This window comes from Mastigoproctus giganteus, chromosome 10 (assembly GCF_048544385.1).
Source record: "Mastigoproctus giganteus isolate SK-2022 chromosome 10, ASM4854438v1, whole genome shotgun sequence".
NCBI classification, from domain to species: domain Eukaryota; kingdom Metazoa; phylum Arthropoda; class Arachnida; order Uropygi; family Thelyphonidae; genus Mastigoproctus; species Mastigoproctus giganteus.
This window is the reverse complement of record NC_143584.1, coordinates 2357499-2501677: the sequence shown is the minus strand read 5'-3', so window position 1 is coordinate 2501677 and position 144179 is coordinate 2357499. Positions and strand designations below refer to the sequence as shown.

The 144179-nt window shown below is 39.5% G+C and overlaps 2 protein-coding genes across 3 annotated transcripts; both read left to right on the top strand.

Moving 5' to 3' along the window:
• Window positions 1–4162: 4162 nt before the first annotated feature.
• LOC150078632 (uncharacterized) lies at window positions 4163–33413 on the top strand. The gene is made up of 2 exons (XM_090383813.1): window positions 4163–4732; window positions 33340–33413. Exon 1 carries the CDS (start codon window positions 4226–4228, stop codon window positions 4718–4720), a length of 495 nt encoding a protein of 164 aa, XP_090239939.1. The 5' UTR covers window positions 4163–4225; the 3' UTR covers window positions 4721–4732; window positions 33340–33413.
• A 32363-nt stretch (window positions 33414–65776) lies between these two features.
• LOC150078631 (type I phosphatidylinositol 4,5-bisphosphate 4-phosphatase-A-like) lies at window positions 65777–127843 on the top strand. Of its 2 annotated transcripts, none has more exons than XM_090382820.1 (8): window positions 65777–65909; window positions 81950–82134; window positions 97496–97602; window positions 100517–100628; window positions 109838–109887; window positions 111553–111643; window positions 121061–121115; window positions 127588–127843. In XM_090382820.1, exons 1-8 carry the CDS (start codon window positions 65861–65863, stop codon window positions 127671–127673), a joined length of 735 nt encoding a protein of 244 aa, XP_090238946.1. In that variant the 5' UTR covers window positions 65777–65860; the 3' UTR covers window positions 127674–127843. The 2 variants fall into 2 exon arrangements, with proteins under 2 accessions (XP_090238946.1, XP_090238947.1); XM_090382821.1 differs by lacking the exon at window positions 65777–65909 and adding an exon at window positions 77018–77179.
• The last annotated feature ends 16336 nt before the right edge of the window (window positions 127844–144179 follow it).

Here is a 144179-nt window from a genome sequence, read left to right as displayed (position 1 = left end):
ATACCTTACTTTTCGGAAACCCCTCTTATTTGGATATTACTGTGGATGATTACTTAACTTCTCGTCGCACATCAATCACCTCACTGAGAAAATTAAAAGTTACTGCTTACCTAATCAGAATTTCCAGACAAGGTTGGGTCTTAACCACGAGAACTTGATAGTTTATTATAATGCTGTTTTTCCCCATAGCGCCGTATGGAGCCTGCGTGTAGTTCCATAGGACAAAGAATACTAAATTCCAAATATAACCAGACCGCTTGTCATTACCGGAGCATGCTACACAGTTTCCACCGCTGTACTCCAACTTCTGAAAGGCCCTGTGCGCCTAGATTTGCACGTAATGTATAAAGGGTTCTGCCGCAGACTGAGGCGCAATATTCCCACAGAATTCTTATGGTAATACGCTCGACTTAAGCAACAATGGGAAAAAAGAAAGCTAAAGATGATGGAACAGAGATTTTGCGTCCGTGTGCGCCCAGCACATTACAGAAAAAGCCTGTTCTTTCTTTGGTTGGTTATTGTAGAGTTTTAGGCGCTATAGCTTGAGACCGACCAACTCAGCCACGGAATGAAAAGGTCCATAAAAATTCCTCATGTCATTTAACAAGTCTTTTTCCACCTTTTTTGTCTTTTTGTGAGGAGCAAGGCGATTATACCAACTGTGCTACCCACAAGGACAAAAATGCAATACACAGACGCGCACTTTTACATTGTTTTACACCAAACTAGAAACATTACCATGAATTGATTTTTTTTTTTTTCCAGAAATTAAATATTTTGTTTATAAGCAACAGACTACCTAAAAATTTAGCATCTTACTTTCATCGTTCTAACTTATTGGAGAGAATCTTCCTTGAGTTATTTTCAATGGAAAACTCCTACAACAACTTTACTAATCAAATTACAATTAACTGGTCAGAATGAAAAATTCCAAAAGCTAAAGAGCGACTTGAGAAACAGATGAAGTAAGCCGAACAGAGAGACTACAAAGTACGAAAAAACAAAGGCTGCATTACAAGAGAGCAAGAGTGCTCTTCAATGTGACATCTATCTTTTTTATTTCAGAGCTTAAGTAAGTGTTCCGGTACTCTGTCTGTAAGGACGCTTAAAAAGATAAGGCCACCTCTTAAGGTGTTGATACTTTCATCATCCAATCTCCATGAAGTGGCTTGCACTTAGATTTGCAATCCAATCTTTGAGATCAGACCAAGGTCTCTTTTACGATCATATTCCAAGCTGGGAAAATAGTAACATCACTGCATGGGAAGACTTTGTCTTTGATGAAGTAAGAGACAGTCCTTACCCACGCGTGATGTCCATAATTTCAGAATTGGTGGGAGGGCTATTAAGGTAACCTCTTTCGGTTACCTCCTGATGAAAGCGATATTCTGAATTTGTGCTATCGCCTGATATTTTAAAGACAATAAAGAAATATAGGAATATAATCAAAAGGGGAAAAAAACTTCAAATAAATTCATTTGCAGTATAAATTTATGAGCCCATATTAAAGATCGTCGATTGATGCTGCTCCCATTGCACATATCTAACGCTGGTTCTGAGTAATCTCACCAGTTGCTTGTCGACATATCTCGTGTTGCGAAATCATCTGAATGAGGTGGATAAGACCTTGAATGGGTTGAGCAAGCTCAATGCTGATGGGATTCTTCCTCTTGCTCAAATTAAGAACCTGAGGGGGCACAGATTCATATTGAGGAAAGACAATTATAGAATTGATGTGCAAAAGTTTGCCTTTAGCCAGCGGGCAGTTGATTGCTGGAACAGATTGCCATCTATTGTTGTGGAAGTTGAAAGCTTAAATAAATTTAAGGCTGAGCTGGACAAGCATTTGGAGTGAATAGATGAGTGAAATGAGAGGTTTTTTTTTTTTTTTTTTTGGCTGATGCTGCATAAGCTTGCTTTCTTGCATCGTATGCCTCTGCTAATGTCAAGCTGCCTGTTTATCTATTCATATTTGTCATCAAAAGTGATTACAGGTTGATCGTGTAAAACCCTCGCTGGAAGCACAATAGATATAATCACCATTTATCCCCTCCCCCAACTGAGTGGAAAAGGCCCGAGTTCGAATCCTGTCAATGACTTGAGGAATTTTTATGGGCTTTTTTTTTTTTTTTTTCATAGCTTGGATAAGTTAGTTCGTCTCAGGCCAGGGTAGCATGGTATTTTTCCCCGGAAACTTGGGTTTTTCATCAAAAAAAACAAAAAATCAACCACAAAACACATGCAATATATTTATATACGGAGAAATATGGCTTTAGTCGCTGACGCTCCCTACCTGAAACCCTACAACAACTTCAGCGGTGTAAATCGCTGATGCGCCTAGAAAAATCCAAGTATTCCGAGAGGGGAAAACCACGAAACCCTTGCAGTGACGCAACTAAGTTGTTCCTCTTCGCCTTAGTATATATATTTATTTATTTTTATTTTTATTTTTATTTTTTTTTGTTATCTTAGTTAATTATTATTATTCTTTTCTTTCTCTTCATTTCGGGTTTTCTCCCCCTCCTCCTCTGGAGTGGGCCCAGAGAAGGAATTTTTTTTTTTTTTTTTTTTTGTTGTCTCATACTCTGAGACCATAAGTGTCCCATCTACTGGAACTGGCCCACCTTCCCGTGGTGTGGACGAGTACCCAGAATCATCCGTCCAGGTGACCGATGCTTCTGGGTAGCCAAGTGGCCAGAACATAACAACAGAACACACATAGAATATACACAAACCCCCCGTCACACACACATCTGGCCCATTTGTAGTGATACTGTTCTTCACAGAGATACGAGGCGGATTTGAACTGACGTTCTAGGAGCCGCCCCCTTAAATAAACACATGTCCACATGTGCCTCTTCGCCCAAGTTTGTGGAGCAGCCCACACGTAATCTTTGGCAACCATGCCAAGTCCCAAATCAGTCGTCGGGCCCCATACACACTCCCCCACGCGGTGGTGGACATGATGCCGTGGAAATTCCACTACTGAACTTCGCCTGAAAACAACTAGCTCACCACGTGGAAAAGCCAATAAAATTCCTATCGTCACAGAACGGTGATTATATCCACTGTACTACCGCGAGGGCACCACAGAAGGTATATCACCTTTCCTTAAAAAAACAGATACTAGCGTTTCTGAGCATCGCAATAAAAGATTTATTTATTTATATTTATAAATAAATATTTTGAAGTTGTAGGACCTAAGTAACAGGCAGATTTATTCCCAGTCCAGCAACGTATGTATTATCTAAAATAATCATTTTTAAAACACAAAATGGAACAGAAAGAAGATCAAATGAAATAGAATACGAATAATACGAGTTTTAAACAATAAATTAAATGAATATAACCCTAACACAACCTATAAAGAATTATACTTTAGAATATATTTTGTATTCATTTTAAATTAGAAATATTTGCATATTTTCCAATGAAATGAATTTATTAATTTTTATTTCAAATGAATTTAGTATTATTAAATATTTTGGTTTCTGAATTTAAATAAGCATTTTTTACGACTGCAGTACCCAGGGTCTTGCAAATGGAGATATATTGGATACGCCGCACCAGGACCCCCGATCTAGGGATCCCCAATCGAGGGGCCGTCAAAGTGTCAACATAAATAAACGAGGCCCCTTAACCCCTTTTGCATCCGGGTTAAAAACAGTCCAAAAATGTCTACTTAAAAGCGAAACAGCCACGCCACTGGAAATTAATCTAAAGTGGAGTATAGACTGTTTGCTCGAAAAACAACTGCACTTTACTGGAATTTCTGTTTATTTTTTCCTAAACCTCTTTACAAAACTACACGTGTTTTAGTGTCCAACGATAGCACCATTTGCAATGCGAGTGGGCAGGGGTACTAAATATTTTTGCAATGCAGGGTATCTATTATTTAAATCTCTTTACATAAAATATTATTATTGCGAATAAAATGTAAATAATATTTCATAAAAGGAGAACAGCATTAATCGATATTGAAGTATTGACGCCTTTCTGTTGACAAACACGTTTCTAAATTAGTAACCTCGCAGCAACCCGATCAATGACCTCGCGTATGGATCGCGTTCACGGTCAAAACATCTTTTGCGCCTTCTGCGTGAATCACGTGTGCAGCACGGGTTAGTACTCTGCGCGTGCGCAAACTTCGGCAAGTAAAATAAAAACGCATCGACGCCTTGTGAACCAAAGCGAAATTGTGTTTTGTTTTGAGAAGTTCGGAAAAATGTCTTTAACGAAAATGTCACGGTATATTTGTAACGCGTTCCACGAGTCCCTCCTTGTGAGTCGCTACATCGCTGCAAACAAGCTTCATACGGGGTTGGGCGAAATGCAGAAATATAAGAATGCTGCCGACATCGAAGATAATCAGCTGGAACGTTTTCAGGCGGGTGAGGTGGAGTTTTGTCCAACGAGGGCACGTGAGGTCCTGCAGAATGCCGTGGCCGAAGCTGCTATAGTAACAGGAATCGAGGATCCTTTCTTTACGGACAACACCCCTTGGGAGATGGCAGATGCGACGGATGAGGGGAAACAACTGGAAGCCTACCGCTGTACTGGATCGGTGAGTCTGAACGCGGTAATGCAGAGCATGGTCCCCGAACCGTTTTCCACCACGGGAAAAGCACCCACTCACCTTAACATGCCCGGAGGATCTTGGGGACAAGGATATAAATACATCGCGGGTCAAATGAAACAGGCGCATCAGTCAAGGCAATAATTGCCATAAAAGGTACTGTCATAATCGCTGTAATTCTATCTTATAATATAGCTTGATCATGAACTCTCTCCCAACCCCACTTTATAGCCTTTCTTTTAAAATAACAATAATGATATGATTCTTAATAATCCCAAATTTAAGTAACTGCAGTTCTTATATGGTCATTCCTTAGGATCTCCCCGTTTGTGGAATACGGCGTAGCAAGCCCTGGATGCCTGCGTGAACGAAATCTTTCTTCTATTTTTAGACTTTTTTTTTTTTTCTGTTCCTGTATCATTCGTTTTCGCTTTTTAACGTAGGAGTGTTCCTTCTCTCCCAAGGCAAAGCAACTGGCAGCTAACGTGACCTATTTATATTCCCCTTGTGTATGGGAACTCAAAAGTAATACCGTAGTGAGTTTCCCGATGATGGCAGAGGTGTCATGCCTAGCAGGGAAAGAGAGGAGGCCCTCCAGGTAGTCAATAAATGAAGTCGTCGTGGGGAAAAAAGGTATAGGAAAGAAATTCAACTTTAGGCAAGAAATCCCCGAAGGAAGGAGGATGGATGGATGAGAAGTAGAATTTGGATTGCAACACGGGATGCGAGGATGATGGTGAGGCAAATCGGAAAACTCAAGAAGGGAGATGGATAGGGATGAACTGGATGTGGGAGGACTTTAGAAAATTGGCGAATATAGACTTCTGGTTAAGCGAATATATATTCGCTTAACCAGAAGTCTATATTCGTCAATTAGGTTGGTGTAGTGGTGTTTTCTTGTGTGTGTGCATTTTAAGAACAGTTGTGCCTTACTTTTCACAGGATACTGTACAGCTGTGCTTCCCTGAGAAAGCAGGGCATTACTTGTCAGTTCTTGAATTTTTTGCTTATTTTTTCATTAGGCAATTTTTTATTCATTTAAGTTGGGAAGAATTGTGATGAAACTAAAGTTATGAAAGAAGGAAAGAATGAAAATTAAATAATTATTAAAATGATTGATAAGAAGATATTACAACTAAATAAATACAGATATCTTGGCAGTCTGCTAACAAGTAATGGGAGAACTCAGGAAATTAGAACTAAAATTACAATAGGTAAGCTAGCATTGGAGGAATGGAAGCAGATATATATGGAGAGAATAGATATTAATTAAGGAAAGGTTAGTTATTATATATCATAGCAGCTTATATTCCAGCATATAAGTTGATCTTTGAAGCACTGAAAAAATTATCTAAAATTTTATAGTCAAATTATGAGCTGGTATAAAATCCTAAACTTGAATAAAAGCCATGCTTTACATTAGAAAAACATAGTCTGATCATTTAATTCACAGAGAAGCAGTACCACAGTACAACCACTTGAGTTTCAATTAACTGCTACTAGATGGCAAGAATATGCTGACAGTTGCAAATTCTTGTCTGATAGTCGCAAGGTGGCCTTCAGTTATGTATGTTAGTGTGAACTATTTTGAAGGTGGAGAAATATTTTGTTACTGTTGTATTGAGCATGGTATCATTGTAGAGATTGAGAGAAATGTCAGAAATTTTATTGTGTTTGAAGAAAACCACAATTCCTAGTGGCACAGAATCATCAAAGAAGGTCAAATCTGGCCACAACAGCCACTCTGAAAGTCCTATCAAGGAATGGCTTCTATGAGTGTATTCATCGATTGTGTGTGTATATATATTTGAAGGAGATTATTTCAAAAATAAAAAAATTGAAGCCTGTGAGCATGGAGCAGCAACAGTGGTTAAAAATGAAGTATTAATGAAGTAGAAGAAAATCAAAGTATGATAAAAGCTATAAAGAAAACTTCAATTAGACATATGTTGATGAGTTAGGAAGGTGGGTTAAGGAATAATTAAAGCAAAAGTGATTGGCAAGAGATAGAGAGGAAGGAGGGAAATTGGAATTTTGGATAATTTGAGAGAGGGTAATGGATATTGTGATCTGCATAGAGGTAGAGATGAAGTAACAGAGTTTTTATTGCCATAAACTTGACATGCAGAGAGCATATGATGATATTCTGTGCGACATGACCTCTTTTGTTTGGGGGGTGGGGGGGTTACATTTCACATACAAAGCCAATGGCCAAAAGGTCTAATTTCAATGAAATTAAGAATTCATCAAACAATATGCTAGTAGTATTCATGTGAATGAAACTGCCAGAAGGTAACCACATGTCTTACTTATTGGCTTGTTTATCTTACTTACTTATTGACCAGTATCTGTATTACCATAATTATACCTGTTCTCATATATACATTGAGCCGACCGGGCTAGCCGAGTTGGTAAAGTGCCTGCCTAGCAACCCAAAGGTCGCGGGTTCGAATCCCGCCTCGGGCTTGGATCACAGTACAAAATGCAAAAAACTTGAAGTGCAAGTTTTTTGCATTTTCTACTGTGATCACAGAAGCCGATGCGCCAACAACTAACAAAAAAATATATATATATATACATTGAACATGGTGCCAATTCTATATGTGTTTATGTGCACAAAATCCCGGCGCCTCTGTGGGCAGGAGCAGCAGTGCGTAGCACACGCTTCTTGATTAGACCGGAGTTCGAGCCCGTAACTACAAAATACGGAGGATGCGGAAAGGTCAGGGAATGACCACCGCATATCCCCGGAGCAATATGGCCTTAGTTGCTAATGCTCCTAAAAACCAAAATAACAACAACAAGCACAAAATCCCACACCCACAGGAGGTAGTGCAATACTGTCTGGGTGCCAGCAATCCTGCTCCCAGGTTTCCCAGACCTGGAAGCGAGCGAAAAAAAAAAAAAAAAACTAGTGGCATAGTTACCCATAGTAGTACCACTACCCATTTTTAGGTAAACGTGGCACTCAATGCTTAAATTATAGCAATTTAAGAATTACCACTACTTAAATACTTATTACATTTACTCTTAATAGTGCCTAGTCCAGACAAAGCCAGGCATAGGACCAAAACCAGTATACTCTTAACAGTGCATTATATACACTATTTATGATATAGTTATTGCAAAGGCCCAATTCAGGCAAACACAACAACAACAACCATCATGGCATCTTATGTTTAATATCTTCTCCAAAACTGACGGATTCTTTGCAACCAGAGGTGGCTCATTCCAAGTGTGCAAGGGGTGGACTGCACCCTGGCACCAACATTAAAGGGGCCCTGAAAACCTGAAACTTACATACACATATTAAGAAAATTTTAAAGGGGATGCCAAATTTCAATTAGCACCCAGGCACCACATCCCCTAGGAACACCCATGTTTACAAGTGCTAACCTCAGAGCCATGTACTTATACAAAATTATACCTGTAGTTTAATGGCAATTAGTACATGCTTGCTTCAGTGTCCAAAGTGATTCAGATGTGTCCAATAAGTAATATACAAAACAAAAAGCAGAAAGTTCGTTTGTCTCCAGTTTTGTCCAAAACAGCAGTGTTGATACTATACAGAGCCATCGAATGCATTTTACCTGAAGTCTATTTCCAAGAAGTGTCTATTAATAGAGTCCTAGTCACATCAGATCTAGAAACCACACCCATTGTTTTATACTGTGGCTAAGTGAAGTATGTTTATTTTATATAAACCAGAAATCTTAACTTTCAAGAAATGATCCAAAGAATTTTTGAGATTTTAATTAAACATCCTATGTTGGAAAATATACTGAGTTTTGTGTCACTATCAACATCTTCAGTTCCAATTACTCATTTTGTTATCTTTTTGTCAGCAACAATTATATATAAGGTTAATTCAATTGTGTAGTAGTGGTTCCAAGCTTCTAACTCCACAGTATGGCAACTATGCCCAAAGCCGATTTCCTTCTATTACTCTTATATTTTCAACATCTATTAAGTAAGTTGCTTAGCAGTTTGCATTCTCAGCTCAGTTCTCTTCTTGAAAACCAAGGTGGAGAAAATCTATAATGCCTTGAAATTAGTTTTATTTTAGCATTAGTAGAGGCATATGATGCAAGAAAGCACGCTTATCCAGCATCAGCTGGGGGAAAAAAAAAAACCACTCCAATCGTTCCAAATACCTGTCCAGCTCAGCCTTAAATTTATTTAGGCTATCAACTTCCGCAACAAAGGATGGAAGTCTACCACCAACCAACCACCCGCTGGCTAAAGGCAAACTTCCGCACATCTATCCTTCTGTCTTTCCTCAATTTGAATTTATGCTCTCTCAGGTGATTATTCTGAGAAAAAGGAAGAATCCCATCAGCATTGAGCATGCTCAAATCATTCAAGGCTTTATACACCTCAGTCAGATCACCTCATAGGTGTCTAGTCTCCAGACACTGTAATTTTGCAAAAATTAAGCCTTTCTTCATAAGAGCAACCCTTTGTTTCATTCACTAATCTTGTTGCCCTTCTCTGTACTCATTCCTACAGCTCTACATCCTTCTTAAAATAAGGCCTCCAGACCTGTATACAGTACTCAAGGTGTGGCCTGACCATTGCCTTATACAAGGGGATAATCACTTCCTTATCCCTGCTAGAAATATTCCTGTATATCATTAACAAGACACTATGAACTACCCTTGAAGACTGTCTGCACTGTTCAGAAAACTTCATATCTGCCTGCAAAATTACCCCCAGGTTCTTTTCGTTCTCTACCACTGTCAGTGTAGTACCACAGAGTTGATACGTTACTCTGGGGTTACTGCTTCCCATATATAGTACTTTACATTTGTCAGTGTTAAACTTCATTTGCCAGCCCGTCTGCTCAACTTTTCTAGATCCTGTTGCAGCAACGTACTGTCATTAGTGTTCTTAACAACCCTGCCAACCTTCGTATCGTCTGCAAACTTGGACATTAAGCTTGATATACCATCATCAATATCATTTATAAATACAGAAAACAACAATGGACCCAACAGTGAACCCTGAGGGACTCCACTAATAACATTAGTCCACAATGAGCAGTGTCCATTGATTACCACTCTCTGTCTTCTCCCACTCAACCATCCCTTTATCCATAGCAGCAGTTTGCCTACAATGCCACACTACTCCAATTTGTTCAGCAGTCTTCCATGTGCAACAGTATCAAAATCCTTTCTAAGATCCAAGTATATGATATCAAAGTTATTCCCTGCATCCAGTTCCTTTGTGACCACATCATAGTATCCAATCAAATTGGTCAGGCAAGACTTTCCCTTAACAAAACTATGCTGTGTCCAAGCTATAACTGATGTCTTGTCTAAATGATCCTGCAGTGCTTCTTTAACCAGTGCCTCCATTAATTTTCCTGGAACAGAAGTTAATCTTAACAGGTCTATAATTACTTGTGTTGCCCTTTGATCCTCCTTTGTGAATTGGGGTCACATTTGCACATCTCCAGTCTATGGGTACCTCCCCTGAGTCCAAAGAAGCTCTCATAATTATGGCTAAGGGTTTGTTTACTTCCTTTGCTGCCTCCTTTAATATAACTGGATAAATCCCATCCACCCCAGGTGCCTTTTTTATGTTTATCTTCAACAATTTCTCCTCCACTTTCCTCTCAGTTATTACAAAATAATCTAGCCCACTGCTGGAGTTTAACCCCCCCCCCCCACCACCAAATAACTCCTCGTGTGAATGTAGATGCAAAATACTTATTTAGTTTGTTAGCCACCTGAGCAGTATCATCAACAGTTGAACCATCAATATCCAGTAGACCAATCTGATTCATCCCTTTCCTTCTAGAGTTTACATAGGTAAAGAACTCTGTTTTTCTTTGCATCTTTTGCCAAGGATTTCTCATAATCTGCCTTTGCCTGCCTAATCTCCTTTGTGATTTGGTTACAGACCAGCTTATATCTATCATGAGCTTCCATGTCACCCATTAATTAATATGTATCCCATGTATTTTTCTTCTCTGCCATATGTCTCATTAGTTCAATCTTCCAAGATTAATTCTTTGAATGCTTCCCATTTTGAATTTGCTGTTGGTAACATCATCAATTGGTGCCACTGTATAGAATTTAAATACTGTCTCAGACCACTGTAGTGGCCTTTAAGAAAACAAGTCCTTTCCTTTAGCTTTGATGGTAGTTACCTCTTTGAATAAATCCCACTTCAGCACACCATGATCACTGCCACCTAGTGGTTCCTTTATCTGCAGATTCTTAATGTATGAAGAATCACTACTGATAATCAGATCAAGAGTATTACTCCCAGTAGTTTCCTCCCGAACATGCTGATGTAGAAAACAATCATCCAATAAATTCACAAAAGCCTTGCTAGTGTGTGAGTGACCAACCCACAAATTCCAGTCAATATCTGGGAAATTAAAATCCCCCATTATAAGACTCTCTGATTTACTGGCCCACTCTATTTCCCTGTATAGTTTTATTATACTCATCAGAGCATTAGGCCTATAACACACTCCTACTCTCAATTTTGATCTACCAGTGCTTATGTCACACCAAACTGACTCGACACTGCACTGTCCAGCAATGTCGACTGGCTTCACTTCCTTGTATTTTATGTGTTTCTTAACTAATAGCATAACCGCTCCTCCCTTCTTGTTCTGTCTATCCTTCCTGTATACATTGTACTTCCCAAATTACAGTTCTGCATTCCTTATATCTGTGTTACACCAAGTCTGATATCCCAACAATATCTGCCTTGGGGTATATATCTTAGCCCCTGGGGTATATATCTTAATATGATTATCTTATTATAACCTTCCCCATAATAATATAAAAATATGATATATATATATTTTTTTTTAAAGTTTATTTTCTGTCCATTTCTGAAAAATTATTTCAAAAATGGACGTTATCCTTAACCTCATTGTGAAAGTGACTAAGCTTGAGCACCTTCAGGGATCAAATGTGTTAGTTGCAGTTTAACAGGCTTCACTTCTACTTGGATCACCAGTTGAATCTTGATGTCAGGGTCTGTATGTGGAGTTGGTTTTTTGAATTGTGCTAATATGAAAACAAATTCATCACACATAACAAATATAGATATCTTTTTCACCAATCAGATTGATGAATGATCAATTTTTTGAAATTACTGTTTTATTTCAAAGTAACTAATTATTTTGTTTGTTAATTTAGTGGTAAAAAGGAAATCATATTTCAGAATTAATTGACTTAAGGTATCCCACATATAGTGTTCCTTAAGCAGTTTATCTCGTAGTAGTTGATCTTAGCTATATCTTAGAGGATTTGCATTTAAATCTTCTAAAGCAGCTTCAGAAATCTGGTAACCCCTTGTTGACCTATTTTCACAGAAAGTTTAAACTCTTAAGCCTATCAGTATTGTAACATGGCTAAAGCTGTTTCAGTAAGTTTCTCAAATTGTGAAATTAAAAGAAAGTGTCAGTTTGCCTTTGCAATGCAGAATGAATGCTAAGGTATCCTTTCATTAAATTTGAAGGATTTTCCCCTCCATAAAAGGCCACTGAAAAGTTCATATTATACAGTAAGTTGATCCATTGATTTTGAATATTAAATGTAACTAGAATTCAAACCATAAAAGAGGAAAGTATCTGGGACAGCTTTACATGGTGGTTGGCAAGAAGAATTCTTCTTGGAAACAGATGTGTTTCCTAAAGTAGATTGGAAACTCTGAATGTACATCTGTACTAACACTGAAAAGTGTGTGTGTGTTCTAGTTGTTAGTGTCAGGCCACTTTGCCACCAGGGAGCAGCCGACAGCTGCTGCTGCTGCCTGTCCCTAGGCACGAGGAGCCTACGGTGTGTACTGTGTCAGGGTGGCCCGTAGGCATACGCCCATCTCCACCTGGAACTTCTGTTTTAAACAGTAATAGTGCTAAATGGGCTTGACATGAAAAAGGTGAAGAATGGAAATCAAAGCCAATATATATATATATATATTTTTTTTTTTTTTAAATTTAGTTAAATTAATTTAATTTAATTGAGCTTAATTTAATAACTTAGTTCAATTTAGAACAGGAAAGTAAATAAGTCAGTATTTCAAGGATTGTTTGCGTGTGTTGGGTGTTGTGCATGTCAGGCCTCTTTAACTACCAGGAAGCAACCAACATCTGGGCAGCTGCTACCTAGTGCCCATCCCTGGCACGAGCAGCTGGGCCTGGGTCTGCTATTAAACTGTCATGCAAGAAGCACAAATCGTGCACTCACCGGAGGTAGTACAAATCCAGTGGGTGCAGTATGTGTACAAAGTATTCTTGTATGTAAAGGCAGTAACCAGGGTTTCCACTATATGCCAAAAGTATAATGTGTATAGAAAGGACAGAAATACAGTAGAGTTATGCTCTTAGTTAAGAAGCACATAAAATCAAAATCAGTGGACATGGGTAGCCAATGTAATGCTGAGTCAATATGGTGTGACATAAGACTGGAAAACAGAAATTAGAAACAGAGATTAGGATTTTGCTATAGGCCTAAGGGCCGTGATGAGTATAACAAACGTGTAGAGACTGTATAGAGTGGGCTAGTATATCAGAATGTCTGATAATGGAGGGACTTTAGCCTTCAACATATTGACTGGACCTTGTGGGTTGGTCACTCACACACTAGCACAATTTTGTGGACTTTTTGGAAGACTGTTTCCTACATCAGCATGTTACAGAGGCAGCAAGGGAAAACAGTGTGCTCTTGATCTGATTATCAGTAGTGACCCTTCATGCATTAAGAATCTGCAGATAAAAGACCCATTAGGTAACAGTGATCATATGATTGTTGTTATTTGGTTTTTAGGAGCATTAGCAACTAAGGCCATATTGCTCCGGGATATGCGGTGGTCATTCCCTGACCTTTCTGCATCCTCCGTATTTGGTGGTGACGGGCTCGAAACCCCGGTCTAATCAAGAAGCGTGTGCTACACACTGCTGCACCTTCCCACCTGGCTACGGAGGCACCATCATATGATGTATCAGTGGGATTGGCATAAGGTGGTAACTACTGTCAAAGGCAAGAGAAAGGGCTTTGCTTTTGTAAAAATGACTACAGCAATCTCAGATACAGTAGTCTTTTTAAATCCTGTGCAGTGGGACCAACTGATGGAGTTGCAAACAGCACTTTCTAAATGGGAAGTATCCAGGGATGTTAGAAGAAGCTACTAGCATTATATATGAGACAAGAAATACAGTTAAGGCATAGCCCTAAATGGATGTCAGCTGAACTGGTGAAACTTTGGCATCAAAAAAAATTCATGGGATGCATTTAAATTATCAAGTGATACAGATGCCTACAGTAGATATAAAGTAGTTTGCAATCAAGTCACAAAGGAACATAGGCAGATTAGTAGAAGTCTCTGGCAAAGAATGCAAAGAAAAGCAGCAAAGATTTCTTTACTTATATTAACAGCAGAAGTAAGGGGTTGAATCACATTGGTCCATTTGATGTCTACATCCTTCCTAAAATGAGGCTACCAGACCTGTATGCAGTACTCAAGGTGTGGCCTGACCATTGCCTTATACAAGGGGATAATCACCTCCTTATCCCTGCTAGAAAAATTCCTGGGATCTTGTTGATGATATACAGGAATTTTTCTAGCAGGGATAAGGATGCGATTATGCTCTTGTATAAGGCAATGATCAGGCTACACCTTGAGTACTGCATACAGGTCCAGAAGCTTCATTTTAGGAAGGATGTGCATTACTAGAACGAGTACAGAGAAGGGCAACAAAACTGATGAGGGGAACAAAGGGGTGCTCTTGCCAAGAAAGGCTTAAGTTCTGCAAATTGCTGCGTCTGGAGACTAGGCATCTGTGAGGTGATCTGATTGAGGTGTATACAGTCTTGAGTGGATTGAGCAGGCTCAATGCTGATGGGATTCTTCCTTTGCTCAGATTAAAAACCTGAAGGGTTTGTAATCGGAGAAAGAGCAAGAGAAACTGTCTTTCCTCAATTTCATAAACTGAAATTGAGGAAAGACAGTTCAAATAGATGTGCAGAAATTTGCCTTTAGCCAGAGGGGTAGTTTTTGCTGGAACAAACTTCCATCTGCTATTCTGGAAGTTAATAGCTTAAATAAATTCAAGTAAAAAGTGGACAAACTTTTGGAGTGAATGGATGGGTGAAATGGGAAGGTGTTTTTTTTTTTTTTTGCTGATGCTGTATAAGCTTGCTTTTCTTACATCGTATGCCTCTACTAATGCTAATATTGAGTTTAACTGTTGATGATCCTGCTTAGGTTGCAGACAAACTGATTGGGTATGCATCTACATTCACAATGCGGAATTTCTTAGGTATGGGGATGCCAGAGCTGAATGATTCAGTGATAACTGAGAGGAAAATTTATGCATTATGCATAATACCTTTTTGCTTCCATCTAACTCACTTTACTCAGATTTTATACTGACAGTCATATATCATCTGACTCAACAAATGCTCTTTTTGCACTCTGGCTGCTTTTGATAAGTAGAAATTGTTGAAGTTAAATGTAAAAAAGTGGCAGTTTGGGGCAGATGAGATCTGCCCAGTTATATTAAAGGAGAGGAGGTAAGCAAACCTTTAGCCATGATTATGAGAGAAACTCTGGATTCGGGGAGATCCTGTGAACTGTCAGTGTGCAAATGTATCTCCAATCTGCAAAAGGGGATCAATGGTAGACATGAGTAATTTACAGACTATCTGCTTGACTTCTGTTCCAGGGAAACTAATGGAACATTTAACCAGGGAGTCACTGGTTAAAGAAGTAATGCAAGTCATCTAGACAGGAATGCAGTTATACTGCAGTCACAGCATAGATTTCTTAAAGTGTAGTCCTGTCTGACCAATCTGATTGGATGCTATGAAACAGTAACAAAGAAACTGGATGAAAAACATAATTTTGACATCATATACTTAGATTCCAGAAAAGCTTTTTACTATTGCATGTAAAAGAATGTACAATCGGAGTAATGTGGCATTAAGGGCAAGTTGCTGCTATGGAGAAAGGGATGGTTGAATGGGAGAAGACAAAGTGGTTATCAGTGGGTATGTTGTCTTGGACTAATGTTATTAGCAAAGTCCTCAGTGTGTAGTTCTGAGCCCATTTGTTGTTTTCTATATTTATTAATGATACTGATGAAGGCATATCAATATCAGGCTTAGTGTCTAATTTTGCAGATGATAGATTGGCAGGATGGTTTGAATAAATCTGTGAAAGAACAAGATAAACTGTTAGTGTTGATGGACAGGTGAAATGACATACTTTTTTTTTTTTTTTTTCCAGGGCTTTCTTGTATTCAGCCTTGTCTCCTTAACCTTTTCTGTGGTACTATTATAGATCAGTTTGTAGCTGCTATATGCTTCAGTACTTTTCATCTTGCTGTAACTTTTCCATGCTGTCTTTTACTGCTTTTAGACTAGCTAGCACCATATTCATCCATCTGTGTATTCTCTTCATGCATATTTTCTTAATGGTATATATGCACTTATGATTTCTGTGATTATTGCTTTAAAGGTATTCTATAATTCTAATGTATTCGCCCTCCCTCTGCAATCCTCCCAACTGACGGATTCCATTCAATCCCTAAAACTATCATAGTTCCCTTTTCTAAAAATAAAACCCACACACTTAACTACTGCAACATCTTTCTTCGTCTTTCAACTAACAACTGCATGATCACTACCTGCCATAGTTCCTGTACTGTTAAGCCATATGATATCATATGAATTATGATGAGATCTAGAATATTCTGACTCTTATTTTCCTCTAGCATGCTGGTACAAATAATAATCTAGTTTATTTAAAAATTTTGTTCCCCATGGTTCATTTTCCATAGTTCACTTATTTAAATTAATCATGGGCATATTGAAGTCGCCCATAATAAGATATTCATGCTTGCTTGCCCATTCCATCTGCTTGTAGAGACTCATACTCTTCATAATCTTGTGGTCTATCTGTGCATTAATCCTACTCTCATTATGCCTTTTGCTTCCATCAAACTTGCTGTACTCTGGCATGCTTTTGATAAGAAGCATGACCACGCCACCTATTCTATCCTTCCTAAATACCTTATATATACCAAAGTGGAACCTGTCATCTTCAATTTCTGGGTGGCACCACATTTCCGTTAGCCCTATAATGTGCATTAGTTGGTCCTAACCAGAGTTAAAATTTGCCCATTTTACTGACACCACTCCTGACTACTGTAAACACAGTTAAGACTAAGTATGACCCTTGACATGCCCCTTAAAGTTACTTAGTCTTTTCCCTAACTTTATCTTGCTGCTCTTTCTGGGCTTTGCAGTTCCTCACTCAGGAGCGGATTAAGGTCTGTTGAGGCTCCGGGCGCAGAAGAAAATATTGGGCCCCTTAAAAAAACAGAGAGAGACAGGGAAAATAAAAATACATGTCAACCAATTTTTTAAATAAATAAAAAATATTATATACTATTAATGTTTTATTTCCAATAAAATTTGAATATAATATATGTATAATATAATTAATAATAGCATAATAATTATCACAAAGTTTTGAACTAATATGCTCAACTAATTTGTTGGGGTTTTGCGTGGGCCCTTCAGAAGTCCGGGCCCAGGGCGCCCGGTGCGCCTGCCGTTAAATCCGCCTCTGTCCTCACTTCTGTAGCCAAATAAACACACTGAGTATCTTAAACATGGCACAAAAGTGTGATGCAACAAGCAATTTGTATTGTCATCCAGAGAAAGTGACTGGTTTCTGAGGGCACCATTGATGGTGTTACTTTTGAGAGTATGGCTGTCAGTTACTAGTGTCAGAACACGGTTCATAACTAATATTCCATGGTCAACTGTGTGAAAGGTTTGTATGGCACCACCGTTTGGTGCCATATAAACCAACCCTAATTAATCATGAGAAACAGTCAGAATTTACTCTTTACTTTATGTTAATTTAACTTAATTTAATTTAATTATATTATATGTTTGACTGTTTTGTCTTAAAACAGTAAAATATAAAATTTTAAAAATCCATTCACCAGGAATTCAAGTTATGTGCAGTTGGATGGATATGTGGTACTTTAGGTATTTGTGAACATACCTGAAAAAAAAGTTTATTGACAAAATAAACCTTTTAAATATAAATAATATTAATTTATAATAAATATAATTAAATCCATTTAATTATATATACTAGAATTAAAAGGAATAGATGACTCAAACTGTAAAAATCATTACATAAAAGAATATTATTTATTTTATAAACTGTCTTAATTTTTGCATGTGATTGAACATAAATAAAATAATAAATAAATTTTCTGTTTATACTCCGGGACGACCAAACAGTCAGAGGATGATTTTTGGTCAGTCCTAAACCCTCCCATCCCACCCCTGCTGTAAGCCATTGTCTACTGGTTTTAATATTTAATGGATGGGAGTTTCTTTTTGTGGGATTGCTGAAGGGAAAGTATCCAGAAAGAAGCCCTGTGGCATCATAGCTTCTGGTCTTTCAGGGAATATTGCATTAATACAGTGCAGTCAAGCTGCAGGTTTTCAAGAATTGTGGTCCAGATGTATCTGAATATTGGCAGATATATATTTTCAGCATCTGAGCTGGATCTGTTTCACACTGAGTGAGGTGTTCACTGTGTTCTCTATATATTTCCAAGCAGTTGTTAAGAAGTTGATGATTTTCTAAGGTTCTCAACCTTGTGGCACATTCATTTTATTTGTAATAAATAGCATGTAACGAATAACATACCAGGTGTATCTGAATTTTTCAAATTTAATACAACCCTGATGTTTGTAACTTTTTTTTTTGTTGTTGTTTTTGAAAATATATCCTAGGAAAACATTTTGTCTGTTTTCAGCATTAATTTAGAACTAATGAATTTCTGTGTTTAAATGACTCATTATCATAACATTAAATTATTTTCAGACATTATCTCAAAATATATCAGTTTGGCTTTCCAAAAGAGGACTTAACTAACATCTTTCATAACATATTTATTTATCAGCAGCACTGTCAAAACAACTTTGGAAAATTATATAATGCTTAGAAAGCTTCTTGAACTCTGGACTTTGCCCAGCCAACAACTAGCTCTTCTCTATGTACATATTTATAGAATAACACAGTATGCTATAATTTTAGTCTCAAGGGTGTCAGAGTTTAACTTTTTTTTTTTTTGCTTCTTTTCAGATATTTTAAACAAAAAGTATAATTTAATTGATATAAAACTAACATTTTTAATTACAGAATAAAATTGTTATTTACTATATATATAAATTAATAAGTGTCTATAGCAGTTGAAGTTGTATTATTAAAAGGCATCATCACATTATATTGCATACTTTGAATAAGTGACACTTCCCCAATAGAGAAGAAGACTACTGTTACTTCTCAGTGGGTACCACCACCCAGACAGCTGTTTCAGCATTAGTTGGCTACTCCTCAGTGGGTGGGTATGTACATAAAAAATTTTTGTTTTAACTACATAATCTCTCATCTTGTGAAATAAATTCACATTTGTCAGGTTTTATTCCATTGGGTGCTTGCATTGTACCAGGAAGGAAAAAGTGTATCTGCCAGGCAAGGCATAGTGAATGGAGTTATTCTGTATAGAAGGCCTGAGCTTTTAATTTTGGGATTTGGAATCATCTTGAAAGCTTTCTATAACTGTAAAATAAAATTAAACCTCTTTTAAACAAGTTTCCCTTATATAACTGAAGAATAGTGATGGTGTACTTATAAATAGCAGAAGACTACTATAAAATATTATTATAAGGAGCAAGGGAATGATGATGGGGAAGATGGATCACAAATTAGCAACACTTACAACATACCCAATATCCTTCCTGATGGGGTAGAACATTCATTGAAGAAAATGAAAGATCAGAAAGCACTGGGTGAAGATAAAGTTACTGTAGAGTTGTTAAAATTGGGAGGAAGAGACATGACATAGAAACTGGCAAGACTCTTCACAAAATACATTAGGAAAGGAGTGACACCCAAGGAGTGGAATAATGCAATCATAATTTTGCTGCATAAGAAAGGAGATAAATTGGAAATTATAGACCAATTATCTTGTTGTCCCACATCTACAAGTTGTTCACAAGGGTCATTATTAACAGATTAGAAAGAATAGTTGACGAGAACCAATCAAAGGAGCAAGCTAGCTTTAGGACAGGATTCTCAACTATGGATCACCTTCACATAATATCGCAGCTAATGGAGAGAGCAAATGAATATAAAACACCATTATGCCTGCCATTTGTGGATTATCAAAAGGCATTTGACTTCATACAGCATAAGGCAATGTTTCGGGCATTGGAAAGACAAGGCATAGATACCCATACATTATGATATTAAAGAAAATATATGAGAATGCTATCTCCTTTATTAGACTAGACAAAGATGGTAACAAATTTAAAATTGAAAAAGAAGTTTGACAAGGAGAGACAATATTTCTGGAGTTGTTTACTGCTGCCCTTGAGGAAGCTTTCAGAAGATTAGACTGGTTGCAGAAAGAAGTCACTGTGAATGGAGAGTATCTAAACCATTTACAATTTGCAGCTGACATTGTGATCATAAGCCACGATCCCAAAGAATTAGAGGAAAATCTTAATCAGTTGTGCAGAGTTAGTAAGGATTTTGAACTAATGATGAATATGGCTAAAACAAAAGTAATGATGAACAATCATGCCACTTTTTTTTTCCTTTTTTTTTTTCCTTTTTTTTTTTTCCTTTTTTTTTTTTCCCTTTTTTTTTTTTCCTTTTTTTTTTCCTTTTTTTTTTTTCTCCTTTTTTTTTTTTTTTTTCTTTTTTTTTTTGGTAGTTGTTGGCGCATTGGCTTCTGTGGCCATAATGCACCTCCCAAGGGTTTTTTTTTTTTTTTTTTGCAGTACTTTGATCCAAACCCGTGACCTTTGTTGCCAGGCAGGCACTTTACCCACCCGGCTAACCCGGTCGGATGAAAGAATGCCACAGAAAGGGATATTAGCATTAGTAGAGGCATTTGATGCAAGAAAGCAAGCTTATGCAGCATCAGCCAAAAAAAAAAAAAAAAAAAAACCCACTTCCACTTCACCCCTCTGTTCGTTCCAAAGACCTGTCCAGCTGAGCCTTAAACTTATTTAGGCTATCAACCTCCACCACAAGGGATGGAAGTCTGTTCCACCAACCAACCACCCGCTGGCTAAAGGCAAATTTCCTCACGTCTATCCTACATCTATCTTTCCTCAATTTGAATTTATGCCCTCTCAGGTGATTTTTCTGAGCTAGAGGAAGAATCGCATCAGCATTGAGCATGCTTAAACCATTCAAGGCTTTATACACCTCTATCAGATCACCTCCCTGGTGCCTAGTCTCCAGACACTGTAATTTGCAAAACTTAAGCCTTTCTTCGTAAGAGCACCCCTTTGTTCCATTCACTAATCTTGTTGCCCTTCTCTGTATTCGTTCCAGCAGCTCTACATCCTTCTTGAAATGAGGCCTCCAGACCTGTATACAGTACTCTAGGTGTGGCCTGACCATTGCCTTATACAATGGAATAATCACCTCCTTATCCCTGCTGGAAAAATTCCTGTATATCATTGACAATACTCCATGAGCTACTCTTGCAGCCCGTCTGCACTGCTCAGAGAACTTCATATCTGCCTGCACAACCACCCCCAAGTCCCTTTCATTCTCTACCACTGTCAGTGTAGTACCACAGAGTTGATACGTTGCTCTGGGGTTGCTGTTTCCCATGTGTAGTACTTTACATTTGTCAATGTTAAACTTCATTTGCCACCTCTCAGCCCATCTGCTCAACCTTTCCAGATCCTGTTGCAGCAGCATAGTGTCAGTAGTGTCCTTGACAACCCTGCCAACCTTTGTATCGTCTGCAAACTTGGACATTAAGCCCGATATACCATCATCAATATCATTTATAAATACAGAAAACAATAATGGACCCAACACTGAGCCCTGAGGGACTCCACTAATAACATCAGTCCACGATGAGCAGTGTCCATTGATTACCACTCTCTGTCTTCTCCCCCTCAACCACCCCTTTATCCATAGCAGCAATTTGCCTCCAATGTCACACTGCTCCAATTTGTGTAGCAGTCTTCCATGTGCAACAGTATCAAAAGCCTTTCTAAGATCCAAGTATATACAGTAATATCAAAGTTATTCCCTGCATCCAGTTCTTTTGTGACTGCATCATAGTATCCAATCAAGTTGGTCAGGCAAGACTTCCCCTTAACAAAACCATGCTGTGTCTGAGCTATAACTGAAGTCTTGTCTAAATGATCCTGCAGTGCTTCTTTAACCAGTGCCTCCATTAATTTTCCTGGAAGAGAAGTTAAGCTCACAGGTCTATAATTACTTGTGTCAGCCTTTGATCCTCCTTTGTGAATTGGGGTCACATTTGCACATTTCCAGTCTATGGGTACCTCCCCTGAATCCAAGAAAGCTCTCATAATTATGGCTAAGGGTTTGCTTACTTCCTTTGCTGCCTCCTTTAATATAACTGGATAGATCCCATCCACCCCGGGTGCCTTTCTTGTGTTTATCTTCAACAGTTTCTCCTCCACTTTACTCCCAATTATTTCAAGATTCTGTAGCTTACTGCTAGAGTTGAATACACCTCTGGCATTCCCCTTGCTGAATAACTCCTCATGTGTGAATGTCGATGCAAAATATTCATTTAGTTTGTTAGCTACCTGAGCAGGATCATCAACAGTTGACCCATCAATATCAAGTGGACCAATCTGATTCATCCCCTTCCTTCTAGAGTTTACATAAGTAAAGAACTCTTTGCTGTTTTTCTTTGCATCGCTTGCCAAGGATTTCTCGTAATCTGCCTTTGCCTGCATAACCTCCTTTGTAACTTGGTTGCATATCAACTTGTATCTATCATAGGCTTCTGTGTCATGTGTTAATTTGTATGTATCCCATGCATTTTTCTTCTCTGCCATATGCCTCATTAGTTCATCTGACATCCATTTTGGCCTAAACCTTGAACAATATTTCTTAGTTGGTATGTAAAGCCTAGTAGCTTCCAAGATAAGTTCTTTGAATGCTTCCCATTTTGAATTTGCTGTTGGTAACATCATCAGTTGGTCCCACTGTATAGAATTTAAATACTGTCTCAGTCCATCGTAGTCGCCTTTACGGAAGCAAAAACCCTTCCCTTTACCCCTAATGGTAGTTACGTCTTTGAGTAAATCCCACTTCAGCACACTGTGATCACTGCCACCTAGTGGTTCATTTATCTGCAGATTCTTAATGCATGAAGAATCACTGCTGATAATCAAATCAAGAGTATTACTCCCTCTAGTTGCCTCCCGGACATGCTGATGTAGAAAACAATCATCCAATAAATCCACAAAAGCCCTGCTAGTGTGTGAGTAACCAGCCCCCAAATTCCAGTCAATATCTGGGAAATTAAAATCTCCCATTATAAGACTCTCTGATTTACTGGCCCACTCTATTTCTCCGAACAGTTTCTTATTATACTCATCAGAGTCATTAGGCCTATAGCAGACTCCTACTCTCAATTTTGATCTCCCAATGTTTATGTCACACCAAACTGACTCCACACTGCACTGTCCAGCGATGTCGACTGGCTTCACTTCCTTGGTTTTTATGTGTTTCTTAACTAATAGCATAACCCCTCCCCCCTTCCTATCCTGTCTATCCTTTCTGTAGACGTTGTACTCCGCAAATTGCAGTTCTGCATCCCTTATATCTGTGTGACACCACGTCTCTGATATCCCAACAATATCTGCCTTCGATGTTTTGAGCAATACCTCAAATTCATCAAATTTATTTACTAAACTCCTAGCATTGGTGTACACGCAAGTATACCTGCACCTGTTTCTATTCTTAGCTACCCTTACACAACCCATGTGTTTACTTGTACCGCAATGGCTCCCAGCAGTCTCTGAAATACCATGCATCTTGTTTTTCAGGCTTCTGCTCATTCTAATAGAAGCAGCGCAAGAATCTCTTTCACCTCTGCCAGTGGCTACTGTCAATCTATTGGTCTTTGTCTCCCCCCAAGCTAGCAGTTTTCCGACCCACCTAACACTGCCTCGATAGCATCAGCAAATATTCTTGCACCCTTTCTATTTAAGTGTATCCCATCCCTGTAGAAGCAATCTCTCCTGTTAACAAGTACAGTCCAGGCTGAAAAAAATTCTACCCCTTGAGCCTTGCACAATCTTTCCAGGGCCGAATTGATCGACAAGGCTCTCATCATATACTCCCTCCTATCGTGTCTTGCCAGAATTGCAGACACTTTCTAATTCAACCCTAATTCTCAGCTTTTGTTCAACAGTGACCTGTACTTGTTAAGTAATTCTGCCGGTCTCCTACTCTTAATATTATTAGTGCCAACGTGTACAACTATATCACCTTTTGTGCCCTTAAAAGATGATATTCGCTCTACAACGTCATCAACCTTTGCCCCTGGCAGACATACCCTGGTCCTGTTCCACCTATCATACTGCAGTTGTACCATACTGCTGCAAGAACCACTGGCAGAACATTACTCGCACAGGGTAATCTGCTGGTGACAAGGCCTGTACCCATTGCAGATAGTAAGGATACAGTTGGTGTTCTCGCAACACTCTCCAAATAGTCGAATGTTGAAAAGCCAGTTGCATTGCTATTCTGCGTGTGCTGATTCCAGGAGTGGCACACGCACAACATCCAAAATCTCTTCTACTTCAGGAGTCGTATATCTTGGTCATCCTCTGTCGGCAGCATGAGGTGTAAAGGTCCCATGTTCACAAAGGCGGCGATGGATACCTTCGAACACTTTCCTGTCTGGACATCTTCGTTCTGGGAACATTTCGTGGTACAAACAATGAGTCTCCAGAGCATTTCCATCTGCCAAACCGTACATAAAGTGCATATCCGCTTGCTCCTGATTTGAGTACACAGTCGGAATGGAAAATCACCAGATTCTGTCAGTACCTTGTGATGAAGGAAATCACCTGCTGGAGATAAGCATTTCCGGAACTATTTCTGTTGATATAAAATATTTTTATTGTCTACATATGAGGAACTCATTCCTGAAGTTATGCCGTGTATTTTTGAGACACCCTATATATATGATATAATACCTCTCAATTGGCTTTTATGTAGCTTGTTTTTAACTCTAGGTCTGTGTGAACCTAGAGATTAAAACATGTAGTTTGTAGCCTCACTCCATAGAACTATGATGTAAAATGAAGTCATACCTTTTTAGTTATTTAATTCTCTGGTCTTGACTTCTGTTATTGTTGCACTTAATGTGATGTTCTCATTCTGACAATTCTTTAGTATGCTGAACTAACTTAATATATGATAGTGGGGGTTTTAATAATCACATCTTTGTTTTTGTTCACAGATTACAAAGGTGCCTCCGTAGCCAGGCGGGAAGGAGCAGCAGTGCGTAGCACATGCTTCTTGATTAGACCGGGGTTCGAGCCCGTCGCCACCAAATACGGAGGATGCGGAAAGGTCAGGGAATGATCACCGCATATCCCAGAGCAATATGGCCTTAGTTGCTAATGCTCCTAAAAAAAAAAAAGCCAAACCACAGATTACAAGTTGTCATTGTTTTGATTATTTTATATATTAAAGTATAAAAATATATACAACAAACTCCTTTTTTACATTCCTGCTTTTAGCACTTTTTTTTTTTTTTAACTTGACCCAACAGACAATCATATGATGTGCCATGCCTTCCTGTGTAAAATGCTTTTCCACTTCTTTTTTTAAGATCCAAGGAAGACAAAATCCAGATATAACCCTTTTTTTTTTTTTTTTTTTTTTTATTTATTATTTCAGACAGATTTATCTCAGATTTTAGATTCTATACAGTGGGACCAACTGATGATGTTACCAACAGCAAATTCTAAATGGCAAGCATTCAAAGAAGTAATCTTGGAAGTTACTAGGCTTTTTGTTCCAACTAAGAAATACTGTTCAAGGTTTAGGCCTAAATGAATATCAGATGAACTAATGAGACTTATGGCAGAGAAGAAAAGTGCATGGGATGCATATAAATTATCAGGAGACACAGAAGCATATGGTATATATAAGCTAGTCTATAATGAAGTAACAAAGGAGGTCAGGAAAGCAAAGGCAGATTAAATTTTTGGCAAAGGATGCAAAGAGGAACAGCAAAGATTTTTATTTTTCCTTATGTAAACTCTAGAATGAAAGAGATGAATCAGATTGGCCCATTTCATATCGATGGTTCTACTGTTGGTGATCCTGCTCAGGTAGTTGACAAATTTAACGAGTATTTTGCATCTACATTCACACATGAGGAATTAAGGGAGACTGCCAGACGTTTATCAAGCTGTAACAGGGAACTAAAGGATTTTGTAATAACTGAGAGCAAAGTGGAGGAGAAATTGTTGAAGTTAAATGTAATAAAGACACCAGGGGTGGATGGGATCTATCCAGTTATATTAGATGAGGCAGCAAGGGAAGTAAACCCTTAGCCATGATCATGAGAGCATCCTTGGATTTGGGCTAGGTCTCATGGACTGGAGATATGCTGATGTATCCCCAGTTCACAAAGGATAACACAAGTAATTACAGACCTGTTAATTTAACTTCTGTTCAGAGGAAAATAATGGAATAATTGGTTAAAGAAGCATTGCAGGATCATCTAGACAAGTCTGCAGTTATAGTTCAGACAACATGGATTTGTTAAGGGAAAGTCTGGTCTGACCAATTTGATTGGATACTATGATGTGGTCACAAAGGAACTGGATGCAAAAATTAATTTTGATATCATATACTTGGATTTTAGGAAAGCTTTTGATACTGTTACACATAGGAAAACTACTGTACAAATTGGAACCGTATGGCATTATGGGCAAGTTGCTGCTATAAATAAAGGGATGGTTGAGTAGGAAAAGACAGAGTGGTAATCAATGGACACTGCTCTTCGTGGACTAATGTAATTAGTGAAGTCCCCCAGAGTTTAGTCTTGAGCCCATTGTTGTTTTCTGTATTTGTCAGTGATATTGATGAAGGTGTATTGGGCTTAACATCCAAGTTTGCAGATGATTCAACATTTGGCAGGGTTATTAATGAGAGTGCGCTACTGCAATAGCATTTAGAAAAATTGAGCAAATGGGCTGAGAGGTGTCAACTGAAGTTTAACGTTGACAAATGCAAAGTACTGCATATGGGTAGCAGTAACCCCAGAGTAACATACCAACTGTGCGGTACGACACGCATAGAAGTGGGGAAAGAAAAAGACCCGAGTATAATTGTGCAGTCAGATATGAAGTTTTCTGAGTCGTGCAGGTCTGGAGGCCTCATTTTAGGAAGGATGTTGAGATTGGTGAGTGGGACAAAAGGGTTTCTCTTACCAAGAAAGGCTTAAGTGCTGCAAATTGCAGTGTCCTGAAGACCAGACACCTGCGAGGTAATCTGATTGAAGTGTATAAGGCCTTGAATGGTTTGAGCAAGCTCAGTGCTGATAGGATTCTTCCTGTTGCGAAGATTATGCACCTGAGGTGGCCATAAATTCAAACCAAGGAAAGACAGGTTGTAGAATAGACATGCAGAAATTTGCATTTAGCTAGCGGGTGGTTGATTGCTGGAACAACTTCTACGACAGATGGAAGCTTAACAGCTTAAATAAATTCAAGGTAGAACTAGACAAACTCTTGGAGTGAATGTGTGTGTGTGTGAAATGAGAAGGGTTTTTTTTATTTTTTTGGCTAATGCTGTATAAGCTTGCTTTCTTCTATCGTATGTTTAGTTTTGGGAAGGGATGATGATACCAAATAAATTCTAGGAATTATGTAGTGCAGTTGTTTACTTAATAGAAATTGTTTCTAGTGCAAATATCATATGTTTATACTGTACAGATTTAACATCAAAAAGCAGATCCTGATTATAGCATTCTTCACGGCTAGCATCCCCCCCCCCCCCCCGCTAGAAAGCATTATAACTAGAGTTTACTGTGTTTATTTATATATATTTAAAAATACATTTTGGTCCCAAAGACTGAACTGATCTTTTGTGATGATGATATTGCAAAGACAGCTGTCACTGAAGAAGTGGTGAGAAAATGCCATGAAACATTTGACCCCATTTTGTACATATTGTGTGTGTGTGTGTGTGTGTGTGTATATACATACAGATGAAGGTTTTACAAATTATCAGTCTTGTCAGATGTTGTGCTTCTAGATGTAATAGTTTTGGATATGACCACCTCTTGCTCCTCGATGGTAGGAAGAAGAAGAAATGTCCACGAGTACTTTCCTTTTAATGATTGCACTTTGAAACATGGCATAGTAAAGTGGCATTTTGAAACATATTTCTCAAAATGGCAGATAGTTTCATACTTTAACTACTTTAGTAATTTCATCTTTCCGGCTGGTTATATAGGGTGCTTACATTGTCATGATCACCATCAATATCTGCCTATATCTAAGCATTCTGAAATTTAATAAAGCAGTTAGTAATTTTGTATGTGATTGCAATGTTTGTAAATTCTCGATTCATTGACTTCTTTGGTCATAATGTGCTAGTTCATGTGGCTTATCAAGTATTGTATTTTGTAAAATGTGGTCACATGCCATTTTGTGCAGGCTGAAACCCCCAAAATAACTTGTAAGGGGTAACTATATCAGGTGGAGGGAGTACGCTCCACCTGACATCAACTAACTACAGCCTCAGTTGGAGGCCTTTAAAAATTCCAACAGGACTTGAACCCACTATACTGTTTGTTTGTAGAATGTAATAAAGCAACGATTTCCCATGATGCCAGAAGAAAGGGCATGAAAATAGCTTGCATGCTAAGTGCTTCTGGAACTGCTGCTTTACAATGTTGAACACAACTTGTCTAGCATTTGCAAGGTTAATGCGGCATTTACAGGGAGAAATTCAACTCTGACCAGGGACAGGCTCAGGATTCTTTAAAGGGGGGGAGAGAGGACTATAGCACTGATCCAGAAACATGGCTTTAATAAAATAACGCTGTTGCATGAGCAGAAAACGTGAAAGAAAACTGCTCTAAAAAATATATATATACACAGTTTTTATAACCCTTTTGCAAGCAGATTTTTAGACCGTATGCTCAAAACCTAGAGTGAATTGTTTTGAGGAATTTAGAACAAAAAATTGTGCTGTACGTAAATGCTTTTAAATACTGTATTAATTTTTCCTATTTTTACTTTATGGCCAAAAATAGAGCAGGATTATTGGCAAAAAAAAATTTTTTTTTTTTTTCTTTTTGACAATATCAATTTTGGTAAAACACAAAATTTGGGAGGGATAAACTTGTCATTATTTTATTTTTCAGAAATTTCTTGTACTTTTTTATTTTCTATAAATAAAAGGAGATAACATCATACACAATGGCAAAGCGAAAAATGGCATATGATGCAGAGTTTGTGATAACAGAACATAAAAAAATTAAATAAATATAAATTTGTATTGAATAATGAACAAGTAAATTATAAAAATAGGAAAAAAGAACTGAGTAAAATAGCATAACTTAGAGTAGTGTGTGAGATTACCGTTTTAATGCGCCGACCGGGCTAGCCAGGTGGGTAAAGTGCTGCCTGGCAACCCAAAGGTCGCGGGTTCGATTCCCACCTCGGGCTTGGATCAAAGTACTACAAAAACCTTGGGAGGTGCATTATGGCCACAGAAGCCTATGCGCCAATGACTACCAAAAAAAACAAAAAACCGTTTTAATGCTAGATGATCAGTGGAGTAAAAGCAGCACACGTCCGTGCAACCACAATGGCACATGGTTAACATGCCTCACTCAGCTCATTGCACTTATCCGTTGTATTTGAATTTCGGTTGATGAAGAGACATGCCAGTCTCGAAAGCTACTGCCAGTTAATATATATTTGTATTTTTACATTAAACTGGATTTATAATTTATACGTGTATGTTATAACTTAAAAAGCTCTGAAAATTAAAATACCTCAACTTCTGAGGTCTTGCTCCTGAAACTTGACTAATTTAGTCATATTTGCAATATTGATCAGTCTGTTCATGATGCTGTTCTTTCCCACATTGGTGTGGAAAACACTATTCTTGTTGATGATGTCCCTTTTAAAGACTGCTGCCAGTTTGCAGTTAAGAGTATATTGTCTCCAACAGTTCAGGTGAGGTGTTGCTTCCTATCAATATCTGGTTAAGCAGTTTAATATCAGCCTTGTTTCTGCAAGTGGTCACTGGTTGAAGATTAAAGTAGTCCCGCAGCAAGTTGTAGTGTTTACACCTATAAAATAGTGGATTTCTGTTGGAGAGGTATTGTACAAAATGTTTCTACACACTCTCAATATGCTTGGTTGTCAGACTGCCTAATAGGTTTCAAATGGGCAATGTATATTCTAGAATGAAAAGTACTGATGTGAAGTGAATTTTGAATATGAACACAGTACATATGTGTTTCTCTTTATAAACCCAATTTGTGTAGGGATAATCGACAAATTGGGTTTATAAAGAGAAACACTTAGACAAATTGGGTTACGAATACTTTCTTTGTGATCAATATTGCAATAAATCAACCAAAATAATTTTGGTTGATTTATTGCAATATTGATCACAAAGAAAGATGCATTTTCACTAATGTTTAAAAATATATATATTATGAATCTCAATTAGCAGGCATCTTTGCTGGTGAACGTTCTGCTTCTCACACAGCTGGAAGGAAAGTGAATAATAGTATTACTCTAAATTTACATTATTGTGTATATATCCATTCCTAAATTTCCAAAATGAATTCTTATCTTATGTGCTCTTCAGAATAGATATCTTATTTTTATCATTAAATTTTATTTTTGAGTTTATATTCTCACAAAACTCCTACTGTTTTAGTCAAGTTTTAGATCTGTGTATTCCATTGCCCTTTCAATGCATATATCATAACTCTCAGATAAATGAATGTCTTCAAAAATGTTTGTACAGTAGCATATTCGTGCTGTTTTGGAGTGCCATGATTTATATAAAAGTTTTTCCAATGGTGATAAAACGAAATTTCTCACACATTCATCCATGTTGCCTTAACACAAAAATTGCCAATTTAATGGTACCAGTGCTTTGTCACACATTCACACCTTATATTTGTCTGCAGGTGATACTATACTCTGTTCCCTTTACTTGAGACCAGTTAACAGAATCCTCACTTGAAAGGACTTTAGAAATTTCTCCAGTCATTGATGGGAATTGAACAGTGACCTCTCCGACTGAGGGGCAAATGGTGAGGTACATGCTGACTATGATACCATGGAGGCCTCAAGCAACACAAATTTCTTCCACTTTTTATTTACCTTTGCTGCAGGCTTTTTTTTTTTAATAAATTAAAGATTTTGGTGAGCAGCATATTAAAAAAGGATTCTCAATGAAAGGTTAAAACATAAATGTTAGCCAGTTGGCTTCACTGTGTGATACTCTTAAGCCATTGCAGCAGCATTATTTCCCTCTACTATCATTTTGACTACTACTATCATTTTGACATTCCACTTGAGTATATGAACTTCTCACTGGAATTACATGTAATAAAATTAGCTTTAGAAAATATGAATCTTTACTCATTTTCAAAATGTATAGTTTTATTGCCTCTCTCCGTACAATTACAGCACTGCAAAATTCACCCTGTTTTAAACCAAATCAGGAGCCTGCTATTGCAAATTGAAAAGTGTCATCAATCAGTGACCTTTTGTTGGATCCCAGCACAATCAGGGATAAAGAGGAATGAACTGGCTGCTAAAACTACTAAAATTCCATTGCCTTTAAATTCTGTCCCTGTTCCAGCCTCAGAAGATAATCTCTTTCCACTTGCCTTGCACAGTGGAAAGAGCTATGGCACACCCAAACTAATAATAAACTTTATCAGTTGAAACAGGACCCAAAACATTGGCACTCTAGCAATCAGACTGTGCAATGAGACCTGCAGACACATGACCACGTAGAACCAACAGGAACTTTCAAGGTAATGACTCCACTGCAAGCACCTTTATCCCATACTACTCAAACCTATCACAGCAGGTTTCTAGGATCCTGAAATCACATAGGATAAAGTGCGTACAGCTCCCGGGCAGGAAATTGCAATCCTTCGTCTCTAGAGTGAAAACACCAGTTCCCACCTTACTACAAAGTGGACTAGTCTACTGCATTTCTTGTCGTGACTGCACTAGCTGCTACATCAGAGAAACTGAGAGATGGCTTGGCAAACTTCTTTCAGAACACAAAAGAGCCATCCGCTCAGCAGACATAAAACACTCGGCCATTGCTGAGCACTTCTGGTCGACACGACATTGACCTGCACCGTGATGTCGTGGTTGGCAATCAGTTCCACCATTACCGGTGCAGCACCTGGTTGGAGTCATTGCACATCACGTGCTCTAATACTTCAGTCAACAGAAGCAGTGGATGTCGTGTCCACCCTATTATTGAAGCAACCATTGTCATGAGTGACAAATGTTGGCAATGTTCGTACATCATAACTACAGGCTTCAACATCAAACAGTTAACTATTACATCACGCAGTTCACTATAGATGACTGGCACTACGCGCCCTTATGTTCTACATTCGTAAACTGTTAGTTTGACTGATGAAGGTTACCATAATAACTGAAAGCTATTTGTACTGTATGTATAAGTGTTTTACAATTTAATATTAAACTTGTCATTTTTTTTATTCTGTCTTCCATTTCGCTCTGTGCTACGTAATAAATCACCATAATGAATCCAGAGTGCACAAGCTTCTTTTAACTATACTACAACATATTATTGGCAGCAAGAGAAACATTAACAGATATTTCTGGTTTCTGAAATGAAAATGAACTGGTTACATTTTTAGTTATGTTCTTTCACATTCCCATGAATAGACACACTTAATCACTGCAGGCTTATGCACCACTAAACACCCATTGCACGTGTGTGCATGCACATACACAAAGTTATATTTTTAGCAATGGTAAACACTACCGTGAAATAAAATTGGAACTCCAGGTTGACAATTCAGGTGAAGTTGTCTACCAAAATTTTTATATCTGTTCTGTTATATTTACTTGTAACCAAATTGGCCAAGTTAAAATGCAAAATTAGCAAAGTTGAAACTATGAAAATAACTATCCAAAGATTATCAAGTTTCTAACACATAAGAAGGAAGTATAATACTGTTGATGCAAAAAATGCTAATTAGGTTAAAATCCAATTTGCACTAAGCATACTACTAGTTTTTCATCAGTATATCTTCATTAAAGGAAGGAAGGAAGTGGAGAGTTCCAAGTAGTATCATAAGTATATGCATTTGCAAGGTTACTTTCAGCTAGGGGAAATATTCCCATCTGAATATTAGTTTTAATTAGGCTGTTCTTATGGATATTATGGAGGGACCAAACATCAAAAATAAGTCTTGAGTAGCTCCATGATTTTTTTTATTTATTGATTTATTTGAGGTCAGAATGTTCCAAAGCAATTCTTATCCACTTTTCCCAAGGTGCTTGCTTCACTTCTTTGTAATCATTCAGTGAAGCCCAAAACATAATCTGTATATGTTACCATTCCCAGAGTATTATATTTTATATATATATATATATATAATTACTAATTATAATTAGAAGAGATGATCTAGCTTTAGTTATTAGCAAAAAAATATATGTGCAAGAAAAGTGGCACGTTTTGGAGTTATGAATTTCTCATCAAAGAGATGTATTAATTTGTGAAATTAACACAAAACAGACTTTTTCATTAATTTGGATAAGAATACTTACAGCTAATTCTCATTTAAATATGTTGAAAGAATGATTTAATGGGCAATTTAACTGAAAATCTTTATTTTTCAGGTAAATCTGGCTGTGCTGTGCTCTTTATATCCCACCAGAATTTCCAGATCTTCAAACTGTCAGTAATATAGGACAGTTTTTTTTTTTTTTTTTTTTTTTTTTTTTCTTTTTTTTTCTGTAATTTGTAGTTTCTATTACTTCTTTTTATATATTTAAACATTTTGTATTTATTCTGGATGTGAAAAACCATGTTACCAGTGATTAAATAAGTGCAGAAAGTGATTAAATAAATGCAGACTAGATGAACACTTTATGCTTCCAATTTGATACTAGCTCTTCATCATTTTGTGATACTGTAGTATATAAATAATTGGAGGGTGTTTATTATGTTTGAAATAGTTTTCTGAATTTGTGATATATAATCAAGTTTTTTGTTGCTGTTTTTTTTTTTAAGCTGTACAAAGTTATTTTTAAAAGGATGAGCTGATAGCAGAAAAACATCTGCTTAGTAATTAATAACCTACAAATTTCTCTTACCCCCAGAGGTAAATAGTGCTTACTTAAAAAAAAGCTATACAAATCTTCCATGGTATATAACCTTTTGATGTAAGAATATTATGACATTTCTCGTATATTATTAAAATACCCATAAAATTGCTGTCAGAGGAAAGAAATCATTTTTTAAAGAATTAATGTTAAGGTACTAATATGACTTAATGAAACCACTTGAATTATTATGAAGCAAATTTTGTGTAGAAAATGGTAGTTTAGAACAAACAAGGTAAATGCTTGCATAACAGAACTGCTTACCTAATAATTGGCAGTATTTCTCTGTTATTGAATTATGTTACCAAGGTGTACTCAAAAAAAAAAATGAAAGCTGGAACAGACTTATAGAAATGAAAATTCAACATATTTCTTTTATTTATTGTTTTTATATGGTAATACAAAATGTGTTCTTGAAATATCTAAACAGGCTGTATAAAGATAAAATAAATATGTTTATACTGCAGGAACAACCATGTAAGGTCAGAGGAGTTCACAAAATAGAGAAAACAAAATTTATATTGTATTTAGTAGCCTCGCAGACTTATTATTATTAGTGGGATGTAATGCAAAAAAGCAAGTTAAAAAGCATCAGCCAAAAATAAATAAATAAAACTTCCATATCACTTGTCCACCCCTCCAATAATTTATTCTTCCTTGAAATTATTCAAACTGCTCGCCTCCACAACACCAGCTAGAAGTTTGTTTTAACAGCCAACTACCTACTGGCCAAAGGCAAACCTCCTCACATCAATCCTGCAACCAGCCTTCCTCAGTTTAAGTTTATACTCTCATATGTATATTCTGAGTAAAAGGAAGAATTTCCATCAGCTTGCTCAATCCATTCAAAGCCATAAAAACCTTGATCGGCTCACTTTGCAGGAGCCTGGTCTCAAGATGCTGCAATTTGCAGAACTGAAGCCTATCCCACCCTTTCATTTCCTTCACTGATCTCATTGGCCTTCTCTGCACCTGTTCCAGCAGATTTACATCCTTCCTAAAAGGAGGCCTCAAGACCTGTATGCACTACTCAAGATGTGGCCTAACCATTGCTTATATAACTGGATAATCTTGAACCACAGTCACTCAAAGCATGGTCCAGGAATGGAATTGCTTCTAAAAACAAAAAAAAAAAAAAAAAAAAATCTGATAATATATTATAACTGTTTATGGGATCCCAAACTGTAGACATACTCTATTCCAGTATTTTCTCTCAATTGAATTATGAGCATTATTGTCCTAAGTTAACTCAGTACATCATGAAAAGCTATGGTTACTTATTGCTTTTGCAACTTTTCCCCCCCTTAGTCTGCAAGTGATTCATATAAGAGTATTAAAATCCTAACAGCGCTGATATTTTAATGCATCTGTTTTCAATGTATAATTGCCGAAGAGACTTCATAAAATACAGTGGGAATAACACTTTAGTGTGAATTTTCTGGTTGGGTATGATGAGGAAATTATGACTCACTGTTTGGACTAACTGCAGTTTGCCCCAGTGAAATGGGGCAAACTGCAGGTGAAATATAACATAAATCTTTGTTATATTTCACCCTTCATTCTTTTTTAATAGTGGAAGTCAAAATACCTATTAAAAATCTGTAGAGCTAGACCAGTGATTTTGAGATTTACCTAGATCACTTTCCTTTAATTTACACAGATAGATGATAGATAACCTTACCAGAACTTCATAAGTAGCATGTCTGTAGCAGAGTTGTCATGCAAGTGCAGAATTCCACGCACTGTAGGTTTAAATCCATGTGATACCACTTCTTACAGCAAACTTCTCATAAACCCCTGCAGTTGCAAAATCCTCTGACTGTGGTTTAGCAAGAGTATAAGCAAATTTATTTTATTTATTAAAAGATTGCCAGTTAAAAACCTGTTGAATGATTGGCATAAGCAGTTTACAGTGCTAACTAGACCATCTTTTACACTGAATACCTGTTGATTGGTGGATAATCAATGGCACAGAATTAGGACAAACTTGGTATAGCTATTTATCCTGACCACCTCAAATCCCAATTTATAGAATTGTGATGCAGGGTTCATCCCCCTATCAGGATGTACCTAGGGCTACTGCCATACTCTCCCTATCTTACTTCTGCTATTGACTTGTACCATATGCACAAATTTTTTGCCTTATAAAGGTGACCCACAGTATCTTCCACTATAAGCATAAAAGGCCAAAATTCTATATAAGATTTGTTCTTTAGCTGAAAAATTTTGTCATTAAATATAGATCTTAGTGAATTTTTATACAGATTTTATAAGCAGTTCAGATTTCTGGCTTCTTTTACCACACAAAGTTGTGTGAAAATATTATGCCAATGAAATTTAAGATATTTTATAAATTTGCTATGAAAATCAATCTTTTTGACTCAAAGTGAAAATTAACTTTGCTAATGATGTTGCATTCAGAGACTTTGTATATTAATGTGTATGTGGGTGTATATATATATAATATTATATAATATTCTATGTATGTATAGAATTGGAAAATCATACTAACTAAATATTACCAAGTCTGGAAAGAAGCAAAATGAATCAAAGTGAGTAATACAGAAACTGCATGAGAAGCAAAATTATAAAGCCAGTTAACTGAGAATTATGGTTCTTGGTCAACTTGCTTTATTATGGCGAGTGAATCTGAATTATGGCAAGTTCCTTCAAAAGAAAAGTAATTTGCTTATATAAGCTTGAGAATAAATTATTAGAACTTTAATCTTCCAGAAGCCTCAAAATAGTTTCAGGCCCAAAGCATATTGACTTGTAGTGTTTCTGAAGTTGTTTATCAAGGCGGTATTTAATCAAGATTAAATTATAAGTTAAATGAAAAAATAAGTGTAAATGTCTCTAGATAAGATAATGAAAGTAGTCTTATTCGAGGGTGGCAATGTAAAAGAAGGATTTCAGGTACTGTATTAGAGGTTGGGTACCTGAATAGTTTCATAAAAATCATAGAAATAACATCTGTTAAAAATCTGTAGAGCTAGAGCAGTGATTTTGTTGAGACTTACCTATATGATTTTCCTTTAATTTACAGAGTGTATTCCAGATGGCAGAACTAAGTAGTAGTAGCAAGACCGTAGCAGAGTAGTCAGTACAATCTGACTAAATTATAAAAAATACAAGTATTTGATACAAGCAGCCCAAATTATGAAAAATTAAAAAAAAAAAGTGTTTTTCGTAATTTAGGCTGCGTGAAAACAAGAATGTAATTTTTTTTTAAACATATGAGTCTTTGCTGTCAAGGAGAGTCACCTGATCAGTTTTGCAGAAGAACCACCTGTTTAAGGACAATCTTATTCAGTTGTCAGTGATTTATAATTTACCTAAGCTAGCATTTATGCTGTAAGCTTTTATTAGGATACTTGATCTAGTGTCTCGACTATATTTAACTTCAGAAACACCATGATTTAATTGTAGCTGCAAGTTTTTTTACGATCTCTCTCTTTACCCAGTCTTAATGACATGAAATTCATTTTATTTTCCACTTCATTCTTTTATTTTTCATTTGAACTTGCACTAATTTAGATTTACCTTTGCATTTAATATGTATTACTCTGACTGTGAGGTGACTTCTTTAATATATTAAGTATATATATATATATATATATATATTTAGGACATATTTCAGTACCTTTTCTTTACTCTCTCCTGATGTATTTTAAAATTAATTTTGCTGATTCATATTCTTAATGGATATGTAAGAACTGGCTTTTGTACAGTTTTTTTTTTTTTTTTTTTTTTATTTCAGTGAATAAAACGATTTAGATTATTTTGTTTGTTGTTTTCCTTCTAAAATTTGTTTGTTCATCATACCATTTTATTATCTTATGAACATAAAATATTGTTTAAAAACAGAAATTAATTTGTGAACTAAATTTAATGTCAGGAAATTCATGCCATATGTTCAGTGTATCCTCAGTGTTTGACAGCAATGTGCAGTACAGACAGAGCAAGAAGTTGTAAAGAACATGATCCAACATGTCCTACAATATAGAAAAAATTCAACTTCAGTTGCTTTCTTCACAGAAATCAATTAAGACAGCCCTAAGTCTTAATAGATTATTAAATAAATATGCAAAATTCAGTCTGTCCAAAGCTTCTCATCTGTTATATCCATAGATTATATTTGCCAGAATCACAATCTGTCTATTCAACAGCTTTCAGCACTTCTGTAAGTAACAGGCAACCAGAAAGCCCATGGTGTCCTATCGATGATTTATCGAACAGTATCCAGTAGAGATAGGGAGTTATAATCCACTATATAAGGCAATTGTAAGACTGCATTTAAAATACTGTGTCCAAGTATGGAAACCTCATCTAAAAAAAAAGACAGTGAGCTTCTTGGAAGGGGCCTCCCAAGAAGCTTAATCTGTGTCGATCAGTCTCAACTACCTGCTTCTGCAGGTAGATGAGACTAACAGTTTGAAGAAATCCAAAGGTCAACTGGACACCTGGGTGAGGAGAGTAGCTCACAATTTGTATTTTCTTATCTTTTTTTTTTTTTTTTTTTTTTGCCCATTCAACAAAAGCTTGGCTTTCCTTGCACTGTATGGCTCTACTAATTTTTTTTTTTTTTTTTTTTTTGTCTTGCACAATCATAAACGTAGCTGGTTAGTAAGGTGGAAGTACACCATTAACAACACAAAACTGCAGTCATTTCGGTATTACTATTAGCCATATAGTGCAAGGAAGCCATAGGCTTTTATTATATTTAGCCATATGCTGCAAGGAAGCCTGAGGCTTATGCTGCATCAGCCAAAAAAAAATTCCCGAGTTACCCTGAGAGAGAGAGAGAGAGAGAGAGAGAGAGAGAGAAGAATGATGATATCCAGCTCAGGACCCTGGGTGTGCCAAGCCCATACTCACCAGATGTGAGCCCCTGGCCAAAAATTAAAAAAAATAAATAAAATTATGGTCTCCCTCCCCCCATGCAGTTATGTTCAATGACCTTTGGTGACCTTTGAATTTCTTCAAACTACGTTGATTGCTGGAACAAGTTGTGAATGAACTTGTTCCAGCAATCAACAACTTGCTGGCTAAAAGAAAACTTCCTACAGGAGGTTCGATAAATTATCTACAGGATACCGTGGGTGTCCTATCAACGATTTATCCAACTTGAACCTCTAAAAATTTCCCTTTCCTGGCAGCCTATTTAAATTGCCCAGAAAACTTCATATCGGCCCGTATTGTAATTCTCAGATTACTTTCTTGCGCTACTGCTTTTAAATCGACCCCGCCAAGTATATAAATTTTGGGATTGTCATTCCCTAGTGTAAGAATTTGCATTTAGCTGCATTTTAACGTAGCTGTCACTTTTCTGACCATTCTTGAAGCTTGTTTGAGCCATCCTGAAGGAGAACTGCTTGGCACTGATCATTAGACTCCCAATATTTACATCGGCTGCAAATTTTGACATCACAATCTTTATCCTTTCGTTGACATTTATGAAAATGAGAAACAACAGTGGGTCAAAAACTGATCCTTGTGGGACTCCATTTGTGACTACACCAATCAGAAGAATGTCCATTAATAACAAGCCTATACCTTCTGTTCCTCTATATCCACCCAGCAATCCATCTTAGAATTTTTCGTATAATTTATTTGTATAATTTTTCATCTTAGAATTTATTGTATAATCTGGAACAGATTAAACAATAACCTCTCATGAGGGACTGAGTCAAATGCTTTGCTAAAATCCAAATAAACTATGAAATTGTTCCCTACATCCAGCTCACGAGAGGTTACTGTCACTTCTATCTAAATGTCCCTGGATTGCATTCTTGATCACTGCCTCTAATATTTTCCTTATGATTGAAGTCAGTCTAACCAGTCTGTAGTTACACCAGACTTCATTCTTCAAACCCCCTTTGTGTATTAGTGATACGTTGCCACTTCTCCAATCTAAAGGAAGGTCTCCAACATGGGCGACTCATCCATGGGCACTGTAGCACCCCCCAGCTATTTAAAGAACAGTTTAGTGAGTCCTACAAACTTTCGATCTGCAAACATAACAGAAAAGTTACCAAGAATCGTGAGGTATTATCTAAAATAATAGACTACATTAAATTTTGTGGACAGTTTGAAATTCCTTTATGTGGACATGACGAAAAAAACTTCTAAAAATCCAGGAGTATTCGGAGGATTAATAAATTTCGCCTGTACATTAGATCCCAATTTAAAGAACCATTTAGAAAGTAATGCAGCATTTAAAGGCATTTTAAAGTAATGCAGCATTTAAAGGCATTTTAAAAACTATTCAGAATGATATTCTTGACTGTTTGCTGCAAATATGCCGGGGTGAAATAAAAAGAGAAATTAAAGAAGCTTCATTCGTAACTTTCATGGCTGATGACAACAGATGTTTCAGAACATATACAAATGGTAATTGTTTTGAGTTATGAACTGTTTTTTCACCCTGGAAAACCAAACGGCAGACGGAATATCGAAGTGCATTCTAGATCAGTTAGACAATCCTCGAAGGAAATACACTCAAAAACTGGTTGCTCAGATATTTGATGGTGCAAGTGTGATGAAAGGCAAGAAAGGGGCAGTTCAGGCTAAATTAAAAGAAGTGTACAAAAATGCAAATTTTATTCACTGCTATGCACACCAACTGAATCTGATTATGAGAAATGCAGTAGGTAGTACTCAAGAATATTCTTTTCGAACTTCATGTCGATACCAACATTTTTCTCGAGATCACCACAGCATCTCTCTGTTCTCAGAAAACATATGGACAGCGTGTTGCCCGACCTTCCCCTACAAGATGGAACTTCAATATACGCACCGTGAACAGCGTTTATGAAAATTTTGAATCCTTAAAAAAGTGCATGGAGGCACTACAAGCGACAGCAAACGCAGATAAGACGATTTCAGAAGCAACTGGAATTTTTGCACATCTTGAGTAATGAAAAATTCGAGTTCTAGTTAAAACTTTTCCATCAGATAATGCCTCACATGAAAGTTATTTATAACCAAATGCAATCTCCAGAAATTGAGGCAGTTAAAATACATGAATATATAGGAAACTTTAAGAATGCCATTCTAAAAATCAGGAATTCAATGTACTGTGAAAATCCTTCAAAAATACTCCTGATTGAAGCGAAGGAAGTATGGTTTGTCCCACAACGTTGGAAGTCACATGACCACAGTTGTGGATATAAATGCAGCAGAACAACCTTTCTAGTATCAGTTAAGCGTACAAGCCGTAGCAAGAATGGGGAAAAGAGGTGATCTAACGGACTTCGAACGTGGCATGGTAGTAGGTGCTGGACAAAGCATCTCTGAAACGGCAGTTCTGAACTTTTCACGCACCACAGTTTCAAGGGTGTATCGAGAATGGTGCAACGAACAGAAAACATCCTCTCAACGGCACTCCTGTGGGAAAAAATTACTTGTTGATGAGAGAGTTGTGTGATCAGATGGCGTGGCTAGAATTGGGCAAGATCAGGTGGCTAGAATTGTGCAAGCAAACAGATGGGCTACAATGTCGCACATCACGTCAGAATACAACTTTGATGCGCATAACAAAATATGGCAAAGGACGCAAATGGGCTACAACAGCCGATGGCCACATCGCGTACCTTGGTTATCAATGAAAAACAAGAGAGCACGCCTCCTGTGGGCACAGCAACACCAGCACTGGACTATCGAGGATTGGAAAACAGTTGCTTGGTCTGACGAGTCGAAGTTCCTGGTGCATCATGTGAATGGAAGGCTGAGAATTTGGCGAAAACATGAATCCGTGTCCCCGTCATGTCTGACGACTACTGTACAAAGTGCTGGGGGCAGTGTTGTGGTGTGGGGAATGTTTTCTTGCACACGTTGGGCCCATAGATTCACGTCTGAATGCCACATCCTTGCTGGCAAATGCATCCGTTCACGTTGAGAGTTTATGCACAAAGCCCGAATCACTATGGAATGGTTCCAGGAACATGACAATGACTTTTCTTTGTTGCAGTGGCTCAGTCCCTGGATCTCAATGCTATTGAACATCTTTGGGATGAGCTGGAAAGGGCAGTTCGCTGCAGGCCTACACCTCCGTCGAATCTCAAGGAACTGCGTGCCACACTCTGTCTGCATGGTACTCCATTCCTGCACAATGTTTTCAGCATCTTGTTCAATCCATGCCTAGACGAATTCAGGTTGTTTTGAAGGCTAAAGGAGGCTCAACACGCTACTAGGTAGGTGGCAGCACAGTGTAAGTGTTGACATAGGTGAGAGATATTCTTTTACAAAGCAATTAATGGCTGCTAAATTGTTTAACAAGGAGAACTTTGTTATATTTCGTACGAAAATGCCCTGGAAGAGGTAAGGGAGACTACTGAGGCATATCCCATGATTGAAAGAGAAAAACTTCTTACGGAATTACAAGTTTTCTATAGCAGACATGATCTACACAATTATTGCAAATTAACTGACTCGCTGAAATTTATCTCAGAAAATAATCTATCCGAAGTTCTTGGTGAACTTACAAAACTCATAAAAGTTCTTTTGACCATTCCGATGACTACTTTAGAGCCCGAACGCTGCCATTCGACATTAAAAAGAATAAAAACATTTTTACGGAGCACTATGAATCAGAAAAGGCTAAATGCTCAAGCAATGCTTTCAATAGAGAAAAGCTCGGTCAGCAGTGTACCAATCTTGAATGAAAAAGTTATTAATCTATTTTCAACAAATAAAAACCGAAGAATGGATTTTGTTTTTAAATAAAAGTTCAAGTCTGTTAATGGTAAGTGTCCAGTTAATATTTTGTAGTATTTTTAACTTGCTTATTATTATTATTATTATTATTATTATCTGCATATTTGCGTTCAAGAAGCGGCGAACGTGGTATTAAGATGTTAAAAGCACTGGAACAAACGGGATTAAAGGAAATCTTATTAGAATTATCGATCACCTTTACAGCGAAAATATATTCAAAGTTAAATTTGGTAACGAGCTTCCTATAGACACTTCGAATCATTTTTTAATCAGCGGAACTAATTAAGCAAGGAGGACATTAAATTGAATGAAAAGAATCTTTTAAGAAAATAAATCTTCAAAGATGATTTATGTTTTATCGCATTTCAAAATGAGTGATTTTACTCAGCAGCGAACTTCCATCAAATTTTGTTTTAAATTGGGAAGAGGTTCAACAGAGACCAACGAAATGTTAATAACAGCTTTTGAAGAAGAAAGTGCATGTCGTTTCAAGAGGACAACAGGTCCGTCGAAGATGATCTTCGCTCTGACCGCTCTTCAGATTCAAAAACCAATGATTAAATTGCTCGTGTCTGCGATCTGATCAGGAGTGATCGATGTTTAACTACCCGAGAAAGTTTTGCTAATAAAATAAAACAATATTTCGGATTAGAGTTATTCGAGAAGACAAATCCATTTACTCGTATGTTTTGTATCCATAAATTGAGTCGATCTCAGGCGGGGGTAGTATGGTTTTTCCCCTCCCGAAACTCGGTTTTTTTTTTACCAGCAAACAGAAAAGTTGCTGATGCGCCTAAAATTGCTAGAACAACCAGCCATAATGCGAGGGCCAGTTCCTCAAAGCCCACTTTTGGACCTTTGTTTCCAGTCCTCTCAATGACAGACACCTTCTCCAAAGACGGAAAATGCAAGAGAAACCCGACCAAATGCGAAGATTTCTCCTATTGTATTTTTTGACTCAAAGGACATTGTTAATTTTTCAATTTGTGCCACATCGCACGATTACCAGATGCTGTTTGGAGAAAACCGTTGGAAAAATGGTTCTTGCATTGTGACAACGCACCAAGTGTGCAGGACATTGTTGTAATGCAAGACCCAGTTGCTCAGTGGCTTTTTTTTTTTTTTTTTCTGTTTCCCCAAGCTGATATTTCCCCTGAAATATCACAGATTTCGAAATGAGACAGGGAATTATTCGGAATTCGAGATAGGAACCAATACCAATTCAAAAATAAGTTTAAAAACTAATACCAATTCAAAAAATATCCGAAACAATATCAAGGAAACCACTTTGAAGGAGATCTATCTTTCCACTTCATCATTTCTCAAATATTGCAGTCCGTGAACTTTTTCATCACACCTAACTGAAAGATTTCATATTGCAAAAAACTGTGCGGAAATGTATTATTGGAGATGCTGAATACGGTGCTGTTTCTTGTATTCTGTGTATCTTGTAAAATCCTCTGACCATTTGGTCCTCCCGGAGTATAAACAGAAAATTTATTTATTTTATATGAAGCCTCCGATTCCTCGAGCAGAGCATCGGGGTTGACCGAAGTTCTGGCTTGGGTATTCGCCAGTAACACGAATCCCAAATGGACGGTGTTGAGATCTGACCCGTGATCATTTTAACTGTAGCTATCACTCGTTGTATTTCGATGATATCATGCAGTCGCTGCTTCCTCAGTGAGGTAGCTAAGGCTGTGGTTCTGTCCTGTGGTGGAAGCCAAGCTTTCCGGTTAGCCTATTTAAGGAGACAGAATCTGCAGCGAGGATTGGTTTCTTCGTTGTAGTAGCTGCTGATGCCCACACTTCAGCGGCATAGAGTGGAGAATAAATTAATGTTTTGATGAATTTCTTAATTAAACGAGGCTCCTTAACATAAATTAGTTGTTGTTTAGCCATTGGAGAGAGGCTGCTCTGGAAGTAAGCTTGTCTACATGAGCGCGAAACCGGAGTTTTGGGTCAAATACTATTCTCAAATCCGCATGTGTAGGAATGGCAGATATTACAGTTCCATCGAGTGTTGGGGCTATTATTGTAGGGATTGATTTAAGGGAAAACACCATTAGTTTTTTTTTTTTTTTTTTTTTTGAGGATTTATTGAGAGTCCATACTGTTTGAGGTAAGAGGCGATGTTGATGGGACTATAATTGATGTAGCCTCAAGGTGATTGTTCGAAGCAAAATAGTCGGCAGGATTTTTATATCGTTTGCATACGTGATGATTTTCTCGTTGTTACGGACGATGATGGCTGTAAATAACGAGCCAGAAAGGACTCCTCTTTGCGGAACACCAGCAGAGATTCATAGTTTCACTGCTGCGAAGCGACCAGAAAGGTTTCTGCTAATAAAATAAAACGATATTTCAGATTAGAGTTACATGAAAACGATGCCTTAACTGTGGTTCTTTGTTTTCACGTCGATGTAATGCAGTGTTAAATGGAGAAGTTGACAAACTACTTTTATAAGGCATTCAGTTGAAAACGCGGGGGCAACAACAGCACCGACTGGTTATTTTCCATTCACTCCTTTTGCTTAGTGTTCCTGGCAGCCGTGCAGATACGTTCGTATGTCAGCGCCTTTCAAAATACCCGTCGTCACCACTTTATTTTCAGCTGCCGATAACCCTCGAGGGCAGCAAAACGTAAACACGCTGGAGAAACCCAGTTTCAAAACATTGCTTCACTCCTTGGACTTTGTGCCGGACAAAGTTGCTCTTTGAGACTTTGTGTTGGGGGAAAGTCTAAAGTTGAGCTCAATGAAAGTAGGCGTCATTCAGCGAAGCGTGCAGAATGAAAAGAACTGAATGGACACCGAGCTACGTCTATCGAATTGTTTTTTTCTAGCAGCTTTGCGGATAAGGGAAATATCTGGCTATTTAAAAAAAAATCACTACAAACGTGTGTGTGTGTGTGTGTGTGTGTGTGTGTGTGTGTGTGTGTGTGTGTGTGTGTGTGTGTGTGTGTGTGTGTGTGTGTTAAATCCAAGCAACTAAGTCTTTGACGCTTCAGAATATTGTGTAAACACTGCGTGTGTTCTTCTGTCTGTCTGCTGGATGAAAAATTGGAAATTATGGGAAAAAACCACGCAACCCGCACCTGGGACCGACTAACCACATCAAAAAAAAAAAAAAAGAAAAAGAAAAGAAAACTTAAAATTTCCGGCAGCGCCTGGGAAAAAGGTGATTATAAATGGTCATAAACAACTTTAAAATGAACTTTTATTAAAATTGGTCATAATTGGGTATAACCAACTTTATTAGAGATCCAACTTTAGTGCCTTCGCTAACCGGGAAGGCACTAAAGTTGAACTCCTTCTTATTAGCAAGGCTGCTACCATTTTTGTCGATCCCGGGATTGAGTTGAAGTTTGGGATTTTCCCACTTCGGCATCTGGAAGCTGCCCAAGCCCGAATTTTACAGTCGTATGGAATTAGATATGAATCGTCACGTGGAGTCTTTTGAGGATGAAGGGATCCGAAAATGAAATAGGCGCTTGTTGTCCCATACTTTTATAGCGGTTAAAAGTTATAGTGGCATAATAAATGAGCCTGAATTACTATACTTGAGAAGAAAGTTGCTTTAGGGGGGAGGGATGTTCTATATCTATTCCGCGGTAAGGGAAAGAAATTTTCAGTAAGTGATTACAGATGGACAGATGTGGATCAATGTTAACAGTGCTAAGACACAATTTTCATCATGAATGTTTGTTTCACCATCTCCAGCAGGGTATTAATAATAATAACAGCAGGGCTAGTAGGGCATTAATAATTTGAATGAACTGCTGTTCAACCGTGTCCATCAAAGGGATCATCCTTGATCATCCCTTTGATGGACAAAATCAGTGGTTGATCTAAAAACATAGTAATGAGTTACAGCCATCGCTCAAGGTCCATGAAGAGACAGATATCGGTGTTCTTACTCTTATAGAATGTTCTGCCTCTTTCGAGAATGAATCCCGATGAAGTCAAATTGCGGCTGCTTTGCTTGGTGTTGAACGGTGTCGTCAACCCAGTTGCCCACTATATTCTTTACAACGAGAAACTTGCAGTTTTAGTGACAGTGTACACAGAAGCTGTTTCCATCCAGCAAGTGAGAAGATCAAGTCAAAGTCAAAGTTCACAGTTACTGGCAGACTGGTCTGTTAGAATTTTTATGATCACATTGATTGTGATATCACAGTTGTCAATTTTTGGACACAAAGAGAAAGTTGGGAGGGTAATACCATATGAATTGATTAAAAGAAGTGAGTTTGAGTAAAGGTGATCTGGAGCCTGAGGCTGGCTGACGTTTTGAGGATGAAGGTGATTAATGAGTCAATATGTGAATTATGGATGGCTCAAGCGGTTGGCTTCCGCCTAACTATAACGACAAGGAAAACCACTTTATGTAGGAGAATGGATTGGTACTTTAAAGAGACCATTAAGACTCGTGTATTGCTTGAAACGCAGTGGACAAAGGCGAAGCATCTCGCGTGGAACACGATTGCCACACCAATTTCAATTCAATGATCCTTGCAACCAAAGCATATGAACACCTATAGGGGCGGTACATAACTGGAGATCATGGTCAGTGTCTGACCATGTGTCTAATCAAAATACTCAAACATCAATTGGTGTGAGCAACGTCATCATCAACGTTCCATGGATTTTAATTTATTCCTAATTGACCCGACATTTTTAAATATAGCTCTCACGTTGACATGCGATGACTTATTGGAAAACATATCCGAAGATCTGGCTGCTCACTCCTCACAAATAATCACCTTTCTTTGAAGGATTTCGTCAACCATTATTTACCGAATGATCGGAGCGTATTGTAGATTCTCTCCGGATGAGAACACGTCGCTAATCAGTTTGAAGATTGGATGTAGACTCTGTAAAAAGAACCGCAGTAGTAGTCTTTGCAGTTATACTGGCAAAATGATGTAAGGAAGCAAGCTTATGTAGTACCAACCAAAAATAGATAAAAGTTAAATTAACGGGTAAAAAAAAAAACAACCAAATGTCACCCTCCCATACTATATATATATTTTCAAGTATTTGCCCAGTTCCTGCTTTAATTTAAATCAACTCCAATCTCCATAAGACCAGGTTGGAACTTTTTCCAGTGGTCAATTTTTTCAGCCTGACACTACGACAACCATTAAACGAAGCAGTCTTGCGCAGCTCCACTAGACAGGACTTCGAATGCTCCATTCGAAGCTGAGAAAAATGAAGCAGAAAACACGCGAAGAGAATATAAATAACCAAAGGCAACGCCCTCTAGAGAGGATAAAGCATTTGGTATTTCAAACTGAAAATGGCAGAGGCTGCCACCTAAAATAATAAGGGATTAAAATGAAATTAAATTTTAAGAAAAAGGAGTCGAGGAATAAATATTTTAAAAATAAGGGATAAAATAAAAGTGCGCGAGGCAGCAAAAGTAAATTAAAACGTGCAAAAGTGCAGCAACAAACTCAGAAGTAAAACTTTTTCTTCCACTCATTCTGTTTCCATCATGAGTGAAACCTTAGTCGGCATGTCCTGCCAACGACGTACCGACTCACTGGCTTTTTTGGAGTTTTCCTTCTTTTCCAATCACTCTTTCTATATAGGAGGACTTAGTTCTACCACTACGCTGGAATTATGGTTAGACCTCAGCTGCTATTTCTGGCCCATCCAACTAATTTGATCTGTCTTGCTGCAGTGAGCAGATAAAATTGTATTGCCAGCAAACTTAGAGATTAAACTGGACATACTTACGTAGGTCATGGATGAAAATGTGTCAGAAACAGTACGGGACCAGGAACCGAAATATATCAGAGATAGTTGACCGTGTTAAACACTGCGTATGGTGAACACGTTAGAATGTCTTCAACATCTAATTGTCACAGAATGTGAATCGTTATTAATGGACTCATGAAAATCTATCTGTCAAAAATGTGACGAAAGTTCTGTATTTTTGAAATCCCAAAATGACGGACATCCTGATCACGTGCATTGGCGTGAGTCATTCCACTTTTAAGTTGTTAGCTGACCATATTTTACTTATATAAGATTTACTCCTCGTGGAAACTATCTTATAATAAATGTGCTTCGTGAATGTTGGCCCACCGTGTAGATTTTCAGTTTATTCATTCTTTCCAGAGGCGGACTGGCCCATGAGGAGCGATTGCTGCCGTGGCCAACAGCACATTTGGTCATCGACTAATAATCATCACTCAAATAAATGATTCGGGTGGGGGCTAAACTTTTACAAGGTTTGACAATTAAGTTCAAGGACATTCTGGAGCGGAAATGGGTTCCAGAATGAGCCCACTACACGCATGTCAAAGCACGTAGGACCGTTAATTTCATTTATTTATTTATATATTTCCCCCCTTCTCATTTTTGAGATGGGGTTATGCTGGCAGCATTGAGACGAGCCTTGTTTTTTTCTTTCCCATTCTTCTCAATTATTGCAGTATTGTCTTGATTCCCTATGTTCATTGGGAATCAGTACACGCTCAGTTGTGGCTTACTCCTCGTGGCGTGTCATCACAGTGTACCACGCCGGAGTTAAAGTAACGTTTAAGAGATGCCGCACGTAAGATACAAGACATGTTCGTGCATTTTCAGAGGAACAATTCGTGCACTTCTGACAAAAGAATTGAAAACACGGCAGATCTGTGGTACTTTAGTTCCTTTCCACGAAGTTGTTGCTGTAAGGTTTTTAGGAGCATCAGCGAGTAAGGCCATATTGCTCCATGTATACTGTCTGTAAATTGCGTCTGTTCTGAGGTCCATTTTCTGTTTTATTGGACGAAAAACGCAAGTTTCCGGGAGAAAAAACCATGAACCCTCCACTGAGACCAACTAACTCAGCCACGTTGTGAAAAAGGTCCATAAAAATTCCTCCCGTCGTCGAGGATTCGAACTTAGGTTTTTTCCATTCGGTGTGGGGAAAATAGCGATCCTACCAACTGTGTTACTCACGAGGGCTTTCCGCGCAGCAAATAACGTGTTATACGTTGTTCAGTTTTAAATTTTTGGACTTTATTTGCATATTACAAGTTATTTAAATTTCATTTAATTATTTTTTGCTTATCATTGTAATCGAAATCTTTGCCTGTAAAATGCAAATAAAAAATAGCTCGTGCAAGCTGTTCATGATATTTTTGCATAATGTTTTAATTTTTAGTTGTCTGAGTGATAATAACTGCTGATCAATATTGTAATTCTCCTGGCCCCGTTACCATGATGAGCCAAACTGATCACATATTATAACCCACGATACGTACGTTACCGGTAATAAAGATTATTCATCTAGTTTATTCCTGAAGAATTTGTTCCATGAGGTAAAAACAGTGGATAAGGAGTACTGTGTCCAATTTTGGATTCGTTTGATTAAAGGACTTCTCAAGTGGGGGGCTCACTTCGAGAAAAATGGAGCTAGGTCTTGTCGCATGACAACACCAGAGCACATTCTGCGCTGTTTTGGATGTGCGCTGAAACTGAGAACTGCGCTGAATGTGCGCTGAAAATTATCAAAGACGATTTTAGCAAAGCGTAGAATTGTGGAGCTAAATGACCCCTTTATTCCCCCGGTTTATCTCCATCAACTTCTTCTTCTTCTTCTTCCCCAAAATTACATCCGTGCAAGGTGGAAATGAGACGGTGTGGGCGACATTAAAATAATTGTGACAAAGGAAGTGGTGGCCGTTAGTTCAAATGCCTTTAAAAAGGGTTTCCAAACGAGCATCTCACAGGCTGCTCAAAGCGATTACCCTGAAAAATATTTAAAAGTTTTTTTCATCCTAACGTATGCATTTATTTAAATGGACTGTGGCCTGGATCTCAGTTGTTAAACCTCGAATATTTCGTGCACGTCGTGTATCCATCCGCGTCCCGGCTGAACTCGCCGCGTCAAGTGGTTGAGCAGGCTAGTCCGAGGAAGAGGCAGCTGGCTTTTCCACAAACGAAACCGGGCTCACAACACATCCACTTCACTAACGCTATTTGCTCTCAGTTTCGGCGCTCATCCAAAACAGACGCTCCTTTTCAATTTCGCAATTGACCGCGTTGAGCCGAGGCCGTCATATTGTGTCTCGGGTTCAGATTAAAAGCTCGAGGCGAGCATTTGTGTATGGATGATGGATGTCCGCCTTTGTACGCCTCGCCGTTTTCTTTTTCGCTTTTTCACTGCATCGATCCTCGCTGTCATTTACATTGAACGCCGCTTTCGTGAACACCTTCAAGGACTCCCTTTCTTTTCTTCGCTTCCTTCGTGGATGCTGCTGCCACTCGCCGTGCCCATTTTCACTCGAAAACCCTCCATTCACCGCATAACTATTTCATGCAGTCTCTCCACAGTACCTTCCATAAAACCGGCGCATTCCCTCTCTTCATGTTTAATGTATGCGATTCCGTTGTTTTATCGCAAACATATTCGTAGACGTTTTCGGAGTTAACTTCTCCCTCTATTTTTGCTCCTTTATTCTCTTCTTTCTACATTCATTTTAAACCTCTCTCTCTAACAAGTTGTGGAACGATTCTTCAACTAACTGAATCGCAGAAGGAACTACAGCTAGACGTCGATTTTCCGAACAGGGATCATCGACCCATCGGTTACCCCAACCAATCAATGAATTGGCAGAAAGAGTCGATCCCATGCGCCTAACATCACATGAAATGTTTTAAGAAGTAATCGAAGCACGTGGCCTTGAGAAATTCAATCTTTTAGCACAATACTTTAGTAGCCCCAAGGCATGATGCCAGCTATCAATAATTTCTTTTTGTAGTTGGGGAGTTTCTTGTTAAAATATTTTTGTCTTAAAAATAATCGACCTTAACAAGAATCGAAGAATCTTCCAACTTACTACAATCTAAGTACGTTGGAAGTTAACTTCGACCTTCCCCTGGGTGAAAGAGGAAGTCGTACCATTTTTGGCTACCAACGTTCCTTTCGAACGGATAAGGAGCAGAACACAAGCCAGATCAATTTGATTCGATTTATTAATAAAGCAAATTTAACTTACAGCTCAATGCCTTGGTTTAGCAATGAAGTGATTTCATTCTCTTTTAAAGACCACACATCTAGTTGAAACTAGATCAGCGGTCTTTAAAAGATTCTCGAGATTTTTGACGAACTGTACAGTTCGTCATAATTCTACTTTCTGTTATTATACTGTAATCTTTTTACTGCTTGGAGAACATGTTCGTTGATATTCGAAATTCTAATTGCGAAACTCATTATCGGATCTAAGAATGTTGTGGGAACACGGTTGGCTTTCGTTAACTTATACAATACTAAGAACAAGAACAGTTCCCTTTAAAATCTCGTAAAGCCCTTACCAAAAACGAATGATTTACCAAAGAAACGTGTGCATAGATGCAAATATCCATCCTTGAACAAGTTGCTGAAATTTGGTCTCAAGTACCATGTCACCGTTAAAAGAATTCTTACCTTTGAATACTCAAAAGGTTTGCTGGACGACAAACGTGTTTCCTGGGAGGAAAATCCTTGCAGTCTTCGCCTGAGACCGATGAACTCAGCCACGGAGTGGTAAAACAGTTCCTTTCTTCCTTTACCGTATTCGAACCGGAAGCTTTTCCAATCGGTGTGGGGAAAATGGTGCTTAAAACCACTGTGCTACCTCAAAGACTGTTTTTCAATACTCATTACACTTCATCACAAATAATTTGACCACTAAGATCAAGAACACTGCTCTTCGTGGTCAAATGTTATTAATGGAGTCCCTCAGGGTTCAGTGTTGGGTCCATTGTTGTTTTGTGTATTTATCAATGATATTGATGAAGGTATATCAAGCTTAATGTCGAAGTTTGCAGATGATACAAAGGTTGGCAGGGTTGTTAATGACAGTAATTACAGTAATGACAGTACACTGCTGCAACGCGATCTAGAAAAGTTTGGCAGATGAAATGAGAGGTGGCAACTGAAGTTTAACATTGAGAAACGCAAAGAACTGTATATGGGTTGCAACTCCAGAGTAACGTACCAACTGTGCGGTACTACACTTAGGGTGGTAGAGAATGAAAATGACCTGAAGGTAATTGTGCAGCCAAATATGAAGTTTTCTGAGCAGTGCAGGCGGTCTGCAAGAGTAGCTCATGGTGTCTTGTCAATGATATACAGGAATTTTTCTAACAGGGAAAAGGAGGTGATTGTCCCTCTGCATAAGGCAATGGTCAGGCCACGCCTTGAGTACTGCGTACAGGTCTGGAATCCTCATTTTAAGAAGGATGTAGATTTGCTTGAGCGAGAACAGAGAAGGGCAACAAGATTGGCGAGGGAAACGAAAGGGTCCTCTTACCAAGAAAGGCTTAAGTTCTGTAAATTGCAATGTCTGGAGCCTAGGCACCTGCGAAGTGATCTGATTGAGGTGCGTATAGTGTGCATGGTGTTAGGGGCAGGCGCCATATGTACGCTGTGAAGAAATACAGTACAGTACTACTGTAAATGCCAGAAACGTGTTGTGTGTTGTATGTGGCATGTTGCGTTAGGTTCTGTTGCATGTGCTGGCATTCGGCCGCAGGATCACTCGTGGGACTCCACGTTGTCCGCACACACACCGCTAGGAGGTCGCCAGTCTGTCCATTATTCTCTGACTGATCTCCGCCAGGATCGTCTGAGCGTCCTGCACGAAGACCAAGTTAAAAAAAAAAAAAAACAGGAAGAGAAAGCCTGTGGAACAAGAGGAAGGGTGGTCCGAATGTGGGGGGGGAAGCTAAGGTGGACAGATAGAGAAGGGAGTCCACCTGAGTAAAGCGAAATAGTGGTCGGGGAGAAGAGGGATCAAAAATCACAGGGGCAGATGCCCCTGTATGAGTGCCAAAGGCGAAGCACTCTCTGGGAGTCAGCACTCCAAGGAGTGCCAACCATGATTATGCCGGCATAATATCTTAATCTTTAGTACAATCTTTTGTCTTAATCTTTTACCAGTTGGAAAAATACTATCCGACCCTAGTTCGTGTTTGCATTTGAGGGTCGTTGTTCTGAGCAGCTCTAAGTTCAGCAAGCTTTGCCTGTCTGATGGTAAAGACCGCTTGCGCGTAACTCGTTAGGGCTTTGTATGTTGTTTCATCCTGAAGCAGGTATGTTTCCTGGTTGCGAAGATTTCCCTGGATTTCAGTAAAAAATTTCAGCATACAATCATTGAGGTGTATAAGACCTTGAATGGATTGAGCAGGCTCAATCTGATGGAATTCTTAATCTTCCTCAGATTCCGAACCTGGGTGGTCTGCGCGGGTAGCACAATGGTACCGTCACCGTCCTCCCTACACCGGGTGGAAAAGGCCCGGGGTCGAATCCCGTCGATGAGGCGAGAAACTTTAATGGGCTTTTTTTCACTTTGTGGCTGAGTGAGTTGGTCTCAGGCGTAGATAGCAAGGTTTTTCACCCAGAAACTGGGGTTTTTCGTCCACAAAACAGAGAAATCGACCATAGCACATACGCAATTAACAGACACAAGACACAGCGCGGCAGATGAATTTAATTATTCGGGTGACCTAAATATAATAGTTTGGTTTGGTTTTTTGAACCTGAGGGGGCATAAATTCAAGCTGAGGAAGGACAGTTTTAGGACAGATGTGCGGAAGTTTGCCTTTATCAAGTGGGTAGTTGATTGCTGAAGCAAACTTTCATCTGTCGTTGTGGAAATTGATAGCTTAAATAGATTTATGGCAGAACTTGACAAACTTTTAGACGGAATGGATATATGAAATGGGTTTTGTTTTGTTTTTTTGTTTGGCTGATGCTGCATAAGCTTGCTTTCTTGCATCATGTGCCTCTACTAATGCTAATGCTACTACTACATTAAGTGTTTTTGTTTCTTATAAAAGACACGTATACTCAAACGAATGATTTAAAATGATTTCAGTGATAGCTTCGCTGGATTTACTCTGAACGTAAGTAGTTCCCGTCCGATCTGCAGAGGTCAAATTTAGGCTTCCAAAGACTGGGCTTAACGTTTCCTACTGCTCAAGTGAGCAACCCTAGTGGTTCGCACAATTGATAGAAACGGCGTCCTTCCAACACTGGGTGGAAAAGACCCGAGTTAGAGTCCCGTCGGTGATGTGAGGAATTTCTATGAGCATTTTTCAAAACGTGGCTGAGTTAGTCGGCCTCAGGCGAGTGTAGCACGGTTTTCTCCTGGAAACCCAGGTTTTTCGTTCAGCAAACAGAAAATTGACCACGTTTTGAAAAAGGCCTATAAAAATTCTTCCTGTCATTTAAGTGACTCCGACTAAGGTCTTTTTTCACCCTCTATGGGGAGGAGGGCGATTCTACGAACTGCGCTACCTCCCCACGACAGCTTTGAAGTTCAGTATGAGCTAACTTCTGATGCATTTCAGAGCAAATTCAGTTTGATTTTTCGGCTTTATTTTTAATAAACTGAACACATTCAAGAAGTTACTTTATTGAAAAGATTTATTAACCGTTCCCTGCATGAACTTCTATTACTCGGGGGATCCGCGAAGTAAAACTTTGGTTGCTACCGCTCTTAATTCGCTCGACTTTTGAATTATTTATATCAGTTAAATTTGATTTCGTCGTCCGAGATTTATCGACCGGCTAAATAGTTCGTCTTCTTTTGTGACAGAAACTTGGGGAACAAACTTCCTCGTGTTTGTTTCCGATAACTTAGAAGAATTGTCTTCGATCACGAGCCATCGTGAATTTGAAAATGCTCCTCCTAATTTTAAACATTAATGAAGATTTGCATGCGCACTTGAAGACCGCTTGACACGACGAAGCGGAAGATTACGGCGAGGGTAGCGTGGTTTTTTCGCTGAAACTCGAGTTTTTCACCCAGAAAACAGTTAAATCTTAGAAGATTTAAAAGTTAAAAAAGTTAGAGCTTCAGCGACTAAGGTCAATATGACCTTACTCGCCGAAGTTCCGAAAACCCTGCTACAACAACATCCTACCACATAAAGCAAATTCTGTCCCTCTGGAATTCTGCCTTTTACACAGGAGGGCACTCTGCAGGATGGCACGGTAGTGCGCTGGAGATTAGCACCACTAAGACCGCTCATGTGGATAGAAGAGAAAAAAGGAAATTATGTCCACAGTCATCCTTATTTTCTTAGAATCAGTGTGTGTGTGTGTGTGTGTGTGTGTGTGTGTGTGTGTGTGCGTGTGTGTGTGTATGTGTGTGTTAAGCACTAAAGCAACTAAGGATATGAGGCACCAATGTATTATGTTTGTAATTGGGTGCATTCTTCGGTCGATTTGCCGTTTTCACAGGACGAGTGGAGATTTCGAAATGCCTTTAGGGACTCCCTTCAAAACCAAATTGTGCAAGTTGTCTGTCTCTTCTAGTAACTTGTTCACTTGGTAAAATTAAGTGACACTCGATTGGTAGTACCATGGTAGTACCACTCGATCAATAGTACCATGGGGAGCAGTCTCTGGTGTTGCTTTTGTATGAGTGCCAAAGGCAACACGAGATCGCATCCGTGTGCTAAAATTCGCAGATACTTTATATTCTCCTCCAGAAAAGTTTTTCCAAAGGGTTACTGGAGTAGATTATGTTTACCTTACTGCCCAGCTTACCTTTACCCGTTGCATGCTTTTTTTTTTTTTTCTTATTCCGTTTGCTTCTGAAGGAAATTTAAAATTTATCTTAATATATGATGGTTTCGATTCTCGCGTTTCATGCTTCGTCTACTTTAATATTCGTCACCTCACAGCAGATTCAGGACGAATAACCTGATGCACAACTTATTAATTTTAAAATTTACTCTCCTAATTCGCCTTATTTTAAAATCTCCAGTAATAACTTTGATCGAGTCCAATATTTAAAAAATTATTTCATTTTGTTTTTTTATATCAAAGAATAAACTTGCTTTTCTTGTTTTTAGTACGAACCTTGGTTTCTTCACACAGATCCCCACCTGCTATGCGAACCGGTTGACAAACTACCATAAAGTCACGAGGGCTGCCTGTACTGTTCCAGATGGGCGTTAGATTAACAAGTTTGGCATTATCCTACAATTTCTACCAGCATGCCTCAAAAATTAAATTGGCCATTTCCTTACAAAAAAAGGAAAAAAAATCACGTGTGTATGTATTACGCTGAATTCATTTGATTTAAATAATCTCTGCATTCCCAGAATGCCAAGCGATAACGAAATGAACGCCTAGCGTGGGACTCGAACCCATGACCCCGCAATGAAAAGTCTCGTGTTCTGCTGACTGAGCTAGCCGGGCAACAGCCAAAAGAATTTTAGAATATCCTGACCACCTCTAGAATTACAAGCCCACACGCATTTCGATCCATATTTAATGATTTAAGTTATATATTTTTTTAAATGTCTTAAATCGTAACGAATTGAAACTGGTAAATAAATACGGTTATTCTAATTTCAGTATCTAACTTTTGAAAAAATAATTTATAAACGCAAACTCTTGTGTCTACTTTTAATTCGGCCCTGATTTCTTTCGTTCTCCCGCCTGGGGTGCATCGCCTTTCCATTACAATTTTTCTTAAACTTTCCTTGAAGAGGAAAGTTTTAGAAAACTTTGCAAGGTTCTACAAGAACCTTGCAGAACAGTGTCTTCTGCGACACCGTTCGCGATAAAATATTCATAAAAACCTGTTGTTCCCTTAATTTTGTCGAGCAGTGTATTTACCTGCATTGCAACTTATATTAGGCCCTGATTTCACGATATGCAGGGACAAAACCTTGTGTTTAAATAAACGAATAATAATAATAATAACAACATGAAGCCAAAATCCTAAGTCGAAGTTTTCGTCCATGTACATTAAAAGTTTTGCAGTCAAGTAAAGTTGTAATTATTTATATTTGTTAAGGTGGCATCATTATTTGAATTTCCTCTAAGGACTCATACGGATATTTAGTCTAGTGCCTGCAAAATATGAATTCTCTTCTCAACATACTGCTGAACAAAAGCCAACTATTCGACTTTCTCAATTCTGACAATCAGCGCCCACAACCAGAGGTGTCTTTCTCTTCTCTACTTTTCATAGGACACAAATAAAAATCTAAACAGTTATTTTAAAAGTAAATACAGCGATGCTCACCAAGAATAAAGAATATGTGTGCCATTGACTATAAGTGGATATATGTCATGTTATTAGTCCATGGTACCCAAATTTCTCATGCCCGCCCTGCTCTATCAACGACAATAGAAAAGTAGTAAAATATTAAACCTTCAATCATGCACTATAAACTTAAGAATTACCTACTCGGAGCAGGGATTCATCCTGTTAGAGTCCCAGGTAGTCTTCAAAACACGGGAAAGGCGTAACGTCAGATGTTGTTAGTTTTCAGATGACACGAAAAAAGCGTAGGTCCCTATCCATATTAGCCAATGCGCGTGATGCAAAATGACATTACATAAACGTGCTGTCTACCCAATTTTCTATTAGAAGTATATCCCAGATAAATAAATCAATCGCCATGCCTGTATGACACATGTGTCATCAAAATAAAAACCCCATGAAAAATGGCTGGTGCATTCGAAGGAGAAAGTCGTTTCTCAGTAAAGCAAAACAAATTAGTTCTTGGCACCGTGTTATTAAAACAGGGCAACTGAGATCTGGAGTAATCAAAACTCTGTACTTTGAGTGCTAAGTTGAAATCTCTGGATGGTTTAACAAAATTTTCATTGTCCAAGACTCTCATCATTTAGAAATCAGAGGTCTTTGGAGAATCCTAAAGATTTTTGACTTAAAGATTCCCAAACAGCTCCTCCGTTGCATTTTACAGACAGTTTATTCGATTTATTTGTAACTGATCTGTCACCAAACTAATGAAAGTAGTGACGTGTCATGTGATTGTGACTCGGGATAATCATTCCATCAGTCGCTGAGAAAACATTGTGAACCTTCAATCAGTAAACAAGGTGCTTCTAAATGCCAAGGTGCTTAGGTGCTTCTAAATGCCAATTTTGCAAGGATAACAGCAGTAGACGCCCCACACAAGTACGAGTAATTGCTGTGCGGGAAGAAGGAAGACAGTAAGACTTCGCCGTGTACCATTGCTGCCTACAACCTACAACTGCACTGTTGAAAACTGTCTGGCGGTCAAAGGATGGACCAGTGATAGTACCTTGATTTCAGTGAACGCGTTATGCTCACTGCCTGTGCCTGTGCCTCTGGTGACAGTTACGTCCAGCAAAATAATACGCCCTATATCATATAAGATTGATTCGAGGAATGTAGTTTTATTTATTTATGGAAACCCAAAAACAAAAGGTATTAGAACCTATAGTACTAGTATCGTGCGTGGATTGAAGGTTGAGAAGATGAAAGAAGATACTTGTCGACGTTAGACTTGAATTTCTGTTTCAAAAAAAAGAAATTATTCCTGAAAACGGAAGTTGAAGGGATAAATGAGAAAAAAGAAAAGTTCGCTCTGTGAGTTTGAAGTTGGGCAGCAAAAGGATGTTGACTAGTTGCGGCACGTGTTCGAACTGGTTTCGAAGAGAGAGGAAGAGAGAGAGATTGGGGGGGGGGGGAATGCAGAACCCAATTCAGTAGAACAGTGCCCATGGAAGCATCTATCGAACGGCGTGCAGCAGAAACAGAACGTCTATGAGACAGAAACGGGGAGACTGTAAGAGATGGGTCATTAATTAATCTAACTGCCCTCTTTTTCAATGGAGTCTGGAATGATCCTGTATAAAACAGCAAAAGTGATTTTTATTGAAATCTTTTTGTAAAGTGCCTGTGGTAAATGGCCTCCAGGCCTTCACAGTTTTTGATTTCTCTACTTTCGCGATTGATTTGATAATATAATGAATCCGACTTTCTAAGATTCTACTTCTCAATGTTTTCTGAAAGATATACAGAAGGGGCGGCAAATTTTCATTTTAAATAATAGTCTCCCTAACAACAATTCCAGTTGTTAGGGAGGCAAATAAATGTCTCCCTAACTATACTAAAAACAATCAAATAGGGAGACTATTTGATTGTTTTTAGTATATTTGCTTGTGGTTGAGGGCATTTTATAGGTACATTACTCATCACTCTTCATCTGTAGGTCGCTTATTTCTATGCATCTTTCTTATGTTTTCCCCAATAAAATTCTAAAGGTCCATTCCATTGAAATTTCCCAAGGAGTTTACAAATCTCTGAACATCCATTTCGACATTACAGTTATTTTGCAATACAACTCGTTTTCGAGGCAGAGTTGGCCCGAACCCTGTTTTAATCTCTTACTTAAAGAGATGCATCTAAATCCACTGTCCGAGTTAGAACAAAGCTTCAAATCCCTTATGGGGGGGAGTTAGCAGAGGGTAGTAATACGACAAGGACAATTCAAAAGATCAGATTTGCGATAATTGAGGCTCTTCATTACTTATTTTTACAAAGTTAGTGTTTTTTTCAGTTATTCGTAAATTAATAAATTTACAAATAACTGACAAAATTAAATTAAAACAATTGCTAAATTATAATTGCGCTTTCTTGTTACACCAACTTGAAATTTTCGATCAAGGATGTTACTTTTAAATATCGCGCAAAATCTTCAAAACATTTTTTTACTATTCATGAATTGTAAAAAATTGTTTAGAAGATTTTTCCAAATAAATTGGCAAATATCTGCATTTATTTAATTTAATAAAGTGCCGTGAATATAATTCTTAATTTCTTCCAAATTGGTTGCACACTTTTAAATTGCCACCTTAAGCTGTGAGCGATGTATAAGTAAAAATGCTGTATCATTTCAGAATGCAGATTTTAACTAGACCAGATGTGGTTTCGGAAAATTCGTCCTCGTGGGTAACACACAGTTGATATAATGACCATCCTCTCCACATGGGGTGGAAGACACGTGAGTTAAAATCCCGTCAATGACACGAGGAATCCTTTTGAGCCTTTTTTACAATGTCGCTGAGTTAGTCGGTCGCAGGTAATGGTAGCGTGTTAATTTTTCTTCCGGAAATTCAGATTTTTCTTCGAGCAAACAGCAAAACACATTTCTAGCTTTAATTGATAGAATTCCGAAGTTTTCACTTCCTTGATTTCCCTCGATATTTCTAAGAATTCATCTGACTCTCAATTCTTCAAGAACTTCTGGCCCAGCTCGGATACCGAATTTATAAATCTCCTACAGTGATACCCCTACGAGGTACCTCCGCGTTTTAGCACCATCATTAGCACTAGTAGGGGCACATGATGCAAGAAAGCAAACTTATGCAGCATCAGCCAAAAAATTTAAAACAAATTAAAAAAAATCCCATTTCACTGATCCATTCGTTCCAAATGTTTCTCTAGTTTTGCCTTGAATTTATTTACGATATCAAAACTTCCACAGCAACAGATGGAAGTTTGTTCCAGCAATCAACTACCCACTGGCTAAAGGCAAACTTCCGTACATCTATTCTATAACTGCCTTTCCTCAGTTTGAATATATAGCCCCTCAGGTTCGCAATCTGAGCAAGAGGAAGACGCCCATCAGCATTGAGCCGCTCAATCCATTCAAGGCCTTATACAGCTCAATCAGATCGCCTCGCAGGTGTTAGTCTCCAGAAGCTGCAATTTGCAGAACTTAAGCCTTTTTTCATAAGAGCACCCCTTTGTTCCCTTCACTAATCTTGTTGCCCTTCTCTATATTCCTTCTAGAAACTCTATATCCTTGCTAAAATGAGGCTTCCAGACCTATACGCAGTACTCAGGTGTGGCCTGTCCGTTGCCTTATACAAAGGTGTAATCACCCCCTTATCCGTGCTCGCAAAATTCATGTATATCATTGACAAGACCCCATGATCTATTGTGGTAACCTGTCTGCATTGCTCAGAAAACTTTATATCTGCCTGCACAATTACCCCCAGATCTCTTTCGTTCTCCACTATCCTGAGTGTAACACCACATAGTTGATACGTTTCTCTGGAGTTACTTCTACCCATACGCAGTACTTTGCAGTTTAATCAATGTTAAACTTCATTTGCCACTTCTCAGCACATCTACCCAACTTTTTCAGGTCCTGTTGCCGCAGGATACTCTCATTACTGTTATTAACAACCCTGCCAACCTTTGTATCATCTGCAAACTTTGACATTAAGCTTGGTATACCTTCATAAATACCATTGATAAATACACAAAGCAACAATGGGCCCAGCACCGAACCCTGAGGTATGCCACTAATAACATTAGTCCACGTAGAGCAGTACCCACTGATTACCACTCCCTGTCTTCTCCCACTCAACCATCCTTTTATCCATTGTAGCAACTTGCCCTTAATGCCATGCTCCAATTTGTACAGCAGTCTTTCATTTGCAAACAGTATCAAAAGCTTTCCTGAAATCCAAGTACATAATTTCAAAATGAATTTTTGCATCCAGTTCCTTTGTGACCACATCATAGTATCCAATCAAATTGGTCAAACAAGACCTCCCTTTAACAAACCCATGCTGTGTCTGAATTATTGCTGCAGTGTTATCTAAATGATCCTGCAATGCATCTTTAATCAGTTCCTCCATTAATTTTCCTGGAACAGAAGTTAAACTCACAGGTCTATTATTACTTGTATCACCCTTCGATCCTCCTTTGGTAATTCGGGTCACATTTGCACATCTCCAGTCCGTGGGGACTTCCCACGAGTACAAGGAAGCTCTCATAACTATGGCTAAGGGTTTTCTTACTTCATTTACTGCCTCCTTTAATATAACTGGATAGATTCCATCCACCCCAGGTGCCTTTCGTGTGTTTAACTTCAACAAATTCTCCTCCATTTTTTCTCTCAGTTATTACAAAATCATTTAACTCCCTGTTAGAGTTTGCTAAACATCTGGCCCTCTCCTCCTTGAATAACTCCTCATGTGTGAATGTCGATGCAAAATACTCATTTAGTTCGGCAGCTATCCGAGAATGATCATCTACAGTCAAACCATTGATATTAATTTGGACCAATCTGATTCATCCCCTTCCTTCTAGAGTTTATATAAGTAAAGAACTCTTTGCTGTGTTTCTTAGCATCCTTTGCCAAAGATTTTTCATAATCTGCGTTTGCTTACCTAATTTCCTTTGTGACTTGATTACAGACTAACTTGTATCTACCATAGACTTCTGCGTCGCCTGGCGATTTATGTGCATCCCATGCATTTTTTTCCTCTCTGCCTCTTTACAGTTAGTTTTGAGAGAGCAGCTGTTATAGTATGCTTTCTCCGTTCAAGAACTGTGTATTATCTTTACTGCTGCATGAGTCTCGTCCCTTGGTGTAATTTGTTTTGTTTTTTGCGAAACAGTAATTCTACTTCTGGGTTAAACCATTCTGAATTCGAGATCCTTATCCCTTTTGAAGTGCTTTCAGATCGTGAGAGAACTTGTTCTGTATGGCTTTGCTAGGAAATGAAATGATAAAATCAAGAATTTATCACACTGGATTAACAATTAACATTTAAATTTAATTTTATTATATTTTTTAATTTAAAATTCAGAGATATCACACGTTTGGACCCTTCTTTGTAGATCTTCCTCAAGAGATTTAGAATTAAAAACATCTTTACTTACATGGCCAATACGCTATTGGGCATGTAAGATCTTATTAGAATTATTCATCGGGCATCTTTTCTTCATTAGAATTAGTCATTGGACCAGTTTGCTCTGTATTATTCTGAATTATTCTTTTAATTCAAAATCCACTAAAGAGATCCACAAAGAGCGGTCGAAACTGTGATATCCTTCTGAATTTTATATTTTACAATTAAAAATAAAACTTAAATTTAAATGTTAACTTTTGATCCTGTGCAATAAGCTGTTTTTAAAATTAACGCAGTTAAGTTGTGTTGTTCAAGATTTCCATCAGCCTTCATTAACTCAGTTCTGGTTTCTCCTTAAGTGTTCGAATGGGAGATATACAGTAAGACTCGTATTTAGTTTTGATTAGATTATTGGTAACTGCTGAGCAAATTGCTTGAAAACTTTCTGTAGAATAGAGTTGTTGTTCTTTTGCAATGCAGGGTTCCTTTTTATAGAGTAACGTGAGACCTCATTCCAATGCGTAGCGCGCAGAGTTCGCTAATGCATCCATGTGTTTGTTGTTGTTCACTTCTTTGATCTAAATAAAAACAAACTAGAAGTGAAACATTACGGCTTGTAGAGTGTGGATCTTATCTGACGTGCTCCTAACTTTCTGAAGGGAAAAAAAAAAAAAAAACAGGTGCATAACCCAGGCACAGCATGGTGTGGGACCCATATTTCCAGATGGGCGGAACTGGACCATTTTTCTCTGTATTATTCTTTATAATTTTTTGGATTATTTAACCTGCTGAACTCACGACAACATTCAAAGCTAATAGAGAAGTGCCACACTTCATTGTGGTGAATCGTGACTGTATATTTGACACAATCAGCTGCTGACACTTCTGAATACTTCGCCTATTCTGCCGTGAACACAAAAGTCTGTAAATTATATTTATTTTGAATGTGGTTGCACGAAAATAACAATTTGGCCAGCGGGATGTTGAAACTGGATAATATAAGGCATCGCTAGGTATTAGTGATTGCCCTCATATGCAATTAATAGCAGTAATGAAACCTGTGCAAGTATTACACTGGTTGAGATCGCTGTCTTTCCAAACCACGTGCAAAAGGCCTAGGTTCAAATCCCGTCCAAATCCCGTTTTTTTTTTTTTTTGCCTCCCCACGCCGAGACCGAGTTAATCGGTCTCGGGCAAGGAGTGCGTAATTTCTTCTTTGAAAAATAGGGTTTTTTTTTATTTAATAAAAAACTAGATAATTAGTTTTTTAGCTATAGTCAATTCTCGCTAAAATTCTAGCTTTAATTAGCTATAGTCAACTATAGCTAAACTATAGTCAATTCTATGGCATGTGTCAATAAGGCTCATGCTAGTGGTTTCTGTGGATGGCAATTAATGTCCTGCGTCGGGCAAAAAGCTCCTGTGCATACTTAGTAAAAGCCTTGTACTCTTCTGGTGAGTCGAGGAGATGTGATTCCAGATTCCAGGAAGTACGTGATTGTTGTCATTAACCAGCAGCGAAGGTCCTCATAATGGGTAGAGTCAAACATAATGTGGTGCCAGGTCTCTGCCTCCCCACATGTGCAACGTAGGTTCTTGATGATCCCAAAGTTGGTTAATTTTGCATTGAATGATCCGTGGCCGACCAAGTTGGAGGCTTTGGATACTCCCTTTCAATACTGGGCAAGAACTTTTCTGTGATTTCGCCTGTTGTTGATGCAGCCCATCGATCCTGCTGTAGATGCCTTTGGAGTCTAGTTTTTTCTGCCTTCTGATTCTCTGTTTGTTGGGTCTATGGTGAAATTCAAAAAGGTGCAGAGCAATCCCTTGGCAATGTAATATGCCATACTGCTGCGGATTATCTCAAGGTCCAGAGAGAGGGCCCCAGCAAGGACCTAGAGGGCGTGTTTACTGATTGTACGGCAGGCACGGGTGATGGTGAGTAGCATCGACCGTTGGATTATGTCCAATGTTCTTCGGTTTACTGCGGTTGCAGCTTTAAGAAACCAAACAGGAGAAGCGTAAGTTATTGCAGTAGGAATGTAAAGTCTAATAATAGAGTGACAGGATGGACAGTGTTTTCTCTCTTTTTTTCTGTTTTTTGCATAAGCTTGCTTCCTTGCATAATTTATCACTATTACCCCCTTTTGGGTAGCACAGGTGGTAGGATCACCATCCTTCCCCCACATTTGGTGGAAAAGACCTGAGTTCGAGCGTCGTCAATGACGGGAGGAATTTTTATGGGCCTTTTTCACAACGTGGCTTAATTAGTCGGTCTCAGGCTAGGGTAGCATGGTTTTTTTCCTTCGCTGATTCTCCTAAGACCCTACTACTACACTAATACCGAATGTAACATAATTGTATTATTAAAGTAGCTGTACTGAATTGTTTAATTCTAATGAACTAAGCAAAAATATTTTGCCAGCCTGAATCATTATCATATCATAGTAATTTAATTTTGAGAGAGAGAGAAGCTAAGATTTCTCACTTCCTGAGAAAGAAAGAATTCACCTTAACTGCGATCAATTCTCAAGATCAACTTGATAAATTAGAATTTATAAAATATAATTTATGTTTCATCCGTAGTTCTTTTTTTAATTATTATCGGTAAACTCAAAATAAAAAATTCCATTTCTAAATAGACTTAACGAATAAACAGTGCGCGATTATAAACACAAATTTCAAACACCCATCTCGAAACTTTCCCGAAAAAGTATAATTTCAAAACGAATTAAAAATATCTGCCATATTTAAAATAATTCATTTCCAATTATTGCCAGAGCGCGTCGTGCATGTGTTTTTGTGTTCTTGCAAGCAATGACGTGTGTTTAAAATGTTTACCAGTTAGGCTTAGTTGTGTTTTGCTTTGATTGTTTTTTTATTGGAAATGGCGTATGAATTTGAACTTGGAAAAGGCTTCGAAGGCGATCCAAAATGTAAGTAATAATTATTTCTTGCCATTTAAAACTGGCGTGTCTCCTGTACATGGCCCCAAATGAAACTACGTTAAATACAACGTTAATAATATAACATGGCTTCCAGCAGTTTTAAGAACTGGCAGTATTTAAACAAATCGCTTAAAAGGAAGCTTAACTGCCAGATTGGAATGCTGAAAACGAAAATGATTTCATAAAATTTTTGATGAAATTCTTCACGAATAGGGCATCACAGTTCGCTTATGACACGAATCTTGCTCTAGCAGAGTTGTAGAAAATTTGAATCTCCGTTGATAAGCATATAAATTGGATATCGTGTGAACTGCAGTAAACATTTAATTGAATGAGTATAAGAGGAGTTTTTTTATTATTTCCAGTTTAGAGTGAGTTACTGTGCCCACGCGCTTATATCAAATTGCATTACACGATATCATTAGTGGTATGAAATTGTATCGTGCAACTTTGGTTGGGGGGGGGGACATTATCAAAATGTGTTTTGGTAGTGAGCTATATAGGTTTTAATTTGTTAATACCTTACAAACATCTGCATAATTTCCAAACAATATATCTAATAAACATAATAATGGCCACCACGAATATTTCTTAATCAGTTAAATAGGGTTGGGAGAAACCTTGCAGTTTTAGCTGTCTTTCCCCTCAATCAAATATTATTTTTGTTTATTAACTCTGATTTCATATTCCATACAGCCCAGCCACCTACCTAGAGGGGTATTCATTAAAAAAAAAAGTATAACAGATTAAGCAAATGTTCACAAGGAAATAATTAGGTTCGGTTTAACATGTATTTTCAAGAAAATAATTGAGTTTAACATAAGATGGAATAGTTGTTTTTTTTTTTAAATATAATCTTTGTTGGAAAGTTCAAAAATAAGCTGATCGAAATTTAAAAACCATTTTCTCCTGCTGCTTTCAAATGGCTAAACTTGAAAACAGTATCGCTGGTAATGCACTGATTATCTTAGTGCAGAGGTTCTTAAAGTATGGAATACTCTCCCTTCGGGATTACGTAATTCGGTTTTTGAAGACCCGTGTTGTGCTATTTAAATTATATTTCATTATTTTTTAATCAGTTTTATTTTATCATTTGTTTTTCATCCATTTCATCAATTTTGTTTTAGTCTTTGAGATTATGTATTTGAGATTACGTATTGAAGTATACACTGAGTTGACTTTGCATTAGCAACACCTACCTAATACCTCGTGAGCCACCTTTAGCCTGTAATATAACCTGTACACCTCTTGGCATGGATTCCAAGGTGTTGCAGAGTGTCCTGTTCTAGTGCAACCTTGTATTGCGTAATATGCCCCTTAGTAATTCCCTTACATAGGTGAAGGGCAGTAGCATCGAATGTCCTTTTCCATAGGTCCCAAACATGCGCAATTGGGTTGAGATGGGATGATTTGGGCAATCATATGTGGACGGAGAATTTATTATGTTCCTGGAACCTGGCGGGCCTTGTAGCATGGCGCGTTGTCGTGGTGATGAGATGAATTGTCTGTCAATAAGACGATGGGGTTGCCTTGATCCACTGCCATCAGGAAGGCGCTTTGTCGGCGATAATAGAAAGGTAGGCTTTCGCATAATAGCATTCGATCGTAGCGAGCACCAACAGTGCATCCAGTTGTCGTGGCCTCGTGTTTTTTTCTCCAAATTCGGATGCGCCCATCACCATAAAAGAGTTGAAAGTTGGATTCATCAGACCAGGCAACAGATTTGCACGTGTCCATACTGGAATATGGACACGTGTTGCTGATGTGCTCATGCAAGGCGGTTTCTTGAGTATCCGTCACGGCCATCCACTGCCATAGTCTATATGAGCTAATGTTTGGCGCATTGCCCATGTGGATATTGGTCTTGCTATTCGTACATTGTACTGGGTGGTTTGTTGGGCCACTGTGCAGCGCCGCTGCTGTGTTAAGAGACGAGACGTCGACCACACATAGCTGTCCCATGTGTGACCTTTTGGCTGGTTGTTCGACCAGTGTTGAGCTGGTCACAGCAGAGAACGAGAACACTTAAAAAGTTAGCTGGTGCGAAGATAGTCGCACTTGCACGTCTTGCTCCTACAGCCATTCTACTTCGAAGCCACAAAGATCTCGATGCTGATCCGTTCTTCATCTTCTCAGACATGCAAAAACTGATCGCAATATGCAAACTACACTTATATCAGTCTCACCCAAATTCAAATTGAGCCCTCACCAGTGTCACAGATTAGTTCATTCCCACAGAAGGGGTGGGAGATTGTTTAGCAACCCAACTCAGTGTATATTAATTTATACAAATGCATATTTATAGCTAAAAATTTTTATCCGCTCATTTGTTTACACTTGTGGACGGGGAGGACGTGAAATTTATAAAATATTTCAAGGGGAGCCAAGGTATAAAAGTTCGGGAATCGACGTGTTCTATTGAACAGCTGTTCTTCATCTTATTCAGTTTGGGGTGTTAGCCAACACACGACAGGTCGGTGCTGTGATAATCTTTATTTGCTGTCTGCGATTTATTTTATTTAATTATCTGTGATAATCTTTATTTGTTATCGTCGACCCGCTTGTCGGGGTCAGAGGTCATGCAGAGTGTTGAATTGTTCAGTCGTGCTTCCTTGAAGCCTGCCCCTGATTAATGCGAGGTTATAGGTTGATACCAATGTTAATCTATAGCGTTGTTTATGTCTCTCTATCCGGAGGGAGAACTAAGATCTGCAGTTATTTCATTCACATTGGTGGAATACATCCCATTGACCTATACAAGTGATTTCCTCTTCACCTTTGTCTATGCATTCATTCAATATTATAACGGATATTCCATATCACTAGCGTAGCTACCCTTTTTCTGGCCCGGAGGCAAAGAACATGTTCGGGCCCCTACATAATTAATGAAAATTGCAAAAACAGGAGACGGCCAAAGACGCCGGGCCCCCAAAGGGCCCGGAGGCAATTGCCTTGCCTGCCTACATGGTAGCTATGCCACTATTCCGTATCCATTCTAATATGGAACGGATGGATCATAGTTCATGTGGCCGGGGAAGGGGGTGAATATAAAGGCGCCATTTTTGATTCAAATGATCATTAGCCCTGATCTAGACAATGTCATATATTGAATCTTTCGCAATTACGTGAACATGGAGTGTTAGTGGATGGTGTCAAGCGAAGCCGTAGTTTTTTTTTTTGAAACGAGAATTCCTCCAAAAAAAAAAGGGGGCTATGACAGTCTAAGATGCTGCATTACATCTCTCAACTGGAAAGACAGCATAGCGGGCTCGAGTCAGTTGCTTATTCTTCGAGGATGGCCAGACCGAGGATCATCTTGGAAAGACAAGTGACTCTCTTTAAACTTAATGCAAATTGATGCAAATGAACTGCTCAATAAAATAACGTTGTAAAATGCAACGAAACAAATAACTCTTCAACGTGCGCTAATTTGCACTTACTGCAGATAAACAAGTGATGCATGTCTAACTGTGTGTAGGTGAATTGCCGCACGTTTTCAACAAGTAGCAACTCGCTACGATGTCACAGATTCAAGATGCAAAGTGAGTCCCCGGACTTTTTGATCACACCTCATATTCTTTCTTTTCTCTATTTCTAAGTGACTAAAGTTACTTTTGTTTTCCTGAATCCTTCATTTCATTGATTTTCTTAATTTCTAACCTCTGTGTGATGCTTTGATTGTCTTACGCCCAAGTGACACGAACGCAGCGAATGGGGATAACTGCGGAATAACTTTTAAGCCGTCATCATGGAAACCACAAATGGATATATAATAGGGAGGATCATATTTCATTCGTCCAATTCATCCGGAATTGGATGAATGAAGAACGGGCTGCTTTAATACAAGAAAAAAAGAAGCATAGGAAAGTTATAGAGCAATAAAAAGCTCGAAGGATATAACTTTTCTAAAAGTGCTATATGAAAGGTCAATAGCCTGACAAACCCACTATGTGGGGTTCGTCTCTCCACTGGTTCTTTTTAATCTTGTTTGATAGGTTGTGTCATTCAAAGAACTGTGCCATGCGTATCGACCCGAAGCGGTGAATATCATATGGAAGTTACCTCATGTAACTTTATTAAAGAAGGTTGTCACCTAAAATCAATAAAACTGATAGATTGGAGAGAGCGGATAACTAGCAAAGGGGGTGGTGCCATAGTGTTCTCTAGGTGATTTTTCGACAAATGCTTTTAGAGGTAATGTAACTTATAATTCCACTGAATAAGGCAAATGGGGGAACCCCACTTGAAATATTGTGTCCAAGTAGGGAAACTAAACCTAAAAAAAAAAAAAAAAAAAAAGACATCGAACTGTTTTTGAAAGAGACCAAAGACAGGCATCACTCCTGGTGAAAGTAACTGAAAAGCGCCTATACGAGGAAATGCTATTGAGATGTTTTGCTACTAAAAAAACTCTAATAAGTGCAATAATCCAATCACAGCCGTATGCTATGGCTTCTGAGTATATTGTTGAAATAACCCAAAGGAAAGGAAATAATTAAATTTAAAATTAAATAATTAAAATCGAACCAGGAAAATTAAAGGCCAACATCCAGATATCTGGCCTTAGTGGAATGCAGTGATGTCAAATTAAGAACTGATTTTCGGGGGTTTGGGCAAGTGCCATCGATCATCTGGTTGTGGAATGTGAGCACCTCTCGCCTGTGCACAGTTCCTTGCAAACCTATGAAAGTCGCCGTCGAGAGTTTCGCCGCAGGTAGCATTTGTGTTGGGAGAAATCTCAAGAGTTGAAGACATTTGCTAGATCAGTGGGTAGATTTCCACCGAAAAGCTGATTGAGGAATCCTACTCACAGTAGTTTCCCAAGTATCAAAGGAATTCATATCGCCGACGAGCATCTTAATGGTTGCGGCCAGCCGTGCATTATCAGTTTTGGCATTATCATTTCATTATTGAAATGAAATGGTAATGCCAAAACTGCATTATCATTTAACCTGTTGCAGGCTGTGATGTGCAAAGTTCTCAGAATGGACTCGATATTTGTAAGCCATCCACTTCAACAACCATTATTCGTCTGCGAAGGTCCTGCCATTAGTTATGTCCATATTTCCACCACATACTGAATTGTAGGGTGGATAATTCTGTCGATATATTTAACATCCATCAATTAGTTTGCCATTTCATTGCGGAAAATGAAAGGTCAACTTGGAACAAAGACAATTCCCAATTCAATGTGAGAAAATACCTGTGGAATGGGTGCTCCTAGCGTCGCTATTGAAGGCAGCCTGGACTTTTATTGAGAGAGATTGCTGACTTTTTAGAATTTAAACCAAGACTAGATAAATGTTCATACAGTTCATAAAAGGGAGGCGGCAAGCGAGTGCATTGAACCATTGAGGCTAATTATGCGAGCATCACTAGACTCTAGGGAGATTCCCTTGGATTGGAAAAGTGCAAATGTATCTCCCATACATAAGGGTGGCTCTAAAAGTGAAGTTGGAAATTATCGACCTGTCAGTCTGACTTCAGTAGTAGGGAGAATCATGGAGGCAATGATCAAGGGTGGAATAGGTATGTCCATATTTCCACCACATACTGAATTGTAGGGTGGATAATTCTGTCGATATATTTAACATCCATCAATTAGTTTGCCATTTCATTGCGGAAAATGAAAGGTCAACTTGGAACAAAGACAATTCCCAATTCAATGTGAGAAAATACCTGTGGAATGGGTGCTCCTAGCGTCGCTATTGAAGGCAGCCTGGACTTTTATTGAGAGAGATTGCTGACTTTTTAGAATTTAAACCAAGACTAGATAAATGTTCATACAGTTCATAAAAGGGAGGCGGCAAGCGAGTGCATTGAACCATTGAGGCTAATTATGCGAGCATCACTAGACTCTAGGGAGATTCCCTTGGATTGGAAAAGTGCAAATGTATCTCCCATACATAAGGGTGGCTCTAAAAGTGAAGTTGGAAATTATCGACCTGTCAGTCTGACTTCAGTAGTAGGGAGAATCATGGAGGCAATGATCAAGGGTGGAATTCGGGATCATTTGGATCGAATTGAAATTCTCAAGGATACTCAGCATGGTTTTGTAAAGGGAAAATCATGTTTAACAAATCTGGTTGGCTATTTCGAAAGGGTCACTCACGAGCTGGATTTAGGGAATAATTTCGACATTGTTTATTTAGATTTCAGCAAAGCTTTTGACTCAGTCCCACATGAGCGGTTGCTTTATAAGCTGGAACAGGTTGGAATCACTGGGAAAATCCTTAGATGGATAGAAGGATGGCTTCAGGGCAGCAGGCAGAGGGTTGTGATAAATGGCTATTCCTCAGATTGGGTTGATGTAAGAAGTGGGGTTCCCCAAGGATCAGTATTAGGACCACTGTTGTTTTTAATTTTCATAAACGACATTGATGAAGGGATAGAGGGCGTGATGTCTAAATTTGCACATGATGTTAAAATTGGTAGAGTAGTTAATGATCACTGTCAAGCTGAGCTTCTTCAGAGAGACCTAGATAGACTTCAGGAATGGTCAGAAAAATGGCAGCTATGCTTTAATCCAACAAAGTGTAAGGTATTACGCCTGGGAAACAGTAATCCCAAAATAACTTATTCACTTGGTGGAGTTCAATTAAACCCAGTACTGGAGGAAAGGGACTTGGGTGTTACGATACGGTCAGACATGAAATTCGCTGAGCATTGTAAACAGGTTGCAAGGAAGGCCCATGGTGTCCTATCGATGATCTATCGAACTTTTGCAAGTAGAGATAGGGACGTGATAATCCCATTATATAAGGCTTATGTTAGACCACACTTGGAATACTGTGTTCAAGTATAGAGACCGCACCTAAAGAAAGACATCGAGCTTCTTGAAAGGGTGCAAAGACGGGTAACTCGCCTGGTGAGATCGGCAAAAGGGCGTCCTTATGAAGAAAGACTTCGAATATATGGGTTGCAGAGTTTGGAAACTAGACACCTTAGAGGAGATTTGATTGAGGTGTTTAAGGCTCTGAGAGGCATCAGTAAAATGAATGAGGACGAAATTTTCAAGATTATAAATGATGCTAGAACTAGGGGACATAAATTCAAGTTACGGGGAGGAAATGTTTAGATTGGACTGCAGGAAGTTTTATTTTAGCCAGCGAGTTATAAATTACTGGAATAAGTTGCCTTCATGGGTGGTAGAGGCCGACAGTTTGGGGAAATTCAAAGGTCATCTGGATAGTACTTTCGGGTAAGGGAAGCGCATAGGATAATAGGTTTAATTTCCTCTTTTTTTTATTATTGTTATTATTTATTTATTTATTATTATTTATTTATTTTATTTTTTTTTTTTTTTGGCTGGTGCAGCATAAGCCATAGGCTTTCTTGCACCATGCGGCCGTTACTAATACTAATACTAATAAAATTTAGAATTCAAGTAGTGAGTAAGGTGTTGTAGATCATCACCAGTTTAATAGCTGTGAAGAGCTTTGTCATCTCCATAGCAGTATGAGGAACAGAGCTGACAATTGAGCGGGGTACAGAGGTAAAAAGGAGGCCAGACAACACTCCTTGGGGAACGCCTTCAGGAATGGCTCTGGTGAGAATTTCAGAGCCTACTTTTAGAGAGTATGTTCTTGAGGTGGAGATATTGGAGAAAGGTAAGCTAGTCTCCTTTAATAGGATAGTATTCTTGGCAGAGACGGAGGCCTTCAATGCTGACTTCAGATCTGAGTGAACAATAGTTATCTTAATATTTTAGGGACAAAGTTGGAAACAGCAGCCTCTCAAGTAGTTTTTAGTAGGCAAGATGTGGGTCTGAAACCAGCAAGTTGTCTTGGTCACTGAATTTTAGGAACTGGCATGACTATAGAGTTCACAAGAGCGGAAAATATCCGTCATTAAAAATTCTAAGGTCTTCAATAAGATAGGGACTTGCAAATTTGACCTCAAATTGCAGCAGTGTCATTCCCTGCTGTTATTGTTGGAGACTGGTTGATAACTCTTATTAGTTCGTCTTTTGTAAATTTAATAATGGCTAACACATCTGATTCTGTGTGGTCAGTGACAATGATGGGAAATGGCACGAAGACATTGTAATATACTGAAGTCATGCTTCCGGATATGAATTCTGTAGAAAGATTGTTAAGCGTTTTCAAAATGCTATCCGTCCTCTATCAATGGTACTCTCGATGTAGATTTTAATTGCTAGTGACTTAGCTGTGTGGAAGATTGCTCTGGCTTGGAAGTAGGCGGTGCGATCATGTGGATCTTGCGTGCTTTTTACTAAATTTTGTAAAGTTCCTGGAATTAAAGTTTTGGAGTCCGCCACGCTTGTGTTGTTGAAACAGATGTGATTTCGATGACAGCAATATTTGCTAGAAAGTTTAGCCGTCACGTTAGAAACGTGATGCAAGATCTAGGTTGAAAGAGTAGAGAACATCCCATGGGAGAAACGTCGAATATACTGTTTCCCACATGTATATCGAAATACTTTGCGTGGGTGGGCTAATAAGCTTTGTGACTAGGCATCTAGGTAGCAAAATGAATTGTGGTGGAATTTTGACAATAGTTTTGAAGCACTAGAATTTAAAAGCAAGGGAAAAATATTACAGAATGATTACAATTTTCCTCCGGCCAGCGAATCGTTTTAATTGGGAATCGTTTTAATGAGCTGCCTCCATGGAGTTGACAGGACAAATGAACGTGTACCTACAGGAAAAAGAAAACACATTGCTAGAGTTTCCTTTTTCCCCCGGTACAAAAATTTGGTTTCTGGTTTCCTTACACCATGCAATCATTATTACTAATACTATGAAAGTGCATTGGGCCTCCCGCCCCCTCTGTTTCTTTACAACTTGATCCTCGGCATAGTTCATCTTCGCAGACTGCACTTTGTCTTCGTGATCGATCACAGTAGCAAAATGTTTTTCTGCGTGGCAGTTCACGTAATGCATTTGTCCCTTTATGCCTTGATAAATGACTGACGTGTAGCTTCTAATGGAGTGCTTCGTGTATCGCATCCTTCGCTTGAGTTTTCTTCTCCTTTTGAAAGGTCTTCACGCTTCTCTTATTTAAAGAACGAATAAAATATCGTGGCTGACAGCTCTCTTTTTTTGTACCAGCTGACGCGACAATGATTATTCCCAACTAAGGAGAAATAAATTGGAACGGCATTTTATTCGTGAGCATGTCTCACCAATTTTAGGTGCCCTCTTCTGTCCAGCGCAGTTGAGTCCCAATATATGAAAATGTTTAGCCAAAAAACTGCCGTCAACAAGATGAACATTTAATTCAAATTTATTTGTTAGTATGCTACAGAAATTATGGGGGAAAATTGTGGAGAAAGAAAAAATCAAACAGTAATTTAGAAAAATATGAGGTCAGAGGTTCAATTCTCAACTCAGATCAGTAAGATTCTCAGGAAGAAATACAATTTAGAATCAAAATACTGATATATTTTTATTCTCAATTGTATTTCTTCCATAAACTCAGTGTTTTCATCCCAGAAAACAAGCAGACCGACCATGGAATAAACGCAATGTAGTCTACGGCCAGGCTGTTTGTTTTAGCAACCACCTACTCTGTCATGTTGACAGCAGATATCTCTGTAACCCTTTTATTAACACCAAACTCCAATTATAAAATCTTCATCTCAAAATTGATTCATATCCACTCGGCGCCTCCGTGGGAAAGAGCAGCAGTGCGTAGCACACGCTTCTTGATTAGACCGGGGTTCGAGCCCGTGACCACCAAATACGGAGGATGCGGAAAGGACAGGGAATGACCACCGCATATCCCCGGAACAATATGGCCTTAGTTGCTAATGCTCCTAAAAACCAAATGACAAACATATCCACTCTCCCTCTGACTGTCCATCGTGTATTTATCTATCTCAAGAGTCATTACGCTCAGACTTTTACTTTATATTCCGGTCTCTCGCGGAACGTTTTGGTTCAGTGCCCCATAACTAATCAGTGTTCTTGATAACTCTCGTGATGAACTGATGTAGATGAGGTAAAAGTTAATGACTGTTGACATGTATGAAGTGATGTGGTTGGTCAGTCTCAAGTAGAAGGCTATGGACAAACTGACTTAGAATATGTTTACAGAAGTATACAATGATTGTAGATACCTTCCTCCTGTTTTGTTGCCCTCGTGGGTAGCACATTTGGTAGAATTGCCTTCTTGCCTCACACTAGGTGGAAAAGACTGAGTTTGAGACCCATCAAAGACGTGACGAATTTCAGTGGACCTTGTTCAAAATGTGGCTGAATTAGTCGGTCTCGGGGAAGGGAAGCATGGTTTTTTCTCCCGGAAATTCTGATTTTTCGACCAGCAACCAGAAAATTAACCACAGAACACATTCAATTTACAGACAGTATACGCGGAGCAATGTGGCCTTAGTCGTTAATGTTCCTAAAACCCCCAAACAACAACCTGTTTTATTTGTTTCAGTTCTAAATACGTTATATTTATTATTTTACTAATAAAGTTTTCTTCTTATTTATTTGTTATTTTCTATATTTTTTCAATCCCGCAGTTAATTATACTAATTAAAATATCTTTAAAAGTTTAAAATTGACAATTTTTTTCCAAGGTTCTTGGAAAACGAGTCGTTAAGCAAAATAACGTTAAATGGATGACTTTCCATATACTACCATGTTATAATGATAGATGCGTTGTAGTTTGATAAATTGATTTCACGTGCGATCTTTTATGATGATTTAAGCATTTTGCAAACATTCCTTATTCTTTTAATTGGGATCTTTTCTTACTCTCTGAAATTAAAAGAAAAAATCGCTTTTGCAACAGACCGCAGTCAAAGAAAGACCGGGGGAGGGGAATCACTCTGTGGCCAGCATTAGAAAGAACATCCGGGATTGCCTCCATAAAAACAAACTGCTAGAATGGAGAAAGAGCGTGGATGAAAAGGCTGTGAATTCGCTTTGTCGTACTATTTCGTGTTCTGTCTGCGTACACTTACACTATCGCGGAGGTTGTTTGATATTGTAATTCGATGTATTGGTGGCAGTGAGTCGGGATAACCGGTTATTGTGGCAGTTGTGGCTGCACGTGACTTATGTGGGTTGTTGGAACACGAGGGTTGCATACCTTAGAAAACCTTAAATTATCTCGGTATTAACATGGAAGTGCGTAGTACAGCTCCGAGCCGAAGTCAGTGTTATCACCTGTTCTGCGCTCCACTTGGACCCTTCAGTTGCACCTGGGTTTCTGTCGCTTTCCTAGTCGACGAAAGAGAAAGAAAATGCTGAATACGCCCCTAATCGAGAAGACTCCCTGCCACGGTGAGTTTCTTGCTTTGTTAGCAATATTAAATCACTCTGACCTCTGTCACTCCCAATTGGTAATGGTTCTAACTTGGAAGAGCAAGAATTGAATCATAAACATGTACCGTCGATGATTTATGCAAATTCTCCTATAACAGCGATCAGCTGAATCACATGACTTAAAACCTTCAGCTTAAATTTGGGGTGTGGCATAGGTTGTGTTGTATACGTAAAATAAGGTCGTGGTTCTTGTTAGTACTTGTTCTGGTAAACTCTAGAAATTGCAAGAATATTAAGCAATAGTTGTTTTAGCCTCTCTCTGTATTCTGGAGAACATTATGTATGTCTTGGTGGGGGGAGGGGTTTTGCTTTCCTCCAGAACGCGGCCTAACCATCAAGATTTTAAATTAACTGTCAGCAGGAGAAGAAAACATTTCCTCCCCCTGCTGACTTCGTAGTCATTTTCACATCGGCTCTATAATTTCCAGGTAACAAAACTAGTACTGTAAAATTTGGGCCTCCCCGTCCCTGTGCTATTTAATAATCGTACCAACTTTACTTTCAGATCTGTTAACACTTTGTATCCCATCCCCTCTCGAATTTGGTAGAAAGGTAGCTAAGGGCAAAGTCAATAAATACTAAAAGAAAGAAAATTTTAATAATCGACCCTAAGTTTTCAGTTTCCAAAGCTGCGTCTTTACCGATATCAATCAGAATTAGGGTAATGGTTCTCTGGTAATCACACTCCATGATGCATGGTTTTCATTACTCTCCCCTAATTAAGACTGACAGCTCTCGTCAATGAAACTGCACGTCATACAAACGCTAAAACCACACTATTTATTTTGACATTTTAGAATGTGATGTGATTCTAGTTTTAAATAACCAACACTTGAAATTTTAGATTTCGTAAAATTTGAAAGAATAAAAACTGGATTCAGGAACTTTTTGAAAACTAGGAGCAGAAATTAATATATTTTCATATCAAAATGTCGTAATGCTTCGACTTAGCCATAATTGCATCTGTAAATTGGGAGTTTCTGTGGTCTGTTTGCTGGACGTAAAACCCGGAAGAAAAAACCATCCCACTCTTCCCTGAGACCAACTAACTCATCCATATGGTGAGAAAAAAAAAAAACCCAAAAGAACCATACAAATTGCAGCTGTTACTTACGGGATTCGAACTCTGTCGACTCTTCCACCTGGTGTAGGGAGAAAAGCGATTCTACCCACTATAGCCAAGTATCAAAATAATTCTGCATGTTGTTTTGATATTGCCTTTGTTATTGATTATAAATAAAAGAATTTACAGTGTGTTTCTTTATACACGGAAAGGACAGAATTCATGGGATGCTTGGTTCCTGGACAACGCGATGCTCCCACCCCTCTCGCAAGTGGACGAATCCGACACTTGGCAGGTATATAGGTACGCTGCATTCATGTAGACGGTAATTCGATGTCAATAAGGATAAACGTTGTGAGTTAACGGATTTTGAAAGAGGGATGGTATGGGTTACTCTATCGCAGAGGTGGTACAGAAATTAGACTATCCCCGTTCGACAGCTTCAAGAGTGTATCGGGAATACGCCATTTGCGGAATAACATCTCATCGTGGACAGCGTTGTGGGCGGAGAAAGGTGGTGGATGAACGTGGCTGTCTATCTTCCATTGTTTCAGCCAACCGGAAAGCGACAGTGGCACAAATCACCGCCGACTTCGACGAGGGAGGTGCCAGGAAGAAGAACTCTTTATTGAATACGTCTCCACCAAGACCATCAGGCGATCATTAGCCGCAAAATATTATGGGACCCACCAGAATCCCATTGCTAACACCAAGACACAGACTCCACGCTCGATTGGGGGAAAGAACATCGGCACTGGACCTTGCATGATTGCAGACGGGTCCGATGAGTCCCGTTTCCAGTTATTTCTAGCGGACGGGAGGGTGCGTATCTAGCAGAAACCGCACGAAGCTATGCACCCGTCGTGTTAACAAGGAACTGTTCCGGCAGGTGGACGGTTGGTCTTGGGCGTGTTCACACCTCTGGTACGTCTAGACGCATCTGTGAACGGTCCGGGTTACGTGTCCATCCTTGCAGACCATCTGCATCCCTTCACAGGGCAATGGACTCTTTCAGCAGGGCAGCGTGCCTTCCCACAGAGCCGTGGTGACTACATTGTTCGAAGAGCATTCCGCAGATTTTACCACCATGAAACGGCCTTCTTGTTCACAGGACATGAACCCTGTGGAACATCTTTGGACTGCTGTTGAAAAGTCCGTTCGATCCTCCACCCAGGAATGCGACAGAATTATGGACAGCGGTGCAGCAAGTATGGATGGAAATACCTGTGGAACGCTTTTGTGGACTCAATGCCTCGCCGTGTGACTGCCCTTATCCTGGCGAAAAGTGGGCCTACTGGTTACTAGCCCATGATTTCTGTTTTCTTAATAGTTATTCATTACAGAACCGAATTCCATTCAGTCATATACAACAGCGCATTTGATTGACAGTAGCTTCCCCCTCATGATTATTGGAAACAAATTAGAAATGGGAATTAATGTGTTTGATTATCGACGAATTATCCAAACCATATCATGATTTTGATTGATATCGGCAAACAGCTCGCTTAGGAAAAAGAAAACTTAATGTATATAAGTTACGTATGCCAGACACTGTACTACATAATATATTTAATTAGTTTATTGGTATTAAGGGACATATTTGTACAATTGGCTGAAATTGTTAATTTAACGGCACCAGATCATTTTTCTCATGATATATTTATCTGGACATTTTGTGTGTATTCACGGGCCGATTTCCGTGTTTTCCCCACTGCAAAACCGCATTGTGAAGAGCCCTGCTTCCCCTACCTAAGATCGATTAACTACAGATCGATTGAGGACAGGAATTTCTCCCGTCTTTGATGGAATCAAGCCCAGTCCTCTACAAGTGATTCAGATGGAGCTTGTACGTGCCGACAAAACTTCTACGGAGGACAATAGTTAAGTCCCAATAACTAAATGAAGGCTGCGTTTCAGATTTATATATACTGAAATCTGGTTTCGCTGGATTTTGAGTTTTTTCAGTCTTATCTTTAAGATCAAAATGCAGTTTAACCTATCTGAACATCAAAACTACCATCCAGACCCGAAAATGGATAGAAGTTGGAAAAGTAGCCAGTTTTATTTAGTTGCTGGGACTGTATGATGGAATGTCTCTTTTACTTGCAAAAAATTGAATATTTTCCGTGGCAGAATGCCTTTTTATTAAAAGGTTCTTAAGTGCACTTCGAGTAATGTCCTTCTGAAGTTTAGATACTTTTTTTCCGACCTGAAGTGCGAGCGAGGTGTAGATAAGTGCTCTTATCGCTGTAAACTTTGAAGAGGAAGACAATAAAACAAAAAAATTACAGGCAGGTGTGCTTGGCATCGTAAGAATTCCATAAAGCACCGCAGCAGAATTTCGGAGATTGCGGCTGATATTGTCGGCACGCCGAATGTGGGGGATGTTGTTCCAGCCACGAAATGCAATTTCTGTTTTTCTACTGTCAGCTGCGCGAATCTCTAACTCGATGGAAATGTGAAGTGCGAGTAATTCCCACACCTTATTCAGTTACAACCCACTCGCGGACATCTCGCCCGTCCATCGATTATTTCCTGACATTGTAAACGCTGCCGCCGGCAACCGGCGATGTCACATCCAACTGGGAGCTCCCGGTGACAGGACATGACTCGGTACGCATTCCCACTTATCCCAAGCGACCCTACTCGCAATTGGGTTCGTTAATAACGAGGTTTGTACTAAGCAGCCCGAAACCCAGCTTGGTAAAAGACATACATCACAAAATCCGTATTTTGCACACTGCGAATGTTGTGCACAGAAAAATATTCCATCAGTGCGCAGAGCATTAATGGACTTATTCAGTCACTTTGACTCAATTCAGTTGCTTTCGCGCTGACTGAACCAAACGGAAGTTTAAAAACGAGATCGTAATTAAACCAAGAAGTTTAGTTTGTTGAAGACTCCCAGCATGCCAGTTGTGTTCTTTATATCACACGATTGAGAATTGTATGTCACAAATGCTACATTTACTCTTAGTGTTACTTTTTTTAATGAAAAAAACGTTGCAAAAGTTTTGTGACGCCATTTCCGGTATCAGAGAAATGGATACAAATGAGATGATTTTACTGAAATACACGTGGGATAATTACTTGGATTCAGAAAATAAAATTTAATTTTAAAAAAGCATTCAATTCCTGTTTATTTACAGGGCCCTCTTCCCTGTGTCTGTAGGAATGTGGCGCAGTTCTCTTTAGTGATACGATCCCTTTGTAATTTTAGAAGTAACGTCACCAAACTTTAGCCTAGTAATTTCTTTTTTTTTTTTTTCCTAGTTATGCCTTTTCCAAAAATATTAAAAATGTTTTAGATTCCTTTTGTCTTCAGGAACCAATGCAAAATTTATGATATGCACTTTTGAATCAACCTGTAAGGCTCATAGCTTCGTGTCCTGGGACTCGTAGGAGGATCTGGAAACAGCTACACAACAGTTTTCCAGATCCTCTTCCTAATTAAACGCTTTGGAGTATTTTATGTGACTGTTACGAAGTGTCATTAAAATTGGACTTCGTGTAAAGTGAACTTTGTACATAGGACCTTGTTGTTCGGGGTCACCCATGAATTTCTCAAATAGTACATTAACCGCTGGCTGTGTCCCCGGGATGCTGACCAGCAGCCCTCGGTATCAGTATGTAAATTAAATGTCTTCATTTATTTTCTGTTCCAGCAAAAGGCGGTGGCGAGAAGGTGGCAGTGACACCCCTGACTTCTCAGGATATCCCTCAGATCTACAAGTTTGGCCCCGATGACTCCCGACCTGGTGTCAGATGCAAAGTGTGCAAGGCCATGATAGATGTCAGTGGAAAAGAAAGGCAGTACGTAATCAAGTGCAACGAATGTAATGAGGCCACGGTAAGTGTCAAACTCCTCACTAATATTCACTAACTTGAATTTAAAAAATCTCAGCATTTCAAAATGAGCATTCCACACTTTTTTTTTTCTTTCTTTTTGTGAAAATGGCAAACACGATAGGTATTATAAACTATAGTACTATAGATTCCGTAGTGCTGCTGTGTGGGTTGAAGGTTGAGAAGATATTTGTTCACATTACACTTGAAAATTCCTTTAGATTGTAATTTTCAGGAAATACGTATGAATGAAGGTTGTTCCAGAAAACGGAAGTTGAATGAATAAATGAGGAAGAAAAGCTGGTTCTGTGAATTGCTTAGTTGAACAGTAAATGGATGTTGACTGTTTGCGGCTCGTGATTTATTGCGTATGTTTTAAGGTCGATTTTCTGTTTGCTGAGGGAATTATAGAAGCCATTTCAGAACACTTAACTGTGAAAGTATCCATTGAAAAGGCATGCACCAGAAACAGAACATCAATGAGACAGAGTGGAGCGACTTGGTGAGATATAGGTTATTAACTTGTTTTTTTTTTTTTTTTAATGAAATGTAGAAGACTTAGAGGTTTCGAGGCACAGGCCACGGGTGTGGGAACAATATCCCGTGGTGTAGCGCGGATTTGAGATTTGTACAGGATGAGTAGCAATTAGAAGAAAAGTAACTCCGAGAGCTAAAGAGAAAACCCAGTTTTTTAGATGCATAGGAAACAATATTTGTGATGTGCTTATATACCAAAAGAGATTAGAGGTCAGGGGAAGTGTGTTCTGTGGTCAATTTTCCATTTGCTTGTACCCTCTCCTGAGACCGACTAACTCAGCCACGTTGTGAAAAAGACCCATAAAAATTAATCAAGTCATCGACGGGACTCGAACTCGGGTCTTTTCCACCCTGTGTTGGGAGGACTGCGATCCTACCAACTATGCTACCTACGAGGGCTCTAAGATGGGACTGAATTTTGTAAATAAGTTTTCTTTGCTTCCCTAAAGAATTAGTTATAGATCAGCATATAAGGAATTGGTAGTAGATATTCGAGAAGATGAAGCTGTTTGCGTAGGTCAAGATTTCTCAAACTGGAAGGTGCAGTGCAATGATTGTCATCGACAGTTGTGATTTAGCAGAGGTGAGGAGAGCCTGCCTGCTAGTCCTTATAAGTCACTACGCACGCTTTCACAACAGAAGGAACATCATAGTACAGTTGTCATGCAGCGGTGTGGAAATTAAAACTGGTTTTGTACTGAGTGCATGCCGTGCATCAGCTGTTGGTGGTTTCCATACATCCACTTTGTACGGAAACCATTTTAGTTTCAGATGTCACATTACTTTCTTTTCCACTGAGGCCTGATTTCATCTGCCTGGACATGTAAACTTTCAGCTTACCTGTCTACGAAAAATCCCCATTGAACCTTCTGCACTCTGAAGATTGGAATGTGGTGAGCAATGACCCTTCGCAGGATTGTTCGACCCATATTTCTCTCAAAAACCAAACCCCCTCGCCGGTACATTAGCGTAATCCATGAATTCTGGGGTGCCTCAACGAGGAGAAGATTGTTAAAGCGTGGTTTCAGCAAAATAGCACACAATTCGCAATTTACGTGCATTTGTGGCCCAGGTTCCGCTCTTGTTCGGAGATCGCAAAATGTAGACATTTTTGTGTGTGGCTATATTAAAGGCAATGCATTCAACAATAATCCACGTACTCTGGAAGGATTAAATATCAACAGGCTGGAGGCAGTTTTAAAACATGATTCATCGTACTCAATTACACTGTGATCGTGATGTCTATTTTAACCATTTTGTGACACATTAAAGACTTACGATTAATGTCTCTAGCATTCTTTTACTCGAAGTTATTCGCAAAATATTCTCTCTCGACAAAAACAATTTTTTCTGTCTCTGCACACTGTATGTGAAATTATGACGAAGGCTTTAATGCACCACCAACTGAATGTTATTATCATTATTAATTTAATAATTAAAATAATATATCAAAAGTTTAACTGTGGTCCTGGTTTATCGCTCCCATAAGCAGATACAATGGAGATGTAAACCTTTCGGGCCCCTTTGGAAGAAGATATCGGAGTATAAAAAAAAGATACCTTTTTAAGGAAACATTTTTCTTTTCCTTCATAGTATCATCTGGTGGTTCACCTGCTTCAAAAAAATTATTTTAATTAGTTATAAATGCTTGATTTCTCTCTCCTTAATTCCAATATTCCCCTTGGATGCATTCCTGACCTCTAAACTAGGAAAGAAACCAATTTGTTCAACGATTCTGGAAATACTTTAATGGAGACTCAAATCGAAAAATTAATAGCAATCGAAGACATTAACTCTTAAAAAGTGAAGACTCGATTCAGAATATGTTGCTTCTTCTCCTGCTCCAAAATTAAAAAACGAAACAAAGCGAGTTATCGCCCAGCGATGTTATATTCTGCCTCCCTCTTTGTTTTTAAAGATGCTCGAAGATTTATCTTCTGGTTCTAATTAATTAATTCTTTTCACCTTGAATGGAATTCGCTTTGCTCCCAAAGGTCACCCCTTGTGTAGTAATCTGCTTCGGGTAATCTTGCTTGCAACGGGCATGGGCAAGTAATAAGCCCAGCTCTGCGTAATATTTCTTCCCGGGCTATTTCAAAAGTATAGCATTGATCGAATGTAATGGTGCGCGCGTGGACTCCCATTAGTTTACCGCTAATATCGATTGCTGTACCGAGCGACTGGAAACCTCGGTGAGATTTTTACGAGTTTTTTTTTTATTATTTTTTAAGAGATTTTTGAATGATTACTAAAACGTTTTATTATTACTGTTATTAAAGTAATCTCAGAGTTATGGAGGTAAAATTAATTCAGGAAGAAAAGTGAAATTGGTTTTATCATCCGAGAAAACGCAAATAAAAACCGAATTGCCTAGAATCAGTTCTTGTTAGGTGCTTCTTCTTTCTTGAATTCGATGAATATAAAAGCTAATGGCCAATAGTTTGAAGTAAGCATAATGACAAACGGAGTGTACCCCACAATTTCAACTTTTGTTTGACAGCAGAGGTATTTGAGAAGCAGTACAGCACTTAGTGCGACACGTAATATTGATTTTTCCCTACAAGAAAGCTAGCATCCAGATAATTTTCACAAACCCCAGAGGCATTCACCAATTAATGTCCAAGCTGGCCTGTATTAAAAATAGACTGAAGTAGAATGCTAAAACTACATTCACTAACATTGGGGAACATATTCGTAGTCATAATCATCAGCCATTTTCAATTCACTGCAGGATGAAGGCCTCTCCAATAACTTTCCAATTTCTTCTGTTTTGTGCAATGGCCATCCATTCACTGCCCACGAACTCTTGAATTTCATCTGCCCATCTCCGTTTTTGTCTTCCACGTCTTCATTTAGCTCCTCTTGGTTATCATTCTGTTATTTTCTTAGTCCATTTGTCTATTCATATTCGTAGTAGAGTTATGCCAGTATAAGAGAGTGAAAGCATGTCCACGAGCATGGTGGACAATTGTATATATTAATTAAATTTAATATTCCTTTTTATTTTTAATGATATTGCAAACTGGGTTGCAAGATTACAGGCTGTTCTGAATTAATTATATAATTATTACCAGAAAAAAAGTAATTTGCTTTCTTTAATTAAGGTTGAGCTTGACATTAAAGCTTGACAAAGAAAGTTGTCAAGCTTTCGGATTCGTTATAATAGAAATTTGCTATGGCGAGCTGAAGAGTTTTTTTTTTTTTTTTTTTTTTTTCAGTTTGGTGAACGCTTTAATATATGCATGCGATTACTTACATATTTTATTTGCTAAACACCGGACGAAAATTTGCCTAAGAAATTTCATTGATCTCTCATCAATGAAATTTCTTGGGCAATTGGTTTTTTTTTTTTTTTTTGCTGCCTCGTCAATAAAACATGGACAACAGTCCAAAGAACTTATTAATATATTTTAAAGGAATATACGAGTTTGAGAAATTTAAAAATCTGAAAATAATTACTCAAAGGGGCCTCATATCTTTCCAGAAACTTTATCAAAGTGGTTTTCAGACATATTGACAAAATGTGAAGTTGGAGTTAATCTAAGCTTACCCGATCATTACAAGATAACACATTTATATTGTCGAATTGTATCATAAATCCGTTAGCCAAGGCAGTGGAATGAATTCTTTATGAACACACCGTTTAATACTTTAACGGTAATTTTCAGCGTTGGCTTTGGGTTCTAGGGGTATCAGCGACTTCGATCATATTTTGCCGTTATGTATTGTTTCTGTATATGTTGACGGTGATTTGAATGAAGTGAATTTTCTACAGGCTACCCGAAAAGTCTGGAACCAATGGGATTTACACTTCATATGATTACTCTCATTTACAATGTGTGTTCAATGTGTCCACCCTGACTCTCCACGCATTTTCTCAGCCGGTGTACCATGTTTATTTGGATTCTTTTCAGCATATTGGGATCGACAGCAGCACAAGTCTTGGTAATTCTCTCCCTAAGATGACGAACAACTCGAATTTTTACAGCATGCACCTGTGCCTTCAGGAATCCCCAAAATGCAAAGTCCAGCGGGTTAAAGTCAGGTGAACGTGGTGCCCACTTCACTGGTCCTCTACTCCCAATTCGACTGTCTTCACTTACAGAAGGGCAAACACATTGAGGCTTGTCGGCAACAGGTCCAGTCGCTTTAAATTTCTTCACTAGTTTCCCAATTGCGCAATACGTTATTGGATTCCTTTCAGGATGTCTAGCATTAAACTCGTCCGCCACTTCCCTCTGGGTCCATCCTTGACGACCACTAAGGACTATCTCCACCTTCCATCCAGTATTAATCCATTTTTCTCCTGTAAAGAAAAACATATTTTTACCATTGGTTCCAGACTTTTCGGACATCCTGTATTTGTACTCCGGAACGGCCACACAGTCAAAGGAGTTCACAAGGTAAAATACAAAAACAGTACCATATTTAGTAGTCATGCTGGAAAGCACATGTATTTACAGTTCCAGGGTACGAGTTCAAATACACTGGATTCTGTGACAAAATGAATACGATGTTCTTTTTCATTTGGCTTTAGTGGCTGGCTGGTTGAAATTTGTAAGGATGTGCAGACAAGTCATTTTATAAATCTTCCTTATCGTGCTGCGAGACATCCTCAATGCAATCTTTTCCTTGGGCCTCGCAGAAACATTTTCCGACCTTCATCAACCCTCTCTGGCGTTCTTGATGATATTTCCTTTAGTCTAAAAATATTGCCTGTTCTTTCAAATGTAATATGTTTACCAAATGTAATGTAATCAAATGTAATATGTTACCAAACCAACTGGTTTGGTTTGTTGGTCCATCACATGCATGCCGGCCAAATGCTGTAGGTATCTTCTTTGAGTAGAAACCATTGAATTCCCGTTTCAGTAGTTCGTTAAGAATATACACTTTTTGCTCGATGTACGCTGGCATTTTCTTCACGTCAGCTGGACAGTGACTGAGTGATGATGTTGTTGTTGGTGTGAAAAATTCGAAGCTTGGGAAACTGCTAAAAAAAACAATTTTCAGACGATACGAAGGTTGGCAGGGTTGTCAAGGACACTACTGACACTATGCTGCTGCAAGGATCTGGAAAATTCTGCCCAGACACGATAGGAGGCAGTATATGATGAGAGCCCTGTCGATCAATTCGGCCCTGGAAAGATTGTGCAAGGCTCAAGGGGTAGAATTTTTTTCAGCCTGGTCTGTACTTGTTAACAGGAGAGACTGCTTCTACAGGGATGGGATACACTTAAATAGAAAGGGTGCAAGAATGTTTGCTGATGCTATCGAGGCAGTGTTAGGTGGGTCGGAAAACTGCTAGATTGGGGGGATACAAGGACGAATAGATTAACAGTAGCCACTGGCAGAGGTGAAAGTGATTCTTGCACTGCTTCTATTGGAATTAGCAGCAGCCTGGAAAATAAGCTGCAGGATATTTCAGAGACTGCTGGGAATCATTGGGGTGCAAGTAAACACATGGGTAGCTAAGAAAAAGAACAGGTGCATGTATACTTGCATGTACACCAATGATAGGAGTTTAGTAAATAAATTTGAGGTATTGCTCAAAACATCAAAGGCAGATATTGTTGGGATTTCAGAGACGTGGTGTCACACAGATATAAGGAATGCAGAACTGGAATTTGGGGAGTACAACGTCGATAGAAAGGGGGGAGGGGTTATGCTATTAGTTAAGAAACACATAAAAACCAAGGAAGTGAAGCCAGTCGACATCGCTGGACAGTGCAGAGTCAAGTCAGTTTGGTGTGACATAAGCATTGGGAGATCAAAATTGAGAGTAGGAGTGTGCTATAGGCCTAATGACTCTGATGAGTATAATAAGAAATTGTACAGGGAAATAGAGTGGGCCAGTAAATCAGAGAGTCTTATAATGGGGGATTTTAATTTCCCAGATATTGACTGGAATTTGGGGGCTGGTCACTCACACACTAGCAAGGCTTTTGTGGATTTATTCGATGATTGTTTTCTACATCAGCATGTTTGGGAGGCAACTAGAGGGAGTAATACTCTTGATTTGATTATCAGTAGTGATTCTTCATGCATTAAGAATCTGCAGGTAAATGAACCTCTAGGTGGCAGTGATCAGTGTGCTGAAGTGGGATTTACTCAAAGAGGTAACTACCATTAGGGGTAAAGGGAAGAGTTATTACTTTCGTAAAGGCGACTACGATGGACTGAGACAGTATTTAAATTCTATACAGTGGGAGCAACTGATGATGTTACCAACAGCAAATTCAAAATGGGAAGCATTCAAAGAACTTATCTTGGAAGCTACTAGGCTTTACATACCAACTAAGAAATATTGTTCAAGGTTTAGGCCTAAATGGATGTCAGATAAACTAATGAGACATATGGCAGAGAAGAAAAATGCATGGGATACATACAAATTAACACGTGACACAGAAGCCTATGATAGATACAAGTTGATCTGTAACCAAGTTACAAAGGAGGTTAGGCGAAGGCAGATTACGAGAAATCTTTGGCAAGGGATGCAAAGAAAAACAGCAAAGAGTTCTTTACTTATGTAAACTCTAGAAGGAAGGGGATGAATCAGATTGGTCCACTTGATATCGATGGGTCAACTGTTGATGATCCTGCTCAGGTTGCTAACAAACTAAATGAACATTTTGCATCGAAATTCACACATGAGGAGTTATTTTTAGCGAGGGGAATGCCAGAGGTGTATTCAACTCTAGCAGTAAGCTAGAGAATCTTGTAATAACTGAGAGTAAAGTGGAGGAGAAATTGTTGAAGATAAACACAAGAAAGGCACCTGGGGTGGATGGGATCTATCCAGTTATATTAAAGGAGGCAACAAAGGAAGTAAGCAAACCCTTAGCCATAATTATGAGAGCTTCCTTGGACTCAGGGGAAGTACCCATGGACTGGAGATGTGCAACTGTGACCCCAATTCACAAAGGAGGATCAAAGGCTGACACAAGTAACTATAGACCTGTGAGTTTAACTTCTGTTCCCGGAAAATTAATGGAGGCACTGGTTAAAGAAGCACTGCAGGATCATCTAGACAAGACTTCAGTTATAGCTCGGACACAGCATGGTTTTGTTAAGGGGAAGTCTTGCTTGACCAATTTGATTGGATACTATGATATAGTCACAAAAGAACTGGATGCAGGGAATAACTTTGATATTATTTACTTGGATCTTAGAAATGCTTTTGATACTGTTGTACATGGAAGACTGCTGCACAAATTGGAGCAGTGTGGCATTGGAGGCAAATTGCTGCTATGGATAAAGGGGTGATTGAGGGGGAGAAAACAGAGAGTGGTAATCAATGGACACTGCTCATCGTGGACTAATGTTATTAGTGGAGTCCCTCAGGGTTCAGTATTGGGTCCATTATTGTTTTCTGTATTTATAAATGATATTGATGATGGTATATCAAGCTTAATGTCCAAGTTACCAGACGATACGAAGGTTGGCTGGGTTGTCAAGGACACTACTGACACTATGCTACTGCAACAGGATCTGGAAAGGTTGAGCAGATGGGCTGAGAGGTGGCAAATGAAGTTTAACATTGGCAAATGTAAAGAACTACATATGGGAAACAGCAACCCCAGAGCAACGTATCAACTCTGTGGTACTACACTGACAGTGGTAGAGAATGAAAGGGACCTGGGGGTGGTTGTGCAGGCAGATATGAAGTTTTCTGAGCAGTGCAGACGGGCTGCAAGAGTAGCTCATGGTGTATTGTCAATGATATATATAGGAATTTTTCTAGCAGGGATAAGGAGATGATTATTCCCTTGTATAAGGCAATGGTCAGGCCACACCTAGAGTACTGTATACAGGTCTGGAGGCCTCATTTCAAGACGGATGTAGAGCTGCTGGGACGAATACAGAAAAGGGCAACAAGATTAGTGAATGGAACAAAGGGGTGCTCTTACGAAGAAAGGCTTAAGTTTTGCAAATTACAGTGTCTGGAGACTAGGCACCAGCGAGGTGATCTGATAGAGGTGTATAAAGCCTTGAATGGTTTGAGCATGCATCAATGCTGATGGGATTCTTCCTCTTGCTCAGAATAATCACTTGAGAGGGCATGAATTCAAATTGAAGAAAGACAGATGTAGGATAGACGTGAGGAAATTTGCCTTTAGCCAGCGGGTGGTTGGTTAGTGGAACAGACTTCCATCCCTTGTCGTGGAAGTTGATAGCCTAAAAAAGTTTAAGGCTCAGCTGGACAGGTATTTCGAACGAACAGAGGGGTGAAGTGGAAGTGGTTATTTTTATTTATTTATTTATTTATTTATTTATTTATTTTTTTTGGCTGATGCTGCATAAGCTTGCTTTCTTGCATCAAATGCCTCTGCTAATGCTAATATGATGAATAGAAATCACCAATACCTCAAAGAATTGACACCAGTTCTTCGCGGTATTGTTCGTCTCCTGAGAAAAACAATCTACATATATCTGAGTTGGTGAATCAATTTGAGTGATGGATGAGTAAAGACAATGTTCTTTCTTTTAATAAAACGCGAAATTTCTTATTATTTTCCGATTTTAAGGATCATTACTCATATGATGTTCGTAAATTGGGAGTCATGTAGTCGCCACCTTAATATTTATTATTTTGGTATTTTTGGCTATCCTCATTTATTTTTTAAGTTTATTGGAAGTTACTATTATCCTTTATTTTTCTTCTCTATTTAGTGGGTCAGCCGGTACGTAGCAGTTAGGTTACCCACTGACCCGCGTGTCGTAATTAACTGATCAGCACTTGACACTGTGAATTTCAGGATCAGTTTAAAGTTTTGATAATAGTTTAATGTTTTGAGTAACTAAATTCTGTGGTTTGAATGTTTGTTCTTTACCATAGTTTTCCAGTTTCTTCTGCAGAAAAGTCTCATCTTTTATTCATTTAATTCGGTTTTTCCATTCCTCTGGAACATTTTTTTCTGTGTGGTTTTCAAAAATTACTTAATCCTGGAGATAAAATAACGGAGATTCTACGCTGTTTATCTCCAGGACTCTGTGCAAAAGTTTGGAAATTTGGTTTGTTTGGCAACAGTGAATACTGTCCAGCTGACCCGAAGAAAATGGCGGCATACTTTAAGCAAATGCATTCTTAAGTACTGAAACGGGAATTCAATGGTTTTTGCTCAAAGAAGATACCTACTGCATTTGGCGCGCGTGTGTGTGATGGACCAACAAACCAAATCAGTTGATTTGAAAGAATAGTCTGTTTTCAGACGAAAGGAAATATCATGCAGGCCAACCATCATCAAGTACGCCAGAGAGGGTTGATGCAGCTGGGAAATCTAGCTGCGAAGCCCAATAAAAATTTTGCATAAACTTTCACAATAGATGAGGAGGTCTCGTAGCATGGTAAAGAAGATTTATCAAAATCCTTCTGTATTACGTTGATGAAATGAAAAAGTAAAGAAGCAGCGCTTCATTTTTCTTTGAATTCGAATGTTTGCTTGTCATAATCTTATTGTTCATCGTCAAGCTAAAGACAAAACATAAGTAACCTATCCAGTGAAGTTAGTTTCAAAAATGTTGCCCTTTTCATTGGAACTTTATTACAAGAAAAGCAATAGTGTAATTGCAGCCCTTAGGGCATATCAAAGAAAGAAAGAAAATTGACTCCAAGGCCTGCTTGTTCCAGAAGATTGTATTAAATATTGTAAAGCATTTCGAAGGCCTAACTTCTAACCTTAGAAGTGGTCGTCCGTTAGCATCACAAGAAGTAATTCAAAAAAATTAACTAGGTGTAACGAGAGAAATCTTTCAAATATGAAGGACGCAATCCATCAGAATTGCTGAATTCGTTGGGATTCAAAATTTCTATTGGAATAATAGAAATTTTGAAGGAGAATAGAATGCCCAGTCTTATGCCCGCTTACTATACTGTATTGTGTGCGGAATTTCGAAAGTTGACCTTGGTGGTCAGATTTCGAACGAACCTCCTTTTTTTGTTAAAGAACTCCCACATAGAAAAACCGTTTCTAGATACGACCAATAAGTTTTGTTTGTTTTTTTAAGTGGCAAAATACTTCATAAGCACTCTGCATATTGATGAGTGACCCCCGCTAACCTTTTTTGCTCTTCTCTGCACCCTTTCAACTGATCCACATTATTTTTTAAATGAAGCTTCCAGACCTGTGTGTAGTACTCAAGATGCGACCTTACATTTGCCACATACAATGGGTTATTCATGTACTCCTTACCTCCCAGCTGACAAAGGCTCCACATATCATTAACAGAACCCCGTGAGCTATCCTAGCAGTCTGCACCGCTCACAGAACTTCACGTGACTTACGGTTGCACGAAATGCTTTTTTTTTTTTCATTTATGCAGAACTGATACAATGCTTTTATTAATTATTCAAGCGTTAAAAGTTTCGAATAATAGTTTCAATATAATTACATTGTATTTTGCTGTGTTAATAAAGTCATTAGGAGCAGGTCAAAGTTTAAAACTCTATACTAATCGAAGATAAGAATAATCATTTTTATTTTAACAAGGAATAAAATATTTCATACCATTGCTGTTTTACCCCCACCTCAGAAAGCCATGAGATTGTTGTCAAATAAAAGTGGCCCCAACGATGAACCTTGTGGAGTTCCCCTTATGAAAGTTATTGTTAGAGAGATCCATAATTTTGGTATGAGCGATTAGTGAGTATTAAAAATGGCAAATCTGCCCAGCCTATTATTAAATTAATTAATAATTTTAGTCTAAACGTGAATATACATATTTTGCAGCTATCCTTGCTCAATTTAAGTGCGTGTTCTCTCTAGTTTGTGCCAGTGAAAGAAAACATGATTCATATACGATTACAGTACTACTAAATTTTAACATATATTTTTATTTCAGACCAACTCAATGATTTATCTAGGTCTTGTTGAAGCAGCATAACTTGCCATTCTCCTATCCTTTGTACCATTGGCAAACTTTAACGTATTAATAAATATCAGATAGAACAAGGGAATCCTCCGTGATAGTACGGTAATTTCGCCACCTGTGACTTGTTTGAAGAGGGCTGGGTTCGAGTTTCATTGTAAACTGGAGGAATTTCTAAAGGCTTCTTCAATCTGTAGTTAGGCGGAGGGAAAAGAGCTTCCCCGTCGTTTATTTCGGATTTTTAATCCTGCGCGACATGCACTTACACTGGCATATAATACGATGGCGCTGCTGGTAGTCATTGCGTTACAAGTAAACACATGGGTTGTGTTAGGGTAGCTAAGAATAGAAACAGGTGCATGTATACCTGCGTGTACACCAATGCTAGGAGTTTGGTAAATAAATTTGATGAATTTGAGGTATTGCTCAAAACATCAAAGGCAGATATTGTTGGGATATCAGAGACGTGGTGTCACACAGATATAAGTAATGCGGAACTGGAATTTGGGGAATACAATGTGTGTAGAAAGGATAGACAGGACAGGAGGGGAGGAGGGGTTATGCTATTAATTAAGAAACACATAAAGTCCAAGGAAGTGAAGCCAGTCGACATCGATGGACAGGGCAGTGCCGAATCAGTTTGGTGTGACATAAGCATAGGGAAATCAAAATTGAGAGTAGGAGTGTGCTATAGGCCTAATGACTCTGATGAGTATAATAAGATATTGTACAGGGAAATAGAGTGGGCCAGTAAATCAGAGAGTCTTATAATGGGGGATTTTAATTTCCCAGATATTGACTGGAATTTGTGGGTTGGTCACTCGCACACTAGCAAGGCTTTTGTGGATTTATTGGATGATTGTTTTCTACACCAGCATGTTCGTGAGGCAACAAGAGGGAGCAATACTCTTGATCTGATTATCAGTAGTGACTCTTCATGCATTAAGAACCTGCAGATAAATGAACCACTAGGTGGCAGTGATCACAGTGTGTTGAAGTGGGATTTACTCAAGGAGGTAACTACCATCAGAGGTAAAGGGAAGGGTTTTTGTTTTCGTAAAGGCGACTATGATGGTCTGAGACAGTATTTAAATTCTATACAGTGGGACCAACTGATGATGTTACCAACAGCAAACTCAAAATGGGAAGCATTCAAGGAACTAATCTTGGAGGCTACCAGGCTTTACATACCAACTAAGAAATATTGTTCAAGGTTTAGGCCTAAATGGTTGTCAGATGAACTAATGAGACATGTGGCAGAGAAGAAAAATGCATGGGATACATATAAATTAATGGGTGACATGGAAGCCTATGATAGATATAAGTTGGTCTGTAACCAAGTCACAAAGGAGATTAGGCAGGCAAAGGCAGACTACGAAAAATCCTTGGCAAAGGATGCAAAGAAAAACAGAAAAGAGTTCTTTACATACTTGAACTCGAGAAGGAAAGGGATGAATCAGATTGGTCCACTGGATATTGATGGTTCAACAGTTGAGGATCCTGCTCAGGTGGCTAACAATCTAAACGAGTATTTTGCATCTACATTCACGCATGAGGAGTTATTCAGGAAGGAGAATGATGTAGGTAAAGTAAACATTGGCAGTGAGCTGGATGATTTTGTAATAACTGAGAGGAAAGTGGAGGAGAGATTGTTGAGGATAAACATAAAAAAGGCACCTGGGGTGGATGGGATCTATCCAGTTATATTAAAGGAGGCAGCAAAGGAAGTATGCAAACCCCTAGCCATAATTATGAGAGCTTCTTTGGACTCAGGAGAGGTACCCATAGACTGGAGATGTGCAAATGTAACCCCAATTCACAAAGGAGGATCAAAGGCTGACACAAGTAATTATAGACCTGTTAGTTTAACTTCTGTTCCAGGTAAATTAATGGAGGCACTGGTTAAAGAAGCACTGCAGGATCATCTAGACAAGAATTCAGTTATAGCTCAGACGCAGCATGGTTTTGTTAAGGGCAGGTCTTGCCTGACCAATTTGATTGGATACTATGATGTAGTCACAAAAGAACTGGATGCAGGGAATAACTTTGATATTATATATTTGGATCTTAGAAAGGCTTTTGATACTGTTGCACATGGAAGACTGCTGCACAAATTGGAGCAGTGTGGCATTGGAGGCAAATTGCTGCTATGGATAAGGGGATGGTTGAGTGGCAGAAGACAGAGAGTGGTAATCAATGGACACTGCTCAACGTGGACTAATGTTATTAGTGGAGTTCCTCAAGGTTCAGTGTTGGGTCCGTTGTTGTTTTCGGTGTTTATGAATGATATTGATGATGGGATATCAAGTTTAATGTCCAAGTTTGCAGATGATACAAAGGTTGGCAGGGTCGTCAAGGACACTACTGACGCTATGCTGCTGCAACAGGATCTGGAAAGGTTGAACAGATGGGCTGAGAGGTGGCAAATGAAGTTTAACATTGACAAATGTAAAGTACTGCATATGGGAAACAGTAACCCCAGAGCAACGTATCAACTCTGCGGTACCACACTGACAGTGGTGGAGAATGAAAAGGACCTGGGGGTAATTGTGCAGGGAGATATGAAGTTCTCTGAGCAGTGCAGACGAGCTGCAAGAGTAGCTCATGGTGTCTTGTCAATGATATACAGGAATTTTTCTAGCAGGGATAAGGAGGTGATTATTCCCTTGTATAAGGCAATGGTTAGGCCACATCTTGAGTACTGTTTACAGGTCTGGAGGCCTCATTTCAAGAAGGATGTAGAGCTGCTGGAACGGGTACAGAGAAGGGCAACAAGATTAGTAAATGGAACAAAGGGGTGCTCTTACGAAGAAAGGCTTAAGTTTTGCAAATTACAGAGTCTGGAGACTAGGCACCGGCGAGGTGATCTGATAGAGGTGTATAAGGCCTTGAATGGTTTGAGCATGCTCAATGCCAATGGGATTCTTCATCTTTCTCAAAATAATCACCTCAGAGGGCATAAATTCAAATTGAGGAAGGACGGATGTCGGATAGATGTGCGGAAATTTGCCTTTGGCCAGCGGGTGGTTGGTTGGTGGAACCGACTTCCATCACTTGTTGTTGAAGTTGATAGCCTAAACAAATTTAAAGCTCAACTGGACAGGTATTTCGAACGAACGGAGGGGTGAAATGGGAGAGGGTTTTTTTTTTTTTTTTTGGGCTGATGCTGAATAAGCTTGCTTTCTTGCATCGTATGCCTCTACTAATACTAATGCTAAATAGCCCATTACTAAACCGTGTATTAGCTCCGCTTTGGGGTTTATTTTTTTTTTTTTTATTTTTTTTTTTTTATTTATTTTTTTTTTTTATTTTTTTTTTTTTTTGGCCTTCATCATGGTGCTAGGTGGAGGAATATTGCTGTACTGCTGGTGCCCGAGTTTGGGTTCCTGGGTACGCAGTTACTGGCATCTGCTGGTCTTTCACTTTATGAGTGGATGCGGTTGTGTTTTTTAGAATGATCTCAAATTCGTTTTGGGATTTGAGCACAAGATAGTCGGGGTTCCCCGTAATGCATGCGTAGTTATGGCCCACCTCCGTATGATATAGATGGGCACTGTGCAGGCTTTCCAAGTGATCGCCTTCCCGGTGGCGAAGTGGCCAGAAAAAAATTAAACAATACACGGGGTTCAAACAACATTACGCACATTTCTGACCGCTTTACAGAGTTTCTTTATCACCACACTATAATGACGAATACACCACCGCTGTATTTCTTCACGACGTACATATAGCGCAGATGTGGGAAACCACAGGTGGCGCTTGACCTTAACACTTTGCACACTACGTATATCGCCGGAGCTGAACTAACGTTCTTGTGCCGCTCTACATAAGATATTGTATATGTCTACATGCCCGCTCTGGGATCGTGGTCAACTCAAAGCAGTACTGTATTTATCCAACCAAAATTATATTCTTGTTTCAATGGAAATAAATAAAACGAAGTGTTTTGTTTTCCACAGCCCATCAGGAATCCTCCTGCTGAGAAAAAGTACGTGAGATGTCCGTGCAACTGTCTTCTCATCTGCCAGGATGCCGCTCGGAGGATTGTTTGTCCACGACCACAGTGGTAAGAACCGCTTTCCGCATTGCCTTACCTTATTCTTAAATAATGCATGAAGTGTATTCGCCCTTTGAAAAAACTCTTCTGTTTAAAATACTTATTAAACTTCTCGGCACGGTGTAGAATCATCATGCTTCACCTCGGTGGGGGAATGATCTCAATGACTAGATCGCGTCAATGACACTAGGAATTTCTGTTGTGCTTTTTTTTTTTTTTTCAAGGTGGTTGAATTAGTCGGTCTCAAGTGAAATCATCCAGCAAAACATAAATCGACTACAGAAAACCACAATTTACAGACATATTACGGCGCCATATGGCTTAAGTTGCTGATGTGCCTAAAACCCGGCAACAAAAAATGAAAAAAATTTCAACGCAATTATATATTTGGATGCAGACCAAGAAAGAGAGTTAATTGTGCAAAGACATATCTTGCCATATTTGCGCCAGTATTCAAACAAGTTTAGCCATCGATGAAATGCAAAGTCACGGCAGGCACAGCTTAAAGGCAGATGGAGCTTATTAAGATACATCGTCGAGACTTAAGTCTCGACTGGTACTTACGTGGTAAAATTAGGTGGTAATAAAAAATAATGTAGATTCTGAATCAAATTTTCGCACATCTATCTTGCAACGCCCCTTTTTCAATTTAAATTTGTCCCTTTTTGTGCATCAGTCAAAAAAGAGCAACGACGGGTTCATAAATTAAAGTTTACCGAATCCATTTAAAGCCTTATAATTACGTCGATCAGGTCTCCTCGCAAGTGCCCAGCTTTTCCAAGCTCTACAAGTTGCAGAACCGAAATCTTTTGTGGTAACAGCACCTCTTCGTGGCCTCGACTAATCCGGTTGCCTTCTGTGTACCGTTTGAACGAATCCAAATCTTTTTAAAAAGGGGCCATTCCAAACCTGAATGCCATACTCAAGGTGCGGCATAACCATTGCCTTATATAACGGAATAATCACCTCCTTGTCTCTTCTAGCAAAATTCCTAAAAAAACCCATAAGGAGTTCTAGCAACTTATTTGCACCACTCACCGAAATTCATATGTAACTGCACAGTTATCCGGAGGTCTTTATCGTACTCCACTACTTTACTAACGTTAAACTATATTTATCTGCAACCTCAGGCAGTAAGTTTGATGTGCCTTCGGAAATATGGTTAATAAATCTTGAAAACAGTAGGGGACTGAGAACTGAACTCCCATCAATAATATTAGTAATCTTAATAATATAAGATTAATAACATCCTCCATATTATCGTGACTGATAATATGGCTGATGGTATAGAAATGCGCTATATAGCATGGTTTAGTGTATCCTTGTGAGGAGCCACCTGAATTAGGAATTGATGTATTGTACTATCTCTCTTTTGTTCGAGAAAAACTGCCTTTCTCAGGCTGAGGAAGACAGTTTTCGTAATCCAGCTTTAAAGCACCGGCTAAATCTCTTTTCGCTTGAAAAATAAATTCCATGAGCCTAACAACCAACGTTGTCACAGGAGTCGATCAGACGTGGAGAAGGTCAAACTTAACGCTTATTTTGTTGTTGCCGAAGAAGAGTTAATCATCAGAAAAACAGGGTCTGGTACATGTTTTTCTTTTCGTGGACTGATGGAAGCGTGTGATGGCACGCAGACTTTCATTTGCGCTACACAGTTCGCTCAAACGAAAGCCACTTGAGTGAGAAGTACAAATGACTCCAGAGGAATCCGCCAGAAAAGCAACGTGTGAAATTAGACATCAGCTCATCGCGTGCATTGCATTAAATAGATTGGCAACGTGCAGTTGGATTTTACGCTCCGAGTCATTCCTCGTATTTCCAACGCGAATATCTCCTGATTGGATGGGGAAGGAAATCTGTTATCAGTAGCGAGCCTGCGTTCAGACGTTCGTTATTTGTGAGAGCACACGGAATAAGCTGCAGAATTCAACTCGAAGCTTATTGAATAAACATCAGTGTATTAAAGCAAGCACTGAGTTGCTTTGTTTAATACCCTGGTGCTTATTCAATGTTTCTAGTTGATCTCTGAAACTGAAACCAAAAGTGTCAGTGGGGACGTGTCACCTGACCTTGACAACTCCTTGATACAGAGAGAGTGGAAAGAGAATTTTCAATTCTGAAATCTATATACAGTATTCGAAATGTTTTATTTTCATAAGGGCGTCTGTTGCGTATTGAGGCACCAGATGTCGCTTGTGGAGTTACCGTTTCCTCTTCCATAACGGGAAATGAACGTTGCTAAGCGCTTTTCTAGAGAGCTCGCTATTTAGGCCTTCCTGGACTGGAAGCCACTTGCAAACTCAGTTCCATTATTGCTCCTAAAAATTAATAATTCGCCGCATAATTTTAATGACGAGTCGAAGTGCGTAATTCACCACACGATGCGAATTAGCTGCGAATGCCAAACGCCACTGGGCTCCCTTTACAAAATGAAAGAGATCTCGACATGGTTTAATTAGCTCCTTCCTGCAGGCCATTTCCCCGATTGGTAGATTGCAGGAGCGAATTAAAAAGGCTTTCAATTATGGAATGTCACCACCAATCTCGTTGTAATGATTATGACCCCTGCGATGCCGCGGCGAGTACACGAAATTCCAGTGGGAAGTGTAAATATGCCACGTAGAGAAATATGCCTCTGTCTTTTAGCTCAACGAGAGCCACATTTCGGGGCATTAATTCCGAAATTTTCAAAAATGGATGGGAAATTCGAAACAAAATATCCCCCGTCCTCTCTCACGTGTACAAGATGGATGTGAAGTAAGAGCCCTGTAGGGCTTAAGTTGGTTTTATTCATTTTCCTGCTCACGTGCACTGCGCAGATGGTGAATTTTTAACCATATCTTACCATAACTCTGTCAAACTAACTTGCCTTAGTGGCGTAAACCTTTCCAACTGAAATGTATTTTTTTATTTCCCTCAGCAAACGAAACTTAGAGGTTGCGATGACCGAACCTCGAGGCTTCGACCAGACCTTCTCTCGGTTACCAGGAATGTGCCGTGTGGTGTGTGCCCATTGCAACGCTTCTTTCATCGTAAGTACCATTCGAATTTTCTTTATTTACAATTGCCATAAGTCGAATTCTTGTGAAAATTGAGGGCCAATCTTCTCCATATTAGAAGATTCCTTGTTCCCGCCCGATACTTGCTTCACATTTTCAAAGAAAACTTGCATTCACCACCTAGCTAGTAGTATGATAAATATAACCATATTTCCACATCGTGTGGAAAAAGGCCTCGTTCGAATCCCGTCTTGATGAGAGGAACTTTTACAACGTGTCACACTTTAGTCGTCACGTTGTAAAAAGTCCAAATATATATTAGTTACAAAACTGCCAACGAAGGAGAATCTGCTGGAAGAGTATCGTTGGGATGAACTGCCTTCTGTGAAGATTGAGATGTTCAGTATGGCGAAAAGTTTACATATGTTGCAAGCGCAGCATGCTTTAATTTTCTGTAAATCCACACCGAACAAAAACACGTGAACAGTGAAAAGGTAGTTCATTTATTTATTTTATTATTTTTTTTTTTATTTATTAAATCGGTTTATTGCTCTGCTCAAGAGCCACCCCCTGGACAGCAGTAAGCTGGGGGTTTGTATTTACATTCAGAGGATTAGAATGCGGAGGTTATATTTAGAGGAAACAAACCTGAAAGGTACACAACGTACAGTGTTTATCATTGTGCAATACAGAAGTGTCCCAAATTAAAAGGATCTTATTTTTCCAAACGTGCTGTAAATTACAAATCATGAGAAATATGTACAAAAATATAAAGAATTGAGGCAGTCCATCACCGGTTGTTGCCCGCGGTATTTCTTCTATCTTGACTGTCTTAGTGCTCACAGTCAGGCGACTTTGGAGTGATAGATGCTAAGAGAGGGGACCAGTGACGGCTTCACTTTATTTTAAATTTATCGGTCATGGGAAGCATTGTCGTTGCAATTTTCCTTCTGGTGCCCTCCCATAGGTGTAAGTTTGTATATTTGTCCGTTAGCTTCTGGCGTCTGTACATATGCTGCTCGCATAATTTTTCCAGGTCGATTGCTAGGTTGTTGATCAAATCTACCGTGTTTCCTGGGAACATGCGTCTCAAGCCTTTCAGGTTGTTGAAACTGATTCTGAGTGGGAGCCTTGGGTCCACTTTATATCTTCCGGCAATGTGGGGAGTTTTTATCAGATCAGTGATGTCAGGAGCGTCGCGTCCTCCTGTCATTAATCTGGCACGTGTAAGAAGGTTTGCTGCCACAATCTATTGCTCCCACGGGATGACTTCGAGATTTATGTAGAGTTGAGCCCTAGAAATGGTGTACTGGTTGCAAGACCGCCAGTTGAGCAATTTCAGGAGCCAGTATTCCAGGCCGAGGAACTTCTTGAAGTGTGTTCTGGGAGCAGAGGACACACGGTTGCTGCATAGAGAGGTATGGGATAGAGACATCGGACAACATATTTCTTTACCAGTTCGGTAAAGAAATATGTTTGTCATGAATTCCCGTTAGTTCCTGTCGGATTGCCCTCATAGCAGAGTACATTTTGGTTTTTGTGTTCAGGAGGTGAACGTGGAATGTCAGCCCCTCGTCCCATACTAATCCGAGATCCTTGTGTGCTTTAACCTTCTGAATGGGTGATCCATTTATGGAAAGATTGATATCATTAAGTGATTTCTTCCAGGTGAAAGACATTTGAGCTGTCTTTGCATGCTCAATCTGCAATCCGATTGAGGTCAGATATTGTTGAAGGTTATGAATATTTTTACTTGCCCGCAAGGTTAGTGCTAAGAACCTGAGTTTGTTCAGAAGATGTGATGTAAAGTTTCAGGTCACCAGCGTATGATTGAAAGTCGATTTGGGATGACAGGAAGAGCTCCAGCGCTGCGGCAAATAGAGTTGATGACAGGACTCCCATTTGTGGGACATCCCTAGTAGTAATGCAAATTGTCCGAAAGCTGCGATATGAGATGTCTATGCTCCAGGATTTATTTAATGATGCTGAGAGTTCTTCCTGCCTGTGATGTTGACGTAATGCTGGAGAATGGAGATTACAGCTGTTTTGTCATAGGCTGCTTTTATGTAAAAAAAAAAAAAAAAAAAAAAAAAGACATCAAGCTGTGTCCTGTTGTTGAGGGGATTCTGGTAAGGGTGTCCAGGAGGTTGCTATTAGTAGATCTCCCCTTAATCACGGTGTGGAGGTACGGGAGTCTGTGATTGAAACAGTGGTTTGCATTGGTGGGCTGGATTGCTTTCTCGAATATCTTGAGGAACCCACAGCTGATGGCAGTAGGCCTGAAATCTTGAGGCCGCTTGTGGTCCTTGCATTTGGAGACTGGCCGAACAAAGTATGTGTTCCAGATCTTTCGAATCTCTCCACTTTCTAGGATTTTATTGAAAATATGGACTAGGAGGTCTATAATATATGAACTACAGATTTTCATTAGAAACACAGGAAACCAGTCAGGATCCACTACAGCTTTCAGCGAAAGATTTTTTGACAATCTCCATCAGATGGCTCGGGTTATGGTTAGAAGTGATATTGCAGTTTTGCAGGGAGGGCCAAAAGGTGTAACAGGGGGTTGTGCATGCGACTAGTCGATCTGTCGAAAAGTGAGCTCAGTCCATTCCTTAAATATTTTTTTCTTTCATAGTGATTTGCTTGTGGCTCTGTTTCTGGAGTCTTTTCAGCTTATCCAGGGCACGTTGGTTGCAGACAAGCCGTTTCTGTCTTAAGAAGAGAGCCCTTGCCTTTTTATAGGCGCTGAAGTCTTCGGCATCAGCTGATTTTTCTCCATCGTCGGCAGGCCTTCTGCTTCTGGAGGAAAGTTTGTTTGATTGTTGGATTAGCATTAGTACCACAGAGTTGATACGTTGCTCTGGGGTTGCTGTTTCCCATGTGTAGTACTTTACATTTGTCAATGTTAAACTTCATTTGCCACCTCTCAGCCCATCTGCTCAACCTTTCCAGATTCTGTTGCAGCAGCATAGTGTCAGTAGTGTCCTTGACAACCCTGCCAACCTTTGTATCATCTGCAAACTTGGACATTAAGCTTGATATACCATCATCAGTATCATTTATAAATACAGAAAACAATAATGGATCCAACACTGAGCCCTGAGGGACTCCACTAATAACATTAGTCCACGATGAGCAGTGTCCATTGATTACCACTCTCTGTCTTCTCCCCCTCAACCACCCCTTTATCCATAGCAGCAATTTGCCTCCAATGTCACATTGCTCCAATTTGTGTCGCAGTCTTCCATGTGCAACAGTATCAAAAGCCTTTCTAAGATCCAAGTATATAATATCAAAGTTATTCCCTGCATCCAGCTCTTTTGTGACTGCATCATAGTATCCAATCACGTTGGTCAGGCAAGACTTCCCCTTAACAAAACCATGCTGTGTCTGAGCTATGAAGTCTTGTCTAAATAATCCTGCAGTGCTTCTTTAACCAGTGCCTCCATTAATTTTCCTGGAACAGAAGTTAAGCTCACAGGTCTATAATTACTTGTGTCAGCCTTTGATCCTCCTTTGTGAATTGGGGTCACATTTGCACATTTCCAGTCTATGGGTACCTCCCCTGAGTCCAAGGAAGCTCTCATAATTATGGCTAAGGGTTTGCTTGCTTCCTTTGCTGCCTCCTTTAATATAACTGGATAGATCCCATCCACCCCGGGTGCCTTTCTTGTGTTTATCTTCAACAGTTTCTCCTCCACTTTACTCCCAGTTATTTCAAGATTCTGTAGCTTACTCCTAGAGTTGAATACACCTCTGGCATTCCCCTTGCTGAATAACTCCTCATGTGTGAATGTCGATGCAAAATATTCATTTAGTTTGTTGGCTACCTGAGCAGGATCATCAACACTTGACCCATCAATATCAAGTGGACCATTCTGATTCATCCCCTTCCTTCTAGAGTTTACATAAGTAAAGAACTCTTTGCTGTTTTTCTTTGCATCCCTTGCCAAGGATTTCTCGTAATCTGCCTTCGCCTGCCTAACCTCCTTTGTAACTTGGTTGCATATCAACTTGTATCTATCATAGGCTTCTGTGTCATGTGTTAATTTGTAAGTATCCCATGCATTTTTCTTCTCTGCCATATGTCTCATTAGTTCATCTGACATCCATTTTGGCCTAAACCTTGAACAATATTTCTTAGTTGTTATGTAAAGCCTAGTAGCTTCCAAGATAAGTTCTTTGAATGCTTTCCATTTTGAATTTGCTGTTGGTAACATCATCAGTTGGTCCCAGTGTATAGAATTTAAATACTGTCTCAGTCCATCGTAGTCACCTTTACAGAAGCAATAACCCTTCCCTTTACCCCTAATGGTAGTTACCTCTTTGAGTAAATCCCACTTCAGCACACTGTGATCACTGCCACCTAGTGGTTCATTTATCTGCAGATTCTTAATGCATAATCAAATCAAGAGTATTACTCCCTCTAGTTGCCTCCCGAACATGCTGATGTAGAAAACAATCATCCAATAAATCCACAAAAGCCTTGCTAGTGTGTGAGTGACCAGCCCACAAATTCCAGTCAATATCTGGGAAATTAAAATCTCCCATTATAAGACTCTCTGATTTACTGGCCCACTCTATTTCCCTGTACAGTTTCTTATTATACTCATTAGAGTCATTATATTAGGCCTATAGCACACTCCTACTCTCAATTTTGATCTCCCAATGCTTATGTCACACCAAACTGACTCAACACTGCACTGTCCAGCGATGTCGACTGGCTTCACTTCCTTTTATGTGTTTTTATGTGTTTCTTAACTAATAGCATAACCCCTCCCCCCTTCCTATCCTTTCTGTAGACGTTGTACTCCCCAAATTGCAGTTCTGCATCCCTTATATCTGTGTGACACCACGTCTCTGATATCCCAACAATATCTGCCTTTGATGTTTTGAGCAATACCTCAAATTCATCAAATTTATCAATACGAAATTTTTAGAAATCTTCAAGTACCGTGTTAATAGACTAGAAAAGAATAGCGAAAGCTTAAAAAGCGGTACTCACCTTGAAATTAATCTGCGATGGTTTACTTAGGTAGCGTGGTTAATGTTTACGTTGAATTGTTAAATTGAAAAATTAAAAGGGAGGGAAGTAAGTAAAGGTTGACTGAGTTAAATGGGCGCAAGGAAACAGAAGTGTTCACATCCAATCCTTGGTTGTCGTCGAAATAAAAAAAAGAAGAAGAATAATTAAAAACTATGTAAGTGAATCCGGTGAAGCCAATAGTCTTTACGAGGACTTTCGTTAGTTAAAGAACGTCTTCAGTTTATTTTTTATTCTTAAAATACCATACGCGTTCTCTCCCCACACATTGCCAACTGAAGACGTTCTTTAACTAACGAAAGTCCTCGTAAAGACTATTGGCTTCACCGGATTCACTTACATAGTTTTTAATTATTCTTCTTCTTTTTTTTTATTTCGACGACAACCAAGGATTGGATGTGTACACTTCTGTTTCCTTGCGCCCATTTAACTCAGTCAACCTTTACTTACTTCCCTCCCTTTTAATTTTTCAATTTAACAATTCAACGTAAACATTAACCACGCTACCTAAGTAAACCATCGCAGATTAATTTCAAAGTGAGTACTTTTTTTCAAATTTATTTACTAAACTCCTAGCATTGGTGTACACGCAAGTATACCTGCACCTGTTTCTATTCTTAGCTACCCTAACACAACCCATGTGTTTACTTGTACCGCAATGGCTCCCAGCAGTCTCTGAAATACCATGCATCTTGTTTTTCAGGCTTCTGCTCATTCTAATAGAAGCAGTGCAAGAATCTCTTTCACCTCTGCCAGTGGCTACTGTCAATCTATTGGTCTTTGTCTCCCCCCAAGCTAGCAGTTTTCCGACCCACCTAACACTGCCTCGATAGCATCAGCAAATATTCTTGCACCCTTTCTATTTAAATAGAAAGGGTGCAAGATTAAACAATATAGAGGTTCTGGAAGTGATGCTTATTTCTTTTGCAACCCCCCTTTGGCTGTTCCATAAAGCTCTTCGGCTGAGTGGCTTAGGGCTAAGTCAGGAGGGACGGTAAACAGGTGTGTCCAGTTGAATTCTCTGAGACTTCTAAGGATGATTTCTGGTTTCAGGATTTTTTTTTGTAAAGATTAGTTCTCTCTCGGGTTGGTCTTCTTTCCTGGGCAAGTGAAGATTGCGGTTTTTTTGTTAGGCGATTTCACATGTGATAGGATTGTGGTCAGAGTAGAATTTAAAAGAAGATGTGATCATAGAGATGCTGTCAAGATTATGGAATAAAAGGTAGAGTTTGCTATTACCTCTGGTTGGACTGTAATAATTTGCACGAGGCCCAAGGAAGCAAATATGGCGTCGAGTTCTTTCCTAGCTTCTTCATGGCGTGGTCTTGGCATGTTGAAGTCGCCTGTCACGATGGTTTTGATTCTTGTTTCCAAGTTTGTGTCTATCCAGTTCTGTAGCTCCGCTCTTGAACCTTCAGTATGATCTTGGGGGAAAATATATTACACAGACTTGAATCTGGTAATATATTTTTGAAACTGGAAAGAGCTTCAAAGTTGTTTTCGGCTGGTTTTAATTTTAGTGGATTAAGAGTGTTTTCCGAAGACCAGAGCAGCTCCACATCCTCTTCTTAAGTCTCTGGAATTCTCTAGAGAGCTATACTTTGTCGGCTGCGTGAGTGTATCTAGGTGATTGTTCTTGGGTAACCATGTTTCTGTAATGCATATGATTTCATATTCTCCCATGAGGAGCAGGGATTGAAGTGTATTTAGTTTGTTGGTGAGACTTCTGATGTTCTGGATGAAGCAACTGAGCTGAGCATTTCGGGTTCATATATTCCTGGTCTGTTGGTTGCTGTGTCGAATGGTTGGTTTTCGTTGGTGGAGAAATTGTTTCTATGAACCCTGTCAATGAATGGTTTAACTAGGGTTTGTGTCGGCCAGATTTTGGGATCTTGAATTATACTTTGTTTATCTGGAAGACAGTAGATGACAAATGAGGTATAAACAGGGCGCCTTGTTTTGATGGGTTTCACTTCTACCTGTGCTGCGAAGTCTGTAACCAACATAGTCTTGATGTTTTCGCTGGTTATAGCTGAGCTCAATCTTGAGACGAAAATTTTTCTTCGAGTTGGGACAGCCGTGATATTATAAATGGAAGACAGGCGTTGTGAGTGTTTATCTCTACGAGGTTTCGATGGTCTGGTGAATATTCATTTGCGTGAGGAATATAGATGCCTGGGTCAATTAATTGGACCACACCAGATGATTGCTGGTTGAACCACCTGACAACGAGGCGGGAGGTTTAACTACTGATCCCGAAGTTAACCTGTCCTGCTTTTTCGGATGCATCTGTACCACCTTAGCATATGTTGTTTGGTGGGAGGGCTTGAAGGGCCACCGCGGTTGTTATTTTGAAAGCTTAGTTATTGTGTGCTTTGACTAATGATAGTGATAGTGCCACTAAATAGAGAAGTAAACCAAAATTATTTCATGCAAATCGATGTATAAGTGTTACTCGTAAGTTTAATTTCATGCAGATTAGTATATGAGTAGTCGTCATTAAAAAAAAAAAAAAAGAACGAATCAAATCAGTAATTGCAGACCCATATTCCAACAGAATAAAGACTACTCCAGGCTTTCGGTGGTTGAAAAACAACGTGGATTTACAACAAGAAAATCAGCTTGGTGCAGCCTATCTCGATATTAATAGTTTTTAAAGACAGGATTCATGACAGTTGCAATATAAAATAACATAATGGCAAGCTCTTTTGATGAATTTTTTAAGTGTTCTGATGCCTTTGTTATACATCTTTGGCATTCGAACACTTAAAAACTTCATCAAAAGTGCTTGCCATATTGCGACATTCGGCCTGGAGACCAACTAAATTCTCAACATACGTACACCAAGCTTCTGGTGGTCGTGCAATTAACTCTTCCAAATGTTACGCCATCTTGAGCCCTAATTCCTCCACGCGGTGTGAGTAGAGACCAAATCACATTTATGGCATTGTCTTGACTTCATTAAGAGAAACTCTGGTGTATTTGATCATATCTATCCAGTTCAGTTGAAAGCATTTGTGCGCAATATCTTGATTATGGATCTACCATATTAAATCGCTATCCGAGTTAAACTCCAACAGGATACTCAGCATCATAAAGTACACTTCATATTGTTACTGTTACGAATCTCTCTCTGTGAATGCCCAGTCCGAAACCTCTTATGGCAGGAAAGATTGAAAAGGCCATGTAAAGAAACTGGAATTTCTGTGTATCCAGATTTTCAAAGCTTTCATCGAGGGTCCTTCAGTGATGTGGATTAAATTAAGGACGAGATCCACTTACAGTTACGTTGAGGAGGTAGGGGAGTGTATGGACAGACCATTGTATAAGCTTCCACGCACAACTGTTGTGCTGAGGACTTGCATGAGCAAATCTACTATCCCCACGAGGTAGTAGCATGGCTCGATCGGTATTTGCATAACACGCTAATTGCCTGTTTACAAGCATCTATTAACGACCAGCTGTAGTTCCTATTGCGTGATGAATTTAGTCCGACCATTTCGACGCAAGACTGTCAACACAGCCTTAAATGAAATTAGCCCGTTTTTAGGTTTTATTTATTTATTACTATTCCCCCCTCCCCATTTTTAAATTTTGGTTAGTGCTGTGAATTACCCCGAAACAAATTGATTGGCACTGGCAGGAATTCAGTTTTCAGGTAGTTGAGCAACCAGTGGAGCCCATTGGAAAAAGAACTTTACCAGAAAAGTAATTTTCCGCGTTCACAATGACTGCACGATCTATAAGCTTTTATAAAATAAAATAAATTAGAGTTGCGTTGTATTAATAATAAAAATGAAATAAAATAAGTAAAATGAACAGCACAATTACACCTGATAAAATAAGATACTTGTCTGTACAATAAAAATATAAAATAAAACGTAGACAAAATTAGAGTTGTGTTTTTCCATAACTCTAATTTATGAGCATTCCCAACCCCAGAGGCCTATTTGAGAAAAATGAGTAATTTTCGATTCTTGACAAAAATATTTTTCCAACAAAAAAAAAAAAAAAAAGACAAAGTGAGTGGGCGAGTTTTCAAAAGATGAAATGTAGCGGTTCTTTTTGTCTTTTAAATTGACGCATCCGTATAATTATTGCGCAATTATTTTATTTTATTTTATTTTAATTTTTTTGTTTGTGTACTTGTAATAGCGATTAGGTTGAACGAGGTACGTTTTTTTTCTATTTCTAGTTTAGCACAGCCAACAGAACAGTCGCCCGCTGCCCACACTGTAAAAGAAGGTAAGTTGAACAAAAAAAAAAAAAAACTGAAGTGTTTTTAATGTTCCTCACTTTCTTTTTGTTTCCGTTAAAAAGCTTTTTTTCTTTTCTTTTTTCTTTTTTTTTTGGAACTAATAGCATTTTAAACCGAATAACATCTCCAAGAAGGTGAATTCGTTTTTCATTAAAAACTCGAAAGGCACTGTATCAGGTTTCGGAGATATTTGTCCCAATGATGGCCCTCGTGGATAGCACAATGGTAGAATCGCCGTTCACCACACACCGGGTGGAAAAGACTCGAGTTCGAGTCGTCGATGACGTGAGGAATTATGGGTCTTTTTCACAACGTGGCCAACGTAGTCGGCCTGAGGCGAGGGTAGCATGATTTTTCCTTCCGGGAACTCGGTTTTTCGTCAGAAAAGAGAATCAACGTAATAATAATAAATAAATTATTATTAACGTCATAATACAAGCAATTTACAGACAGTACGCGGAGCAATATAGCCTTAGTCGCTGATGCTCCTAAAACTTGCTACTACCACACTCTCCATCATGGTTGCGTCAATTAGTGACCACTGTTTTTGATGAAACATTGAGGTGGTACAAGATGCTTCTTCACAAAGTCTCAAAAGAAATTCGCGTTGTCGCTGTGCGTGAAACGGCTTATTCTTATACACACAGTTTGGTGTAACTATGAAAATCACAGTAGGAGTAGGATCTTTATTCGAGTGATTATTATCGAAGGATGGGGTGTGCACAAATGGAGCTTGGATGGCTACAGGACTGCCAACACCTTAAAAGATATCAGACGAAGCCGATTTTCACGTTTGAGAGTTTCTCAAGAGACAACAGCATCAGAGATTCCCAGAAAATTATAAGATTCAGACGGTTTTTTTTTTTTTAAATTGACAGGGTGGTCTAAAGGTTGTCGGTAATACTAATGCCATTAAATCTTATGTCGACAGGATGCTTTTTCCACACTGTGGCCGAGCTAGTCGGTCTTTGGTCAGGGTTGCAATATTCTTTATCTGGTTATCGGTAATGATTTTATCATGTATTAAGAATCGTCAGGTAAAGGACCCGCCAGTTGGCAGCGATCATAGCTCGTGATTTAATCCTCTATTGGAAATGTTTTGAGGGAGAGGGACCGCTGAATATTGTTTTTAAATATAAAAGTTTCCCTCGCCGATCGCAACGGTTTTCGTCAACAGTTCGCAAGATGCAAACCGTTGCGATCAGCAAAAACTTAAAGAAACGGGAAAAGGAAGGTTTCGTGCCAGTTCGAAAATATAGAAAATTCAATTTTTGAACGATAGGAGGAGGGAAAATTAGTAATGTAAAACGCTTCGACCAAAACAACCGACACATCAAAAAAATCTCCAAAACAAGAACCGTAAATTTTTCTTTATATCAACACGTTTTCACGAATTTAAAAATAGTGTAGGATAAAAAAAATTTTAAATTTGTGCGATTATATATTGAGTTTATATGTTGCTGCTGGGTCCAATGACCCTACGAGGAAATTTTCGGTGTCCTAATGGTCCTGTCACCCTTTGTAAATGTCGCATCTTCGTAACTTTTAATCTTACCACTAAATGCAATCAGAATGTCTGTTAATTTTGTTTAATGACTTTTTTCCTCATTCACCCGTTTGTTATTGTAACCCCCGTGCTGTTCTTCTTTCAGGTCAGCTGTGGGAAGAGAATTCGCCCGTCGCCGTGGTATCCTGTGTTTACTGTTTGCTGTCATATTTCTGGTTGCGTCTATCATAACAACGGTAAGCCACTTGTGTCACACTCTTTCACCCCGTGTTTTGGCGCTTTCCGTAAACTACACTATTTCGATATTGGGGGACACTTTTTGGGAGTGATTCACATCAGAATGAAGAAAGCTCTCCAAACACATACAACGCTTCACCCTCGCACTCATAACCCAATTCGAAACAGAGAAAATAAGTGCACCAGCAGCAAATGGAACTTTCAGCGACGTTTTCAGCCAGTGACCTTTGTGTGGGTTCTCTCAGTAGCGTTGTGTAATGAACACGTCAGCCCTTAATATGAGTCGAATTAAATTTGCCGTTATATTGAACATTGAAATTTTTGAGCGGTTTTAATTCATTGCATTTCGATTAAGGAACTTCAACTCCACCAGAGAAAATCCCTCCACAGCCGATGTGGCCGCGGACAAGAGGACTAAAAGATTCAATTACGGTGGATGATACGAAAATCTAAATTAAACACCACGTTGACGGAGTGTAATTATTGCGATTATTAAAATCAGCTGTTCATGTTAGTCAAAGACACCTCTTGACCACCTGAAGGCGAGAAGGGGTTACACTTTTACAATTGACATAAATTGATCCTGGCATTACTTATTCAACGCGGAAAAGTGTTTGGATGGTCGTAGAGGGATCACAAGTAGTTACAGCTGAAAAACTACTGTTTGAGAGAGGGTCTGTGAATGATCTGCTTTACTGACAGGGATTCTGTAATTGGAAACAAGCACAAGTCTGTCACTGCCATGGTTGAAAGGCATGAGTGCGATTTTGAAGTCTTGGACCAATTTGGAATCAAATGCGTTGCAATGCGTTGATTCCAGCTGCAAAGAAAGTTTTCTTTTGGGCCTCCACAATTCATCCACTACAGCAATAACGTCACTGTCAGTAGAAAAATGGATGCCAGCTAGGTAGGTATTTCTTCAAATTAGGAAATAGGTGAAAGTTCGATTTCGATGGTGTTAGATCTGCTAAATATGGGAGATGGGCCAAGATTTTAAAACCGCATTCATGCCATTCAACTATGGCAGTGAGAGAGACTTGTGAGCAGGCGTGTTGTCCTGATGGAGCAAGATTCTTTTGCTGAGATTTCCCCTCGACGTTCTCGATGTTTATCTTTGATGTTTTCACGAAAAAAGCCTCATTCTGCCTAATATGCCCGTGTGCCTTTCTGAAGGAAATCCACTAGCAACACTCCATTGGCACCCCGAAAACCGATGCCATCGCCTTGCCAGCAAAAAGAATTGACCTAGCTTTCTTTGGAGGGAGAGGGAGAAGAGAATTTCCCCTATTTTTGACTGAAAGTGATGGACCGACGTGTCATCCATGGTCACAAACCTTGCGAGGAAATTTACAGGATCTGCTCGAAAAAGATGTAAATATTCACTTAAACTGACAACTTTTGCATATTTTTGATCTGCTCTCAACCACTTTGGGGCCCATCGTGCTGACATCTTTTTCATAGCGAGAACCGTTATTATGTGATACTGTACACACTTTCAGACGAGATGCCCAAGATCTAGATGCCCATGTGCTCTCACTCCCTCGTTAAAATACTGCTGCTTATTTCTTAACCGTGTATTAGAAAAGGGCATCCATCCCCAGTGTTACTGTATCCTCATCAGTTGTCTTTTATGTTAGTCCCTCCCTCCCAAATATTGGATGACTCCACGTTGGGTGACTAATTTTTTCCATCTTTCCCCAGTCATACAATTTTTTTGACTTCGGGACCTGTAATAAGAAACAGACGTTACTGAAACTACATGAAACTTGATGGATTGCTATACACAAGTACAGAAATTTAACATTGTATTACTATTTCATACTCAGGCCACGGACTTTTCAAACCCCTCCCCCTTATGTATGCCGCATAAATGTTTACCACATCTAATTCCACATAAGATTAAAAATTAATTTTTTACTTTAAAATATACGGATATTAATTTTATTAATAAATACAAATAATAATTAGTTTTTTTATTATTTTAAATATTATTCATTTAACTATTAATGCTTATTATAATTGTGTAGCATCTATTTTGAAATTATTAAGAGGCACTCGCCTGCCTTGGGTTATGTGTGAAGAAATTTTTATGCTTCTGGTTCTGTTAAGTAGTAGTAGAGGTAGTGGCATGGGATGCAAGAAAGCAAGTGTATGACTTCAGCCAAAAAAATTCACAGAACCATTCCCTCTAAATGTTTGTCCAGTTCCGCCTTAAATTTATTTAATGTATCAACTTCCACAACGACAGATGGAAGTTTGTTCCAGCAATTAACCACCCGCTGGCTAAAGGCAAATTTCTGCACATCTATTCTACATCTGTCTTTTCTTAATTTCAATTTATGCCTCCTTAGGTTCGTAATCTGAACAAGTGGAAGGATCCCATCAGAATTCAGCGTGCTCAACCCATTCAAGGCCTTATATACCTCAATCAGATCATCTCGCAGGTGCCCAGTCTCCGGCCGCTGCAATTTTCAGAACATAAGCTTTTCTTGGTAAGAGGATCCCGTCGTTTGCCTCACCAATCTTGTTGCCCTTCTCTGTACACACTCAAGCAAATCTACATCCTTCCTAAAATGATGCCTCCAGACCTGTACGCAGTACTCAAGGCGTGGCCTGACCATTGCCTTATACAAAGTGATAATCATCTCCTTATCCCTGCTAGCAAAATTCCTATATATCATTGACAAAACCCCATGACCTGCTCCTGCAGACTGTCTGCATTGCTCAGAAAATTCATATCTGACTGCACAATTACTCTTTTTCAGGTCTTTTTCATTTTCTACCACCTTAAGTGTAGTACCACACAGTTGGTACGTTCCTCTGGGGTTACTTCTACCCATGTGCAGTACTTTGCATTTGGCAATGTTAAACTTCAGTTGCCACTTCTCAGCCCATCTACCCAAATTTTCTAGATCCTGTTGCAGTAGCACACTGCCATTACTGTCATTAACAACCCTGCTGACCTTTCTTTCATCTACAAGCTTCGACATTGAGCCTGATATTCCTTCATCAATATCTTTGATAAATATACAAAACAACAGTGGACCCAACACCGAATCCTGTGGGACTCCACTAATAACATTAGTCCACGAAGATCAGCACCCATTGATTACCACCCTCTGTCTTCTCCCACTCAGCCATCCTTTTATCCATTCTAGCAATTTCCCTTAATGCCATAGTGCTCCAATTTGTACAGCAGTCTTCCATGTGCAAACAGTATAAAAAGCTTTCCTGAAATCCAAGTACATGATATCAAAATTATTTTTGGCATTCAGTCCCTTTCAGACCACATAATAGTAAGCAATCAAATTGGTCAGACAAGACTTCCCCTTAAACCCAATGCTGTGTCTGAATTATTGCTGCAGTGTTGTCTAGATGATCCTGCAATGCATCTTTAACTAGTGATTCCATAATTTTACCCTGAACAGAAGTTAAACTAACTGGTCTGTAATTACTCGTATAACCCTTCGATCCCCCTTTGTGAACTGGGGATACATTTGCACATCTCCAGTCCGTGGAGCCCTCCCTGAATCCAAGGATGCTCTCATAATTATGGCAACGGGTTTGCTTACTTCCTTTGCCGCCTCTCTTAATATAACTGGATAGATCCCATCCACCCCAGGTGCTTTTCTTATGTTTAACTTCAACAATTTCTCCTCCACTTTGTTCTCAGTTATTACAAAATCATTAAGCAATTTGATAAACTTCTGGCATTTTCCATCAATAATAACTCCTAATGTGTGAATGTATATGCAAAATACTTTTTGTTTGTTTGCTATCTGAGCAGGATCATCACCAGTCGAACCATCGATGTCAAGTGGACCAATCAGATTCATCCCCTTCCTTTTAGAGTTTATATAAGTAATGAAATCCTTGCTATTTTTCTTAGCCTCCTTTGCCAAAGATTTCTCGTAATCTGCTTTCGCCTGCCTAACGGACTGGAGATGTGCAAATGTATCCCCAATTCACAAAGGGGAATCGAAGGGTGACACGAGTAATTACGTACTAGTTAGTTTAACTTCTGTTCCGGGTAAAATAATGGAGTCACTGTTAAAGATGCATTGCAGGATCATCTAGACAAGACTGCAGCAATAATTCAGACACAGCATGGGTTTGTTAAGGGAAAGTCTTGTCTGACGAATTTGATAGGATATTATGATGTGGTTACAAAGGAACTGGATGCTGCAAAAAATAATTTTGATATCATATAATTGGATTTCAGGAAAGCTTTTGACACTGTTGCGCATGGAAGACTATTGTACAAATTGGAGCAGAATGGTATTAAGGGTAAGTTGCTACAATGGATAAAAGGATGGTTGAGTGGGAGAAGACAGAGGGTGGTAATCAATGGGCGCTGTTCTTCGTGGAATAATGTTATTGATGGAGTCCCACAGGGTTTGGTGTTGGGTCCACTGTTGTTTTGTATATTTATCAGTGATGTTGATGAAGGTATATCACGTTTAATGTCGAAGTTTGCAGATGATACAAAGGTTGGCAGGGTTGTTAATGACAGTAATGGCAGTGTGCTACTGCAACAGGATCTAGAAAGTTTGGGCAGATGGGCTGAAAAGTGGCAACTGAAGTTTAACCTTGACAAATGCAAAGTACTGCATATGGGGAGAAGTAACCCCAGAGAAACGTACCAACTGTGTGGTACTACACTTAAGATGGTAGAGAATGAAAAAGACGTGGGAGTAATTGTGCAGTCAGATATGAAGTTTTCTGAGCAGTGCAGACAGGCCGCCAGGGCAGGTCATGGGGTTTTGTCAATGATATATAGGAATTTTACTAGCAGGGATAAGGAGGTGATTGTCCCTCTGTATAAGGCGATGGTAAGGCCACGCCTTGAGTACTGCGTACAGGTCTTAAGGCCTCATTTTAGGAAGGATGTAGATTTGCTTGAGCGTGTACAGAGAAGGGCAACAAGATTGGTGAGGCGAATGAAGGGATCCTCTTACCAAGAGAGGCTTAAGTTCTGCAAATTGCAGTGGCTGGAGACTAGGCACCTGCGCGGTGGTCTGATTCAGGTGTATAAGGCCTTGAATGGGTTGAGCACGCTGAATTCTGATGGGATCGTTCCACTTCTTCAGATTACGAACCTAAGGGGGCATAAATTCAAATTCAGAAAGGACAGATGTAGAATAGATGTGCGGAAATTTGCCTTTAGCCGGCGGGTGATTAATTGCTGGAACAAACTTCCATCTATCGTTGTGGAAGTTGATAGGTTGAATAAATTTAAGGAGGAACTGGACAGGCATTTGGAGGGAATGGTGTGATTTTTTTTTTTTTTTTTTTTGGCTGATGCTGCATAAGCTCATACACTTGCTTTCGTGCATCACGTGTGATACTACCTTGTAATCAAGTCACAAAGGAGGTATTACTACCTCCTTTTTGACTTGATTCTTGATTACAGACTACCCTATAGCTGCCGTAGGCTTCTGTGTCGCCTGATAATTTATATGCATCCCTACCATGAGTCTCATTAGTTAATTTGATAACCATTTAGACCTAAACCTTGAACAATATTTCTTAATAGGTATGAAACTTTTAGTAGCTTCCACGATTAATTCCCTGAATGCTTCCCACGTAGAATTTGCTGTTGGTAACATCCTCAGCCCATACATCCAAGTAACTTGGATGTATGCGCTAGAATTGAACCCAGGTGCAGGAAAGGTTCTTTGATTGAGAGAGAAAGAGTTTGAAGCTTGGCTATGTAAAAAGTTGTTGTGATTATTTTTGAAAATGTCTGTTTAAGAAAATGCCTTTCTGCAAAGAACGATGATTGAGAAAGCTGGGAGAATTTCTTCCAAAATTACAGTGGCGAGCAAAACAACTGCATCACCTTAAAAAAGTAACATTTGTAGTGAAACGTATAAGATATTGTTTGATTACAGTCATTTTTTTTGTCGTAAAGCAAAAGTAGTGCGTCAGATAACGCTTTTATTGCATCAGACAGTAATTGCAAGGTATTACATCAGCCATTTCTATAATTACGGCGTTGAAGGGTATACATGCTCATTAGTAGCCTGTTTTGCGGAGGTGCAAGCATGACTCCATATGTTCAGTTGACACCAAGACAAAAAGTGTAGCTTTGCTCTGTCCCAGGAAGGGCTTTCTACGCGTGCTATCGCTGGCAAAATGGGCTTCCACCAGTCAACAGTATCCCGGGTTGGTATTTGGTATGTTGAGGGTCTAGCGGCTCCTGGGATTTCTCCCTTCTCCGCGGGGTTCTCTGTATCGGGTGACAGTACCCTGTCAAGCCAGAGATTTCAAGTGAGTGGATCGTGTATAGTGTAGTCTGTTGTGCCCATTGTTCATCTGGCTAATTGGCCATCGGGCCCTGGCGCCTCCGCAGCCAGGTGGGAAGGAGCAGCAGTGCGTAGCACACGCTTCTTGATTAGACCGGGGTTCGAGCCCGTCACCACCACATACGGAGAATGCGGAAAGGTCAGGGAATGACCACTGCACCGGAGCAATATGGCCTTAGTTGCTAATGCTCCTAAAAACCAAATAACAACAACAACAGCCATCGGGCCCCTGATGGGACCCGACGTTGCCCATACCGCGCCACGTGGAGGCTATCCAGGTGTTACCAGTAAGGAATCAGTACTCTGGCAGGTCCAACCACCTACTTTCCTCAGATTTCAGTGGCTAGGACCTAAAAAAAAAAAACATTGCTTTAATCGCTGTTGGTGCTTTTGTTTATTCATATAGATTTGCCTTAAGAGCGAGAAGGGATCGCACGCTGGATGAGTTTTATTTTTGGCCGAAAAGGGACGGGAAAGCAATTTTGGTGTAGTTACAATTTTGACAAGTGGGGCTGTGCACTGTGAAGATAGACAGATTTGGGTGGGGAGAAGAAAGGCTGGAGGGCAGAAAAGGAAGAAAGGGACCGATAGAGAAGGTGGCCCCCAAATGTTCAGTGGGCGTGCCCATGCCACACCAGAGGGAAAGCGGGTTTTGCAGGGAGAGGAGGGGACAGGGGTGTCCCCCCGCCGGGAAAAGGAGATAAAGCAGGCCCAGAAAGGTGTCGGACCTGGGTCGCCATTTGATTACAGCCTTGCTGCTAGTTGGCAGCAAGGCTGCAATCTAAGTCGTTCACTTTGACTCTCCAGGTAGTGGACTTAAGTCTCGGCAGAGGCCAGGATGCGTCACCTGCACGTGACAGGCCAGCTACATCTAGGTCCCAGTGTTTGGTCGCATCCAGTTAGGACTCAGTTGTCTTTCAGTTGCTGTAGATTGTCGCCACCACTTGTGTTCAAGTCCTGTAGTCACTCAGCTGGTCGTCAATGGCCAGTTGTGTTCTTTGTGTCCATCGGTGGTCCAAAGTCTGAAGTTTGTTTCAGGATGGTGGAAGTGCTCTTTGCCTCGCGAAGAGATTTTGAGCGAAAAGCGTGAAAGCCTTATAGTTTTCTTCTTCCTGCAGCACTATGTTCTCCTGATTTCTAAGGATGGAGCGTAGTTTGGTAAACAGCAGGCCACGGAGGTCTTCATATATATATTACATTCTTAGAGCAGGTGCTCCCAAGTTTCTTCTTGTCCGCATCTACACTGTGCTATGTCCGAGATTCCAAAATCGTATAGCTTCTTCCTGAAGGAGCCATGCCCTGTCAGCAGGTAAGTGGTATGAAGTCCAGGAGAGTACCAGGTCGGGGAAATAGGGTAAACATGTCCAATGTCTGGTATGAAGCTTCTAGTTATGCGGCCTTTAGTGGAGTCATTCCACCGATCCCGGGTTCTGAAATTAAAGCGTGATGTGAAGAGAAGACCTGGATCAGGCCGTAAGAGAGTGATTACGCCTTCCCAAGATCGATATTTGAAACGCCTTCGCAATCGCCCTCCTGAACTAAAACTGGACTTTGAGATGGCCTCTAGCGTTGAACCAAGTGCACGAACTATCCAAAGACGGCTTTCGGAATGTGGTATGTATGCTCATCGGCCCAAGAAAGAAGCCTTTGTTTACCCAACAAATGAGGAATCGCTTGGGTTAAAAAGCATGTTTCAAGGACAAAAGAGCAATGGGACACCGCCATCTTTTCTGACGAATCGAAATTCAACCTGCATGGCTCGAATGGAAAGCGACATGTCAGAAGAGGAAAATCAGAGGCATACCATCGTGACTGCATAACACCGACTGTAAAGTTTCCCACCCCCCGGGTAAGATGGTCTGAGGATGCATAACAAGCAAAGGGAGTGGGGCGAATTAAGTTTATTAACGGAACGGTGAATGCAGAAACCACCTACACTGCTATCTTGGAGGAGTGCCTGAAACCCGTTATTAGGTATCACCAGACGTCCAAAACTGCATTTTTCAACAGGACTCAGAACCTTGCTACACAGCAAAATTTATAAGGTTTATGCTATTTCGATTTAATTATGAGTTTGTCTTCTTGTCTCACATGGCTTAAAACATACTTACACCAATGTCTTCCCTCGTTTTTCTCCCTTAAGGTGCAGCATACCTCAGAAAAGAAAATGGCATTACAGTGTTGGACTGGCCCGACAACAACAAAGATTTGAACTCTATTGAAAATTGCTGGTACATAATGTCGTCTAAAATTGCTCAGAAGAAGCCAACAAGTAAGATTCAGCTGCATTGTGAGGGTGTGGTACCACAAAATTGGGCAACCAGAAGTTGATTAACTCTCTTCCAGATCGTTGCAAGGCTCTAATTGCAGCTCGAGGAGATACAACAAAATATTGAGGACTTATTTTGCTGATTTGCAGTACATAATGCTATTACATTAACTTTTCGTTTCAGTTTGTACACGTAAATGCAATAAAATGTATGTTTGGTTGTCACGATTACCATTTGCATGATTTCTCATATTTCCATTAATTACGCATTTTACCCTTTGGGAAAGATATTTATGGCAATTAATTATATTAGGTGGAGTCTTTATTGGATTTCATTCACAAAGATATATATCCCATGTAACAAATGCATTTCTGCAACCTACAATGCAGCGCAAAACATTATTTGCAAAATTCACAAGTGGAGAGGTGTGGGGGTTGTCATGTGTCAAGTGGTTTGCGTAATTAAGGTTTTCATAAGCATCTTCATGGTCCTGGAGTTCATTATAAATATTATTGAGAAGCCGTAATACAGAGCACGTAATGCATGTTAGTATTAAAAATATGGGAATTATTTAGAGGACTGGCACATTCCTCAAACAAAATCGACCTTTTCGGCTTATAGGAAGGATTTAGTCACGATTCTGTGTCTATAATGTGCTGAAGACTAATGCCGAGGTATTGATGTCTCCTCTCCTCGATGCAGTGTTGCTGTCAGATTATGAGTTCTCTTCTGCGATTATGCAAAACAGTAGTGATGTGTTTACTGTAATACAAATAATGTTACTATTCGTTGAATTTTTCTGCTGCTAAACTAATATGCTGCTCTCATTTCTTTATAGGCCCAGACTTATGAGCAGGCTATGATGTTGCAAGCCATGTACGCCGCCTATGTCGGTAAGTAAGCATGCGTGTTGTTATTTTACAAGTATTTTTATTGCAGAGAATAAATATATTATTGTTAAACAGATTCTCTTTCTTCCTCAATCCCCACCCTTCCCTGAAGATGTTTTTACAGTTGTTCTTTATAGGGCTGCGTGTTGACCACCATATCAGGTCGCTGATATGGCAATCAACATACAGCCATCTAAAATCCTGTGAGAGGTTAGACCTCTTGTAGGATTATCTGTGCTCTTTTCTTGGCATATACGATTATGTTCGCATCAAAGGCTTTCTTGTGGAGGCATCTGTAAGGGTACGAATCTGCCTGCATGGTGAAGAGCCGATTGCAATTTTTAAAAAACCAAGTAGTTCCGTGAAGGTTGGTTTAAAAGCAGTAGTTGTTATAGTTTTCCCTTTTTCAAGCCGAATAGTGGCAGGAAGATGAGTCTTTTGACCGGCGATTGTTAATTTTACTTCCAGATGCCGCCTTTTAATCCACTGGAGTAGAGTGACGCAAAGAAAAAGCATGCCGAGGTGATAGTTGAACCTTTAGCGTTACAACGTGTCTTACTCTCGGGTCAGAATGTGTTGAAATGGTTGGAGTCATTAGCAAGTGGCTTGTGATTTCTTCGGCGAGTGTCTTAATATTTTTCCAGTTTTCTGACCGGAGAAGCCGATAGTAGCGCGACTGAAACTCTCTGGGTGTTACTTGGATGCGCGTGCAACCAAGCAACACCCAATCGTTTTCCTCCGCATGGCTCGACAAGTCATGCAGAGAAAAACTTCACATTGGGACAGAAATGCCGTGCATTCTGAGTCTGCCGACATATTCAACTTTCTTGCAATAAAATTCGGACTTTGCTATCGCTCCTTTCACCCCAACGAGAATTTTGGAATGAGAAATTGGATCCGATGCACAAATTAATGAAAGACGAAGTTTCATCTCCTTCAATGACGTGTCAAATTCATGAGCTTCTCTTTCGAGTGGTATGTCGCATTGATACTTGCATTACAGAGGTTCACGCTGCGGAAGGCAACTCAGATATATGTCCCTTGAGAATTTGGAGTGGGACGTGTGTTTCCCGGTCACATAATATCCCTACGAACGACGGAGAGGTGCTGCTTGGAAAAAGGGTAATGCAGTTCACCACTTTTGCGAATTTTGCTATCGGGAAGAAATAAGTAACTGGAAATAATCCAGGAGCGCGGAATATGCGCAGCACGGTAGCTGCACTGCAGTTTAGAAAGAGGGATCGAGAGAATGCAGAATAATCGATGCAGAACTGGGAAATTGCTAATGAATCGGGTCGATGGGTGTCGGCATGCTTCACAAATCGAGAGGCATTAATCACGTGACTGCTGCCTTAATTGCGGTAACTTTTTGCCTAACGTAGAAGGCACCGCAATCAGCTCCTCACGGTACTGCGTTCGAAAAATGATCGATTTAGGATAATTCTGGTTTTCGACTTTGTTATATTATTCTGTTATCATTATTATTGATCCTCCGCCTTCCCCTTTTTTCCCACCTCTGTCGTGCTTTGCGCACGATCTGCCGAGATAAGAGCAGACCAAACAGAAAGGGAAAAATTACAAAGATTGTGTAGTAAAATTGGTGAGACCACACCAAATACGAAATCAAAGTAGTCTATGAAATCGTAACCCCTTCAGGGAAGCATCAGCACCTCTTTGTAAAGGGTAGGTTCGATTCCCGTTGATGACTAGAGAATTTCCAAAGGCCTCTTCAGTCGAGGCTGTAATTAATTGATTTCAAGCTGAGAAAGTAGAGCTTTTGAACTCGCAGAACATGCAAATGGGCCCGCGAACACACTCATCTGAATTGTACGCTGCTTTTGAAAGGCTTTGGAAGAATTGGATTTTATTGGTGTATTGTAATCAGGACAATCGTCCCTCTTCAGGACCCAAAATTTTGTTTAGAGAGCTACGTGGTTGAGCTACAATGAACGCTGAATAAAAGGGTAAAGTATTTATTATTATAAGAGCTCTTTATTGTATACATAATCTGCTAATAACAAGCAGTTTTTTACGCAGTTTTTTTTTTTATAAATATCAAAAATTTCTTTACTGTTACAGTGCAAGCATTGTGTCTTCGTATGAAAGGCTCTCTACCAGGAATTTCATCAAATTGGAAGCGACCAGAAACCCCCCAGTAGAAGCGGGTTTAAGTCTACCTTTTCAGCATTGTCTAATCCTGTTAGAGAATAAGATAAGCTGGATATCGCAGGATGGACTGTGACCCCCCCCCCAAAGAAATTGGCATATCCAGGATCATACTTCTACTCTTTCTAAAGTAATGGAGAAATCCATTAACGCCAACTCCGAAACTAGCTATAAACCTTCCATCTGATCATCGATCGCCAATATGGATTCCGTTAGTGCCCATCCGCTGGTGATAATACTGGCTTATTTTAGCCATCTATGGACAAATCCAATGGAGAAGTTTAGTGAAACTCATGCAGTTTTTCCTGACATTGAGTTCTTTTGATCGTGTTTGGCATAAAGGGGGTCTTCTTAAGAAAGGTCAACCATCACCCGCAGTGAGCGGGTTATGGTTGACCTCTCTGTTTTCTAACTTCTCCACTAAAGTAGTGTTCTTTCTCCCATTCTTTTCCTTTTGTATACTAACGATGTTCCAGTGACGGGAACTCTTATCTATAGTTTTGCTGATGATAGCACATTGCTTTCCACCTTCCATTTTGAGAAACTTTGCTCTGCACACAGCTTTAACTTCTCGAATATTCTCTACCAATTCCTTAAATGCTGATCTCCAAGTAATTCTTCAGTCGGTAAAGACAACTTAACCAATTTTAATCTTTCTAAAACTCAATCCTTATATCTCGCAAAAATGGATTCTTCTGCTCCTGTGCTTATCGTCGACGTCACTCAGATTTCTAGACAAGATCACATATCTCTATTAGTGATAGAGATATGTGGTCTCTATCCCTAATACAGATATGTGACTTCTAATCTCTCTTTCTTGGCATAAGCACATCAGAAATGTTGCTTCCTCTGCATCTAACGAACTGGGTTTCTCTTTCGCTCTTGGCGTTACTTTCTTCTTAACAGCTATTCTCTGTAGAAATCTCAAATCCACCCCAAAATGGAATATTGATCCCACATCTTCGTTCGTGTTCTGAAACCTCTCAGGCTTATAGGCTCCATTCAAAAGAGGGCAGTTAGGTTAATTAATGTCCCATCTCTTACAAAGTCAGTCCACTGCCTTTTCAGAGGCGTTCTGTTTCTACTGTGTGCCTTTTTCTGTAGATTCCTCCATGGATAATTTCTTCTGAATTGACTTCCATAATCTCCCTGTCTTCCACACCATTAAGAAGATGTGTCGCAACAAGTCATCGTTTTACTCTTCAACTTGAAACTCACAGAACCAAAACTTGTCTTTTTCCTCATTTATTTCTTCAACTTCCGTTTTTCTGGAATAACCTCTCTTCATATGTATTTCTGAAAATTACAATCTACAGGAATTCAATTCTAATGTCAACAAGTATCTTCTTTCATCCTCTCAGCCGTTAACCCATGCACGATACTATAGTACTCTGTAGCTTCTATACCTTTTATGTTTGGGGTTTTCATATATATAAAAAAAAAAAAAAAAATCTGTCAATACTTTTGACCCTGAGGATAAATGGGCCTGTTGTACTGGAATCTATAGGATAACAAATAATTAGGCGTATAACCAGTAAAATAAAATATCTTTAATCACAAATAGATAATTGTATCTATTTGTGAAAGATATTTTATTTTACTGGTTATACGTCTAATTATTTGTTAACTTTTGACCCTTGTAGTGACATCTCCAGTTCATCTGGGGCCTTAGCATGTAGTCAAATTTGTCATACACTTAGGCAGCACAATCGGGGACTGCATCCATGTTGATATTGATTTTATCAGCTTCGAAGGATAGGTCTTTTTGTTAACAGATTCCTCAGTCAGCGAGGGCATGTCCTGGAGGAAAGGGGCAGTAAGGAGGATAATACTCTTCTTGCCTGGATTGGTACCCCTGGAAAGGGCCCCACATACCACCCCTTTTTGGGATGTTGGACTTTTCATTCTGGGGTCCAGATGCATTGCACTACCCATAAGAACCTGCTCTGCCATCGGTGGTTTTAAAAACTTACCTGAAAAACCATGAGACTTCATTAAACAAAGGAACAGAGGCACTATCCTGACCGAGTAAAAATCCGATCCCAGAATCAAGGGAAGTGTGTCCAATTCTATTCATACAGGAGAACTTTGCTGTGGTTGACGAAGACAGCTCTCTTCATCGCATAATGCGAATGATCGGTTATATGACCCAAAATATGTCAGGCAACATACTCGAAAATAAACATTTCAATGTGGTTTTTTAGAAAAGAAAAGCACTTGCAATTGGTCAAAAGTAAATTTCTGATCCGCTTTCTTAGCTGCTAGCACCACGATAAGCATTCATACTGTTAGATGCTCATCCTATTACAGAGATTAGCGAACAGCTAATAAAGCGAGGAGCAGCGTGAAATCTGAAGGTTATCTTATCCATGCTCATTGCAGCTTTATTTGGACAGCGAATTAATTCTTAAAATCAGTTGTTCAGGTATTTCCATGTTGGCAATTGTTGAAAAATTCTGAACCTCGTGCGACCTACCATATTTCCCCATATTGTATTGCGATTTCAACGGTCCTCCTATTAAGCTCGTACAACGCGCTGCACCCTTTGCTTACCACGAGCATCCACCTTGCGTAATCTTTTAAAGTTATGTCGGAGGGAGGTGGTTTCGCCGTTCTACACCATCTTTTGTACACTTTAACCGCAAGTGTACAAAAATGGTGACCTGTGATCAACGACAAGATGTTGTTCACAGGGGTTAAATACTAACTCAGCCACGTTGTGAAAAAGGCCCATAAAAATTCCTGCCCACATCGACGGAACTCGAGTCTTTTCCACCTGGTGTTGGGAGGACGCCGATCCTACCAACTGTACTACCCACGAGGGTCTGCGATCTATGCAACATAGTCCATTATGGACGCGGTAGTCATGATTCAGTGATCACTGAATGTATGTCATATTATATAATACATATAATGTTGGAACTTCCTGTAGAAAGATTAATTTCCCCTCTCTTGCTGTTCTGTTTCATTTCTGTATTGCTCTCAGATGGATCAGAATGTTTATCACATATTAACGACTTTTTTGAACTTTCTTAAACATCTATTATATAGCTTCTTCACTAAAGCATGAAATTTATATGCAAAATTTACTTACGTACTTGATCTCTAGTACTCTCATTAAAGAAATACCGTAGCTAGATGAAAAAAAAGCCTGTTTTATTCAATTTCTCCTATCACCAGCTCGCACACCAAATATTTCAGAAAGATATGAGAGGTTAATTTTCTCCATATGTACAAGTTTCACGAGTATTTGAAGTGTCCAGAATAATTGCTTTCCTTTAATGCACATTCTCCAAAGTTAATCAGGCCGTACAGGAATAAGCCTGTATTTGTCAGGCTATTTGGATAAACCTGCAAAATTTCGCTTTCTCCTTATGGAGATAAAACCCAGTGGCTCACTCCGTCGATAAAGATGCCCTATATTAAGCAACCATCGCCACCTGCCTGGATAGTGGATCATGCACAATGAATCCATGTACTCGTTGCTTGCACCTGGTATTTTATCAGCTCGCGAAATAGAAAATATCAAGGAGAGTAGTGTCCTGGAACTAGTATTGCCCGCATGTTGATGCTGGGCAGCGTGGTATCTAAACTACTGAGCCACTCTTATATGAAATTTTTGTACTGTGCACTTGTAAGTTAACATATTTGTTAATGTAATAATACTAAATAGTGCTTAATTTTTGTTATTTATCATAAGCGTTGTATTGGTATACGTGCCTGTCCACCAGAACTCATGATTTTGATCGGCATTTCTTAACTTATGGGCCGTTCGTTGTCAAAGATCAGTAAACGGATTAGATTTTTAAAAATATAATACTAGAAGTTAAATGAAATAAAAGACACTGTTGCACCACGTGAGAATTAGTTTTAAGATTTCAGCCTGTATTAAGTGTAGACAGATTGACGTGATACCACGTCAATCTGTACCTAATACAAGCTGACAACGTTTCGAGGTTCTGCTGAACCCCGGTATTCAAGTCTCTAAAAAAAAAATCTAGTGTCAGCTGGCACTAGACCGACTATTCAGTTCCATTTCCTGCAGCTTATATCTGTTTACAGGTATAAGCTGCAGGAAATGCCTGAAAAAACGAGTTTCAGAAGAATTTCGCAATTTGGCTAACCTGTAGATTGACCGTTCGTTTATAATGCTGGAATGGGTGGCATCAAAAAATTACAACAGGAAGAAGACTCGTAGCTATAGAAAGATTAATTTCCCCTCTCTTGCTGTTCTGTTTCATTTCTGTATTGCTCTCAGATGGATCAGAATGTTTATCACATATTAACGACTTTTTGAACTTCCTTCCAGCGGGCTTCCTCCTGTTTGCAGTGCTGTTGTTGTGTGCCATCTACTACTTCACGCTCAAAGTGAGTTCCGTCGAAAGTGCCTTTTGACGTTTGCAGCAGGCCTACGACCCTATGCACCTTGATTTGTGACGCAGAAATCATGATGTCTTCCAAATAGCGGCAGATGAGCCATTCTTCCTAGGATACGTGCCTGTATTACATCCCGAGGACTGTACCAGTTTTGTACAAACGCTCCCCTGAAGGAGCCTTTTTCCACCTTTTTGTAGTTGTGTTTTAATGTTTGAGTTTAGCAATCCTAACTGAAATAAAACGCTAAAAATTTTCTCTATTTCGTGTCTGCATTTCGTCGTATTCTGTTGCCATTTAAGAATTTTAATTTCGATCCTGACCACCTCGAGCCGGGTTGTCAGACTCGAGGGTGCCTGGAATGACCGGGGTTCAACCCCTTGACTGATAAATACATTGCTGTTTCTTGTCTTTCTCTACCTTGTGAAATCTGAACTTGTGGTCATCCCGGTGTATAAACAGAATTTATTTATTTTAGTTTTTTTTTTTAATTTAGTAAATAAAATATGAGATCGATTTTGCCATGGTCAGTTCGACGCTTTAAATAACAGTTTTCCAATTCTAGTAAAGTGAACTGAGGTGCTAAAAGATATGCGTGGAATTAGAAAAATATTGATGTAATTATTGTTTATAACCTTATGGATGGATAAATATTTTTCTACACAAAGGATCCGATTTTCATTAGAAATCGCCTCATCCATAATACAGTTTGAGCTGGTACGTTGTCGGTGAAACAATTCCTGCGCGAACCTTTACTTACCATTCTTGGTATTTTCCAGCTACATGTCTCGTGTGTTGAAATAGACTTCGTTAAATGCAACAGCGTATCTGATATAAGCACAATGGAATTGGTATAAGAAGTGAACATTATTTGCAACTGTTTGTTCCGGTGCAGGTTACAAATGTTCAAGGATTCGTGTGAGAGATCCCTTTTTACAAGAAGTCACGTCAATTGAAATCCGTTGTTTCACATTTCCATGAAGTAAACCCGACCAATAATTGGTCACATTGTTTCAGTTGCACTGCTGAAGAATTTGTTACTCTCCACCAGCTCACACCCGCACGGGCAGCTTACGGATAGCGTTACCGCTACTTTCCCTCACTAGAAAAGGCTTGGGTTCGATGTTCCTGTGGCCAATTCAGAAATATTTCCTACATGGGCGGATAGGCAGTATTTCTGAGTGAAAAATCCCACAAATGATTCCTATTTGTGGACTCTTTTCACCCGTTGACGCATTTCAGTTGGAGCTCTAATTCACTGTGAAATTCTGGGCTCCAAACAGCTATAATTTTTTGTTTATTTGATGTACACCTCGACATTTTAGAACCCACAAATATGGCAAGTCCGTAAGCGTTGCCCAGTACACCTACTAACACGATTGCTTGCCCGAGTTCTCAAAACTCTGATTTTCATCCTGGAATGCAGCAAACCGACCATAGACTTCACGCAAATTCATACATATTATTGATACTTGATGGCCAGGAATGCCTTGTTAAAAAAAAAAAAAAAAAAAACTCTGATCTTCACCTGAAACGCTTAGGCTGAAACATCATTGATAAAAGAAGCTATAGAGAACTCGCTTTAATGATGGACATCCCTCATCCGCTTCGGTAAATGTAAACATGTTGGTGCAATTAAGTATTCCCATGAGTAGACGCAATGCACCGATGTTTGTGAAACCTGCTGGGTTAAATGTGATACGTGCATAAGTGATGCATATAAAGGATGGCAGGTGGCTTGGAGTGAGGACAAGCACACTTTAATTTACTGCGAACGTGAGAATTATGGCACTTTACAAGTGTGCCCACAAAACGTGAACACCAGCGCATCACCTGTTTGCCGCACAAAGTTCGTTCACACCTCGTACTCACGATGTGCTTCATTAATTCGAAGTTTTTTTCACATAACCGACTCTTTTCGTCTTTGCACGCGACTTCTGACATCATTCTTCCTCATATATATTCCAGAAGTAAGCCGTCAGCGTAGGAGCCCACGATGCTGCTCACCTTGAGCTTAAAGTAGAAAATGATCATTCCAAGGAGCACTAAGAGACCCACGCAAGGAGCTGCAAAATTTAAAAAAAAAGGGGGGGAAGAGTTGTTAATATTCTTAATCACTATTTTTTTCAATACCTATAAGAATGAAATTGTGTTATAAAATAAATAAACTTTTTTTTTTCATACTTTAATACAGTCTCAGGCAACCAAAATGTTTTCGTTATAACTCAACGTAACCATCGTTGGCATTTACAGTGGGTCGTGCAATTTGCACGTGTTCAAGTACGCTGCCCTCCATGACCACAGCCAGCTGTTGTTTATTAACGATGCTCTAAAACGAGGGAAGATAATATCTGTACCAGTGACGCGCTTATCTGTTCTGTGTTGCTTTAAGGCTGGTTTGTATATCTGTCAGAATTGCAGGGTTCTTATCCGGATTTTCACCAAGGAAAAGCCACAAATCTGATGCCACGAAGCCTGATTCTCTCACTCAACCTTCTTTGCCAGACAAACCTTGTCTGGATACCACGCCTGTGCCGCAAAGTAAAGCTCACTCTTACACGTGAACTAGGTATCTTGGCTAAAGATTCTGTTCTAAAACCTTCCCTGGAACACTATAGAAAAGATGTATATGCTCTCTTGTTACAGAATGACAGCTGAAAGCGCAGAATACTGTATTCCAGCCAGGAAATGATTTGGATATGCAACCATTGGCATCTAAGACGTCTTCCCTAGCGAAAGAGAAGCCTGACAGTACAAACGGAACTTGGGCTACTAACAGCTGAAGTTCCAAAACAATGTACTCCAGCTTTCTTAATTTTTGATATCGACAGTTCCATCTCCAGGCAGGAATTTGTTAAAGAGTTATACGTAAGAAATCTTTTAAATTACTTCGAACAGGAAGACACTAACGAGCAAGTCAGGGTACTTTTCTCAACGAAATCCGAGGCTTCCAACACCCTTAACTGGGTGATTAAGTTACCCCCACCATCAGACAAATTCCCTTTGCCCAAGACAGGATCTTCATCGGCTGGGAATCGCATAAATTTAGACTTCGTGCCAGTCACGAAGTACTACAACTGCCTATGGACACACTTCTGCCCACTGCATCTGGAAGGAGCCAGTCTGCTGACACTGTGGTGTGGAAGGATATATGATCAAAGATTGCAAGGATAGGGCTCCCCAATGTGTAAACTGTAGGTTTGCCAAGAAGCCTTCGGACCCCTCAGTCAGAGAATTTTGAATTTTGCGATAGCATAAGACAAGCCACAAATTATGAATAAGCAGCCTTCTACTAATTCATCCAGCCTTTCCATAGCCCAAGTAAATGCACAAAAAGCCTTTTCAGTGGCAAAATAACTATATCAAAACGTGGAAGAACATGGAACTTGATATTCTTGTACCTCAAAAACTTTACTGCTCTGGTGGTAAGATTATTGACTATCCTAATTCCTACCGCAAAATTCAAGTTTCTGCTGGGCATTTCTACGTCTCCGTCATCATCAGAAACCGAAATATAGTGGTCACCCACATTCTCTCTCTCTGTACCTCTCATCTTGCCGCTGTCACTTTGGAAAGCTCGTTTGGGGCACTCACCGTGCTCTCTGCCTACTTCCAGTATTCTTTGGACATCCGCCCATACCTTGCAGAATTGGATCGCGCTCTTGTTCTTCTTAACAACTGCAGTGTCATCCTGGCTGTGGATACTAATACTAAGTCCCCACTCTGGTTTAGCTCTGACACTGATGCTACAGGTTCTTTGGTCGAGGACTTCTCGGCTTCTCACGACCTCATCATCCTAAACGTGCCCTATGGACCAACTACGTTTTCAGCATCTGATGAATCAAACATCGACTTCGCCGTGGCCTTCCCAGCCTTCAGTTTTTCTGAAAACTTCCCAGTTTTCAGCCCATGCAAGGAGAATCTCTAGCTGGATGGTTAATGACTCCCTCAGTACAAGTGATCATAAAGTCATCACCTACAACATCATGTATGGCCAGTGGCCACATAGTCTTTACCATAACGACTCTGTCAGATCTGCCATAAAGTCTACTAACTGGGATGTCTTTGACGCTACCTTCACATCCCTCATGTGACACCCCTCAGAAGAGCTGGAGGGACTTTCTGCAACCAGCAAAGCAGAGCTGGTACTCAGATGATTATTGTGGCCTATGAAGCATCTATGAAAAAACAAAGGTTCCCCAAGAGCGTCCTTTGGTGGACAGCGGAACTCTCTCAGCTAAAGGCTGCTAGGCGCAAACTCCAACGTGCGCGCAGCTTAAGTCTCCTTCGCCAAGTCGCAGGGGCGTATTCAGGAAGGAGCTGAGGGAGCACATGCCCCCCTTAACCATGCATATAAGTGTTCCTAGGTCTATCTAAAAAAACACTCAAAAACCTGGTCGTCATGTCCCCCTTACAACTATACCTGTATATGATAGTGCCAATTCGAACCACTTTCTAATCAATTCAAGACACTCAAGCAACAATATGTTGCCTCCATTTATCATCAAAAGCAGTCCACCTGGCTCACCAAATTCGGACTGAAGGTAACCGAGATTCCTGGCGTCTTGTCCATAAAATCGTAAGTACCCCATACACCGCAGATTCTATTACAAAGAAAAGTACCCTAGAAACCACCTGATGCCATTCTCAACCTTGTGTTGTCTGGCATTATTGTAATGCCAGACAACACAAAATGGGATGATATGCAAGATTTCTTTTCCCTTGGTCAGATTACTGTTTCAAATTGTTCTGATGACAATGTTTGATCAGATTGTGTCAGTGATATTATTCTTGTAGGGATGAAATCCTTTATTCTGCACCCCACCTTAAAATCTTGTCCTTTATCTAAATCTTGGTTTTCCAATAAATGTGCTAAGGCTGTTCAAGAGAAGAATGTTGCATATCGTAATTGGCTTGTTTCCAATTCTTCAGTTTCATTTTCTGCCTACACCAAAGCTCGCAACAATTGTAAAGCAATTATTAATCAGTCCAAACTAGATTTCGAACAGGCTAAGCGTAGGAAACTTGCGTATTGTCCAAATGGTATTCGAGTATTTTGATCTCTTGCCAAAGCTATAGACTGCAACTTTTTCCCGTCTCTATTCCCACCTCCATCAAAACCAGATGGTTCTATTGCCACTTCAGCCAAAGATAAAGCTGACCTGCTAGCATCCTATTTTTCTTCCAACTTGGTATTGATAATCTTGGTAAACCACCTCCCACCATTCGCAGTACACTCCATTCATTACTTCCTGTGATCTTCCGTCAAAAGGCTGACAGAAGGATTTTGAACAATATCGATGCTAAGAAAGTTTCAGCTCCTGGTGGTGTTTCTCCACTTGTTCTCAAAACCTGTGCTCCTGGACTTACTCTTGTTCTGTCTCTTTTTTTCACTTTCTTATTGCAAAGGTGTTTTTCCTTCTGCTTGGAAATTTTCTCATATCCTAATAAGGGTAACATCTCTCCCATCCAAGTATCATCCCATTTAAATTACTTCTACTCTTTTTAAAGTAATGGAGAAATCAATTAACCGTCAACTCTTAGACTATCTAGAAAGTTTCCATCTGATCAAAGATCGCCAGTATGGATTCCGTCAGTGTGGATCCATTAGTGGTATTCTGGCTTATGTTACTCATCTATGGACAAATTCAAAGGAAAATTTACATGAAACTCGAGCAGTTGCTCTTGACATATCAAAAGCTTTAGATCGTGTTTGGCAAAAACACATGTTTGGCGTGTTTGTCTTCTAAACAAGCTTCCATCTTATGGTTTGCCAACTGTTTTTTTGTAATTGGGTGTCCAGTTTTCTCTCTAATTGCTCACTGCGGGTGACGATAGACGGCTCTATTAACGATGGTGTTCCCAAAGGTTCAGTTCTTTCTCTACTTTTTCCACTTCTATATTAATGACTTTCTTCCATTGACGGGAATCCTATCTATAGTTTTGCTGATGATAGCACATTGCATTCCACCTTCCAGTTTGAGAAACCTTGCCCTGCTCAAAGAGCTTCAACTTCTCGAATATCCACTACCATTTCCTTAATTGGTGATCTCCAAGTAATTCTCCAGTGAAGCAAAGATAACTTAGTTGATCTTAATCCTTCTAAAACTCAGCCTTGTCTTATATCTTGCAAAAAGGATTCCTCTGCTCCTATGCTAATCTTCGATGACACCCTGATTTATAAGCAAGATCTTATCTCTATTAGGGTTACCATGACTTCTAATCTCTCTTGGCACAAGCACATTAAAAATATTGCTTCCTCTGCATCTAAAAAAATTAGTTTTTTCATTTCCGCTCTCGGCGTTACTTTTCTTCCAAACAGCTGTTCACTCTACAAATCGCAAATCCGCTCTACCATGGAATATTTTCTCACACCTGTGTGGTTCATAATCTCTCTCAAGCTTCTAGACTCCATTCAAAAGAGAGTAGTTAGGTTAATTAATGACTCATCTTACAAATTTCTTTTCTCTTACAAAGTCTCTCCACTCTTTGTCTCGTAGACGTTCTTCTGTTTCTGCTGCATGCCTTTTCTATAGATGCTTCCATGGGCACTCTTCTTCTGAATTGGTTTCTATAATTTTCCCCCTCTCTTCCAAACCAGTCCGAATACTTGTCGCAACCAGTCAGCATCCATTAACTGTCCTACTTGAAACTTACAGATCCAACTGTTCTTTTTCCTTATCTTCTTCTTCAACTTCCATTTTTCTGCAACAACCTCCCTTCATACGCATTTCCTGTAAATTACATCTACAGAAGTTCAAGCCTAATGTCAACAAGTATCTTCTTTCATCTCAACCTTCAGCCCATGCACCGTACTAAGTACTGAAAGCTCTAATACTTTCGTGTTGGGATTTTCATAAAAAAAAAAAACAGTGACACTCTCTGGAAACCAAATTTGATTGCAGTATTCATTAAGTTCCCATGCCAAGTTTTTTGACGTTCAGTGTGCGTAGGAAATCCAGAATTATTGGATTCTTTCTAGTCTGCGATATATTCCATTGAAAATCAATTGCAGGATAATTCCTTTTTTAGCAAGGCACCAGAAAACCATATTCTACATCTCATGAATCACGGGATTGCACCACCGTTAGCGAGCTCTCTTGGCTGTCTCTACACATTTTACGAAATCCATGCCCCTGTAATTAAATATCATCATTGGGTCATTTATTTAATGATTGGTACGGTGTGGAATCACTAATTATGGTTATTCGTGAGTGCAGCAGTGAACCGTAATTAAGGCAATTATAATAAAGGACAAGTATTACAATAGCAGCAATGGTGATTACCGTCGCAGTCATTATTAACAGATTTAATTTTGATCGCAGTAATTGACACTCTTTGACTGTCCAATTTGAATGAGAAGCTCCATTAATTTAAAAGCAATATCAAAATTGTTTTCAGGACGATATTTATGCCACCCCATTGCATTGTGACTTATGATTGACACATAAATTGACATTTCAAAAATATCAAGTCCGATTCTGTAAATGATTAAAAACGGCCGTGTGCTTTAGACTTAGTTTAGTTTCCATAGAGCTGGAAAACGGAATGTTAAGTGTGTTCAGCCAAAGGACATTGCCCAAGTTTCGTATTACGTCAGCAGTTTATGTTCAGGAGTATCAATCTTATTACTTGCTGAACAACAAATGCCTCAATTTGTGTACAAGTGGTTTTCAGAAAGCGTTGGCGAATAGCCGAGGGATATTCCAATTTATGTATAAATTTCAGATGTGTCCTCGATGGCTTATTGAGTAGACATAAATCCAAACGTTCCATATACTTGAAAATGCGATACATAGTAAAAGGAAAGGTGCATCGTGTATTCAGAATGTCCACCATGGACGCATGCACGTCAACTGTAATTTCACACGATTCCTGGTCTTCCACAAATATGGCAATTTTCAGATCGTAAGTGTCACTTCAGGATCCAGAAAACACGAACAATCACATATTTGAAAGCCACCACAAGTGTGTAGTGGCTTCCAAACAAAGTTGTATAGACATGTTTTTTCTCATGAGCTGTTCCATTACAGAAAATGGAAATTAGAACAGTTCATCAGAAAAGACAAAACTGACAATGCACATCCTCTCTAAGCCAAGTGCATGTGCAGCGGGAAGAGACTTGAATTAAGGGCATATCTTGTGGATGAGTTTTTCTTCATATTGGGCCTTTATTTTTTTACGAGAGTTCTGGGATTGCCTTTTAGGAATCAGTTCATGAATTTTGAAAGGACATTGATTATGATAAGTGGCAGCTAAAAGAACTACCAAGAGATTTCTTTATCAATGTGGGCAGAATCATTTGGATCCTGAAGTGTATGAGGGCGTATTCAGTAGCCAGGAACATGACCTCATATTCAGATTCATCAAACAGAATCACTCATAAATCTTTCGGTTCGTATGTGATTCTGCTTGATGAATCCGTTAGGGATTCGTTTCAGGATCTTTTCGTGTGACTTTGATAGAATTTAAAGATTCAAGATCTTTTATAAAGAAGTGGCAGTTCAGGTGGTGCTCACTTCGTAGGCGTAAAACATTTTACGTTAACTCAGATGAGTTATAATTAAATAAAAGATTACGGAAGAGGGATACTTACGGATATACACCGCATAGATTCCGACGCAGGTCACTGCGCAGTCCACGGTGTCTGCCTGAAGGAGAGAAAGAATGTTTACTTCGTGATCTGCATTAAGAGACGCAAAAAAGTTATTTATTTAATTCTATTGATTACTCGTATTACATGTTCAGAATTCTATAGTCCAGTTCGGCAACTTTTTTGAATGATAATGCGAAAGTAAATAAAAGAGCTTCAAATCAACTTGCTTGGAAAAGGTTGAGTAGATTATGATGGCCCTTGCAGTGACATCGTGAGGCATTGCTGACGCACTACTCACAGGAAGAGGAACTACACACTGATGACTTTTTGAGTTACTTAAATCTGACAGTAAAATCAACCCTCAACATTTTCAGGGGCACTGGCAAAGCAAAGGTACTGTAAGAGAGCCAAGTCTTGGCACTCCTCTGATGTCTCACAAGGCTTCACGCCTTTGCTTGGCTTACTAATAAATGACCTTTTCGGAATATTCAAAGATGTGCTGACTGCCAGCTCAGTAGTTCCGATTCACCTTTCACACTATTCAGGGTCGGCGTTCAGTCAGGTTATTGAAACCACTTGTTGAGATAAAGAGTAAACAAATAGGCACCACGGCAACGGCTATTAGGAAAGGTGATACCCCCCCCCCTACACGAAAAGAAGTAAATGCATCCGTAGAAGTACTTCATACTTTGGAAGAGGGCAATTCCGTAACTCCTCACCGCTGCACAGATACGCAAAACAATGACTTGGAGAATGAAGAAAGCAATTTTGATAAAGAAGTTACACATCATTTGGACTATGAGCGAGATCGGACAAATGACCCACCAAACGATGTTAAGGGAAACGCTGGAAGTTCACAAACGCAGCCCGATACAATCGATGAAAACAAATCGTGTTGTTGTATCTCTCCTGACAACTGACAAACTGCCAGTCGTCGCAGCTCCGTGGGTGAACAGTCGTACGCCCCACATCTCAGCAACCTCACCAATAGCCTGCCTTAGCAGCATAATAGCGGAAGCATTTACACAATTTGTTTACCCTGTTGCTATGCAGGCTGAAGAGTATGTGCACAATTTAGAGGAGAAATTTCCAAAAATTTTTGAATGTTTATCCACTCTACTCAGTATAAACCAAGAACTTCGTGCACAGAATGAGGAAATAAGAAAGGTAATGAGCTTTTTGAAAAACCAGATGATAGACCTGAAGAGCAATATTATGCTATCGGAGAGATCCGCATATCGATCGTCTCTGCGGGGTCCTCAGACCTCAAAACCAGCTTGCAGAAATCTGGATACCGTATCTTCTCAATTTGAAAGAGGTTGTGTTGACCGTGCATCCTTCTCGACGACTAGCTGTCGCGTTAAAGCTGATAACCGACCAGAACACGCAGTCGTGAACACGCCGCCCATTACTCTCTATGAACTTAATAGAGAAACAGATTTCATTGAACACTCTTCTGAGAGAAATAAATCATATCTAAAAAAGCGCTCAAGCTAAACCTGTCCAAGGAAACAATAGGTGGTGATGTGCCACCGGACGAAGTTAGCTACGATCAGTACATAAATAAAAATGCCACATTAACCGCCCTTGAACTGCACCCAGAAAGCCACTCGTCAGCTAGTCCTAAACAAGACCGAACCACTGCCAGGCCTGGGACCAACTTGCTGATGGGTGCCGAACCGGGAAATAACCAGATTACCAAGCGAAAGACGGCCAGTAGAAACAGTTTGAACAGGAAGAAAACCACTTGGACGGGCACCGCACTAGTCTCGAAGCTTCGGCCTTTCAAACGGGATGGTTCATCACCCAGACCCCCCCCCCCAGCAGTTTGTTTGTCTCACGTTTGGTCCCAGACACGTCAGCACAACTCGACACAGATGTACTGATTGAGGAACTACAATTAGAATTAAAGATTCAGAGATTGAACACTCGAAGCACAGCATATGCTTCTTTTCGCATCTATTGTGATAGAAGTCAGTTTGAAATGATTGGAACGTGCACCAAATGGCCCCTCGGCACCATCATCAGGCCATTTTATGAAGCACGAAGTAGAAAAGAAGTGATATCCATAAACGCTCCTGAGATGTGTCCACAACAGTCCAGACTCTGACTATATGATGTATCTCTATTCTCCACTAACAACCCAACTGCTCCGCATGGGAATAGCCGTAGGAGAAACAAGGTAAATCCATGCTTCTCCCTTAACATACCCACGGAAAAGGGGCTCCCAACGGTAATTGAAAATGATGAGATTGAAAATTACCCAAAATCTCTATCATCTCTCTCTCCCTGAATTTTGCGATCCCTGTCATGGTTTCAACATATCGAAGACCAGCGACGCATCACAGACGGATCAGACCGCGTACATCCCTCGACACAGTAAAGAGAACGGCTTCATTCCAACTCCTGTTCCAAAATGTGCGATCCATGAGGAATAAACTGAATGAAGTTGAGGAGCTCTTGCTGTCTAGTTCAATGGACGTGGTTTGCTTCGCAGAAACCTGGCTTGACCCCAATGAAGAAACACTTTCCTCTACTTGGCCTGCAAGGTATCAGATGGCGTGCACGTCTAGAGAAAGCCGGAGGGGGGGGGAGTTGCGATTTTTTTTCAATGACAGGTATTTTCTATCCTCTAACTCCGTATCGAGCCAGTGTGACTCTTTCGAGGCAGTTCTAGTTACGCTAAAACCTAAACAATAACAGCCAGAACAATTCTCTCGACATTGTCGCAGTGTATATCCCACCGGTTCCAGACGCACAAATAGTTGATGAACTCCTCAATTGGCTGCTTAACCATCTCCATTCATCACTGAAACACGTCGTGTGTGTGGGGATTTCAATTCCCGAATACTCAGGGAAACCTCGACAGGAGACTGAGTCAGCATCTAGGTATATTAGGTCTCAAACTGGTTAGCACACCACCCACGAGGGGCGAAAGCACATTAGACCTTGCGTTCGTATCAGCAAATTGTGTGGCTAATGAAAATCCTACAAGCAACATACAGTCTGATCATAACCCCATCATTCTCTCTGTGCAAGTAGAAATGCCCATCACTTCAGGAAGAAAGAAAGTCACAACCAAAACAATTACAGCGCCCAAATACCTTAATCCTGAAAAGTGTGTTTATGCGGCTCAAGCAATCCCACGGGATGTCCTTGAGGAATGTGATCCCGAACTCGGGATTGACCTGATGACAAGATGGATAGCCACTCTTTCTCTCTATGGTGCAACGAAGAAACTAACCGTCACAGAGTATTCAAAGGCCTGGTGGAATCCAAAAGTCTCTGAAAGTTTCCACGTTGAACAGAATTTGCACAAAAAGTGGAAAAACTCAGGCTCACCCTCGGACAGAACTGCCTATTCCCGAGCTAGGGCGCTTTTTATTCGGAACAAGAGGGAGGCGATAAAACTTCACCTAGACGATACCATAAATAAGGGGAAGCCCTTCCATAGAATCCAATTAGAGGACACCATTGACTCACTCAATATGAGCAGCTGGCTCGACCATATAACTAGGTTCGCTGCTCAGCCAGAATCCCTTAATTCCCAAATTAAGGGGTCTGTCGATATTCCCAGTCCGATTTCGACAGACCCTTTAAATTCAGTTCACCTCACCAAATACCAGCTGATCGACGCAATGAATAGCTTAGCACCTACGGCCGCATCAGGTGCCGATGGATTTCCTCAGTTTATACTGAAATGCCTCAGTACATTTGTTGTTGATCCCATCCTGTCGTTATTTAACAAGATCCTTAATCAATTTTTTTTCCTCCTATGTGGCATGTCTATCTAGTAAGACCGCTGCCGAAAACGCGCTCTGCTTCTCAGTCCAGTCACTTCCGTCCAATTTCCTCTGCATCATGCCTATTAAAGTTCTTTGAGAAATCTCTTCTAAGAACATTAACCATCCAAATTATGCCACAACAGCTACCGCAGATCCACTATGCTACCCGGTCAAGATCCACTGCTACAAATCTAGCCACCACCACTACCCAGATCCTCAAGGCATTTGATTCTGTATCCGTTCACGCGTTGGCAAGGCTACTACGTGAGTATTACCTCATTGGTGGAGACGTACTCTGGTTTATTCAGACAATGCTGGAGAACAGGACCATTATTGTTCGCGATGGCAACCTGCACTATACCAGGACTATTACAACTGAAGTCCCACAAGGCGGTGTCCTGTCCGGAATCTTGTTCTCAGCTGTTCTCGTGCCATTTGTGACAGGCCGAACTGACATCCTCACCTTTGCCGATGACATAAAACTGTTTACTCCCATCAGCCCTGGAGACACTGCCGAATACATCAATACCTTAATCGTTCAGAAAATCCGGAATCTTGAAGCCTTCCTCTCCGGTTTCGGACTTCAAATCAATCCTGAGAAGTCAAAACAGTTGGCTTTCTCTCTCAAACGGAGCCCAATAATAGTACAACCCATTTTAAGAGGATGTGCGATTTCTGCCGTCCAACAACAACATACAGATCCGGGCGTTCTTTTCGATCAAAAGCACATTGACCACTTGCAAATAAACTTCTGTCTACTCCGGTGGATGATTAAACAACAACTAATGCACGTCCATAACCAGGCTGTGGGGTGCAGATATATTAAGACATGTGTTTATCCGGTCATACTCTTTGGCGCCGAAGTCTGGACTTCAACTGCTACGACCCATCTTAGACGGATTTTCGCGGGGGAATTCTGGCTACTAAAGTGGGCCATATGGAAATTTCGGCTTCCCCCTACACCAAGGACCACCCAAATGGCGGCAGCTCTCAACATCAGACGTCTTCCTGCCATCATTCACGAGAGAAGACTCGTCTTTGCCATCAAAATGATGGTCGGCATTATTTCAGTACGATTTCTGGGCTAACTGCGGATGGAGGATCCCAGTCCCAAGCCTTAGGGCTAATCCAATCTTACAGGCCATTCTAAACCAGTTAAAGCTAATTGATCGATTCCTACCCGTGCAAATGCTGCAAGACATACAGTCCTTGGACGGCGACCTCTACAAATTCGCAGTCTACAAGGAATATAGGCAGAAAGTGCTCGGTAGACTTCCTTCCCAGGACGACGTCAGAGGACACTGCAACCTGCAACCTGAGGCAATTGCAAACAGGGCCATAGATACCCTCCAAGAATGGTCAAAAAATCATCACTTAAGAATATCACCTTATAAGACATCCTCAATACTTTTAAAAGGCTCCCTTGATATCAGGAGGCCACCTCAGATAAAAATAGAAGGAAAAACCATAAAACTGACCACGGAATTAAAATACCTAGGAATCATCCTTGACAAAAATCTTTCATTCACCCCACACCTCGTATATCTACAAAAAAAGATCAAAAACTACTCAGCCCTCATAGCAAGAGTCTCGCGAAAGGATTGGGGCTTAAGGAAAAGAATCCTGATCCTCTTTTGCAAGGCTTTCTTCATTCCAGCCATTAGTTATGCAGCAGGGATCTGGTTTAAAAAAGCAACCACCGCAGTCAATAAAAGAAAGCTAGAAACGATACAGCGCAGCATCTTACTCACCGTCTCCAGAGCATGCTGCACGGTCAGCTCACACACACTGCAGGCCCTTGTGGGGTTCCTACCCTTGGACCTGGAGATTGTCCGCTGTGGCGTGCTACATCAATTATCAAGAGGGAACAGTGTAACTTGCATTGCCTTCACCACAGACCCGACCAACAACAGCAACGCAGAAAAGAAACGACTAACCAAATATCTTCAACAAACCTGGCAGTCCCGATGGGCGGACTCAACTAAAGGTGAGATAACCCGGAAGTTCATCCCGGACATTACCCAAGTGTATCCCGAACAGCCAAACTGGTTCTCACCGGGGCTCTACACCACCTTTCCTCTAACAGGACCTGGCTCTTTTAATGCCAAGCTGTCAACTTTCGGCATCGGGGATTCCCCATTATGCCACTGTGGAGAAAACCAAACATGGTCACACCTAATGCACGATTGTCCCCTCTTTGAGGACATCAGATGTCATTTTATCACAAAGATACGCTTTAATCCGAAGGAACGGGAGCACCTTATATTACATGAGGAGGAGCACTACAAGGCCCTCTCGTGCTTTGCACATGAGCTGTTTACCCGGCTAAGGGTAATGACCCAACCTCCCCAGGCTTGATGCAGGACCTGACTACAACTACAACTCATCGGACGGGACTCTGCTCTCATGAGTGCCATTACTTTGTCAACTGTACCAGAAAGATCAAAGTACCACGATATCGGACTGGACTTTGCTCCCACGAACATCACAATCAAACACGGACACCCTGTCAACTGGACCGACAGCGCAGGTAATTTACCCAACGAACTACCCTAGAATGTGACAATCACCATATGCAGGAGTGACAACACTGCACGACGCCCAGATAACAGAACAAACAGTGAAAGTGACCACATACCAACAATGACCACCCAAAATGGAAATAGAAGGACCATGACCACAACCAAACTGGATGAGACCTTGATCCCATGACCAACGCCGACATTCCGACATTCAACCGATCTGTGAACAAGTCGATAGAGACCTTGTCCCTGGATGTACCTCCTGGTGGGGCCAGTGATGTGATGCTGTCCTGAGCCTGCTGGCCTAGCCACCACTCTGCAGCCAGGCTGCACACACGCCATATTGGCGACCTGTGCCGGCTCCCTTGTCCGGCCCTTTCTATCCCACCCCGGCAGGGGGGAGGAGACGGTCATACTGTTTCCTCCCCTCCACGCCACCCCCATTCTTCCTTCTGGCAGGGCATGGGCATGCCCTGCTGACACCAAATTGAGCCTTCCTACTCTATTGGCCTTATCCTTCTTCCTTTAACCCCCTAGTCTTCATTCTCCCCCCTCTCTATCTTTACACAAGCGAATTTCCCCCCCCCCACACACACACATAAATTCAATGAATCCAAATTAACTTACGCCCATATTTCGGTCTTTCCTTATTCAAGCGACATCACCCTACGCAATCGAGAGATATCACACATATATCTATACATATATGTGTAAATTTTTTTTAAGGTCCTAGCTACTGAAATCTCAGGAAATTAGGTGGCAGGACCTGCCAGAGTGAACTAAAGACTATCGAGTACCTGGTCTGCCTCCACGGGGCGTAAGTGGGGCAACGTTGGGCCTCAGAAGAGGTCCAGCGGCTAAATGGCCAGAGGAACAACGGTACAAAACACCACACTTCCATAATCCATACATTTTAAATCTCTGGCCTTCCCAGTGAACTGGTACATCCACAATAAAAGCAACGCGGAGATGGGGGAAACCCCTGGTGCCGTTAGACACTGAAAACACTTACACTTACAACCTGCTCCCGGAAACCTATTCATCACTGCCTTGAATCCATCATCCCAGTGTTCAAACCTTTCAGGAGTCATAATGCCTTTTTTTATTTTCTTTTTTTTTGTCTTGATTATGTTGTGTGATTTCTTTTATGTAAACCCCTGGCTTGTATCCGTGAAGGGAGTTGGATACAGCAATGTGCTTTCTGTAAAGAGTTCTTCTTATGTACGCTCCACGTTTTGATAAGCTTATGTAGGGGAGAAATGATACTTTAACAAAATACTCTTCCTCAACGATGTTTCTAAACATCACTGACATCAGTCGCCACCATTCCGCCCTAGGCAATCACCTAATTTATCTTGTGGGCATTGGGGCCCTGCAAATGTGGATCCTGTCACGACAGGAGAAACTTTTATGCGCGTTTTCAAGTTGTGGTTTCACATTGTCCAAGTTTGTCAGTCTGAGACAACGATCGCGTGAGTTTCCCATATTTGTGGGCTGTAATGAAAAATAAAGGCAAATCGATCCAGAATGTACGCAATTACAGTTACAAAGTACTGATTCCTGATGGCGGCCGTAATTGGCTTGCAGCAAAATTTAAACGGTTGTTCTTAGGAACATCGGCTTC

What these genes read in the sequence shown, in the direction of transcription:
- LOC150078632 (XM_090383813.1), top strand. Translation starts at nt 4,226, where the DNA reads ATGTCTTTAACGAAAATGTCACGGTATATTTGTAACGCGTTCCACGAG.
- LOC150078631 (XM_090382820.1), top strand. Translation starts at nt 65,861, where the DNA reads ATGGCGTATGAATTTGAACTTGGAAAAGGCTTCGAAGGCGATCCAAAA. An exon ending in CTTCGAAGGCGATCCAAAAT is followed by an intron (nt 65,910 to 81,949) that starts GTAAGTAATAAT and finishes TTTCTGTTCCAG; the next exon opens with CAAAAGGCGGTGGCGAGAAG. An exon ending in ATTGCAACGCTTCTTTCATC is followed by an intron (nt 100,629 to 109,837) that starts GTAAGTACCATT and finishes TTCTATTTCTAG; the next exon opens with TTTAGCACAGCCAACAGAAC.